This window comes from Zingiber officinale, chromosome 6A (assembly GCF_018446385.1).
Source record: "Zingiber officinale cultivar Zhangliang chromosome 6A, Zo_v1.1, whole genome shotgun sequence".
Lineage (NCBI taxonomy): Eukaryota > Viridiplantae > Streptophyta > Magnoliopsida > Zingiberales > Zingiberaceae > Zingiber > Zingiber officinale.
In genome coordinates, this window is record NC_055997.1 from 117162076 (window position 1) to 117306254 (window position 144179).

General features: G+C 37.7%; 6 protein-coding genes and 3 pseudogenes across 13 annotated transcripts; 2 read left to right on the plus strand and 7 right to left on the minus strand.

Annotated features, from left to right (window-relative positions):
- Positions 1–19188: 19188 nt before the first annotated feature.
- LOC121997656 (dual specificity protein phosphatase PHS1-like) lies at positions 19189–26807 on the minus strand. 5 transcript variants are annotated; one of them, XM_042552186.1, is made up of 11 exons: positions 26384–26807; positions 25964–26244; positions 23410–23629; positions 22236–22406; positions 21999–22159; positions 21740–21926; positions 20870–21655; positions 20515–20661; positions 20216–20443; positions 19923–20080; positions 19189–19841 (listed from the first exon to the last, which is right to left on the minus strand). In XM_042552186.1, the coding sequence occupies exons 1-11, from the start codon at positions 26438–26440 to the stop codon at positions 19487–19489; spliced, it is 2751 nt and encodes a 916-aa protein (XP_042408120.1). In that variant the 5' UTR covers positions 26441–26807; the 3' UTR covers positions 19189–19486. The 5 variants fall into 5 exon arrangements, with proteins under 5 accessions (XP_042408120.1, XP_042408118.1, XP_042408119.1 ...); XM_042552184.1 differs by having other exon boundaries at positions 20870–21673; XM_042552185.1 differs by having other exon boundaries at positions 20870–21926; positions 25964–26133; positions 26206–26244; positions 26384–26805.
- A 16287-nt stretch (positions 26808–43094) lies between these two features.
- Positions 43095–62352, plus strand: LOC121997658 (phospholipase D zeta 1-like). The gene is made up of 20 exons (XM_042552188.1): positions 43095–43389; positions 44834–44935; positions 46083–46204; positions 47744–47885; positions 49642–49812; positions 51042–51215; positions 51542–51784; positions 51879–51995; positions 53070–53209; positions 53287–53436; positions 53533–53689; positions 53798–54313; positions 55510–55620; positions 56731–56877; positions 56953–57150; positions 57742–57843; positions 57982–58113; positions 60681–60746; positions 61591–61652; positions 61734–62352. The coding sequence occupies exons 1-20, from the start codon at positions 43186–43188 to the stop codon at positions 61981–61983; spliced, it is 3306 nt and encodes a 1101-aa protein (XP_042408122.1). The 5' UTR covers positions 43095–43185; the 3' UTR covers positions 61984–62352.
- Positions 62353–63787: 1435 nt separating this feature from the next.
- LOC121994341 (chaperone protein DnaJ-like) lies at positions 63788–64964 on the minus strand. Its single transcript, XM_042548410.1, has 5 exons — positions 64698–64964; positions 64536–64626; positions 64378–64448; positions 64240–64296; positions 63788–64127 (listed from the first exon to the last, which is right to left on the minus strand). The coding sequence occupies exons 1-5, from the start codon at positions 64815–64817 to the stop codon at positions 63966–63968; spliced, it is 501 nt and encodes a 166-aa protein (XP_042404344.1). The 5' UTR covers positions 64818–64964; the 3' UTR covers positions 63788–63965.
- Positions 64965–66452: 1488 nt separating this feature from the next.
- Positions 66453–66614, minus strand: LOC121999044 (annotated as a pseudogene).
- Positions 66615–67789: 1175 nt separating this feature from the next.
- LOC121999039 lies at positions 67790–67970 on the minus strand (annotated as a pseudogene).
- Positions 67971–91039: 23069 nt separating this feature from the next.
- LOC121999043 lies at positions 91040–91184 on the minus strand (annotated as a pseudogene).
- Positions 91185–93485: 2301 nt separating this feature from the next.
- LOC121997659 (two-component response regulator ARR2-like) lies at positions 93486–99532 on the plus strand. 4 transcript variants are annotated; one of them, XM_042552189.1, is made up of 7 exons: positions 93486–93795; positions 93888–94040; positions 94571–94972; positions 95245–95321; positions 96862–98135; positions 98336–98389; positions 99085–99532. In XM_042552189.1, exons 1-5 carry the CDS (start codon positions 93669–93671, stop codon positions 97882–97884), a joined length of 1782 nt encoding a protein of 593 aa, XP_042408123.1. In that variant the 5' UTR covers positions 93486–93668; the 3' UTR covers positions 97885–98135; positions 98336–98389; positions 99085–99532. The 4 variants fall into 4 exon arrangements, with proteins under 4 accessions (XP_042408123.1, XP_042408124.1, XP_042408125.1 ...); XM_042552190.1 differs by having other exon boundaries at positions 99088–99532; XM_042552191.1 differs by having other exon boundaries at positions 99131–99532.
- A 1164-nt stretch (positions 99533–100696) lies between these two features.
- Positions 100697–101475, minus strand: LOC121995208. Its single transcript, XM_042549010.1, has 2 exons — positions 101393–101475; positions 100697–101315 (listed from the first exon to the last, which is right to left on the minus strand). Exons 1-2 carry the CDS (start codon positions 101473–101475, stop codon positions 100697–100699), a joined length of 702 nt encoding a protein of 233 aa, XP_042404944.1.
- A 652-nt stretch (positions 101476–102127) lies between these two features.
- LOC121997660 (acetate--CoA ligase CCL3-like) lies at positions 102128–106589 on the minus strand. Its single transcript, XM_042552193.1, has 3 exons — positions 106302–106589; positions 103291–103881; positions 102128–103155 (listed from the first exon to the last, which is right to left on the minus strand). The coding sequence occupies exons 1-3, from the start codon at positions 106512–106514 to the stop codon at positions 102259–102261; spliced, it is 1701 nt and encodes a 566-aa protein (XP_042408127.1). The 5' UTR covers positions 106515–106589; the 3' UTR covers positions 102128–102258.
- Between the last annotated feature and the right edge of the window lie 37590 nt (positions 106590–144179).

Below are 144179 nucleotides of genomic sequence, written 5' to 3' on the forward strand. Positions count from 1 at the left end.
TCTCCTCCCCTCCCCTCCCCTCCCACCTCTCTTTGTTATTTTGATTTTAGCTTATCATTCATACAGATACAACTACGCAAGTACAACTAGATCAAAAACCCCTCCTTTGGTACATACTTACTGGAGATTTTGGAGCAACTCTGACAAGTGAGGGCAACTTTTGTTGTGTGTTTGCTCTTCACGATAGGTATGCTCCTCCAATTCTGTAACATAGAAAACAAATGGTTTCCGACAATAGCATTTCCAAACTTCGTTTGTTGAGATTATGTAAAGTAAAATATAAACTTCATTCACTCAATTTGTATTTGAATGAAATTGAATTTGTAAATGATTCTAATCATGCTCAAAGATATGAAGGGTAATGTAATTCCATTATTTTCTTTTCCAAGCAGAGTGACAAAAAGCTAGTGAAGACCTCAAGCTAAGCTTCCATACATTATAGAGTATTTTTATTCTCCGTGAAATAGATTTGTTGATATCACACTCGCTCTCCCCTTATTTAATGACTCAACGTAGTAAAACTTGCTTGGATCACACTCCAAATTATGGTAAGATATACACAAATGAAGTACTTAATGTTTTGCTAATTTACTATGTCATAATTTTCATTAATTCATTGAGTTATTAATTATTAATTGTGCATATTTTTCTAGGACTTTGTGGTGAACCAGACTTCCTTACAATTAAGTTTTATTATAATAGGGAGATGAAATCTAGTCTTCATGACAAAAAATATATAGGTGGACAATTCGATTATTTTGACTATGTTGATAGGGATATTTTAGGGATGATTGAATTGTGGGGCTATGCGGAGGATATAGGGTATAAAGACAAGCAATCTATCAAATTTTGGCATAAATTTGGAGAAACATTGAAAGATGGAAAATATTTGAAAACTGACACAGATGTTTTGGATATTATCCCCCATATTCCTAGTAATTATGAGGTTGAAATATACATTGAGCAGAATGATGGTCAGACGAGGTTGGGGGGCATACTGATTAGGATGGAGAAAGATGTCAGGGAATCTGAGATAGATAATATCAACAAAGTTGTTGATGAATTTGAAGAAAGTGATTATGATTTTGATGAAAATGATAGGTTGTTTGAAACTTTTGTGCATTATGATGCAGGAGTCAGTAAAGAGAAAGACTTGACTGATGATGGACACATTTCTGATGAGTTGCTTCCTATGATGCAACAACATGAAGGGGATGTTGATTGTGTGAATGATGATGGTTTTGGAAATCCATTAACTTCTGATGATGAGGATGTAATATGAGATTTCCCTATTTATGATAAAAATACTGATTCCGAAAACCCACAATTGAAGCTTGGGCTGATTTTTAATTCGAAGAAAGAAGCAAAATTTGCAATTGAAAGTTTATTGCATCAGAAAAGGAATGTCAGTTATGTTAGTAAAGAATGATGGCAAGAGACTTAGAGCAAAATGTAGAAACAATGATTGTGGATGGTTAATTCATGTTTCGATGATGACCAACGACACGTGTTGGCAAGTTAAAACTTTCTAAGAGAAACACAACAATTGCGTTTGGACGATTGAAAATAAATGCATTACCTCAAGTTGGTTAGGGAAAACATTTGTCAAAAAATTCATGACAAATCCCAAGTTAGGAAGCCTTGAGTTCAAGAATGAGATTCGTCAATCAATGAATGCAGAGATTTCTAGGAAAGTGGCTTACCTAGCGAAGAGAAAGACATTGAGTTTGGTTGAGGGAACTGTTGAGGAGCAGTTTGGTAAAATTAGAAATTATTGTGCTGAGTTGAAACGGACTGATAGAGATGGCACCGTCATTTTGAAGTTAACTGAGGATGAAGTTAGACCGAGGTTTTAAAGAATGTATGTTTGCTTTTCTGCATGTAAGTTAGGATTCCAGGATATATGTAGGCCTGTAATTGGTGTTGATGGTTGTTTTCTGAAATCAAAAACAGGTGGATAGTTATTGTCAGCTGTTGGATTAGATCCAAATAATAATATATTTCCAATATGTTATGCCTTAGTTGAGGGAGAAACAAAAGATACTTGGATGTGGTTTTTGCGGTTGTTAGCTGTTGACATAAACTTAGGAAATGACTGTGCATGGACATTTATGTCAGACAAACAGAAAGGATTGATTCCTGCTTTGGACAGTTTGTTTCCGAATGCTGAGCACAGATTTTGTGTACGACATATGCATAACAACATGAAAAATGATGGATATAAAAGTGTAGCCATTAAAAATGCTTTGTGGGATGCTGCAAAGGCGACAACAGTTCAAGAATTTCATAAGAGGATGCAAGAGTTGAAGGAGATTGATTGTAATGCATATGAGTGGTTAGCAAAAAAGCATGAGAATCATTGGAGTAAGGCATTTTTCAGCACTATCCCCAAATGTGATATATTGTTAAATAATATGTGTGAGTGCTTCAATAGTTTGATTTCGTATGCAAGAGAGAAATCAATAATTGAAATGTTTGAAGCAATCAGAAATTTGTTGATGCGGCGATTTCAGTTAAATCGTGAGAAGGCTGAAAAATGGAATACAAGAAACTGTCCAAGGATAAGAGCTATCTTAGCTAAAATTTCTTTGGAGGCTGCCAAACTTATTCCTATGAAATCAGATAATATGCACTTCCAAATTAAGGCTACAAGCAGTCAAGAGCAGCACATGGTGGACCTTTCTACAAATTCTTACAGTTGTAGACAATGGGATTTGACAGGTATTCCATGCAAGCATGCATTATGTGCACTTTGGTGTAAACATGAAGACGCCGAGGCTTTTGTTAGTCACTACTACAAGACTGAAGCTTACAAGAAATGTTATTCAAGATCAATAATGTCGATTAATGGGCCTGATTTGTGGCCAGATTGTGTGTTTCCACCTCCACTTCCTCCATCTTATAATAAGAACAAAGCTGGAAGACCGGCCAAATTGAGAAGAAGAGAACCTGACGAACCTCCAGCAAAATGTCATACCAAATTTAAAGCTCCACATAGACAAAACAAATGCAAGAGATGTGGCCATTTAGGTCATAATCAAAGGACTTGTACAGATGATAGAAACACACAACAAGAGGCAACTTCACAGCAAAGTAGTGTCCAACCAACAAACATCAATTCGGTACTCAATACAAGGGAGAAAGTACAAGTTAGTTAAAAACAATCTATGAAAATAGTTTCTTAAAGTTTTGTTAACAATTGTAATTTTGATACAGGTGAAGAGACCAAATAGAATTGAGATACAGATTGGAGGGAGCTCGAACACCTTAACAAATGTGAATGTAAGTTTACTTAATTTCATTTTATGCTTTTGCTTCCATGTATTAAACTATTAAACATATTGTTGACAGATGATAGACAGAAACACACAACAAGATGCAACTTCACAGCAAAGTAGTGTCCAACCAACAAACATCAATTCGGTACTCAATACAAGGGAGAAAGTACAAGTTAGTTAAAAACATTCTATGAAAATAGTTCCTTAAAGTTTTGTTAACAATTGTAATTTTGATACAGGTGAAGAGACCAAATAAGATTGAGATACAGATTGGAGGGAGCTCGAACACCTTATCAAATGTGAATGTAAGTTTACTTAATTTCATTTTATGCTTTTACTTCCATGTATTAAACTATTAAACATATTGTTGAAATGAATTTAGGTGGATCAATCTACCATCATTCAAACACCAGTGTTTGTCAAAGGTGGTAGAAATTACACCACAATCTCCAAACTTCGATCGATATCAAGCGATTCAAGAAGACAAGTTCAATCAATGTTGTTAGGACCAAAAGTAGCTAGAGGGGGGGGTGAATAGCTCGTCGCGTTCGCTCGGTGCTCGGCGTTGCTTGTTTCTTCAAGAATATGCAGCGGAAAATACAGAAACAAATACAACAACGCTAACACGGTTGGTTTACTTGGTATCCACCTCACAAGAGGTGACTAATCCAAGGATCCACACCAACACACGCACCCTCCACTATGAAAACACTCCTTTTCGGTAACTACCGAGGGCGGAGAAGCCCTACAAGACTCTCAATACAAGTAGAAGAAAGGGTAGTAAAGAATAAGCAAAAGCTTACAAGAGATGCAGTAAAAACCCTAGCTTCTTCTTCTTCTCGTTGCAACTCGCCTCTTGACTTGGATGAACCTCCAAGAACCTTCAAGAACTGGCGGTGAGGAGCTTAGAGAGTGCTAGGGAGGAGCTGTGATGAATCTGGAATGAATCGGTGAAGTTCTTGCCGCAGCCATCGAACGCCTGTAGCTATAAACGATGTCAACGGTCGGATCCCGATCGATTCGAATGTTCCCAATCGATCGGGGAGGCTTTGGATCGATCCACGGATCGATCCAGAGCGCCTTTGTGCTCTGGAAATGCGCCTGGATCGATCCACGGATCGATCCAGCGCTTATCGCGCGAAGCAGCCGCGTCCCAATCGATCCACTGATCGATCCAGAAGCTCTCTGTTCGCTGGGACAGGTCTGGATCGATCCACTGATCGATCCAGAGCCTGGATCGATCCACTGATCGATCCAGCACTTGGTTTTTGTCCAAAACCAAGTCCTAAACCTCCCAAACCAACATCCGGTCAACCTTGACCTGTTGGTATGTCATGCCTAGCATCTAGTCACTCCCTTGACCTGCTAGGACTCCCTTACCAAGTGTCCGGTCAATCCCTTTGACCCACTTGGACTTTTCTCCCATGCCAAGTATCCAGTCAATCCTTTGACCTACTTGGACTTCCCAGCACCAGATGTCCGATCATCCTTGATCCATCTGGATTTTCCCTTGCCTGGCTTCACTCACCAGGACTTTCACCTAGCTTCACTCACTAGGGTTTTCATCTGCCTAGCTTCACTCACTAGGACTTTCACCTGGCTTCACTCACCAGGGTTTTCCATCTGCCTAGCTTCACTCACTAGGACTTTCACCTGGCTTCACTCACCAGGATTTCCATCTGCCTAGCTTCACTCACTAGGACTTTCACCTGGCTTCACTCACCAGGATTTCCATCTGCCTAGCTTCACTCACTAGGACTTCCTTCTGCCTGGCTTCACTCACCAGGACTTTTCTTCTGCCTGGCTTCACTCACCAGGACTTTCATTTTGCCTAACATCCCAGTTAGGACTTCCCAGTCAAGTATCCAGTCAACCTTGACCTACTTGACTCTTCTTCAATCAATATCTTATTGTCAAACATCTAAACTCAAACCAAGACTCAGCTTGGTTACCCAGGTCAACCTTGACCTGAGGGATATTGCACCAACAATCTCCCCCTTTTTGATGTTTGACAATACCACAATAACACTTACAATCTCATATGTAAGTTAGGCTAATCCCATAGCCTCCTTCTTCATGCCACTAGGTAATGAAAGCATAAATTAAGCTCTTCATTCTCCCCCTAAGAGGGCAAACTCCCTCTAGGTAATGAAAGCCTAACTTACTCCCTTTCATGAGTCCTTTCATTCTCCCCCTATGACCTTCCCATAGGTAATGAAGGACTAAGCTTAACCATACATTCTCCCCCTATTGGCACACATCAACCCATCGTTGGACACGCATCAACCTATGCTCCAATTCTGGGCACACTTCAACAAATCCATTTGTTGAAGACTCTCCCCCTGAAGAGTTGCTCATCGTTGTTCACAACATCACTCGTTGTGATCAACACGATAATGAAGGTCTCATACCCTTCATTTATCCTTAACTTCTCCCTCAATGTAGACAACTACCCAACCTTGAGCATTATCTACCACTTGAGTGTCCACTTGAAATAATGAGGATATCCACTCCCCATTTTTCCCCATTTCAAGTTTAAATGCTCAACCTTGAGCAAGTCCACAATAGAAGGTTAACCACCTTCCAAGGTTCATGAAAAATAATTTTCATGTCTTTAAAGAGTCCCTCCCCCTAAAGACATGGTGGTAACTTCTGTCATTGCACCAACAATGACTTGGAATCCCTAAAATATTAGGAAATCCAAATTTAAAAGTTTTGAGGTTCAAATATTCAAAATTTGAAACAACCTCAACCTAAACTTCTACTTAGTCGTCGTTAACCAATCCATCCTTGTTTTCAACATGAAAACACCCTTTGTATGTATACAAATGTATTTAAGGGGTTTGGAATGGTTACTTAGACTCAAAGAGGTTCAAAGATGCTGAGATCAGGCCTTCCTAGCCAAAATCAGCAACTTGGATCGATTGGAGTTGGGTTCCAATCGATTGAACCTTTCTGAATCGATCCACGGATCGATTCAGACTCCCTGGATCGATCGGCTGATCGATCCAGCGAGCTTCTGCTCGCGGGAATTGCCGTTTGAATCGATCCATGGATCGATTCATGGAACTCCAATCGATCCATGGATCGATCGGAGCTCTGATAGTTGCTGAAATTCCATTTCAGTCAACTTCAGAAACCCCTAGAAAATTCTACAAAAATCCAAAAATTATGAAATTTCGTGTAGACATTATTTAGGGCATACTTAATCATGGAAAAATAGCTTTCTATGAAAATACATCATATTTTCAAAGATTGACACAAACTTGAAAACTTGCAAAAATTTTAGTGTTTTTCTTCAAGTTTGTGTCTAACTATTCAATGGTGATTACTATCAAAAGATAGCATTCACCAAGGTTTTCCAAAAACATTTTAAAAACATTTTCAAAACCAATATCCCATCATGTTCCTTGGGCATAATGCACATGACTTGTACATTAGCTTTCCCAATGATGGGAAAACACATAACTATGTGTTTTGATGGACTTAAAACTCAAAAGAATGTACTAAATCAACATCTTGAGTTTTGTTCATCATCCTAACATCTCACTTGTATCTAATGTGCACTGAAACACATACAAGTCATCTTATAGGTCTTTGTGAGATGTAAGATTTTGGTTTTGCCCTATTCTAGGGATCATGCATATCTATCTAGGCATTTTGAGAGGTAGACATCCACAAAGAATGTTACTTGTTGATTTACTTGTTAAACAAATGTCACTTGTTTATTCCACTTGTTGTAAACAAATGCCACTTGTTTAACTAATGCCATATGTCCTTAATTTTTAAGGAAATAAACATAATGCATGATAATGTTATGGCATACATCAAAATAAAATAGCTTTCAAAAGAAAGATTTCTATAACTACATGATGTATGTATGGCATGACATGGTATTTTTGTATTTTTCATGATAAGTCATGAATGCAAAATACAAATAAGATAAAATATGATGTCATGGCATATTATGAGCAAACAATCATGGCATGGTTTAGCATAAATAAAATATACCTAGATTACCTATCTAAGTATCATTAATCTTAGCTAATCCTAAAACTTAAACCCTAGATTGCCCAAAGTGCTTCAAGAGAGTGCCAAAACCTAAGTTTGCATTTCTTATTCCCTTGATTAATTTATGCCAATTAAAATAAACATGTCCTCAAATGTTGGCATATTCCATTTTTCCTCAAGAGTAGCACTTTTAAATTTAAGGCCCGGATTGCCTTAAATTGCCTAAGAACATACCATAAACCCAACTTGATAGTTCTTATTAATTTTCCAATATGTGCCATTTAAGATTAAAATCAATTCTTCCACCATTAGGCACATTTTACTCTTTCAAGGAGTAATCAATAATTCCATTTCATTTTCAAAGGTTAACAAAAACCTTGAAAATGCTCCTTGAGTGTCAATTTCCTCAAAGTTGGGTTAACTACCCTTCTAATCGGAGTTGACACTCTCTAACCCATCTATGGGGTAGAGAAGATGCTCCTAGGAACCCAACACCTATTGGTGCTCCTTGGATGCTCTAGGTATTCACTAGGGATAACTTCCCTAGATACCTTCCTAGTGACCTTGTTGGGCCTCTTAGAAGCTTTGGTCACATTTTCTAGGTCAACTCTAGGGATAACCTCCCTTGTGACCTTGTTTGTGACTTTCTTAGACTTCTTAGAAGTCTTAGTCACATTTATTGCAAAAATACTCTTAGGGATGACTTCCCTAGTATTTTTGGCTTGACCACTAGACCTAGGGTTTGTTCCATAACTATATGGAACTCTATGGTAAGAGGGCACATCCTTCTTAGCCTTTGGTTTGTATCCCAAACCTCTATGGCCATTGGATGGCGTTTGTACCCCTAAACCTAGGTTATGCTCATTTTGCCCTAATAGGATATTTTCCATCCTTTTTAGGGTCTTTTCAATTTTATCAAGTCTTGACCTCAAGACTTGATTTTCCATCACTAAGTCCTTAGTTTTTGGTTTTCCATTAAGTTCATGAGCATTTTTGTTTCTAGGCTTGTATCTTACATCCTTAGAGTTATCGCCTAGGTTTTTACCTACATTCCTAGCCTTTGGGATAGTAGTTTTGGCATGTAGGGCCACATGCTTTTCCTTAAAGCCCTCATGCTTCCTATTCTTATGGTAAATCACATTAAGATGATAAAAATTTGACCTAGCATGTTTTTTACCATTTTGCAAGGGAATAGGCTCAATGAATGTTACCTTCTTCTTTACCTTGGAGGCTCCCCCTTGACTAGTGCCTCCTTGAGCCTTGACCATCTTCTTCCCCTTGGGGCATTGACTTCGGTAATGCCCTTTTTGTTGACACAAGAAGCACACAATGTGCTCCTTGCTCTTCTTTGTCCCGGGGGTGGTCTCCTTGAGCTTCTCCTTACCCTTTTGTGCCATTTGGCCTTTCTTCTTGGCCAAGTTGGGACACTTGCTCTTATAGTGCCCATGTTCCCTACACTCAAAACATATTATATGATTTTTATTATTAATTGAAATATTTATACCTTTGCTTGTAGGGGTGGCATCTTTTTCTTTGGATCCGGAGGTAGAAGCTTCCTCTTGATCGGACCTTGATTCTCCTCCATTTGATTTTTCTTGACTTGTGGAGGTAGAAGCTTCTTCCTCCTCTTCTTCTCTTGACCCGGATGTAGAAGCTTCTCCTTCTTCTTGATCCGGTGTCACCAAGGATTGCTCCCCCTCAATCCTAGAGGTGGAGGCTTCATCATCTTGAATATGAAACAAGGAGTATGCTCCCTCCTTGTTCCCTTCGTTGCATTCCCTTGAGGATGAAGCATCTTCTTGGATTTCTTCTTCAAGGTTGAGTATCTCTCAACCTCGGAGTCCTCCTCTTGGTCTTGCTCCAAAGAGTCACCCTCTCTGGATTCTTCATTATCTTGTACAGTGGAGGGGATCTCTTCATGAAGCTTAGCCAATTTGCTCCAAAGTTCCTTTGCATCTTCAAATTCTCCAATTTTGCAAAGAATGGTGCTTGGCAATAAATTGACCAAAAGCTTGGTCACTTTGTCATTTGCCTCGCACCTTTGGACTTGTTCCGGGCTCCATTTGCTTTTCTTTAGAACTTTGCCCTTTGAATTTTTTGGAGCCTTGAAGCCTTCCATTAGAGCAAACCATTGCTCTATCTCCATCATAAGAAAATTTTCGATTCTTGATTTCCAAGAATCGAAACTCGTAGACGTGTATGGTGGAGCCACCCTTGTGTCAAATCCAAGCCCATCTTGGAATTGCATCTTGAAGTTGAGCTTGATAAAGTCTTGAGCTTGAAGAATTTGCTTCAACTTCTTCACCCTCTAGCTTTTCTTGATATGTTTGCCCCTTCCGGCGATGATTCCGGTGAAGAGCAACCTTGCTCTGATACCACTTGTTAGGACCAAAAGTAGCTAGAGGGGGGGGGGGTGAATAGCTCGTCGCGTTCGCTCGGTGCTCAGCGTTGCTTGTTTCTTCAAGAATATGCAGCGGAAAATACAGAAACAAATACAACAACGCTAACACGGTTGGTTTACTTGGTATCCACCTCACAAGAGGTGACTAATCCAAGGATCCACACCAACACACGCACCCTCCACTATGAAAACACTCCTTTTCGGTAACTACCGAGGGCGGAGAAGCCCTACAAGACTCTCAATACAAGTAGAAGAAAGGGTAGTAAAGAATAAGCAAAAGCTTACAAGAGATGCAGTAAAAACCCTAGCTTCTTCTTCTTCTCGTTGCAACTCGCCTCTTGACTTGGATGAACCTCCAAGAACCTTCAAGAACTGGCGGTGAGGAGCTTAGAGAGTGCTGGGGAGGAGCTGTGATGAATTTGGAATGAATCGGTGAAGTTCTTGCCGCAGCCATCGAACGCCTGCAGCTATAAACGATGTCAACGGTCGGATCCCGATCGATTCGAATGTTCCCAATCGATCGGGGAGGCTTTGGATCGATCCACGGATCGATCCAGAGCGCCTCTGTGATCTGGATCGATCCACGGATCGATCCGCCGCGTCCCAATCGATCCACTGATCGATTGGGACCTCTGGATCGATCCACGGATCGATCCAGAAGCTCTCTGTTCGCTGGGACAGGTCTGGATCGATCCACTGATCGATCCAGAGCCTGGATCGATCCACTGATCGATCCAGCACTTGGTTTTGTCCAAAACCAAGTCCTAAACCTCCCAAACCAACATCCGGTCAACCTTGACCTGTTGGTATGTCATGCCTAGCATCTAGTCACTCCCTTGACCTGCTAGGACTCCCTTACCAAGTGTCCGGTCAATCCCTTTGACCCACTTGGACTTTTCTCCCATGCCAAGTATCCAGTCAATCCTTTGACCTACTTGGACTTCCCAGCACCAGATGTCCGATCATCCTTGATCCATCTGGATTTTCCCTTGCCTGGCTTCACTCACCAGGACTTTCACCTAGCTTCACTCACTAGGGTTTTCATCTGCCTAGCTTCACTCACTAGGACTTTCACCTGGCTTCACTCACCAGGGTTTTCCATCTGCCTAGCTTCACTCACTAGGACTTTCACCTGGCTTCACTCACCAGGATTTCCATCTGCCTAGCTTCACTCACTAGGACTTTCACCTGGCTTCACTCACCAGGATTTCCATCTGCCTAGCTTCACTCACTAGGACTTCCTTCTGCCTGGCTTCACTCACCAGGACTTTTCTTCTGCCTGGCTTCACTCACCAGGACTTTCATTTTGCCTAACATCCCAGTTAGGACTTCCCAGTCAAGTATCCAGTCAACCTTGACCTACTTGACTCTTCTTCAATCAATATCTTATTGTCAAACATCTAAACTCAAACCAAGACTCAGCTTGGTTACCCAGGTCAACCTTGACCTGAGGGATATTGCACCAACAATCTCCCCCTTTTTGATGTTTGACAATACCACAATAACACTTACAATCTCATATGTAAGTTAGGCTAATCCCATAGCCTCCTTCTTCATGCCACTAGGTAATGAAAGCATAAATTAAGCTCTTCATTCTCCCCTAAGAGGGCAAACTCCCTCTAGGTAATGAAAGCCTAACTTACTCCCTTTCATGAGTCCTTTCATTCTCCCCCTATGACCTTCCCATAGGTAATGAAGGACTAAGCTTAACCATACATTCTCCCCCTATTGGCACACATCAACCCATCGTTGGACACACATCAACCTATGCTCCAATTCTGGGCACACTTCAACAAATCCATTTGTTGAAGACTCTCCCCCTGAAGAGTTGCTCATCGTTGTTCACAACATCACTCGTTGTGATCAACACGATAATGAAGGTCTCATACCCTTCATTTATCCTTAACTTCTCCCTCAATGTAGACAACTACCCAACCTTGAGCATTATCTACCACTTGAGTGTCCACTTGAAATAATGAGGATATCCACTCCCCATTTTTCCCCATTTCAAGTTTAAATGCTCAACCTTGAGCAAGTCCACAATAGAAGGTTAACCACCTTCCAAGGTTCATGAAAAATAATTTTCATGTCTTTAAAGAGTCCCTCCCCCTAAAGACATGGTGGTAACTTCTGTCATTGCACCAACAATGACTTGGAATCCCTAAAATATTAGGAAATCCAAATTTAAAAGTTTTGAGGTTCAAATATTCAAAATTTGAAACAACCTCAACCTAAACTTCTACTTAGTCGTCGTTAACCAATCCATCCTTGTTTTCAACATGAAAACACCCTTTGTATGTATACAAATGTATTTAAGGGGTTTGGAATGGTTACTTAGACTCAAAGAGGTTCAAAGATGCTGAGATCAGGCCTTCCCAGCCAAAATCAGCAACTTGGATCGATTGGAGTTGGGTTCCAATCGATTGAACCTTTCTGAATCGATCCACGGATCGATTCAGACTCCCTGGATCGATCGGCTGATCGATCCAGCGAGCTTCTGCTCGCGGGAATTGCCGTTTGAATCTATCCATGGATCGATTCATGGAACTCCAATCGATCCATGGATCGATCGGAGCTCTGATAGTTGCTGAAATTCCATTTCAGTCAACTTCAGAAACCCCTAGAAAATTCTACAAAAATCCAAAAATTATGAAATTTCGTGTAGACATTATTTAGGGCATACTTAATCATGGAAAAATAGCTTTCTATGAAAATACATCATATTTTCAAAGATTGACACAAACTTGAAAACTTGCAAAAATTTTAGTGTTTTTCTTCAAGTTTGTGTCTAACTATTCAATGGTGATTACTATCAAAAGATAGCATTCACCAAGGTTTTCCAAAAACATTTTAAAAACATTTTCAAAACCAATATCCCATCATGTTCCTTGGGCATAATGCACATGACTTGTACATTAGCTTTCCCAATGATGGGAAAACACATAACTATGTGTTTTGATGGACTTAAAACTCAAAAGAATGTACTAAATCAACATCTTGAGTTTTGTTCATCATCCTAACATCTCACTTGTATCTAATGTGCACTGAAACACATACAAGTCATCTTATAGGTCTTTGTGAGATGTAAGATTTTGGTTTTGCCCTATTCTAGGGATCATGCATATCTATCTAGGCATTTTGAGAGGTAGACATCCACAAAGAATGTTACTTGTTGATTTACTTGTTAAACAAATGTCACTTGTTTATTCCACTTGTTGTAAACAAATGCCACTTGTTTAACTAATGCCATATGTCCTTAATTTTTAAGGAAATAAACATAATGCATGATAATGTTATGGCATACATCAAAATAAAATAGCTTTCAAAAGAAAGATTTCTATAACTACATGATGTATGTATGGCATGACATGGTATTTTTGTATTTTTCATGATAAGTCATGAATGCAAAATACAAATAAGATAAAATATGATGTCATGGCATATTATGAGCAAACAATCATGGCATGGTTTAGCATAAATAAAATATACCTAGATTACCTATCTAAGTATCATTAATCTTAGCTAATCCTAAAACTTAAACCCTAGATTGCCCAAAGTGCTTCAAGAGAGTGCCAAAACCTAAGTTTGCATTTCTTATTCCCTTGATTAATTTATGCCAATTAAAATAAACATGTCCTCAAATGTTGGCATATTCCATTTTTCCTCAAGAGTAGCACTTTTAAATTTAAGGCCCGGATTGCCTTAAATTGCCTAAGAACATACCAAAAACCCAACTTGATAGTTCTTATTAATTTTCCAATATGTGCCATTTAAGATTAAAATCAATTCTTCCACCATTAGGCACATTTTACTTTTTCAAGGAGTAATCAATAATTCCATTTCATTTTCAAAGGTTAACAAAAACCTTGAAAATGCTCCTTGAGTGTCAATTTCCTCAAAGTTGGGTTAACTACCCTTCTAATCGGAGTTGACACTCTCTAACCCATCTATGGGGTAGAGAAGATGCTCCTAGGAACCCAACACCTATTGGTGCTCCTTGGATGCTCTAGGTATTCACTAGGGATAACTTCCCTAGATACCTTCCTAGTGACCTTGTTGGGCCTCTTAGAAGCTTTGGTCACATTTTCTAGGTCAACTCTAGGGATAACCTCCCTTGTGACCTTGTTTGTGACTTTCTTAGACTTCTTAGAAGTCTTAGTCACATTTATTGCAAAAATACTCTTAGGGATGACTTCCCTAGTATTTTTGGCTTGACCACTAGACCTAGGGTTTGTTCCATAACTATATGGAACTCTATGGTAAGAGGGCACATCCTTCTTAGCCTTTGGTTTGTATCCCAAACCTCTATGGCCATTGGATGGCGTTTGTACCCCTAAACCTAGGTTATGCTCATTTTGCCCTAATAGGATATTTTCCATCCTTTTTAGGGTCTTTTCAATTTTATCAAGTCTTGACCTCAAGACTTGATTTTCCATCACTAAGTCCTTAGTTTTTGGTTTTCCATTAAGTTCATGAGCATTTTTGTTTCTAGGCTTGTATCTTACATCCTTAGAGTTATCGCCTAGGTTTTTACCTACATTCCTAGCCTTTGGGATAGTAGTTTTGGCATGTAGGGCCACATGCTTTTCCTTAAAGCCCTCATGCTTCCTATTCTTATGGTAAATCACATTAAGATGATAAAAATTTGACCTAGCATGTTTTTTACCATTTTGCAAGGGAATAGGCTCAATGAATGTTACCTTCTTCTTTACCTTGGAGGCTCCCCCTTGACTAGTGCCTCCTTGAGCCTTGACCATCTTCTTCCCCTTGGGGCATTGACTTCGGTAATGCCCTTTTTGTTGACACAAGAAGCACACAATGTGCTCCTTGCTCTTCTTTGTCCCGGGGGTGGTCTCCTTGAGCTTCTCCTTACCCTTTTGTGCCATTTGGCCTTTCTTCTTGGCCAAGTTGGGACACTTGCTCTTATAGTGCCCATGTTCCCTACACTCAAAACATATTATATGATTTTTATTATTAATTGAAATATTTATACCTTTGCTTGCAGGGGTGGCATCTTTTTCTTTGGATCCGGAGGTAGAAGCTTCCTCTTGATCGGACCTTGATTCTCCTCCATTTGATTTTTCTTGACTTGTGGAGGTAGAAGCTTCTTCCTCCTCTTCTTCTCTTGACCCAGATGTAGAAGCTTCTTCTTCTTCTTGATCCGGTGTCACCAAGGATTGCTCCCCCTCAATCCTAGAGGTGGAGGCTTCATCATCTTGAATATGAAACAAGGAGTATGCTCCCTCCTTGTTCCCTTCGTTGCATTCCCTTGAGGATGAAGCTTCTTGGATTTCCTCTTCTTCGAAGGTTGAGTATCTCTCAACCTCGGAGTCCTCCTCTTGGTCTTGCTCCAAAGAGTCACCCTCTCTGGATTCTTCATTATCTTGTACAGTGGAGGGGATCTCTTCATGAAGCTTAGCCAATTTGCTCCAAAGTTCCTTTGCATCTTCAAATTCTCCAATTTTGCAAAGAATGGTGCTTGGCAATAAATTGACCAAAAGCTTGGTCACTTTGTCATTTGCCTCGCACCTTTGGACTTGTTCCGGGCTCCATTTGCTTTTCTTTAGAACTTTGCCCTTTGAATTTTTTGGAGCCTTGAAGCCTTCCATTAGAGCAAACCATTGCTCTATCTCCATCATAAGAAAATTTTCGATTCTTGATTTCCAAGAATCGAAACTCGTAGACGTGTATGGTGGAGCCACCCTTGTGTCAAATCCAAGCCCATCTTGGAATTGCATCTTGAAGTTGAGCTTGATAAAGTCTTGAGCTTGAAGAATTTGCTTCAACTTCTTCACCCTCTAGCTTTTCTTGATATGTTTGCCCCTTCCGGCGATGATTCCGGTGAAGAGCAACCTTGCTCTGATACCACTTGTTAGGACCAAAAGTAGCTAGAGGGGGGGGGGGGTGAATAGCTCGTCGCGTTCGCTCGGTGCTCAGCGTTGCTTGTTTCTTCAAGAATATGCAGCGGAAAATACAGAAACAAATACAACAACGCTAACACGGTTGGTTTACTTGGTATCCACCTCACAAGAGGTGACTAATCCAAGGATCCACACCAACACACGCACCCTCCACTATGAAAACACTCCTTTTCGGTAACTACCGAGGGCGGAGAAGCCCTACAAGACTCTCAATACAAGTAGAAGAAAGGGTAGTAAAGAATAAGCAAAAGCTTACAAGAGATGCAGTAAAAACCCTAGCTTCTTCTTCTTCTCGTTGCAACTCGCCTCTTGACTTGGATGAACCTCCAAGAACCTTCAAGAACTGGCGGTGAGGAGCTTAGAGAGTGCTGGGGAGGAGCTGTGATGAATTTGGAATGAATCGGTGAAGTTCTTGCCGCAGCCATCGAACGCCTGCAGCTATAAACGATGTCAACGGTCGGATCCCGATCGATTCGAATGTTCCCAATCGATCGGGGAGGCTTTGGATCGATCCACGGATCGATCCAGAGCGCCTCTGTGCTCTGGAAACGCGCCTGGATCGATCCACGGATCGATCCAGCGCTTATCGCGCGAAGCAGCCGCGTCCCAATCGATCCACTGATCGATTGGGACCTCTGGATCGATCCACGGATCGATCCAGAGCCTGGATCGATCCACTGATCGATCCAGAGCCTGGATCGATCCACTGATCGATCCAGCACTTGGTTTTTGTCCAAAACCAAGTCCTAAACCTCCCAAACCAACATCCGGTCAACCTTGACCTGTTGGTATGTCATGCCTAGCATCTAGTCACTCCCTTGACCTGCTAGGACTCCCTTACCAAGTGTCCGGTCAATCCCTTTGACCCACTTGGACTTTTCTCCCATGCCAAGTATCCAGTCAATCCTTTGACCTACTTGGACTTCCCAGCACCAGATGTCCGATCATCCTTGATCCATCTGGATTTTCCCTTGCCTGGCTTCACTCACCAGGACTTTCACCTAGCTTCACTCACTAGGGTTTTCATCTGCCTAGCTTCACTCACTAGGACTTTCACCTGGCTTCACTCACCAGGGTTTTCCATCTGCCTAGCTTCACTCACTAGGACTTTCACCTGGCTTCACTCACCAGGATTTCCATCTGCCTAGCTTCACTCACTAGGACTTCCTTCTGCCTGGCTTCACTCACCAGGACTTTTCTTCTGCCTGGCTTCACTCACCAGGACTTTCATTTTGCCTAACATCCCAGTTAGGACTTCCCAGTCAAGTATCCAGTCAACCTTGACCTACTTGACTCTTCTTCAATCAATATCTTATTGTCAAACATCTAAACCCAAACCAAGACTCAGCTTGGTTACCCAGGTCAACCTTGACCTGAGGGATATTGCACCAACAAATGTCCCAACCAGTATCAAAGCCTAGGTCTGGCCCAAATATTTCGAAGAAGAGAATAACTTCATCACAATCTTCTGTCATCAAGAAATGATCAATGCTTGTTGTATGAATTTTGGATTTTTACTTTTGGTACTGGTGTTTGTTGTGTATTGGTACTGGTGGATGTTGTGTATTGGTACTGGTGGATATTTTTGGTGCTTATGGTTGTTATGTTCTGGTTAGGCACGATATTTTAGTGTTGGAGTTTATGTTTTGGAACGATGGATATATATTAGCTTTCTTCCAACCTCATTTGTATAAAGGTAAATAGTTTCTTTTAACACACTTGCTCATTATTAGTTTTCTTCCAACCTCATTCGTATAAAGGTAAATAGTTTCTTTTAACACATGTAGACTGCTCCTTGATTCAAGCAATGCTAGCACATTAGTTTTATACAAACTCATTTTATTTAAATTCATCAAGAAGCATAATCTCACTTTGCACATGCTATCGCAAAGAGAACCTATCGCATAGTTTTCTGGTTCATTTGTTTAAAATAAAAAAAAAATCCATTTCTATGGTAATTAACAGTTTAAAAAACACCATATCACTTGCTTATTTCCTCATATAACAGGGACCATTAAATATGAAAACCATAACTAATAAATCATTCAGTTTGATAATGAGTGATACAACACAAAGGGTTAATATCTGAGAACAACATTAACTAATAACTAATAACACAATTGAGTAGTAACAATAACAAGTTCCATCGTCATCACAAGTGCAAGGATTCAAATATTGTATCAATCTTTTCATATATCTTCGCAACTCTTGCTGCATGATCGTGATTCTCACATTTTAACTCCAGTTGAGCATCTCGTAGCTTAGCAATTTTTTCAGATTTGTTAGGTGTTGTATTTGAACTTGAACTGGAATTTGAAGTTGAAGTCACAGAATTGTTGTCACTGAAAGCAAATGAAGCAGCTGCGGGTTTTTTCGACTGTGTCTTTAAAAATGCACCATAAGGTTTCTCTGCCTCTTCTCTACTCCAATATGATTTGTGTAAAGCACCACTAAATTTATTCACTTCATTATGTGTTTCTGCCCAACTATCATAAATACCAGGATTACGTCCAACAAATACAACATATGTTTTGCCCTACATCAGAAATAGATTTAAAAGCACATTATTTCCAATGAGAAAAAGTATAAATTGCGTTAAAAGATTAAAATTTTCAAAAGGCTCACCATTTTAACACGAGTCACCTTAACAAGTTCAACTATGTCTGCATAATATAGTCAATATTCCATAATTAAAACTTTTAAATGTAAATACAAAAGCTACAGCAAATTAATTAACCAAAATTAGTTGACAGTGCTTAGTGAGGGAGTTTTTGCACTTCGAAAACAAAATAACATAACAAACTAGCATATTTTTTCTTTTGCAAAGTAGGGCACAGAAATTGAATCGGTGTAGCCTCATGGAAGATTGGAAAGAGTAAATCTTTTTGAGAAACGGAGAGAAAGTGAAACTCAGTGAGATTAAATTCTACCAAGTGCCTATAGCAATCAATCATCGACGAAACTCGGTGACAGATGAATGCTAAGCTTCACAAAACTCTGTGACAAATGAATGAAAAGCTAGACTGTAAAATAACAGAATGAAAATGGTGGAAGGAGAGGGGAGACCTGTTGAAGGATGAAATGGAATCAGAGAGGAGAAAGAATGGCAACAGCAGCAAGAATCTGCTACGTCTCCCGAAATCGCTGAACAAGGCGATCGCTGAAATATTCTGCCTCTAGGTCATCTCTAGAATGGGGAAAGAACACAACAATAAAAGCAAGACGATTCGGTCACTTCCACTGATTAAACAAGTCGCCCCATCTACTTTAACAGAGATTTGGACGGAAGGATTGATTTGAGAAAACGTTCGAAAATTAAAGGGCTAAATTTGATCAATTGAAAAATAAGGGACTAAATCAACACACATCAAATAATAAGGGACTAAATTAAGAATTAACCCATAAAACTTCACATATTCACAATGTAAATTAATTTAAAATATGATTCATCCACTCAATTTCTACATATAACACTGTGAGTGTGATTATTGTGCGTTCAATTAATTCAAAAAACACTTCGTAATGATCAGAAAAACATTCGTTTAAAAGGATGCACAAAACTCACATCAATCCAGGATTTTTTAGAAAACCAAATAATATTATATTTAATATACACAATTTTATCTTGCATTATAAGAAGTTTTCACAACTCAAATTCATGACCACTAGATTATACAATAATAACTTTACTGGGATTACAGAGCAAAAAAAAAATCTGCTTAATTAATCAAATCATTTGATGGAACAAACACTTCTAAACATCTTCCAAAATCATGTTAAATATCACCATTTATCATCATCAAAACTTCTCCAGTCACTGGGATGATTTGAAAGAACAAAGAATGGATGTGAGCATGACCAAGCTCTAGATCATGCTAAAGTCTATCTGTGAACTGCTTCCTGTTCGGGCTAATGTTGTTCCCGCGGCTAATCTTGAGTGCCTCAACGGCCTTCTGTATCTCAATCATCACTGCACTATCAACGCTCCCTGTGGAGATGCTTCGGTGGATCTTCTGGAGGTGAAGCTTGAGTGAGCTTGTGCTCAACCCAGCATTCTTTCCACAGATGGGGCACACCTTCATCACCGGCCTCTTGTGCTGCCAATTCATAGATATTTTGCCGTGTATCCTTCTATCGAGATCTAGCAGGATTTTTGCAAATCCATCATTCGGTTGGGCTCGTTTATGAACCCTCTTCAGTTTGCTCCAAGCTTCTGAAAGAGTGTAACCCCTGAAAGGGGATAACTGTAGGGTAATTCTATGACTGGAATTGACAAAGAAGCAAATACAAGTCTAGAATATAGTTTCTCACTTTCTTAGCATCAAGTAACTGAGCACGACGGTTGCACTGCGACTTTTTCCTTCAAAACAGTGAACTAAAACTTTTCCTCCATATCGTTCAACATAATCAATGTAATCCGAAGCTTCCTCAAAGATATTACTGATATCTGTGTCCTCTTCATCACTTATCTACAAAAAAAAAACAAGTTTTCTCGAAGAATGACCACATAAAAGTTGCATGTTTAAAACAGTTTAGACAGTCTATTGGGATCTTCATAGTGTTGAGAGTTCCATCAGTATGTAAATTATTAAATAAAGGCTTACGGAGAAGTTCTTGTACTGAAAAAGGTCGGGATATTGAGAATCTGATTGCCCAATCTCATTCGAACACAAACAGAGAATATGAGTAATGCCCAAGTGCTGAAGGGTGTATTTGGACCTTGCAGCAAGAGCACCACCAACAAACAGGTTACTAGTAACAAGCGACGGCCTCTCAGTACTTGCTGCATCAGATATCAGAGCTATCCTTTCAAGTATATGTTCAAGTCGTACCTGAAAAAGGGCGTACCAACTAAGAAAGTTCTTAAATTAAATAGAATTAAAGTACACGTTCAGTAGTTCACCTTCAGCTCATATGCATCAACAACAATGTTATTATCGTTGCCTTCGAAGAATCCGGTATTAAAATTCTTTTCCTGGCAAAACTTAACCACATCGGTGCGAAGCAGTCCATTCCACTGGTCTATCTCTTTGTTGAGCTCAGCATCTACCTAAAATAAGAATATGTCAGTACCCAATGAACGTTGTAGTTGTCAGAGAATGAGAAACAGTTTTATTTGAAGTTGTTTAAAGTTGGGAGAATTCTTGAATTATAGCTTAACCAATAACATGCTGCGCGGGAAACACATTTCATCTCAATACTGCTTTATTCAGACAAGCATATCAATGAATAGAAATATCTTCCAAAAAATTCCAAACCTTTCCCAATTTGTGAAAGTCGCGAAGCTTCATTGTCAACCGAAGGCCACGAGACTCCTCACTTCCTTTGAAGTTTCTTCCATTCCAGTCCCTTGAGATTGGAGAAGCAGATTCAGGACTTCCTCGTGATCCAGGGGGCGAAGATTTTGGAGTTGATTTTTGCATCAAAGGGTCGTTTAATTCCACATCATTTACAATCTGATGCTTGATTGCAGGCGAGGGCGTACCTAAAGCAAATCCACTCAAGTGAGATGGGGAGTCTAATGTCCCTGTCTCATCTCTTTCAGATTCTCCAGAGCTTTTACTAATTATCGAGAGGTAAACGCGCAATAGGCCATCCAATTTCTGGTAGAGAGTAAGGAGGAATACATGGATGCTCTGAAGATCCCTGAGAGCCGCACGAAATCCTCCTCGGAACTCATGAACAGCTGCTTCTGTGTCTCTATCATCAAGGGAAGAGCATGAGTCATTTTGTGAACCTCCCTCGTCTGGTCCAGGATGTCCCAATCTACCTCCCGATAGCTCATATAACAGGCTCGACGAGTACTCAAAACTGTTAAGTAACAATTCGACAAGCTTTGGGTATCGTTCCTGATCTTTAGCTCGTTTGCCTGCAGGAGGTCGTCGAGGGACACCAGAATCAATGGCCACAACATGGAACTCACTCTTCCTGTCATCGTTTACAATTTCCTTCTTCAATGATCTTTCCCCAACCTCATTAACTTCATCCAAGCTCTGACACGGAGGCTCAGATATTCCACTAGTTGAGTTTGATCTTCTCTCTCTCTGTAGAAACCTTGTTACCTGTGGGGCATAACTACTAGCACAAAAAACATCTTCGTAAAATGCATCAATGCTTTCAGATGTCACCTTATCTGCAATTAACAGATTTGCATAGTTGCCGCGCCACCCCAGCTGACGAGAGGGGAGTCGATCCTCATTTCTAAGTACGAGGTCTAACATCAAAACTCTGCCTAGTGCTCCTGCTGCTTTTAGAGCGGCTTCCCGCATTTGAAATACATTTGAGCTCTCAAGAAGTGGTGATCCATGCACATAACTACATTATTTACAAAAAAGGATTACGTCCTATAACAGCAATAAGTTACTAAAGATGCAGAAGCTGTCATACTTCATTAGGAAGAGGCATCGACTTAATTCGAGAGCTTCCAACAATTCTGAACAAGTTAGCTCACCAACTTCATCTCCAGCTGCAACTGCTGCATCACGTGCATTTTCTGTAGCGACCTTAATCTGATGCCACTCGGGACTGGAATTATGTATTACTCTTGCCTAATTTATTGCAAAAGGCAAAATTTTATCAGTTAAAAATCAGAAAAGCTTGGGCATAGACAAAAAGATGCACTACCTGAGGCGTACCGACACCAATCCATTTTGCAAATTCATAACCTAAGCGCTCTGACTGTGTGGCCAGCCTTGAGGATGCAATCTTTATTACCGCCGCTGCTTCATTTAAGGATGAATCGGCAGTTCTGTTGAATAAGGCAAAGAAAACAACACCTCCTGAATTGACAGTCACCTGTACACGATACTATTTGAGTAACAATAATATATATCTTAAACACAGAATTCTTGTAACCCTGATCAAGCACGATGACATAAAAGGCATAATTGCAGAACAAGAAGAGAAACCAAAAATGGAGATAGGAAGTAAGTGAATGTGCGTGTGGAAATTCATGATAAGATAGGTTGTGTAGAAATTCATGGTAAGATTTTTTAATGACATTAATTTGTAGCAATATCGCCTTCGGAGCTTTTCTATATTAATGTGTCATAATATATCACATATATATCTCTAAAAATACACCAATTTGAGTATTTTAGATCTTCGAAGTCTAGTTTAGCAAACATAAAATTGCAAATATAAAATCTTGTAGAGAATTAGATGATAGTTGACAACAATGCCTTTTAACTTCCAAATATTATACAAGCCAAACATGAATTTGACCACCATCATAAAATCATATTTATCACAACAATTTAGGATCAACTACAATTATTACACCTCCATTGAACTTTATGCAACGCAAAATTATCATTTTATTATCACACTAACTTTTTTTTATCTCCATCTCCATCTACCTCGTAACTATTTTAAACTCTCTTGCCAATAAAATGTATTGGTTACCTTTTATATCATATATCAAAACCAATTTCCTCTCATTTTGTTATTTTGTTGGAGTTACACCTAATTATTTTTTGGATATTAGAATTTTTATAATTTTGTCCTTTCAATATTACAAATCCATCTTAGCATTCTAACATCTACTGCCTAGTATTATAATATTCATATTTTTTTTCTAAATATCATCTTTGATTTATTCCATTTATATATTTGTTTATTTTGGAAGGAGGTGTACTTGACTTTTAGACAATTTTTTTTTAACAAAATAAAGATCATAGTGGAAAGAGAAAAAGAAAATAAAAGATGGAATCAAATAATCAGTAAAATTACAGAAAAGGAATTTTATGTGTATAATTTAAACCAAACATCAATGATTATGAGAATTGGGTAATCAAACCTCCATAGCTTTGTTCATTTCATCCTCAGAATGTTCACTACTACTGGTATGTTCTGTATGATGCAGAGATGAAAGAGCATCCCAAGAGAAGTCATTGGATTCAATGTCCAAATTTGAAGCATTTCCTAGCCTTTCCCACAAACTCATTTCTGGTGATTGGACACATGTTTCTGCATTAACTAAGTTGTGACTCAATTCTCGCATGTGTGGTGTCTTGGTACTGTCAAGAAAAGGAAATGTAGTTCAATATGTATGATAAGCCAAAGTTCAAGAAAGACTATCTGTTTTAAACCACCAGTTTTGATTAAATGTGTGGATTGTTGGGCTCAAACTAAACAAGGCCAGAAAGACTATTTGTAGTACATCAATAGTCGATAATTGGTCAACAATGTGTCTCAGAGAAAAATATTTTCGAACCAAACGACCCCCTGATGTTTCATAGATTTTAGAGAGCACTATTCTGAAAGGCAGTATAGAATTCCTTGAGACAGGCAGGAGAACCTAAAATTTGACTTAATCAAATCGACGAGAAGTATATTGCTGACTATTGTGATCTTCTAACACCAATTTGTATGTTCATGATCAGTAATTCCATTTAATACACAATGGTGAGGAGGGATAGGTAAATTCTCCTCCCTTAGGAGACAAGAGGGGCAGTATTTGAACAAGTGAACCATGTCCTCTGTCACTAACTAAAACACAGTTTTGGTTCTAAAAATTGCCGGTCAGCTAAGAAAGCTTAGTGGCGAGGTAACTAGGGATTCAAAGCCATAAGAACATGTTGATCTTTAGCAGCAGATGAGCATTCCATAAGTTTGATGGCCAAGGATGGAGAAACCAAGGGATATTTGGCATCCTGTAAAGTGAGGAAAGGAGAAGGAAACTCATTTGGAGGTCCATCACCGAGTAACATAGTTGGGATGTCGAAGTGTAGGTCACATGAAAACTCTCCATGAATCATTGGAGAACAAAGAGCAATCAAGGTGGAACTTCCAAGACAATGTTCGAAGGCATGTCTCCTAGCATTCCTGTAAGAACAATGTTTGGCTTGGAAGCAAGGATGGGCAAATTTAGGGAGTGGTTTTTGAGCTACGGTAAGGAAACTATGGTTCACAGTAAAATAAAATATTATGACCGTCGCCGATTTGTAATTTGTTTATAGCCTAATGCAATCAAAGGTGTAAAATGTCTGTTGAAACAGAAGACAAAACCTTTGGAGGTGAATGATCATTCAACTATCTTAGCAAAAGAAAATAACTTAAACTTACCACAACTGAACTTAATTGCATCTTGACTTTTATGGAGATAATATTTAAAAAAAAAAAGGAAAGGAGAGATAAAGGGAAGAAGAAGATTGAATAGATTGCAAAAGGTCAAGGTGAATGAGAAGATATACTGCAAGAAAAATTGATACAACTTGAACGGTTTATATCCATGTAAATAGACTACCTCTACTCTTCACACTTTGGATCCAGCTACAAGGAATAACTTAATCAGATGGAATGGCCTTCGATAAGATAACTGGAAATTTTCATTATGTGGAAGAAATTGCCTATGCAATTGAGTAGATTGCCTTGGCCATAAAATTGGCATCCTTCTATAGGTTAGATCATTGCAAGTGAAAATGCTAGTTAGTCTCGACAAAGTTCCCATCCCATTTTAGATGAACAAAGTTGTTCACATTGTTAATCCAACTTGGGTTTTGGTCCATTAAAAATGAATTAAATAAATCATCATAACTAGCAAAGGAAGCTTGCTCTATCCTAGTGGAAGAAAGATGTAAGCAAGTTGGTTCGTGGCCAATAAAAACCTGTCTCGCCGTGACTAAATGCTAATCGAGATATCATGCAAAACTTACTACGGATATAAGTAGGATGAACGAGTAGTTAATCCATAGACACTCATATCCTAAACAGACAGTAGCTGCAAGGCGATACCTAGTATGGCCGATAATGATATAGAAAGACCCATTTAAAACCATAATTAGCCCAAACAAGAATGAATGGCAATCGTTGATTTGTTAATAGGAAAAATGGATTCAATATAGTTTCATAGTTCGTAGAAAGTAACCTTGGTAGAAAAAAAGACAAAGACAAGCAGATCTAGAACTCTTATGGTTCTTTATTGTTGCTCTTAAACACGTGACCAAATATCTAATAGCAACACCATTCCTTTATCTATTGTCACGGTGATTAAATAGGAAACCAATGAATTTTTTCTCTCTAAAAATCAATTAGACAATCAGCATATTTGCTGTTACAAAACATTTAAGAGGTGAGCATCAGAAACCTTGTTCCAAACAAATCTAGTGTGATCAGATGAAAGAAACAACTGCCCCAAACCCATGAGTTTGAGGTTTCTCAGGGTTTCAAGGGAAAGAAAAAAAAAAGCTGAAGGGCAATGAAGAATGATTTGTTTCATGATATTTCAGTAACTCTACATTGTGCAATGGAAATATATATATATATATATAATACTCAAAGTGGACATCAAGCTGCAATTTGAACAGGATAATCAATCTATTCTACATGGTTAAGTAGCAGAGAAACAGTACCTCTGGTCATGGTCGAACGAGAATCTCCCACCGGGCGTTGCTTCAAACTTTGAATGCCGGTGGGGAAAACCAGATGGCCGGAACTTACCGCTGCGATTACGCACCAGAGCCACCCATCTCTCGAACGCCTGTGCAGATCCAGTTAAATCTCCCCAAAGCAAAGAAATCACCTTCACACAAGAAGCAAACAAATAAAAAACGCAACCAGAGGAATCCACTTCACGGAAGCCAAACATGCTTACTCGAGAAGAGAGCGAGTATTCTTTCTCCCCGTCGCTTTCCTGCACCCGTCCACAACAAAAAAAAAAGGAAAATATGAGATTTTTGACCAAAGCGAACCCAACCCATCTCGCTTCAAGATTTCTAGGTATAGATCAATAAAGAACTGTGGGAAGGAATAATTAGGAAGAAGGAGAATACCTTTGGGGTTATGATGGGAGGGCAAGGGTTTTCCTCCTTTCGCTCCTCTTCTGCCATGAGAAGCGAGAGCGCCCTTCGATCGCGGGGGGAGATTTAACTGCTAATTTTTATTTTCTGGAATACCTTTTTGAATTCGTAGAGTATGTACTGGATTTCAACAGTACAGGGGCCAATGAGGGCAACGGCGAAGGGGGCAAAAACACCTTTTTTTCTGCTCCGCGAAAAGCGGCCAGCTTTCCTTCTCAATGCCGGAAATGATGGCAGTGGAGCTTTACAGCAATCGACGCGAAGAAAAACTAATAAAGGTTTGAGATCGATCTCAATCTCTCACCCTCAAGAACAGAGAGAGCAATCATTGTGGCTCATGCTTCAGAAGGCCGCTGCGAAGACCACAGTCGATAACTATGACTAAAGACTGAAGAAGTGTGTTTCCGATAACATAAATCTTCGCGATTTTTTTAAATAATTTTTTTTAGATATTTAATGTTATAATATTGTTTTAAAAAAATTATAATCAACAGAAAATTATATATATATATATAATATACGATTTTTTATATTTTGATTAGTTTTTTGAATATCATCTAACAATTACGCACCAAAACAAACACATGACAATTAAAAAAATAAAACAACCTTTAATTATATTAGAAATTCATCCTATATAATGATAAAATATTTTGAATAACAAATAAGAAGATAGTTAGAATATATTTAAACTAGATCTAGTATTTCAATCAGAGCTTTAATTTTATTCACACTAGATCTAGTAGATCCTAAGTTAGATTAGTCACTTATATATATATATATATATATATAGAATATTCTTCATTTATTTCTGCACTCTAGTTATTATTCCCTAATAAGCACGTGCTTAATCTTTTGTCGTTGTCGTTAAACTTGATTAATAAATGCACATATTAAATTGCGACACATATTAAGTCACGCACTCAATAATAATACTTTATTATATATTTCATTAAACGTAAGCGATAGCTGAGGCTTGTAATAAAGTATTTATTTATTTTCTTTTTTAAAAAGGTACAAGTTACAAATTTATCATCCTCAAATTTATTAATGGGGTATTTATTTTTTTAAAGTTTTATGATTGATCCCGTCGATAGTCAAGGTGATGGAAGTTAGGGACATAGCACTCTGATTGGCTCCGCGTGATCCTACAACCATAATTGTGGCAATGCCAAGTCAGGGAAAGGATCCCGGCATTGACCCTCCGACACTCAAGTCAGTTATCGACGATGTATGGAAGCAAAGCAAAGTAACGAACAGTAGTAGCAACAGTAGATTATCGCATACCCTTTATATAGGGCTCTTATAGCGTGCATGCACGCTTCCCAAGATATGCATGTTTCTCAAAGCTTTCCTTTAAAAGAAGTATCAGTAAAGTATCTCTAATACAATACCTTAACAAACCGCGCATATCTCTGAAGTGATAGTGGAAGCTTCTGACGTACGATCTTCTGTCTAAACCAACCGCTGACCATGCCGCCTGTCAGCGGCGCATGCTCCCAAAAAGATAATATCCATATAGCAATGTCTTTTATTGAGTCGAGCGGGATAGTCGCTCGGCTCGGGTTCTCACTTTCTGCTTGGATGAGTGTACTATCTGGCCGAGCGGGGAAGTCGTTTGGCGTGCCCCTTGCAGATACCTAATCTTTCTTAGCGTCGGAAGCTCGAAACTCCGCCGAGCTATTATGATGTTGGATCATGTCTTCGTTATCCCAATCGGGCGAGCAGACTGCCCGAGCGATCAGTGATATAGGGGCGTTTGACCACCTTGACGCTAAACTCCACCGTGGCACTGACCTTCCGAGGGGTGGGCTCCTCCTTATCATCACATCACATATGTCTCCCCCTCAAGTCTAGTCGAAGGAGGCTATAAGTCCGACTGACTGGACAAAAAATTGCCTCTGGAGATTGGTCGCCCGATCGGCCTCAGTATTGGTTAGGCTCCGATTGGCCTTCCGGAGAATGTCGATCAGCCTTGGGGCTGATCCCTGAAGCCATCCGAGGCTAGGAGTGTGTGTATTTGACTTTTTTCCTTCGGTGTCCTTGAGTAAGTACGGTCAACATTGACGTCACCCGCATGTCTCGGAATTTATGCAAATCCCCTTCATTAAAGTCGAGCTTGCTCCCAAGCCTGTTAATGGCGCTCATTAAATGCTGACCCGTGGGGATGTGCCACGTGTCACCATTGTTGTCGCCGCGCGCTCGAAGCGACAGGCGATGATGTGACGCCTGACTATTTAAATTCTATGGCTAGATATGTGCCTTGATTTTCGCACCCTAGATCGGATGGTCCCAATCAGCCAAGCTCGAAGTTTATAAGCTTTGCAACGCCGCCTCCCTTTCTACGATTAGGTCTTCCTCGAGAGTTGTCGTTGACTTGTGTTTGTGCGATCCTCCGATGACCTCCAGCGCTCCTTCTCTGACGACTTCCTTCTCCTTCCCGTAAGCTTTCCTCCCTATCTTGCTCATCCTCGATTCCCGACCATTTTCTTCGTTCCTGGTGACCCTCCCGTGGTCTTTTTGTACTTTTCAATCGCATTTCTTCCGTTGTTTCCGCTTTCTTTTGCAATGACCAGCCCTTCTCAGTCGTCGGACCCCCCTCTTGGACTCTGTTACACTACCATGGAGACTAGGTTCGATGTGGACGACACTGAGAGCCTCAAGAACATTTTTGAGATTTCCCCCGATCATGAAATCATTTTAGCTTTCTCATCCGATCGGCCAAATGAACCGCTGACCGACACCATTTGTCTGTTCAGGGATCAATTTGTGGTCGGTCTCCACTTCCCTATCCATCCCTTCATTATTGAAGTCTGTAATTATTTCCGTATTCCCCTTCCGCAACTTGTGTCGAATTCCTTTTGCCTTCAGTGCGGCGTCATTGTGTTGTTTTCGGCTGCACGACATCCCTCTGACTCCTCGAGCTTTCCACTACTTATATTATCCCAAACAGTCTGAACTGGGGACCTTTCTATTTCAGTCTCGGATTGGGTTGATGTTTTTTGACAAAATGTCGACTTCCAATAAACATTGAAAGGAATACTTCTTTTTTATGCGTCTTCTCAAGCGGTCAAGCTTCCGGACCCGCTGGCAAGTCGGCTTACCACCTCAACCTGATCTGAAGAAATATAAGAGCCGCTTAGACTACCTTCATGTCGCATCTATGCTAGTCGGCCAGAAGTATGACATCCACAAGTTGCTGCTTGAGGGTGTGATGTACATCTTTGGCCTGAGTCCGATCCACATTGGGCTCTCGATCAACTTAGGTAAGAGGTTCCATGTACTTTTTTCCTTTGATTCTAATTGTTTTTTCTACTTCTTTTGCAGCCAAAGTCATGCTGCGTGCTTGGATGTCCGGTCTTGCGAAGCTTCAGAACATCGAGATCGAGGCGGTTGCTACTGCAAAATTGGCGAGCCGCGGCCTACAACCGGTCGGCTCTCAAGATGAGAGTGCAGCGACTCCCACCTTGGTGAGTGAAGGGGCAGTTAGCCGAGCACCCAGTGTTGAGATTACTGGCGGCTCGAAGCAACCATCCGAGCGAGTGCCTGTCATTCGAGCGGAGAGTTCAGGCTCTTATGGTGAGCCACTATTAAGGCGCAAGAGGCACCGAGAAGAATCTTCGCGCTTTGCTGCTTTGGCGATGGGATCCGCCGAAAGGGTCGAGGTTGGCGCCTCGAATCCCTCCGTAGTTCCTGAGACCATGCCTGAGATATCCTCCGACCGGACTCCTTCGGTGGTCGAGCTGCCGCAGGAGCCTATTGCCACAGAGCCCTAGCCTCCATGCCGCCATCCTCGCAGCCATCGAGGGTTCTGGGATCGGCCATCCTCCCGACATCTGCATCCCGGTCGGCCGCTCTCGAAGTCTCGGCCCACTCGCCCCCGGGCGGCCGACGATCAATCACAACGATTCTCCATCTGCCAATTGAGGAGTACAGCGAGCCGAGTGCCCAGTCGCGCACTCCTAAGCATCAAGTCATCATCCGGGGCCCGCTCGCCCATGTCTGGGAAGAAACCTGAGCCTAAGCGGCGGTGATGCCCTCGGGCGCGCTCGCCAATAGTCATACCCAAATGACCACTGGAATAAGCTCTCATTGTAATTATCTTTTCTTCGATCGATTCTAATCCTTTTACCTGCTTGTAGTATTGGGTGGAGAGTGTGGTCATGTGCTACAGACTGACTTATCTGGAGGATGAGTTCAGGAAGCTCACCGTCTCAAGCAGCTAACTCGCCGCCGATCCGAAGGAGATGGCCAAGCTAAAGGCCGACCTAGAGAAGGTGGCCAAGCTCCTTGAGGCCAAACGGACTAAAACCTCTGGCTAGGAGGAGATGCTGGGCCGACTCAAGAAGCAGGTCAGCACCTTTGATAAAAAGATCGAGTCGACCACCGCTAGGAAGAATCGGGCCATCGAGCACCTGGAGCTGAAGAACAAAGTGGCTCGAGACCTCGCCAGCAAGCTCAAGGAGGCTGAAGATTTTATGGTGACCGAGAGAGCGAACCAGTCGACACAGGAAACTAAGCTCCAAGGCCAGCTCTCCGATAATAACGCAACACTGAAGCTGGCCCAGGATGAGCTAGGGAAGGTGAAGGTTGAGCTAGAGGGCTCCCGAGCAGCGTTGAAAATTTATCAGGACGCCGAGCCAAATCAATTTGCGACGATGAAACAAGACTACATCCGCTCGAACACGTTCAATGATAAAGTCATCGCTCGTTATCTTCGGCTCTGCAACCTCGCGATAGACTAGACGATCAACCAGCTCAAGGCAGGTGGCCACCTTCCCGCGACCTTGAAGGACAGTGTTATCAGTCGGGATAAGATGACCGAGTTACTATCCAACGACGCTCTGGATTACCTTGAGTGAGGTTGAGCGCTGAAATCTTTTTGAAGTCTTAATGTAAGCTCGCCCGTTCGGCGAACCTCTTATCTTTATCTTACAATTGTAATCTTGAAAATTTTGATTTTAATATATGTGTGCCCGTTCAATGAAGCATTTCCTTTCACAATGTTTCTTGTCTTTGACTGTAAATGCCCTTGATCTCGTATTTGTGACTAGCCGCTTGACCGTAAGAGCAAGCTTGGATTTAAGGTCATCACTCGACCGTTAGTGAGAACACGCATTTAACGTTATCGCTCGACGATTTGGTGAAGACTCGGGTTTAAGGTTGTCGCTCGACCGCTATTGGAGACGCGCGTTTAACGTCGTCGCTCGACGATTTGGTGAAGACTCGAGTTTCAGGTCACCGTTCGACCGTTGATGGAGACGAGAGTTTAAGGTCGCTGCTTGACCGTTAATGGAGACGAGAGCTTAAGGTCGCCGCTCGACCGTTGATGGAGACGCACATTTAACGTCGTCGCTCGATGATTTGGTGAAGGCTCGCGTTTAACGTCGCCTCTCGACAATTTGATGAAGACTCGCGTTTAACGTCGTCGCTCGACGATTTGATGAAGACTCGCGTTTAATGTTGCCGCTCGATAATTTGATGTGTCATTCGGCATATAGCTTAGAAATCTTTTATTTTGACCCTGCATTCAGAGAGGACGTACAAAGATGTATAAATATACTTCTATACTTGCGCACCTCTCATCCGACTTGATAGGGTTGGAGATGGTTTGATCTCCATGGTCGTTCGAGCCGCCTTCCCGTCTCATCCTCCAGATAATAAGCACCCGAGCGAAGCTTTTCAACAACCTTGAAAGGCCCTGCCCAGGGAGCTTCGAGCTTGGTGACGTCCCCAACTAGCTTGAATTTCTTCCAAACGAGATCACCGACCTGGAAGGACCTCGGGTTCACCCTCCGGTTGTAGGTTTACTTCATCCGTTGCCGATATACCATCAGCCGAACGTCTGCTTTGGCGCACGCTTCATCCACCAAGTCCAGCTCCAAAAGCCTCCGCTCAGCGTTGCCTTCATCATAATGCTGCACCTGATCGGACTCTAATCCGACTTCAACAGGGACGACCGCTTCGCCGCCATACACCAGGTGGAATGGGGTTAGACTGATTCCTTCCTTCGGCCTCGTGCGAAGGGCCTACAACACGCTCGGGAGCTCATCGACCCAACTGCCTCCCATATGGTCAAGCCGAGCGCGCAAGACTTAGAGGATTTCCCGATTGGTGACTTCTGCTTGCCTGTTGCTCTACAGATAGGGCACAGAAGTGAAGGCCTGCTGGATACCATATCCTTCGCACCACTCCCTCAGCCTCTGACCGGCAAATTGTCTTCCATTATCTGAGACGAGCCGACGAGGGATGCCGAACCGACAGATGATATTCTGTCATACGAACTTCATGACCATCTACTCGGTTATCTTGGCTAGGGACTCGACTTCGACCCATTTAGAGAAGTAGTCCACCGCGACGAGCAGGAACTTCAACTGACCGGTTGTCATAGGGAAAGGTCCCATGATATTTATGTCCCATTGGTCGAACGGGCACACTACCGTGGACGCTTTCATTTCCTTAGTCGGTCGGTGAGACATGTTGTGGTATTTCTGACAAGATAAGTAGGTGGCCATCGTCCGAGCGACGCCCACTTGGAGGGTCGGCCAGAAGTATTTTCCGGGCCAACGCGCGGCCGCCCAGGTGACCCCCGCAAGCGCCTTGGTTTACCTCCTTCAGGATGTAATCGATGTCTTCTGGTCCGACATATTTGAGTAGGGGTCGGGCGAAGGCCTTCTTATAGAGTTGGTCGCCGATCAGGGTGAACCGATCGGCTCTCTTCTTTATCAGGCGAGCATCCTTCGGATCAATAAGCATACTTCCCGAAGGCAAGAATTTTATTAAGCCTGTCCTCTAGTCGTTTAGAAAGGTGATTCCCTCCATACGGTCAATGTGGGGCACCATCGACACTTGCTCGATCGTCTGACCTATGACGATCGGCGACAGCGAACTAGCTAACTTGGCCAATTCATCTACAACCTGATTTTTCGCTCGGGGGATCTTCTGTATGACAACCTCTTGAAAGTTGGACTTCAATTTTTCAAAGGCCTCTATGTAGAGCTTGAGTCGGACGTTGCTTATCTCGAACGCTCCGGACAGTTGCTAAGTGGTCAACTGAGAATCCGAGTGGATCAAGACTTTGACTGCTCCGACGTACTGAGTGGCCTACAAGCTGGCTATTAACGCCTCGTACTCGGCTTTGTTGTTGGTGGCCCTATAGTCTAGCGGAACGGTCAACTGCATCCGATCTTCTTGAGAGGAGATGAGTAGTATGTCGATGTTGCTTCCCTATTGAGTGGACCAACCATCTATATATATCCTCCACACGGCTTTTGGCTTCGGGTTCTGTACCTCGGTGATGAAATCCACCAAGGACTGTGCTTTAATAGCGATTCGGGGTTGATATTGGATGTCAAATACATTGAGCTCCATTGTCCAATTGATCAGTCGTCCGGGCGCCTCGGGATTGAGAAGTACTTTCCCCAAAGGGCTGTTGGTCATCACGATTATAGAGTGAGCGAGGAAGTATAGGCGAAGCCTCCGAGTGGCGAGCACTAAAACATAAGCCAACTTCTCAAGACCAGTGTAGCGAGACTCAACATCTTTTAATATGTAGCTTAAAAAATACACTGTTGTTCCTCGCCGCTCTGCCTAACTAATGCCGAACAGACCGCATGCTCTGTAGACGACAAGTAGATCCGGAGCGGCTTGCCAACACATGGCTTGGCTAGGACAGGCAGGGAGTTGAGGTATTCTTTGAGCTCTTCGAATGCCTTGTTGCACTTCTCATCCCATTGAAATTTTATCGCCCGACGTAATATTTTGAAGAATGGCAAGCTCCGATCGGATGACTTGGAGATTAATCTGGATAGCGCTATGATCCGACCGATCAATCGCTGAGCTTCCTTCAGGTCGCGGGGCGAGGGCATATCTTGCAATGCTTTTACTTTGGCTGGGTTCACCTCGATGCCCCGCTCGGTTACGATGTAGCCGATGAAGCACCTAGTCTTTGTGCCGAATAGACACTTACTTGGATTCAACTTTATCCTATAAGTCCTGAGTATCTGGCAGGTCTCCTCAATATCTGCACATAGGTCAACCGCTCAGAGAGATTTTATCAGAATATCATCTACTTATACCTCCATGTTATGACTAATCTGTCGTCGAAACACTTTATTCATCAATTTTTGATAAGTGACTCTGGCATTCTTGAGTCCGAACGACATGACATTGTAGCAGTATGTACCATAGATCCTAATGAAGCTGACCTCTTCTTGATTTTTGTGGATGAGCGGCACCTGATGATAACCCTAGTAGGCATCGAGCATGCAGATCATCTCGCATCCCACAGTGGAGTCCACCATCTGGTCGATCCGAGATAACGGGTAGAATTCCTTCAGGTATGCCTTGTTTAAGTCACAGAAGTTGATGCAGACTCGTCACTTGTTGCTTAATTTAGATACGAGGACAACGTTGGCGAGCCGGCTTGGAAATTGAACTTCCCTCACGTGTTCGGCTTGTAACAGCTTTTAGACCTCCGGCCGAATGATCAGATTCTTCTCGGCACTGAAATCCCCTTTGCGTTGCTTTACCGGACGAGCATCCGGTCGGACATATACCTCATGTTGGGCTACGTTTGGAGAGATACTGGGCAGCTCATGTGTTGACCATGCAAACACATCATGGTTTTGTTAGAGACAGGCGATCAACTCCGCCTTCTGCTCGGCTCCCAGATTCGCAACTATGAAAGTAGTTGTTTCCGCTCGGCGAGGATGGATTTGAACTTCCTCTTTCTCTTCATAGACTAGGGCAGGAGATTTTTTAGTAACAATATTTACCTCTAGCCGTGGAGTCTTCTAGGCGGACCTAGCTTCGGTTTTGACCATCTTGACGTAGCAGTGTCGAGCGGCTAGTTAATCGCCCTTGACCTCCCCTACCCGGTCGTCTACCGGGAACTTGATCTTTTGGCAGTAGGTAGAGACTACTGTTCGGAACTCATTGAAGGTCGGTCGACCCAGGATGACGTTGTAGGCTGAGGGGGTGTCTACCATGATGAAGTTCGTAGTTCTAGTCCTCCTGATCGGCTTCTCTCCGAGCGATATGACCAACTTGGTCTAGCCGATTGGAAAAACCTCGTTGCCGGTGAACCCATATAGTGGGTAGCAACTCGCCCTGGTCGATCTGCAGCTGGTCAAACGTCTTCTTGAAAATTATGTTCACCGAGTTTCCTATGTCAACAAAGATACGGTGAATAGTATAATTAGCAATCATTGCTCGGATGATTAAGGCGTCATCGTGAGGGATCTCGAATCCCTCCAAGTCCTGGGGTCCGAAGCTGATCTTGGGCATGTTCGCCCTCTCCTGGCTGTATCCTACTGCATGGATCTCCAGTCGTCGTGCGTACGACTTCCCGGCTCGATTGGACTCGCTTCTAGTCGGGATCGCCGACGATGATGTTTATTTCTCCCCGGACGGCATTGCTTCGATTCTCTTCCTCCCGAGCGGAGGGCCTGCTTCGGTCGTCCATGCCCCGGGCGGGCTCAGCGTGCTCCCTTCGTTGGTGTTGTCACTCGAGCAATCTTCCCGCATCTTGCTGCTCAACGGATTGATGTCTATGTCGCCGGTCGGGAGAGGGGGATCAACGGCGATAGCTTCGCTGAGCCGGTCGACTGACGATAGGCGTCGATTCTCGACAGGCGTGTGTATTGTGCAACGCGGACTGGTGGAAAGAGCAAAACATAGGTGTTCAAACCTTGTCCTTTGATGCTTTCGGCCAACTGGAAGCGACATGCTGCACGACATGCGTCCTTGTCTCATGTGGCCGCCCTCCTTCAGCTCTTAGCTCCCTGGGCGGCTGGTGGTTGCTCATCAGTCGACGTTCAGTCGGTGCCGAGGGCTCGACTAGTGTGTCCTTCCTTTTGGCCGTTTGGGATTCTTCCACGTTGATGTACTCATTAGCCTTTTTGAGCTTGTGATCATAATCCCTAGGCGACTTCCTTATGAGCGATTGGAAGAAGTCTCTCTCGACGAGCCCTTGAGTGAATGCATTCATCGTGGTCTTGGATGAGATCGAAGGGATATCCATGACCACCTGATTGAATCGCTGAATATAGACTCGTAGAACTTCTCTCGGTCCTTTCTTTAAGGAAAATAGACCGATGCTTGTCTTTTGGTAGTGTCTGTTGCTCGTAAAATGGTGTAAGAAGGTCATTCGGAAGTCTTTGAAACTTCGTATTGATCCGTCTATTAGCCTTCTAAACTAGCGTTGCGCCGAGCCGGAAAGTGTGGTGAGGAAGACTCGATATTTCACTCCATCCGTATACTGGTGGAGTGTGGCTTCATTATCGAACCTATCCAGATGATCATCTGGATCAGTCGACCCGTTGTAGGACCCAATCGCCAGCGAGGTGTAATGCTTAGGGAGAGAATCTCACAATATGTTTTCGGAGAACTGGTGGTTGATCCGCTCAGGAGATGTGTTGCCCCGAGGCGCCTTGCCCTTCCGTGCGTCCCGAATGAGCGCTTCGTTCGAAGAAGATCTCCGCTCTTGGTTAGCTTGGGTTATCTCCGAGGGTGTTTGGAACAGTGCCCGATGAAAAGGTATGGGCGTGGGTAGCTCCTCTCCATGCGTGTCGGTTAGCACTTTGTGCTGCCCCCAAATAGAGAGGTGCTCTGGGTGGTCCTCCTGTGTTGCTTGGCCTCTTACTACGGACGTTGCTTGCTGTGCTTGCCGATCGGCTAACGCCTTCTATTATTGTTGCTCGGCTATTTTCTGCGCTTGGGCTTGCACGAGCAGGTCGAGCTCTTCTTGGGTGAGCGTCACTGTGTGAAGTCGTCTAGTGTCTTTCATCCTCTCGGCTCGGATGCAGGTTGCGTTCCCACAAACGACGTTATATATGATCCTGTCTGATAGTCGAGGTGACGGAAGCTGGGGATGTGACGCTCCTGTTGATCGTGTGTTGACTCCGCGTGACCCTACAACCACAACTGCGTCAGTGCCGAGCCAGGGAAAGAGTCCCCGGTATTGCCCCTCCGATGCTCAAGTCAGTCACCACAAATATGTGGAAGCAAAGCAAAGTAACGAACAGTAACAACAACAGTAGATTATCGCATACCTCCGTTGAAGCTTGACCCCCTTTATATAAAGCTCCAGTAGCGCGCGTGCACACTTCCCAAGGTGTGCACGCTTTTCGAAGCTTCTCCTGAAAAGATATATCAATAAAGTGTCTCTGACACAATACCTTAACGAGCCACCCATATCTCTGAAGTGATAGTGGAAGATTCTACCGTACGATCTTCTGTCTGAATCAACTGCCGACCATGCCGCCTGTCAGCAGTGTAGGCTCTCAAAAAGATAATATCCAACTAGCAGTGTCTTTTACTAGGCTGAGCGGAATAGTCGCTCTGCCGAGCGGGGAAGCCGCTTGGCGTGCCCTTGCAGATACCTAGTTTTTTTTTGCGTCGGAAGCTTAGAACTTTGCGGAGCTATTATGATGTCGGATCAGGTCTTCATTATCTCAATCGGGCGAGTGGACTGCCCGAGCGGCCAGTGATATAGGGACATTTGACCACCTTGACTCTGAACTCCATCGTGATACTGACTTTCCGAGGGATGGACCCCTTCTTATTATCACATCAATCACCTTTTCAGTTAATCAATTGATTTTAAGATGATCAATTTAATATTATAAAAAAATTTTATTAACTATCTAAGTAAATTAAAAAGTCTATTAAAAAAATAATTAAAAAGAATCAGTATAATTGGACCATATTTCTACTATGGCAAGCCTTACATGAATACCAACTTGATTACATTTTGGGGTAAATTTATTTATATATTATTTTTTTATGAATCCAATAATGGAAGGTTTAGGTTGAGCTAGTCACTTTTAGTGTTTTAGTTCATCACAATGATCGATTTTCAATTGGCCATTCACTATTCTATTAAAATCCAAATATCAAATCAAACTAAATTACAAATTTAATTTTGTCTTTTAACGAAAATCAAGCCAACCATTTATTTATTTTTCCTAATGGAATCTAATCATTTTCTTTTAACTAAAATAGATCAATTATTTTCCTAATGGAGTCTACTCATTTCATAATTCAGTCGCACGTTGATTTTTTTAAATAGTCGACTCACTCATTTTACTTTTTAAATTATTAAATGACACATCAATGTTCTAAAATATTTCTCGCCCCTCCATTATTTACCTTTCTTTTATTTTTTATTTGATGGTCAGTCGCTCGAATAGATGCCTTAAATGTCACAAAATTACTATCAAATGATTGAGTTGGTCATTAAATTACAGTCGCCTAATCATAATTTTAAGGTCACATAGTCGAGCAACCGTTTGATTGTAATTTTGCTCCGATTAATACCGGCGGTGATCATCTAATCTTATGAAAATTTCTTACAAACGATTAGGATAAAACGTAAAGCACAAATAGATCTTGATGGACTGCCCAACATCACAATTAATTCAAACTCCTTATGTATAGTATGTAAGATGTGAGATTCAAATCTTCGTTATATAAGAAATTCATCCCATCGCTTACCTTTGCATCGTAATCCTGGGAATGTAATTGCGTGAGCATCATAGTTGATTGTTTAAGTGGTGGGTCGGATGGTTAGATGAGAGAGTACATTTTGAGAAATATGTAATTTAGTTATTTGAAAAATAAAGTAAATGATTTAAGTATTGTATATGGTGTTTAACCTATTGTATTAATTTGGGATGACTGATTTAATCTCATAAAAATTTTCCATCTGTTAGGGCAGAACCAACATGGATCCAGTGTGGGTAGCTGGGCTTGAAAAAAAAATTATTATTACACAATCCTAATTAAATTTCATCTCTGCTCCTCGTCCTCTGGCCTTCACACTTGGTGACAAGTTACGCGTCTACTTCCTCTGCCCTCTACAGCAAGCAAGGAATTCAATCAAAAGTAATCATAATTCCCTAGACTTGTTTTTGCTTGTTTCGCAAAAAAGAAATGATGATGTTGACCTCTTTATGCTTTTAAAATTTGTTTTGGAGTTAGATTTAATGATTAAATCTCAATTGTAGATTTCTAATTTATGGTCTCTGTGAACTGAAGTCGGCCACTACCATGTCAGACATCGACGACACCGTGACTTATGAAGCGAAGATAGCTGTAATTTAGCTATAATGAACTAATATTCTAGTTCCGTCTCTATTTTTTGACTATCAGAATAAATTTAAAAGTATTTATAACAGATGACCTAGTAAGAATCATGGATACTTAGGAGATAACTGAATCCCTTTGTCGTTAGGGGGCTAGGATGTTGATTTAGTGTAGGCAACTAGGGTGCGAATGAATCAAATATATTCATGAGTTTTTGGAGTCAATTCGAAAAATATTCGATTCAAATTATTGAATTTGAATCGAACTTGATGTTTGATAGTTTTTTGAAGTACAATTCGAACGTATGATATTTTATACGATTATCACGGACTTTTTACAAGTCAAATTCGAATCAAACTCTAGTTTTTAAATATAATTTTAATTAAAATATACTTAAATTAAGATCGAAAAATTTGAACTAAACTCAAATTTAAGTCAGTATCGAATTATAGTTTGATTATGCTTGAATCAAGATTCGAACAAATAGAATTGAACTCAAATTTTATTTTGAACCTAGCTGAGCCAACATTATTTATATTTTTGAATTTTAAATAGAATATATATATATATATATATATATATATATATATCTTAAATTAAACATACTCATCTAGGAGACTTCTTGGAAATTCATTGAATACTCATTTTTCCTTTAATGAGTTCATTTAATGATTATCTATTTTCTATAATGAGATCATTTAATTTAATGATAATATTTACTTTTTATTTTTCTTACATTGTATATTATCATTTTTTCTAACTGGGTTAAGATAATTCTACCCCTTTTATCGTTGGACAATAGTCCGGACTTTAAGATTTTACTTAATAAAAAAATAATAGTCATCCTTAATTATCTTTTGATGATCAATGCGATCTTATAAAATTTTCTTATTGACTATTAAAATAAATTAACTGTCAATTCAGAAATCAAACATCTTTTAATTATATCTCAATTTAAAGATTTTTTTTTTATAAATATATTATAGATAAAAATTAAATTGTGAATATTTACATGACAAATTAAATATCTCATCACGACATCATAATACTGAGGACAGGATTTTACCTATAGTATAAATTTAGATCCATGGCTGACCCGGTGGATTCACTTTGTCTAATTGAATCGGAATTGTTCCCTCAGTTGATCCGGTTCTCTCGGAAAATTCGACGAAAAATAAAGTCGATGAATTCAATCTTAGCTTTTATAATTTAATTTCCCAAAATAATTAAACATTTTAAAAGGAAAATAATAATAATAATAAAAAAATGGGGGGTTGCATTCGTAATCAACTTAAACAACTTTTTATTCCGTAAACATCTGCATGACGAGGTTTTGGATTTTTCTTCCACGGATGAATTTTCTACTTGACGTGTGGGTTACACAGAACGACAAATAATTAAAAGATTGCCACGTAGACGGCAACGGCATCAGACTCCCACCCCCGCACTTCTCCTCCGCATAATTTTGTGGATATTCTCCACCGTCCACATCCTCCCCATCCAGATCCAACGGGAAACTCTTATTTTTTCAGTCAATGGCAAATTTTCCATTTACGTCCCTCATATTTTCTCTATGGTCTAAACTCTCGTGTTACCATTTAATTTTACTCTATATTGTTAATAAATAGGATTTATGAATTAAATATTACTGTAATAATCACGGGTCAATTAAATATTACTGTGTTGGAGGCTATAGACATGAAGGAATTCTAGGAACAAATATCATCTTTTATTGTAATAAATAAATTACATATGTATGAACAAGTTTAATATTAGACTTGTAAGAGTAAATATATTAGATGACAAAGCTCTTATCACATTTTAAATAAATAAATAAGCTCTCAGATAAAAATAAATAAGTTTATAAGTTCACCAATCAACCAAATAAATTTAAAAATATATTTAAAAAAAAAATTAAAAATTAAGAGATCGATAAAATTTAAATGAACCAAACTACTTAATTGAAGCTCGTTAAGAATAAATTAAGTCAAACTTAAATAATAATTTCAATACTGTAATACTCTATAAAAAAAAGTTCAGATTATCTTGGTTCAATTATTTTATAGAAAAAACTTCAATAACATAAAACTTAATTGGACTACTCATTTACAAGTTAAGAATAAATTTGCTTACGTCCCTAATAATAAATTTAGCTTTAAAATAAATTTAATTTATTTTTTATGTAGTTTATGTATTAATCAATTAATCCTATAAATAACTGACTCAATCCTAATTTTTTTTTTTTACCAGTGATCAGATCATCTTGCATTATGATTTGTGTCCGTGAAATTAACTTTGCTAACTTCTATTGTACTTTTATGGTCTATCAAACTATATCTATATAACGCCCTCTTTGGATTCATCCTGTAAGATCTTTGATCACATTCCCTTTGTTCCCAGGGCGTAGTACAGATGGGGAGTACATGGTTCTGTGGCTGAAAGGTCCAGGGATCGATCCTCGGGGTGTCACTGTCTGGGGTTAACGTCTCCGTCATGCACTTTCCACCTGTGTACCTGTATTTATCTCCCTCCATATCCATAGGACCGGCTCTAGGGGGCCGCTGATGTGACGGTTCCACAATTTTTTTTTTTTTTTTATCACATTCCCTTTGTTGCCAATCTTGTATTTAATAATTAGTATAATTTGTTACTTACTAATTTAGGTCTATCATTTGTTATCATTGTTGTTCGGAGAATTTTGTAATTTTGAATGTTAAGATGGCGGATCAATTTGTTTTTAAAGCTCAATAAGGGGTATAAAACACGATTCAACAGTCTAACTTTCTACTCATTTTCATGTGGTAACCATCATTATCAATTCATACCTTTTCACCTAAAAATTTTGTTAAAAGGGAATGATTGAAAGGCGATAAAAGTTTTTATCGAATTTATAAAGTTTTTTATCAAATTTATAATTACAAATAAGAAACTTTAAGACACTAAGCTCATTAACCAATTAAATAAATTAAAATATAAAATTTTTAAACAATTAAATAAGCTCAATGTAACCTTTAAATAAATGGAGTTCAAATAGTCTAATAAAAAAAATTAAATCAAATTTAATAATAATTTTCAACGACTTAATTGATTTCTCAATTAATTTATCAAACAAAATTACATTTACCTTATATAAGGCTTGCAAAAGATGAATATAAAAATATCATGATGATGACAACATTTCATATATTAACTACTAAATTCATTCGAGAGGATCAATATTTACCTTATATAATGACCCTTTATGTGGGAAGGTAAGGTACTTATCAAGGCAGTTCACAATGTCTAGGAATGCCCCATCACCCCAGGATCATTGGAGGGATAAAGCTGAACTTATTTATTACGGTTCTCTAAGAAAAAAAACCTGATAATATCACATTTTGGGAGCATGTTGACAAATTCAAAATTATACAAGAAAAAATACCTAATCTATCATGGCCAAAATGGATATTTTCATCTCCCCAATTGACCATTTTGTTCATCTACTAATTGCCCCCGCCAACTAACAAACTAAGGTCAACATGGTCAGTTCAGAATCCAGAATATACCCAACGAACGATCTCAGGCTTTATTTTGATACCTCCGGAGATTTATTAAACTCATATCGTTATCACCAATCATCGTCTTTAAAATGCGCCGCGAGCGAATCGGGAGGCGCACAAAGGAATCGGCGAGGATCGATCTCCTCCATGGCCGCCTCCGATGTTTTCGCCGCGCCGGCGACGGAGGGGTATTGCTACATAAGGCTTCCGTCGGAGCCGGAAATCGCGGAGCTGCCGCCGAGAATATTTGACGAGTTACCCACCGCCGCGATTGTCTCCGTCTCCCGACCGGACGCCGGAGATTTCACGCCCTTGCTACTTTCCTACACCATCGAGTTCCAGTACAAGCAGGTGCCAGCACCGGGGATCTCTTGCCTTCTATTTTAGATTTCTCGTTATGGCGAGTTAACGCCGGTTTTTAATTTGCTGATATTTGCCAGATGTTCATACATAAAAACAGAAAAACTAGTCGCAGCTGAAGGATGTTTTTAATCATAGCATCTTTTTCCCCCCTTTTAATGCGAATGGGGTTCGTCTGCTGGTAGTAAATAGGGTACAAATGCTATGATGGAGAAATGTTAATGCATTTTTGAATTTTCTCTTGGTAACAAGTGCATAAAGGAATTGGAACCATATTATTGATGTGTTTGCTTTATAGTTGGTATGTGAATCTGTTCATTTACTTGAGACTATGGTTGACCATCCTTTTTTTCCTTTGTACATTGTTTCGGTGTGATGAGAATGATTTGACCAATTTGGTTCATCGTGAGCAGCTAATGAAGTAAGGCATTAATTTTGGTGTTCTTACTTTGAGTGATATTGCTATTTTTGCCTTTGGATATCCCTTCTATTTTGTTTTCACACAACTTCTTTGGTTAGCTTATGAATAATTGTTTTTTTTAAAAAAAAAAAATTTTGCTGACAAACTTTACTAGTGTTGATGTTCAAAGTGAGCTAATATCCAGCCCTTGAGTTAGGACGAAAACAAATGAGTATTGATTTGGGGTAAGAAGCAAAAATGAAAAAGGAAAAATGTGCACTCAAAATACAATCAGAGAATTGTGCAGTTTAGGTAAAATGATGGGTGATAAACAAATGCTTGTAATTTATATACCAATCTGAGAGTATTTGGCTCAAGAACATTTCTAAGATGTAGATGTTAGCAAACCATGTACTAAGTTAATGGATCTGATTATGCCTTCCATATAACACTTTCAATTTATTGTCATAGATTGCTTATGAAATATTGCTTCAAAATAAGTGAAATCTATATGGAACTGAAAGGAAACTTTATGTTCATAGTGATGGATGATGTTTCGAACATGTGATACTGTGTACTGATAGCAAACTTAAGTCTGTAAATTATTGGTTTGTTTTATTGACCGTATCCCTTCAAATTATTTAGGTTGCATGAGTTAGTTATTCTCAAGAGGTAAGTTGTTTCTTAATTTCATTCATTACTCGTCTTCTTGAATCTTGATCAAAAAGAGGTTGTCTGATAGGCCATCTGTTTGCACTATTCCATGCATCTTTTTGATATTCAGTATGTATTTTTCTAATATTTTAATTATGCAACAACATTTTATGAATTTGGGTTGTAATGCAAAGGCTTTTAAAATGTTCTTGAGAATCAAATCACTTTTTGTGTTTTGCATTTTTTTAATCTACATTAGCTTTCTTTCTGTTTTATGGAAAATTTTTGTTCATATTTTTTTCCTAGTAAAAACATTTTCTTGAGCTTAGTTCATCCCATCCATACTGTCATCTAATGCATAAATGCTATTTCATTCATCAGTTCAAATGGAACTTGGTAAAGAAAGCCTCACAAGTTTTGTATCTACATGTTTCTTTGAAAAAGCGTGCATTTTTAGAGGAACTTCATGATAAACATGAACAGGTGCGTAACTCCTACATAATCCCAATATCTTTTATTTATAGTAAGATTTTTCTCGCTAAAAATCAGTTTGCCCTTTGAAAATAGTGATAAACATATAATATTCACAACATGAATTTCTTCTTACAAATTTTCCCATGATTCTGCATTTACATTTTGTTTTACTATACATGTTTGTTGAAAATATGAGTCAGTTGTGATTGCCATCTGCCATTCTGCCCTTTAAGCTCATTGTCATCAAACTGTCATAACTATTTGAGGTCAACTGCATGAAATTTATGCTCTGCACAAGGCTATATCATTTAGTAATGCTAGTATCTTTAAATTACTTTTACCATCTCCTAAATCACTTTTGATTAGGTTAAGTAGAGTTTTCTTTAGTCTCCCTCTATCCTTTACCTTCCAACTCTAAATCTCTTATTGAATTAACATGTTTTTAACAATATGATTTATTGATCTTTGAACATGTCTATCCCATCTTAATCCACTTTTCTTTTATTTTATCATCTGTTGAATCTAATTTCTCCTATTATTATAATTTATTATTATCTTTTGACCCAATGGGACCCTGCAATGGTATGAGCTTCATGTACCCTTTTATCTTTTGACAACCTCACACATCCATCTTAATATTGTCATCTCTGCTACATTATCAATGTAAATGTTCTTTTTCTAATTGCCCGATACTCTCATAGCTTAAGTATGACCTACCACACCACAAATATTTTCTTTTAACTCATGAGCACACAATTATCACAGAAGACTTTGGGCTCATAAATTTCAACCACTCACTCTTACCTCAAGTTTAATTTTCTTGTACGTATCAATTAGCATTATATCTTCTTGAAATAACATTCATTAATGAGCTATATCTTGTACATGATTGATAAGTTGATTTAGTCCTAATTTGAAGAGATAGACTTAGAGATGACTCATGATGTAAACAATGTTTATGAGAAAATTATTTATTACATTCTTAGTAGTACATTCCCCTTGAGCTATTAGAAGGAAAATTTCATGTGACTATGACGGACTATATGTTTTGAGTTAGTGTTAAATAGTTAATAAAACACATTGTTGGGTTTTGTCCTCTTTTGTGTGACTAATAGTCAAATTTAATATTCATTTCTCTTTATGTCATCTACTGAAGGTTAAAGAATGGCTTCAAAATCTTGGTCTAGGGGAGCAAGTGCCTTCAGTTCAAGATGATGATGAAGCTGATGATATATCTGTTCTGTATCCGAATGGGGAGAATACTGCAGCTAAAAGCAGGTAATTTTAAGTTCATAATTCCATAACGTAGAAATAAAAAAGACAACAAAAATTTGACATGGTCAAATAAATTGCACTTTCATAACTTAGGGAGATGTGCATCGCTCGAACTTGAATATGAGTATTTGTCATGAATATGGATCTATGTATTTGCTATGTGATTTTCTAAAGATTTTACACAAGATTAATGGGGGTATTAGTGTCTGACTAAGAGTGTTGGTGTCACTGTTAGGTCTCCCACACTAGTAAGGGCGTAGATGAAGAGTAGACTATTGTTTCTTTGAAAATATTTACAACCACAGCATATGACAAGTTATACCTATGCTTCATGCTAGATAATGGCTTCTACAGGATGACATCATCTAATTGTTGAACAACATTTATGATGCAAGGTGAGATATAGTGACTAAGGAAATTTATGAACTCATAATAGATTACACAAAAAGTGTATATTCTTTTAAATTGATTCATGATAAAAATACTTTTGTACTAGAGATAATGCAAGTTTTTTTCTTTTCCTAAATTCAAAGCTTTCACAAGAACTGTCACGATGACTGTCCAAGTCCTAAAAAATGGAAGGCAATGGTGCATCAAAAATATAAAAAAACATAGCTTCTCAAGATGAATTTATTAAACAAGTGATTGATCAATGCCATAAATTTGTTGAGCTTTCAAGCTTCAGAAACTAGTGGAATGAACTTCTGTATTTCTCAAAAGTCCAGACAAGTTAACAGGTCACAGTATCTCATCTATACGATAAAGACAAGCTTAGTTTGCATCATGCTGTTTAAAGTGTATTTAGCTTAGTGTTAAGGACTATTCTCTTGGTCTTTCCTTCCTTCAAAGAGAAGTAATTTGACAGCTGTAAGGCATTGCCATATCAGAGAAAGATTGTAAGTTTCTGGATGTTCAAACTATCCTATAGGTATTTGAATTGGTTTTCTTTGCAATGAAGTGTAGTGGGGTCAATGGATCCAAACCCAGATGGTTATTTTAGATATGTTTTTTCCAGATAATCTGACTTACCTTTAAGAATGACATCGTCTAGATTTTCAGAAATCTTTCTAAATGAACTCAACAAATTCCATCTCCTGCTTTTGCTGAGTCACTGACTATTGTCTTATGCTGCTTGCTGCATCAAGTGCACCAAGATATTGACTAATAGGTAAAAGAATAATATTGAGGCTCAAAATCTACAATCAGATTCTTTTTTATTAAACAAGGATTTTTGACTTTTTTTTTTATATTATGAGCTTTCTCTTCATTGAAATGTACATAAAGGTAGACTGAAAATGATGTTTTTTCTTTTGAGGAAATTATCAAACAAATAATAGTATATTTGGAATTGAAGTTCATTTTATTTTAACCTTGCGCTTGGATCTATGCACCTCAGTGATGCAAAACGTCTGATCTTTGTCCTTGTACTTACAAAATTGCTTAGGTTTCAGTTAATTAACTTGTATTGATCTTCACTAAGAATTTATAGTCAAGATGGTCTCTTTTCGGTTTTTACACTTAAGATTTTCACTCTTTACTCAGAGATATACCTTCTAGTGCTGCATTACCGATCATCTGTCCAACACTTAGAGGGCAGCACTCCATTTCTGACAGGGCTAAAGTGGCTATGCAGGGGTATCTTGATCACTTCTTTGGCAACCTGGACATTGCAAATTCTAAAGAAGTATGAATCTATCGCATAACATACCTTGGTTAATATTGAATTGTACTTTGATTTTGAACTGTTGCTTGTCAAAGCCATATTCAACATGCATTTTTTTATTTCATTAGTATTTTGATAGCTTTCTTTTGTCGTTTTTGGTTGTATATTAAACTGCGATAACATTTTTTTTTCTTCATGTTCTTTAAGGATGCACTTACTTGGAGGAAAATTGGAGAAATTAAAGTGAAAAAAAGAAGAATAATTAGATGGAAAATATTTTTTCTTATGTTTATTTGGAAGAAAGAGGAAATGAAAAATGAAGAGACTTATGATCTTTTCTTTTCTTTAAAACAATCCATGCGAAAGTGGACAAGAAGTTGGGAGGAAGTGTTCTTGCTTTCCTCTTTGTCAAATAATATTAAAATTATTTTATTTCATCTCACTTTTAGTTCACAATAAATAATGAAAAGTAACAATAATTCTCTCTACACTTATCTTTCCAAGTGAAGTGGGAAAAAATTTGAGGATGATACCATTGGCAGTCCCTTCTACATATATATTGTTCATCAATATAATATTACTTATAGGCCCCTGTAATATATGCTATTTATAAATCAATCTGTAACACTTCTCTCAAGCTGGTGCAAAGATATTATGAAAACCTAGCTTGGTACAAATATAGTAGATCCTAAGACCTCTTAAAGACTTGGTTAGAAGTCCGTTAATTGATCATCAGAACTCACAAATGCTGTCACAATTAGATTGCACCTTTCTTGACAAAATAACAATTAATGGCGCCTATGTGTTTTGTTCTCTCATGGAACTCAACTAAAAGCTATGTGCGTGGTGGTCTGATTGCCACATTACAACTTTATTGGTTCTTTTGGAGCATATCCCAACTTGGATAATATCTACTCAACTCATATAAGGTCATTGTAGCTATGGCTATAGCCTCTGCCCTTGATCTGGCTACGACAATTTGCGTCTTGGCTTTTCAAAACATCAGCTTAGCTCCCAAAGGATGCAAGAGTCTGATATAGATCTCTTGAAAGTTGGGGAACCTGCTTAGTTATCAGTACACCCTACAATCTGAAGGTGACCTCAATCATGATAGCTGAAACCTTGTCCTAGAGGATTCTTCAAATATTGTAGGATCCTCAAGGTGACCTCTAAATGATCATGACATTGAGGTCTAAGGAATTGGCTGATGCACTTACTACGAATGATATATTTTTCTGGAGGAATTGGGCCTTTAAACCAGTTGATAGTTCAGTTTGCTAACATATCTATATTTTTCTGGATCAAATAATGATAGGGGTGGACACGATCTAGTGTTTCAGTTTTATATAGGCAAACTGAAACCAAATTGAATTCTTTTTAGTTTGAAAAAAAATCAAACCAAGACCTTTGAGTTGAAACCAAACCAAAATTTTGGTTTGGTTCAATCTGAATCAAAATTTTAATTAAAAGGGAAATCACAAACTAATTTCTCAGGAAAATTTTCCATCCTTTCACTCATCTTACCTCCTTTTTCATTTCTTCCTTCCAAGTTTTGACTCAAGAATCAAGACAGCGTGATCCTTCCTAAAGATTTATATTCCAACTTTAAGATACATCACACCACTTGTTGAAAAAACATGCAAAATCTAAAATATTTTACTGTGTTTCTGAGAGTAAAATCCATTTCATCAATATATAGAATTTCTTCTCTTGACTAACTAGCTTCACCAAAAGCTGACCTCACTTAGTTGGAAAAAAATCACCTAATTATGTGCAGGTTTGTAAGTTTTTGGAGGTCTCAAGGCTGTCATTTTTGCAAGAATATGGACCTAAACTCAAAGAAGGTTATGCCACAGTAAAACATTTGGCAAAAGCTCAAAAGGGTGATGATGTTAAAGGTTGTTGTCCATGCCATTGGTTTAGTTGCTGTAGTAGAAGCAAGCAACAGGTATTCTTCAATTTTTTCCTGTCCAATGCGTAGGCAATCACATACTACAAAGTTTCAGAAAGTAATTCCTTTCAGTGTTACACATTGATTTTGAATATAATTTATGTTGCATGATTCCTGTTGAGAATAAATCTCTAAATTGTTTCCTTCATAGCTTAAGCATTTAGAACTCTTGATTGCATTGTCAAAAATTTTATATGAACAAGTGCTCCGACCCTTCCCTGGGACTGTATTGGCGAGAGCTTCGTGCACCGGACTTCGTGCACCGGACTGTCCTTTTACTAGGATATACTTGAGGGGGTTATCTTGTATAATTTTTACATTGATGAATAGTGTCCTAGGGTAGGGACTATCTAGAACAATGTTGTTCATACCATAGGTATTTAAAATGCTATAGTGAATGGGATGATTACTTGTCCGGATAAAAGTATCTGTTTTAGGGCAATCAAGTTGCTATATATTTGGCAAAGGATCACATATTTCATGAGACCAAACAAATTGATATGTGATATCACTTTGTGCGTGATTTGATATCACAATTCACAAGGTAATACTTCCACAAAGAAGGTTACCAAAGATAACATGTGGATATGTTAGAAAAGGTTCTTCCAAGCACTAACTTTTTTGTGTCAACTGACTTTTTTGAAGTCTATGTTGGCCCTGTATGGATTGCACGGAGTTACTTATATAGCAAAGATACATGAGGATATGAACTGCTTTGTTGTGAACCTTGAGAATGTTTGTCTTGTCCTCAGGTTGGGTGCAGTGGTCACCATAATTGCACTAGTGTAACCAAGGCATTCACACTAGTTTGCTAAGTTGCTGTTGCTTGGAGAGTCAAACAAATTATATCAACATCAAGTTGAGTCTCTAAAATAGTGGAGACTGAACAAGTAGTAGTAAAATAACAAATTCTGAATAGAAGCAGAGTCAGCAAAGCGGGTTGGCTAACTCTGTCCAAGGTTTTGCATCTGTTCTTCTTTAACGGTTTAACCATTGCTGCTTGCTGTCCCTATGCCTTATTACAACATCATCCATCCCTTTTCTTGTGTATCTTCCATAGTTTTTACATTGTTGATCTGCTAACGTGATAAAGTTATCAACTAGTATTAGTTAGTTTCATATTGGTTGAGAGTTGAGACTAGAGCAAACCATCTTGTGCCCTCCAAAGAGCTGCGTTTTTCTTTTCTGCATCTACATTATGTATATTAATTGGGCATCTTTTACAGGTTTGGGCTGTGTTAAAACCAGGGTTCTTGGCTTTACTGGAAAACCCATTTGATACAAAGATTTTAGATATAATCGTTTTCGATGTATTACCACATGCAAATGGAGAAAAGGGAAGCCAAATTCTTCTAGCGAGAGAAACAAAGGAACGTAATCCTTTGCATTCTGGGTTTCAGGTAAAATCTCCTTTAAAATGGTAAGAGGTTTTCTTCCATGATAAAATGTCTATAACAATAATTCTTTTTTTCTTGGCCCTAGATGAAAAGAAAATTCTCTGTTATTATCATTGAAACAACATACTTGTATTATGTTGTTGCTAGGTGGCCTAGCACTTAATGGGTATAGCCTTTTAATAAGAATTACCAAATTAGCACAGGCCATTAGAGTCATTTTATTTTAGTGTATTTTCTACTCTGAGATTTCATTCATTTATCTCGGTCATTATCTACTTTTTGAGAATGATATTGGCAATTTTTGTGTTGTTCATGTGATCGTACTGAAGGTATTCTGTGGGAGTCGTACAATAAAGTTACAAATGAGCGATAATGCAAAGGTTAAAGAGTGGGTTGCAGCAATAAATGATGCTGGATTGCAGCCTGCTGAAGGGTGGTGTAATCCTCATCGTTTTGGCTCTTTTGCACCACCAAGAGGCTTACTTGAAGATGATAGCTATGTTCAATGGTTCGTTGATGGCCAAGCTGCATTTGAAGCAATTGCTTCTTCAATTGAACAAGCAAAATCACAGGTCTCTTTGATTTTAGAGATAGTCTTTACTCTTTAACAATAAATTCTAATTTTGATTTGAAGTATAAGATTATTCACTAAGGAGTCTGACACAGATATTCATAACCGACTGGTGGCTTTGTCCAGAGTTGTATCTACGACGCCCTTTTAGTGTTCATGACAGTTCCCGGCTTGATATTCTGCTAGAGGCCAAAGCTAAGCTGGGTGTTCAGGTACCATGTACTGTTAGTTTTTATTCTCTACATTTTATTTCAAAAAATTCGACAAAGTCACCTATAGTTGTTTTTACTTGTGCATTTGGGATGTTAAATCATTGCTTCATAATAGTCTTGATTTTTATACTTTGGAGTTTTAAGGTGGTAGCTTCATTGTTAGGAAAAAGTTTATTCTTTCATTAGTATGATTTATTCAGAGTTAGAAACTAAAATATATTTAATATTTTAAAAATCCTATGTAATTATTATTGTTGTTGCTAATGTAACTGTTGCTATTCTTTTTATAGTTATAGTTTTTTAAAAAGATCTTGTAAAAGCCTTATTATTATTTAGTATACTTAGATGTTTGAAATGATGACAGATAATTAATAAACTAAAACTGGACAAGTTTATGTTACAAATATAAACGGTAACAGAATAGAAGTGATCGTCATTCAATTTACGTGTTACATGAGCTACACCAAGATGTTGAGATATTCCAATTCTTATTCAAGTTTTTTGTTCTTTTTCTTATTTCTTTTCTCTTAGTTAGCCTTTAACAATGTCATCTGTTGCTGTGTATGAGCAATTATTAAGTTCATCAAGTGAATTACAGAAAATTGAGTGTATAATTAATGGCATGAACATAATTAACATAATTGCTCCATGATTACATTTTGAGTTACACTGCATCCATATTACAACAGCTTGTATGAGAACATGGCATGGGTGTGGATCAAGTGCATGACTTGTGGATGAGTATCTGGTCATCTGGTGTAATGCTTCTTATGTGCTTTTAAAATCTTACTGGTTACTACTAATAACCAGCATTATGTATGCACTAAAGGATTGACATGTTAGTCTAGACAATTTGGTCCAATCTACTATGAATTTTGATGGATCACATTGTATTAACAAAGATTCCTTGGGTTATTCCATGGGTCCCTGACTAAAGTTGGGTAGTAAATCTTAATCTATTATCTGATATGAAATCTTAGGTTCAATCTTGAGACATGAGTCTCACTTTAGTTTGTGGAGCACGAACATCTTTTGTCTCTAATTCATTCCAAAAGTTTAGCATTTTTTTTCCAGATTTATATTCTTCTCTATAAGGAAGTGCCTCTTGCTTTGAAGATTAATAGTGTATATAGTAAAAGAAGATTACTAGGTATCCATGAAAATGTAAAGGTTCTACGCTATCCAGATCACCTGTCAACTGGCATTTATTACTGGTAGGCCTTTTTTTGTTATTTTATCTTCTTGATTTTAGGTAGTTTGTTATTAATGTACAAAACTTATACTATACTAGGTCCCACCATGAGAAAATTGTTACAGTTGACAATGAAATAAGCTTTATTGGAGGACTTGATTTGTGCTTTGGGCGCTATGACAACTTTGAGCACAAAATTGGGGACGTGCCTCCTTTTGTTTGGCCTGGAAAGGACTATTATAATCCTAGGTAATTTTCCCCAATAAATGACAGTACCAGAGGATGAATCTAACTAGTTGTGGTGATTCTATTTTTGTGAATTTATCTCATTCAATACTTTTGTAGAGAATCTGAACCAAACTCTTGGGAAGATACTATGAAAGATGAACTAGACCGCGAAAGATATCCTCGAATGCCATGGCATGATGTCCAATGTGCTTTATGGGGACCGCCTTGTCATGATGTTGCAAGGCACTTTGTCCAACGATGGAATTATGCCAAGGTTATATTCCTTTCGAGACTAGAAATATTCCGGTAGAAAAAATATTCTATTTTACCAGAATCAGATCTCTTATGAGTCTTTAGGTTCTTATTTATTTTTGTCTTGTAGAGAAATAAAGCTCTGAATGAACAAACAATCCCACTCTTGATGCCTCAGCAGCACATGGTTATTCCACATTACATGGGAAGTAGAGAACCAAACCCTTACAATGAGAAACAGAATGTCTTCTCACAAGATATTACAAAGCAGTTTCCATTTTCTCCATGTCAAGATATTCCACTTATTTCATCCCTTGAACCTGATGTGCTTTCAAAGAATGAGGGTGATGCTAAGGTTAATGGATTGATCAGGATTGGTTTATCTGAACAGCCAACCAGATCCAGCCAATGCCAGAACAACTCTTTTCAGAATGCAGACGTTGGACAATCAGTTAAAGATGTACAGAAGAAAGAATTTGTTGATGATCTTAGTTATCCCAAATCTCGGAAAGAACAAAATTTTAATTTAATAAACCAACCACCCATTCAAAATATGGAGTGGTGGGAGACACAGGAGCGAGGTAGACAACTAGAATCTACAGATGAATCAAGACAAGTTGGTCCAAGGACTTCATGTCGGTGTCAAGTATGTAAAAAATCACTTGGAGAAAATTGGAACATTATTATCTATTCATGTTTGCTCTGCTGCCTCTGATTTTTTTTGATCTAAAGTAGTTTCATAGTATTGTTTTAGTGTGCTCACGAGAAACCTCATCATGTCATATACAGTTTGGAGCACGACTCAAAATCTCATTTTGTGTTGTAGTTTTTGTCCCCATCTGAAACTAGATGCTATAAAATCTATTTTATAGTTTTCACTACTTTATTATTCTACTCGATTTGCTTGTTAAGTGGGCTTTAGAAATTGCAAAATAGATCTATAACAAGCTTCATGAATGAGGATAACATTGTTGTGGTTGTTAGGTTCATTGCTACTATTCACTCCCCAATTGAAGAGATGTTAAGAGAAACAACAAATTGAAACCTCTATAACTCTATTACTATTGTTCACAATACTTAAATTTTTATGTCAAAATTATGTAAACCTGGGAAGACAGATTTGCAACATGTTTTTTTTTTCTTTTTAAAATTATTTTTTATCTTTATTTTAAGGTATGTGACATTATGCTTTTTGTCCATCACTTGATTGTAACAAATCTTATTTTTCTGATAATACTCTAGATAAGTTACATTAACCTAGGATTCACCTTAACTAATTGAAACCATGTGAGCTAATAGAACTTGGTTTGTTTTCTACCATAATAAGATATGATATCTTTAAGAAACTACCTAGCTTTGTTGGACATCTAAGAATAAGGTAGGTAACAACAATTATTCTCATAGTGAATGATGGAAATTTGATATTTGTAGAATCCACGTTTAATAGATTCAGATCGATTTTTGACATGCAATTGAACACGTACACTTGCAAGATGAATGCAGAGAATTTATTGATTTATGTTTATTTTACCACCAATAGTAATGTGTGCATTTCATCTTCTTAGCATAGCAATAAGCTCTTGGCATTGTATCATTTTCTTGCCCATAATTGCCGGTTAATTTAGCCTAGTGTTAATGCCAATATATTCTGCAGCACATCTCACTTGTATGTACATTGTGTGAGCCATATGTAGTGAATTTAGGCGGTCTACTTGCCCACAGGAGACAAGTGATATGTATCTCATGGTTTTAAGAAGTTATATTCCCTTGGCTGTAGTTGTTTTATTTAGTTGAATCAGTATATGGGCATATTCTGAGGTTGATCATGGCCTGTTAGCACAGATTATCAGAAGTGTTGGTCCATGGTCGGCTGGTACGAGCCAAACAGAAGAAAGCATTCACAAAGCTTATGTTTCTCTTATCGAAAAAGCAGAACACTTCATATACATTGAGGTATGGAGGTTCTTTTTCCTATGAATGACGTTTCTGTTTTCTTGTTATTGATATTATCTTGTTAATATGTTTTAGTTCTCTACTAATGGATTCTCTAAGACATGCCTAAAACTTCAAAATTTGTGTTCATGCCTTCTAGCTATAATTGTTTTTGGATGTATAGTAGTGAACCATCTATGTGTTATCCTATACTGAGTACACAAGTTTCTGTGTTGCCATGGTTCATGAAACGAGCATCTAAGCTTCATTTCCGGGCTTTTGTAGAAATTGATGTTGAGTAACAGGATTTTGCCATTTTTAGATTACTTCTAAACCTTTGTTGGGATTGTGGCCTTTTTTCTTGTAGCTAGTGTTCTGTTTCTTCCTTTGCTCTTTTTTGCAAGTGCCCTATTTGGCCACTCTGCCTATGACCCTATGATTGATATATCTTCTTGGACTTTAGTTTGCCCCAATTTTGTTCAATATATCTATTCTTGTTCTTGAATTCTTTTGGTGAGAATAAGATCATGAGCTTCACTCAACTTCAATTGGGTAAATCTAGAAGGATTACTTACTAGTATCTATCTGACATGGATTCTACATGGATGATAATAGGATTGATTCCCATAATGGAAAGCAATCCCCATCAACTACAACTAACTTGTGAGTTGCTTAAATTCATTGATCTCATATGTAATAGAGGCACCTCTGACAATTGTTAGTTCAAATATATGTAGTTTCACATAACTGATTTATCCTACATATTTGGTAGAGCCCTTTTCAGATCTGAGATGCTCTTCTAATTCCAGTTGTGGAATGGAAATATTGAAAGTTTACTTTTTGTCACATTCATAGTTCTTTTTAAACTATGATTCTACTTATGGTCTTGAATTTCATGAAATATTTGTATGTTTATTTATTTGGTAGGAATATTGAAAAATTCTTTTCACGAAATAATGATATTTGGATTGAATTTTACAACAGTATATTCATATATCCTTATTTCTCTCACTTCTAAAACCGAGTTGGTAATAGCATTAGTTATTTGCTTATTTTGTATATAATTAAATTCATGATCAAAAGATAACGTGGGACTAATAATTTCTAACAACGTTTTCTTGCTTTTTCCAGAATCAATTTTTCATATCTGGACATGAAGGAAACTATATAATAAGAAACCGTGTACTTGATGCATTGTATAAGCGAATCATCAAAGCAGAAAAAGATAATAAATGCTTCAGGGTTATTATAGTTTTGCCCTTGTTACCTGGATTTCAGGTACTACTGTAGAACACACCTTTGTTTTTAATTTTTTTAAATGTATTTTCTTTATGTTAACATCTTTAACTGCAGGGAGGCATAGATGATGCTGGTGCTGCATCCGTACGGGCAATCATGCACTGGCAATATCAAACCATTTGTAGAGGTTCTCATTCAATAATTCAAAAACTTTATGATAGAATGGGTCCTAGAGCCCATGATTTTATTTCATTCTATGGACTTCGAACATATGGCAAGCTTTCAGACGGCGGTCCTCTGGTTACAAATCAGGTGTATACATTTGATGTTTTTGTAACCTTCATATTTTTTTCATTCATTGTTGTCAAAATTAGCTTGTGAATCAGATTGATAGGATCGGTGGGAATGGTCATGAAAAATTCAAAATAAAAAATATGAAAGAAAATGAAATAGATTTGTTGATATAAATATATAACATTCAAACAATCGATATAAATATAACAGTGTCAATGTTAGTTTTAAATTTTTAATATTATTTAGTAATAATGGGATATTATTTAATTTTAAAAATGATTCAAATGAGTAAATATAACAATATTAAATTATTTATGTTGAGAATATTAGAATATTCAGGTTTGATTAAATAATATTTTTTCTTGGGACTAATCCCAATAATGATAGGCCCATTGGTATTGGGATGGCCACGATTACAGTGGCACCATTAGGCCTCTATTATCTGTTGCCATGATCATGATCATGCAATGGATTCCACCAGAAATATTGTCAGGGCATTCTGTTTGTATGATTTATTGCCACCTTTTTTTCTTTCATTTTGAGATTCATGACCACAATTTGTTTCTTATCTTGACATGAGAGGCCTTCTTCACTCTTTTATTCTACCAGGTTTATGTTCACAGCAAGCTAATGATAGTTGATGATCGGGAGGTGTTGATCGGTTCCGCTAATATTAATGATAGAAGCTTGTTAGGATCAAGAGATTCTGAGGTACAATCAATTATCACACTTTTTAGTTATTCTAAGAATCATCTGAAGTGAGCAAGAAGTTCACAATAAAGATATGTTGTTAAAAAAGTTAATATGTGGACATCTACCATTTTACCATAAATGGCTTGTTTATCTCAGATTGGTATACTTATAGAAGACAAAGAATTTGTTGATTCACTCATGAATGGCAAGTCATGGAAAGCAGGAAAATTTTCCCTTACTCTTCGCCTCTCACTGTGGCTGGAACATCTAGGACTTCATTCTGGAGAGGTTTGTAGTTAAGTTGCTATTTTCTCATAGGAGTCTTATCTGATTTGTGATGTCAGGTTCTTTGAAAATTTCAATTTGGTTGATTATGAAAATGTTCCTATTGTCACCTATGACTACAATCAATCACTGGTTTTTCATTTTTAATTTCCTCATTGTATTGATTCGACAGTACCTGCAACATTTTTCTTGCACATACTTCCCTTTTTACACTGGTTTACCGTCTGCCCACTACCTGTTTGTGCTTATTGTTGAGTTTTATCGCATGGTTAATAGAGGGTGTAAAGCAAGCAATACATTCACTCTGCCTCAACAAGTCTTCTTAACCTGACCACCTGAGGATTCACTGTGAATTACCCTTCTGCTTTCAGATTTCCTATGTCAGGATTTCCTCATTCTCTTGATGAACTTTATATCAATGTCAAAATTTTAATGTAGGTAGCGATTACAATCTCTAGCTAGAACAATATGGTGGCATCTCAGTTTAGCCTCAATGGTGACAATTTGGTCAATATGTTAAGATGTAGGCTAATTAAGAGGTTTTACATGCATGGATCGGCTATTATTGAGCTTAGGTATTTCAGGGAGTGGTTGGGTGCAACAAAGTTAATTTCTTGTCTATGTGGGTCATAATAATTTATATCAAAGGTAACCTAATTCTATGTATGGTTACTTATGTACTAGTGGTGCTGCCATTGAATCTTATGTATCATTGATGATTGAGCTATGAGTTACACTTTTGGTCCTGATGAAGATGTGGAATCTTAAGTAGGGGAGTCTTTTGTATTCCAGTTTTGTCTTAATTGGAAGTTGCTGGCTAGTCGAGAGAGTTTAGGCCTGTAGTTTGATTCAATAAAATTGATGGGGGTTAGTTCTTTCTCCTATACAAGTCATGACAAATACAACATTTCAACTATTTGTAACAAAGTTTCAAACAGGTGATGACCATTGTGTACAAAGTTGCATAAATTGTAATTGCAAACACTGGTTGATAATCTATCTATGAATTTTTTGTATTGGTCGTCATATTGTAAAATCAGTGCCCTCCAATCTAAGATGATCCGACTCAAATTGGGTCATGCCCAACCTAACATGGCTCTAGATAGGGGTGAGCAAAAGTTCGGTTAAATCGAACAAATCGACCTAATTGACCGAATTTAAAAATTCAATTTGGTTAATTTCAGCCAAAAAAAAAGGTCATATTGGTTAATTCGATTCAGTTCTAGTTTTAAAATTCCTTATTTGGTTAAACCGAAGAAACTAAAATAAAAAAATTAATTGGTAAATTTCTAAGTTAGTGAACCCATAAATCCCTAACTAATCGATAAACCTCTCATAAATTCGGTTAATTCGATCGAAAACCGAATTAACCGATATTTTATTAGTTTGATCGGTTCGGTTAGTTCCAAAAAATTTAGTTTATTCGGTTTCGATTAATTCAATTTGGTTCACTTGTAATCGAATACTTAGTCCTGTTAGGATCAAAAGGGATTTAGATATCTCCACAATGACATAATATTATCCATTTAGAGCCTAAACCCTTATGGCTTTATTTTTGGACTCTACCCAAAGGGCCTCATACCAATGCAGATATCTTTCCCTTATAAACCTATGATCTTTCCTATGTGTTTTCAATGTGGGACTTTGTTTGTAACCTTGCAGCCCAACAATCCCCCCTCGAACGAAGGACCACAGACAACTTGACTTCCGATCCTCGACCCACGAAGTCTTCCTGTCCCTCGATCCACCCGGCCTACTAGGACTTCCTCGCCTAGCCGTAACCAGGACTTCCTACCTAGTGCTTGACTCTCTTGATCTGGACACGGAAGCCCCCACTCCTTTCGTTTGAGGTCAATATTTCACTCACATAGTTTGATTGGACCATGACTCTTGTGCACAGTCGGTGGTTAGTCCTTCTGGTAGTCCAGACTCTGATACCGATTGTTAGGACCAAAAGGATTTTAGATATATCCACAATGACATGATATTGCCCACTTTAGGTCTAAACTCTCATGGTTTTATTTTTGGGCTCTACCCAAAATGCCTCGTACCAATGGAGATATTTTTCTTTTATAAACCCATGATCTTTCCTATATGTTTTCAACGTGGAACTTTGTTTGCAACTTTACAACCCAACAAGTCCTAGCTCTAGATAATAGGCCATGTTGAGCATGACTTGAGTTGGTGTTGGTCTATCTTAGACTTGTGCATGGTCATGCTTGGAATAGGCTTGAGTTATAAAAAAAACATAAAATGTATTATATTTTATTTTTGGTTAGGGATAACATGATTTAAAACAAATATGATTTTTGTAAATAAAATATGGACAAAGAATACATGAATTAATGGCATCAGCCTTAAACTATGACATCATGTGGGATGGGCCAGTATTACGTTGCAGAAACAACAACAAAAAAAGTTGATATAAAATCTAGATGATTACATTACTATGTGCTCCGTTGATTCTCATACTTCTTTTACAATGTTGCTTTGACTCATCAAGTTTGTAAAGGGACATAAGATAGAAAAATTTCCATTGTATCTGATAATCTTCATTATAATCGTTGCAGATTGGTAAGATTAGAGATCCAGTCAGCGACACAACATACAATGACATCTGGATGGCCACAGCTAAGGTGCAGAAATTCAAAAATATCATGTGCTTTCTTGGAAGCAATGCCTTGACTCTATTTTTTTCATTATAATTCTTCTTATGTAACAAGTCTCATCGTGTATATCAATTATCAGAATTGAAAGGAGATGGGGAATTAAAATATAAATAGATGTGGTAAACCTAGATCAATAAATCACGAACATGTCCTAAAATTCAGAATATGACTTCCATCATATATAGAGTGACAAGCAAACACAGAACAAACTATTCAACGTGATACTCTACTAAGTTCAGTTTGTCGTCTGAATTGTCATAATACTCTCAGTAGTATCCTGTTGGAATAGATCAATCTAAAGGGGAGTTTTTGTTTCTGGAACGTTTAAAGGATTTCTACAAATGTTTTGAGAATATCATATTGTTGTATTTTGATAAAGTTAAGTTTTTGCATACTAGGCTATTACATAGTAGAATCACATTCTAACAAAAAAAAGATAGTGGTTTCACCAAATAGTGGTAATTTTATGCATCCCTTGAGTGGGATACCGTAAATGCTTCAAGACAAATTATTCTCTCGTCCTTATTATGCTTATATGTAATCTGTCGTAGGAATCTGCCATCTCACAAATCCTTATTTATAATTCTCTAAACCCTGTGATTATATGAGATTTAGTTAAATGCGAAATGCTTTAAACATGTTAGAGAAATTTTAAGTTATTTCCAGTAATCTATGATCATACCTAGTAAAACAATAAAAGAAATTCACCGCACAGCTCTTATTTTCTTGTATAAGAATTTTTTAGTTGAACAAGCCTCATGTTTCCTCATGCTTCCTTATGTTCCTTTGATGATTTCATTCATCTTGGCAGACAAACACCACAATCTACCAGGAAGTGTTTTCTTGTGTTCCTAACGATCATATTGACTCCAGGTCTCAACTGTTTTCTTTGTTTGTTTCCTTTTTACCTTCAAATGTTTATTACCAGTCTAACTAATTGCTACCTTTGCCCAGATCGGCATTCCGACAAAGCGCTAACTATTTTAAAGAGAAATTTGGGTACATAACCATTGATCTAGGCGTTGCTTCATCCAAGCTGGAGCCAAGTGAGGATGCAGAGCCGAAAGACACCAACCCAACAAAGCAGTTACAGTCCGTGAGAGGCCACCTCGTATCATTTCCTTTGAATTTCATGTGCAATGAGGACTTGAGACCTGCCTTTAGTCAAAGTGAGTTCTACGTGTGGCCTTTAGTTTTTCTTTAGCATATCTTCATCTTTGTGCCTATAAGTTCTCTCCCAAAGTATGGTATAACTGGGATACAAGAAATTCAAATTCCTAGCCAAGAATCCTATTCAGGCTCAACCATTTATATGCAAACTCCAGGTTCTCAGCCATTCTTTCCTGGGAATTCAGTTCTTTCCTACAGTTAGTTCATGAATAGGGTCAGCCATTCTTTGTGATAGCAAATTTGTTTTTGCTAGTTCAGTTGATTAGGATCTCAGTTGTGATAACAAATTTCTTAGTCATGTAGAATTGATTAAAGTGTAAAAAAAAAATCTGAAAGGCTCAGCCACGTAGAACAATTGTAAAATGTAATTTGATTGTATCTACCATGGATGCTTCTCATTTAAATTATTCATTAATGATTTGTATAATCTTTTGTATGTGTGTGCCAATCACATCCGAGTTCTCCCAAATTCGAGGAGTTTGGTTTTTTTTGCATGGATGCTTCCTGTTGAATAATTTGATCTAGATTCTCACAAGATTTCACTTTGATTTGATCCTTCTAGTTCTATAGGAAAGACATTTTTGGTGCTTATCATCTCATTTCCTAAACTCAACTTTCAATCCTATTCTTTAACTTCACAGTTTTTTATTCTTTGAAACTTTTTCAGTGTCAAATTGTAAAATCTAAAGTCTTTTCTCAAAGGCAATCTATTCCATCTAAACAAGTCATGTTAATTTCTTTGTTCTATTCTGTCATATTTCAATTATAATCCTTTATACTGTGCATAAATTATGCACGGTCATAAAATATTATTTTTCTTAGTGATTTAGATATTGCTTATTCAGTCGACCCCACCTAGTGGGAAAAGGCTTGGTGGTTGTTGTTGTATTTAGATATTGCTTATTGAGATTTTGATAGGGATTAAACTATGAGTAGCTTAGGTATTTTAAAATGTAATTATAGAGTAAAATCATCAAAATAGACGTGTTTTGAAGGTCGGCCTTTATAAGTGTGTAACCGGTTCGTTTTCTTTAATGGAAATTTATTAAAAATAGGTATTGTCATGACTTGAATCTTGGATTTTTGAGGGAGAGCTTCCATCCTACCCAACTAGATTATAACATTTTTATTATATTATTATTCTTAATAGTTGAAAGGCCAATAAGAGAGAGAAAATAATTGCTTAAAAATTTATAATAATTTATTTATACTAACTAGTAGGATTTAAAATTTAGAAAAAAGAGAAAGTAATTCTGATCTTTAGACTGGTTCTTACTATTCAAGATACTCTTAAACATTATAAGGGATATGCAGACTGCAGAGTAAGTGTCCTTCATAAATGTTTTTATAAATTTATAATTTTTAAACATTTTTTAAATATTAATGATCTTAAATTGTAACAAACCATAAATCAGTAATTCCAAACCGTGATGATCATCTTTCGACAGTTCCGAACCGTGATGGATCTAGAAAAATATTTTTTTTTCCATGTACAAGTCAAATAAAGACAGCAAAACCACCAAACTAGATTCACGTGCTTCTTAGACTTTAGACTTCATTGGTGCCCTCACCTCAACCACCATTATCTAGGTGTTTTTGGAACAAACAGCTTGATGGGCTACCACCATCAAGCTACTACATATGCTCCTAAGCTTCACGCTATGCTCACGCATCATCAACCTAACTTATTTCTTCAAAACATCACATGTAAAATGCCGTGCATTATAGCAATTTTATAGTTTTTCACATATTTTTTCAAACTTTTGAATGCCTAAATACCTAATCGCTTCGAACCCATTATTGCTTATGAAACGGCATATTGACAAGCCAACACCCAATGGAAAAAAAAACTTCGAAATCATCACATCGAAAACAAACCAAAAAAAAAAAAAACAGAAAAAAAAATAACAATTAGATTAATTGGAACGCTATCGTCCTTTTAAGTGTTTTTCACCTCCAGATTTTTTTAAATCAAACGGGCATTCAATGGTCAGATTCAGATTCCAACTTCCCAGGTCACCTTATCATCGGGCCGCCACCGCGGCTCCTCCTCGTCGAATCCGACGGCCCCCGTCGGCCGCTGGTGTTCGCCCCTCCGTCGCTGGTCCCCGGATCGCTGACGGTGTCGCCCACGATCTCCGCCAGCATCCGCTGCAGGTCCTCCAAACTATCCGGCTTCTGTAATTTATTTCAACCTTTTTAGTATTTTTCCCACTCATAGCAAACGCAAAAGGAAAAAAAAAAACAAAAGGCAATCGGGGAAATCAGATAGCGGATGAGACGGAACTACCTCGGATTTAACACCCTCCATCATCGCAAGCATTTCTTGCATGAAATCGGCGAATCCCTGTGCGTCCCACGAAAAACCGAGTAAAAAAAAAAAATCACATTTTAGGAACGAAATTATGTATTCTGATTAGGGCAAAACCTGATCGTCGCCGTCAAGGGGGTCGTAGAGCCCGGCGTCGTACATGGCTCGCTTGCTCTTGTCAGAGAGCACTGCGCGAACACCACCGCATTGTCGGTGACGTCAGCCAAACCAGAAGCCAATAACAAGACAAAGAGAATAATACAGCAACCACTCACCGGAGTAGGCTTCCTGTATCCGTTGGAATCTCCGCTTAGCCTGACTGGCTGCGAATGCAGGCTCCTTCGCCCACCGGTCCGGGTGCCACCGCTGCCCAATCCCGCCTCAAAATCACGGATCGGACCAAGTTTACGAATAAAAACGAAGGCAACGAGGCTTACCAGAGCAAGGCGGCGGTAGGCTGCGCGGACGTCGGAGGGGGAGGCATTGCGGCGGATCCCGAGTAGGGAGTAGTAGCAGGAGACGGCAGCGGTGTCCGAACTGGCCGGGAAAGCGTCCATGGCCGGAGAGTGATCGAGATCGATGGATCGATCGGCGTTAGCTATAGCATGAGATCGGAGCAACGGCGACCGATTTGGGGAGAGAGAGAGAGAGAGAGAGAGAGAGAGAGAGAAATATCTTTTCGTTGTTCGATTTTTTTAATGAGAACTGGATTTTGAAGAGAGCCGGTGAAGCTTCGAGAGAAATGAGGCCGCGAGATATTTTCTAGGCGAGTAACGTAAAAGCCCCTCTATTTAAAACTATTAACGATTCTACCACCACTATTCATGTAACACATGAATTTAGAATATTCTAAAAATTTTACTTTTCTATTTTAACTCATTTCTATTTTTTTATTTTAATCTTATTTAACGGAGATAACATGCTAATAATTATATATACTAGTGTCTGTGGGGCAAAAAGACGAATATGTTCGTCCCAGCGCTTTCGTCAATTCGTCTCAAGATCAACACGAAAAAGATAAATCATGAGTGGCTACTAGCCTTTGAAATAGTGGCTAGTACATAAAGGAAATATTTATCTCGACTTTGCTGAGATTCGAACCTCAGACCTCATTGTGATAATACCTCATGCACTAGCCACTAGACTTATCCGAGGAGACTATATATACTAGCATCATGCACACACGTTACGTGAGCTAAATACCTTATACCAAATGGGATAATACAGAAAGAGATTTGAGGGAAGAAGAATTGTCCTATCAAAAATAATTTTAATTTTTTAATACTACTTTTACTTTTTTTTTTTAAGTAGAGGCAAAACTCTAACATTTTTATAATTTTATACACTTGAGTACTTATAAAAAATTAAGGTGGAGCAACTGCCTCACTAAAATTATGTAGCTCCGTCTCTAGTTGTATGTATAATATAATACATTAACGCATACAAGTAACATATTCTCCTTCATAATAAATTAATTTAATACTTTATATTAAATATGAAACTGGTAAAACAAATATTATATCTAATCTTAGCCAAAAGGCTGTCCATAAATTTTGTAAGGAAATGATAGGGTGACACTCGAGAATCCCAACAATAAGGTACTGTAACAGACTCTTCCTTATAAAAAATTAATTTAATATCACACTTAATCTTAACTAAAAAGTTAAGAAAAATATACTTTCTAACATCGTCTGCCCAAGGTATTTATAGAAGCTTCTCTGCTTATAGTGTTACAAATTCTAAGATATAAGACTAAAAAGAACTTTAGATTTCTAATTGATTAATGAAAAAAAATTCAATAATACGCTGCAGCAGAGTTTCGAACTTTAGATTCCTGATTAACTAATGAGAAATTTTTTTAATAATACGTTGCAGTTGAGTTTTGAACTCTAGATAACTGATTGATGTGTTTATAGAAATTACTAATAAACCTTAGAATTATTTTTGGTGTGAATAGAAAAAAGGACATTAATGTAATTCTATTTTAAGCTTCACCAAAGTTTTAGTAAAGGGGATTGATTCTTAATTTATATTAGTGATCGTACACCCGTATTACGTGAGCTAGGCCCCTTATACCAGGGGAAGGAGAATTGACCTATGAAAAATGGTTTTAATTTTTGAAAAAAGTATTATATACCTTTAGGGGTACTTATAAAAAATTGAGATGGGATAACTATCCCATGAAAGTTATACGTGGTTCTGCTCCTGGTTGCGTATGTAATATAATACCTGAACACGTAAGGGTAATGAACTATCCTTAATAAAAAAATTAATTTAATTCTTTATATCAGATATTAAACTAACAAGAACAAATACTATATTTAATCTTAGCCAAAAGATCGCTCATAAATTGGGTAATGGTGTGTCAGACTCATACAATAGTGCAATGCTAGGGTAATGCTCAAGAATCCCAATAACAAGCTACTATACAAACTCCACATTATAAAAATTTAATTTAATTTAATATCATACTTGATCACTTGATCTTAGCTAAAAAAATATATATTTTCTAACATCGCCGACCTAAGGTATTTATAGAAATTTCTCTGCTCGCAGTGTTATCAATTCTAAGATGCGAGACTAAATAAAACTCTAGATTTCTAATTGATCAATGAGAAAAATTCTCAATAATACGTCGTAGTTGAGTCTCAAATTCTATATCACTGATCATTCCCTGCAGAATAGTCCGTAATAAATTTTTCGAGGCGCCTAGAATTAATCCAGGCACCTTGAATCGATTTTTTATTTTTGTTTAATTGTTGGCCGAGGCACTTGGATTAAATCCTAACGCCTTAATTCTTTTTATTTATTTATTTCTAAATTTTTAAAAATAAAAAATTTCTCTAAAACTTACTTATAAATGATACCCCATGAGCATCTAAAATTATTTTTCTTGAACACTATAATCCAAAAGGGAAGCCTGAACCCTAGAGAAAAATCTTATTAGCTTAAACCAATTATAACTCAACCCATAAATTATAAAATCTTAAACCCTAAATACATATAATATAATCGTGAGCATCTAAAATTTTTAATCTGGAACACTATAACCCAAAAGAGAAGCCTGAATCCTAGAAGGAAAATCTTATTGACTCAAACCCGTTATAACCTAACTCCTAAATCCTAAAATTTTGAACTCTAAATACATATAATATATCCCAAAATAAAATTAAAAAAAAATACTAAGGGAGTCCAGGCGCCTAAACTATTTACCCACGGGTGTTTGGATAAATTCTAGGCGCCCCGAGTCTAGTACAGAAAAGTCCGCATGCTAAGATCCACAAGATATATATATACTTGATAGGCTTCACACTCGGTGCATGATCCCGTTCGTGATTCACTTAGACTTTTGAGAGTTTGGATTACTTTCAAACGCCTTGCATACTTGTCGGGCACGAGAGTCGAACATGAAATCGAGCAGTATAACAAATTCTTTTATATATAATAGTTATCGTGCATACGCATTGCATGTGTAATATAATATATAAATACACTTATATTAATGTGTAGGTCCATAAATTAGACTTGGTAAGGGTACGTTAGACATATACAGTAATGCAATGCAAGAGTGACGCTCATAAACCTCAACATTAAGCTACTGTAATGGACTCTCCCTCATAAAAATTTAATTTAATTTTTTATATAAGATATTAAACTAATAAAAACAGAAACTATACTTAATCTTAGCCAGGGACGTAGCTAGAATCTAAATTTACCTGGGATTGATCATCGAGATATAATAAATTAATTGATTCAAAAAGATAAACAAAAATTGATTATTAATTTTTTGAAATTATAGAATAATAGTATCTAATATTCAATATAATCAAAATTAAAGCATACAGCAAAAAATGCTATTGAAATTGTGCTCTTCAAATTTTTTTTAGAATCAAACTCATTAATTATTATATCATTATCAATTTTTTTAACTAACTACCGTTCAACAAACTCATTAAATAAAACTAATCAAATTAATTAATAAATCTGTTAATAAATTTAATCAATTTATTAAAATAAAAAAATATTAGTTGACTCATACAGATAATATCAAAAGAAAATATACCTACGACAATGGTCATACCGATATCGTGTACTATTCGAGAGAAAGGATGTCACGCTTGTATTCGTCGAGTTACTGCCGAACACTTGTATAGGACATGAATATAAAATAGCATGTGAATGATAATGTAAAGATCTTCAAGAAATTGAGAGATTACGTCGCCGAGAAAGGAGCTCGATCGCTCGAAGGAAATCCATTCTAAAAATAAACATATCTACTCGAACCTAGTGACGGAAAAAGAGGATCAAAATTAAAATCTTTCGCACCTACGACTTTACGGATAAGAGGAAAAACAAGGAGGTGGGGGGATGGCGACACTTGTGGCTCTACGGATAAGAGGAAAAATAAGAGGTAACATACGTGGAGTTTATAAAATTTTAATTTAATTAAAATTCCTAATAAATTGACTTGTGTTTTGAAAATTTAATTAAACAAAATAAAAAATTTTGATTTAATGGAAAGTGCATGTGGGAAAACAGGAAATAATTAAGGAAAAAAAAGTATAGGGATGATTTTTTTTTTTGTTTTATTTTTCTAAAGTTGGTAGGGTTGGAGCCCACCCTAGCCCCAATGTGGCTCCACCCATGATCTTAGCCAAAAGGCCAAGAAACGTATGCTTTATAACGTCGCTAACCTAAGATATTTATAGAAGCTTCTTCGCTCATGATATTACGAATCATAATATGTAAAACTAAAGACAACCATGACAGTGCATATTTTTTATATAAAACCAACCAGAGAATATTACTAATAAATCTTAAAATTATTTTTAGTATAAAAAAGTAAAAAAAAAACATTAACGTAATTTAATTTTGGGCTTCACTAAAATTATTTATTGAAGAATCTAGATTCTTAATTAAATAGTAAAATATATATGTAAATTCGATACCCTTCTCACCTCTCGTACGTAGGTGATCTACTAGGTGCCCATGTTGCAACATTGACTCCTGACTGCCATGTGGGCGTGCCCTCTCAAGTGAGCACATGTGGGTGTGTAGCATATCAACACCCTATATATGTATATAAGGTTTTGTTATCCTGCACCCATTTATAGGCAACTATCCTGCACCCATTTATAGGCAACCCTGAACAACTAGTGTTATTTATTTTTTTTATAATTTAGGATTTAAGGTACAATTTTTGTTGGAAGCCCGTGATAGTTTTGATGTGATTAACCAAGTTAAAGTTAGGTCATGTGTATTTGATCCTTGGTTAATCACAAGAAGTCGAGCGGAAGACATAACTAGCGAGAAGGATGGTACAAGAAGGGAGCTAACGAGCTCGGTGAATCTGAGGGATAAGGTGCTACGGAAAAGTACACCAGTGGACAAGAAGAACATACACGGCGTTTGAGGGACGAGAAGCCGGGGAGGAAGCCTGCTCGAGGAGAAGGCCGAAAATTGAATTCGGGTGAACCCTATTCAGGATGGACTAAATCACCTAGGTGATTGGAACAGCGAAAAAGCTAAAAGGGAGCTGTGGAGCAACTGGAGGCACCCTCAATAGGGATTAAAGGTGCCTCCACACCTTTTAGAGGGAAGACGCCTTCAACAGGGTTGAAGGCCTGTTGAAGGCGCCTTCAACCCACCATGGAACGTTGCCGAGGATAATGTGTTGGGGTTGCAAGGTTGCAAATATAGTCCCACATTGAAAATACATGTAAAAGATCATATGTTTATAAGAGAAAATATATCTCCATTGGCATGAGGTCTTTTGGGGAGAGCCCAAGAGCAAAACCATGAGGGCTTAGGCCCAAAGTGGATAATAGCATACAATTGTGGAGATATCTAAATTCTTTTCGATTCTACAATTGGGATTGTGCAGAAGAGCTATGATCTGATTGAGCCATGCGGGTATTGTTAAGACCTTTGTGCCAGCTAGAGGGGGGGTGAATAGCGGTTCGTCGTGCTTGCGTTGGTTTGCTTCTTCTTGATGATGTGCAGCGAAAAATACAAGAACCAAAAACAAACAACGTTAACTCTAGGGATTTACTTGGTATCCACCTCAAGTAGAGGTGACTAGTCCAAGGATCCACACACTCACATACCCTCCACTATGAAACCACTCCTTTGCGGTAACTACCGAAGGCGAAGAAGCCTTACAAGCTCACAATACAACAAGAATAAAAAGAGAAGCAAATACAAGGGAAATCTTACAAGATTTGTACAATAAACCCTAACTCTAGTTTCTTCTTCTTGTTGCAACTTGCCTCTTGACTTGGACGTGCCTCCAAGAACCTTTAAGACTGGCAGAGAGAGCTGTGGAGAAGTCGCTGTGAAAGTCGCAAAAGAATCGCAGGAAAGAACACAAAGTTCTACGGAGAAAACGCTCTGCCCAGGCTTTAAACAGTGCTCCCAATCAATCCAATTTATCTCCAATCGATTGCGACGTCAACACCGCTTCATCGTAGCCGTCCATCGCTCATTTCTTGTACAACGGTCGAATCCCAATCGATCGACCGATTGATTGGAAACATCTGAATTGATCGGTGGATCGATTCAGAAGCGTTCCGTGTTCTCACGATTGCGCGAGAACTCCCTTGCCCAATTGATCGACCAATCGATTGGGCAGCTCCCAATCGATCGCTCGATCGATTGGGAAAGCTTATGTGCTCGTGATTTCACATCCCAATCGATGGACCGATCAATTGGGCCTTCCCACAATCGCAGCACACACCAATCGATCAACTGATCGATTAGACCCTGGTTCAATCGATCTCCCGATCGATTGACCAGCCTGGATTTGACTCAAACTCAAGTCCAAAGCCTCCAACCCAACTCCCAGTCAACCGTGACCTGTTGGGTCTCCATGCCTAAAATTTGGCCACACCCAACCAACCTCAAATTATCCTTCTAGCCTCCTCCATCAGCCTTGTGTCCCTTGGATATCTCCCATCCTTCACACCTTGCTTTCAGGAGCTTCCTTCGGCCTCATCCTAGTTGCCGGATTATATCACCACACTCGATTAACCTCAAACTAGCCTTCTAGCCTCTTTCATCAGCCTTGTGTCCCTCAGATATCTCTCCACCCTTCATGCCTTGCCTTCAAGAGCTTCCTTCGGCCTCATCCTAGTTATCGAGTTCTCTTTGCTAAGTCACACTAGAACTTACCTTGTCAAGACCACATGCTTAGATTTACAACCTGTGCCAAGATCACATTTGGACTTTCCAATTGCATGGCTCTTTACCAGGACTTTCTCACTTGCCAAGATCACACTTGGACTTTCCACCCTTTGCCAAGATCACACTTGGACTTTCCAATTGCCTGGCTTCTCACCAGGACTTTCTCCTTTGCCAAGATCACACTTGGACTTTCTAATTTGCCTAACCTCCAGTTAGGACTTCCACCACTGCCTAAACTCTAGTTAGGACTTCCACCACTGCCTAAACTCCAGTTAGGACTTCCATACGCCTAACCTCCAGTTAGGACTGTTGGAGCAATCCCAATGGTCCGTGCGACCATGTGTTTTGGTGTTTGGGCAAAGGGTTTAAGTTAGGTTCACCCTTGTATTTGATATGTGTATTTGAGTTGTGCAGGTATGCAGGATACACATGTGACTCAGGTTGATGGCTTCGGGTCTGGTGAAGGATGGAGCATCTGAGGGACCATGGACAAGGCAGCGAGGACAAGGGCCGAGGGAAGCGACTTCGAGGCATACGCGAAGGATGACATTGGGGACGAGCCGCGGGCTTGAATGCATCCGAGGGACGAGAGCCAAAGGAAGTAGGCTTGAAGGTAAAAGGTCAAAGCTGCAGAGGAAGCATCAAGTGAGTCATAAGGGTGAGGGTACGAGATTGTACTCGGAGTAAAATCCTAGTTTTAGGGTTTTATCAGATCTTGTAGCGCCATCGCAGCAGATCAGAAGGCCATGTACCGATCGCATGTTTTAGCGATCGCGCGACGGGCGCTTGATCGCACCGATCGCGCTGATCGGCAATGAATGTCTCTGTTCGTATGGAATCGAGCCGTTGGGATGTAACGGTCGAATTTCAGCGGTCGACTGCATGTTTTAGCAGTCGACTGGTAGGCGGGGTTTTCCAACCCGTGGCCTATAAAACCAAAGCTTGGGAGCTTGGTTTGAGTTGACGAAATAGAGGTGGTTAATCTCTATTAGTAGTCTACCAGTGCCCTAGCGTCAAAGGAGCTCTTGTGAGGGTTGTGGTGAGGTTTCTCCACCCACAAGGAGGTTTGAGCTAGCCGGAAGTTTTCCGGGGAGTAATCCACCGAAGGATCGGGATCGTCCATCTTACGGACAGCCGTGGAGTAGGAGCCCTAATCTCCGAACCACGTTAAACAACGTGTTAGCTTGGTTTGCATTTCTTATTCTTGTCTTAAGCTTTCTTTGTATTCATATTTGTAGTTAGTATTAGATTTCCGCTGCATATACTAACAATAGTGTAGAAGGCGAGTATTTGGGGGTGCCGTCTATCCAACCCCCCTTCAAGCCGGCCGTCCGATCTCCTACAAGTGGTATCAGAGCGAAGGTCGCTCTCCGTCGGACTAACCGCCGAGGAAGCAAAGATGACCGGCTTGATAGATCCGCCAAAGTTCGAAGGAGGAAGCTTATGGGATATCACCTTTTGGATGGTGAAGATGAAGAACTTCTTCGAGACGGATTGGGACACAATGATGGTGGTGGAAGAGCCATTTGAAGTCCCTAAAGACAAGAAAGGGAAGAAGCTCCGAACACGACATTGGACGGAGGAGCAAACCTCACGATCGGAGGCAAACTCAAAGGTAATAGCAATTTTAATTGATTTATTGCCTCCTAATGTGATAAGTGGTGTAGGTAAATATGAGAACGCCCATGAATTGTGGAGTAAAGTGAAGAAATTTCCATGGGAGGAATTTTTGCCTACACAAGAAGAAGAAGAAAAATCCGAAGAAAGTGATGAAGTGGTCCAAGAGGAGAAGAAGGACCAATCGGATGTGGAGCCCAAGGAGTTGGGTTTAGTAGCTCAAGAAGAGGAGGTGGAGCAAACGGAAGTTGAGTCACGCTCAATATCCGAGGAGGAGAAGGAAGATGAGGTATCATCTACATTCTCAAGAATTGAAGAAGATTCCAAGACAAGTGAAGAAGATGAAGTCTTGGAAGTAAACATAGCAAGCACCTCCATCGAAGTGAAGTCAAAGAACAACATAATTTACTTCGGATGTAATGAGAAGGGACACTACAAGAGTAGGTGTCCAATGAGTAAGAAGAAGGTATCTCCTAAACTCAATTCAATTCCTTTAGAATCTAATTTGAGTTGTAGGAAGAAGAAGGAGAAGAAGCACATTAGATGCTTCACGTGTGGAGAACTTGGACACTACCACACAAGATGCTCAAGGAAGGGAGAGTTCAAGAAGTTGGAGCATCTAAAGAAGTGGGAGAAGAAGAAGAGGAGCTCAAGTCAAGGGGGAGCTTCAAGAGTAAGGGAGGTATACCCTAATTTGAAATGCAATTCAAATTTTCATGTTCCCATGCATGCTAGGAGAAATGATTGTGATTATCATTGTATGCCCATGCAAAATTTTGGATTTAAATATCATGATAGGAATAGGGTTAATGTAGATCAAAACCCTAGGAAATCTATGCATGAAAAATCTAGAAACAATAGACCTAGGGAGACCCAAGGCATTAATCCCAAGAAGGGGAGACACATGCCTAGGAAGGGTAGGTCTAGGAATGTCCAATTTGGACAAATTAACTCTAGGGTTAGAAACCTAGAGAAGGAGAATCAAACTTTAAGGGGAAAGCTTGATAAGTTGGAACAATTCCTTAAGAGATTCAATGTTGGATCTAAGGAATTAAGGATGACGTTGGGTAGCCAAAGACCCAACAATGATAGATCGGGCTTGGGATACCGATCTAGTCCCTCCAAGGCCAATGAGAGTTCATATGCTAGGGTGGCAAATGATCATGGCAAGGGAGAGGTCTCCAAGGCTAAGGGAAAGTCTTATGCTAGGGTTGCATATGACTATAGCAAGGAGAAGTCAATTAATGGCAAGGGAAAGTCATTTAATGGTAAGAAGAAATTAACCAAGGATAAGGTGTCCAAGGTTAAGAAAGTTACGTTTGTAGGCCAAGTGTCACCGGGGGTGGACCGATGTGGCCTAACCATTGTGGATGAGTCACCTAGGGAGGTGGCTAAGGCTAAGAGCTCTAGGGGGAGCTCTAAGAGACAATTTGGGACCCATGGCCAATGGATCTCAAGGGGGTTTTACTTGGGAGTCTAGACAAGCCATGGAATGTGCCAAGTGGTTTGGAGACGGACTTGAGTCTCAAACCTAGGGTTTTGGCACAATTAGTTTATGTTTCATGCAAGAAATATGACAATTGGGGTCATATAGCATGAAAATTGGTTTTGGATGTATAAATGCCATATAAACCAATGCTAGGGATGCATTGTGGGTTAATATGGACAAATACATCAAGAGGAAGCCAAAACAAGGACTTTAGGTCAATGTTCAATTGAACTTTTTAGCTAGTTTTGAGTTTTGTGTCAATCTTGGGATTGGTGATAGATACATTTTTGAATGTATTTTTCCCAAGTAGACATGGCTAAAACAGACCTCTCCACAAAATTTGGGGATTTTTGGAGGTCTGTGGAATTATTGGTGCATTTCTGAAATTGGGTCAGAAATGCTGAAAAAGGCTGAAAAACTGTGCCAGTCGACTGCTAGTTTTAGCAGTCGACTACACCAGTCGACTGCTAAAAGTTGCAGTCGACTGGCTGGAAACAGAAGCATTCTGTTCGCTCAACCAGTAGCGACCAGTCGACTGACACTTCTTGCAGTCGACTGATACCAGTCTGAAATTGTTTTCAGCACTGGATTTTGACCAAGTCAACTCATACAAGTGTATGAAATCCATGGGGGATAAACACACGAGTTTAGGGTCAATTGGAATGACAAGTTTTCAACAATTGGGATATTGTTGGAGGACCTTTTGGATGTTAGGCAAAGGGGGAGAAGTAAGGTTTAGTTGAGAAAACCTGAAAGTGCCTTTGCGTAGGGGGAGGCTTGGGATAGGTTCTTAAAAAGCCCGTTGTAAAAATCCTAGCTCATGGGGAGCATAGGTGTAGGGAGAGCCTTGGGATAGGTTCAAATGCATGATGTATTGTTACGGCAGTTGCCAAGTGTGTAACCTTGGCAACGTAAGTCCATTCGGCGTTGTAAGTCCAAGTGTGTAGCCTTGGCATCGTAAGACCATTCGGCGTTGTAAGTCCAAGTGTGTAGCCTTGGCATCGTAAGACCATTCGGCAGAGTAAGTCCAAGTGTGTAGCCTTGGCATCGTAAGTCCATTCGGCGTTGTAAGTCCAAGTGTGTAGCCTTGGCATCGTAAGACCATTGTATGTATTAGCATGTTTATTTGCTATTTGTTTTCCCTAACTTAAACGTATTGCCAAACACCAAAAAGGGGGAGATTGTTGGAGCAATCCCAATGGTCCGTGCGACCATGTGTTTTGGTGTTTGGGCAAAGGGTTTAAGTTAGGTTCACCCTTGTATTTGATATGTGTATTTGAGTTGTGCAGGTATGCAGGATACACATGTGACTCAGGTTGATGGCTTCGGGTCTGGTGAAGGATGGAGCATCTGAGGGACCATGGACAAGGCAGCGAGGACAAGGGCCGAGGGAAGCGACTTCGAGGCATACGCGAAGGATGGCATTGGGGACGAGCCGCGGGCTTGAATGCATCCGAGGGACGAGAGCCAAAGGAAGTAGGCTTGAAGGTAAAAGGTCAAAGCTGCAGAGGAAGCATCAAGTGAGTCATAAGGGTGAGGGTACGAGTGCACGAGAGATTGTACTCGAGTAAAATCCTAGTTTTAGGGTTTCACCAGTAAGCGCTACTATAGCGATCTTAGAGCGATCAGTGATCATTGCATGTTTCAAGTCGATCGGTGCGCCGATCGGCCAATGTAATGTCTCTGTCAGTATGGAATCGAGCCGCTGGGATGTAACGGTCGAATTTCCACCGGTCGAATATTTGAGCAGTCGACTGGTAGGCGGGGTTTTCCAACCCGTGGCCTATAAAACCAAAGCTTGGGAGCTTGATTTGAGTTGACGAAATAGAGGTGGTTAATCTCTATTAGTAGTCTACCAGTGCCCTAGCGTCAAAGGAGCTCTTGTGAGGGTTGTGGTGAGGTTTCTCCACCCACAAGGAGGTTTGAGCTAGCCGGAAGTTTTCCGGGGAGTAATCCACCGAAGGATCAGGATCGTCCACCTTACAGACAGCCGTGGAGTAGGAGCCCTAATCTCCGAACCACGTTAAACAACGTGTTAGCTTGGTTTGCATTTCTTATTCTTGTCTTAAGCTTTCTTTGTATTCATATTTATAGTTAGTATTAGATTTCCGCTGCGTATACTAACAATAGTGTAGAAGGCGAGTATTTGGGGGTGCCGTCTATCCAACCCCCCTTCAAGCCGGCCGTCCGATCTCCTACAAGGACTTCCATACGTCTGACCTCCAGTTAGGACTTTACATACGCCTAACCTCCAGTTAGGACTTTACATACGCCTAACCTGCAGTTAAGACTTCCATATGCCTAACCTCTAGTTAGGACTTTCCCAGTCAAGTCTCCTGTCAACCTTGACCTACTTGACTTGTATTCTCATCAACCTGGTCAACCCTTTGACCCTCTCCACAACCGGATGATTGCCCTAACAATCTCCATATATTGTCAAACATCAAAACTCAAACCCCGACTCAAGCTTGACTCAACTCAAGTTTAGTCAAACTGGTCAAACTTGACTAAGGGAAATTGTCCCAACAGGTATAATATTGCCCTCGAATAAAGAAAGCGGAGCTCCTATGTTCGGATCAAGAGGACCAGACACCAGGCAGGAAGTCCTAGTTGCGGCTAGGCAAGGAAGTCCTAGTAGGTCGAGTGGATCGAGAGGCAAGAAGACTTGGTGGGTCGAGGATCGGACGCGGGAAGCATGTGGTCATTTGTTTGAGGGGGGATTATTGGGGTTGCAAGGTTGTAAACATAGTCCCACATTGAAAACACATGGAAAAATTCATGAGTTTGTAAGAGAAAAGATATCTCTATTGGCATGAGGCCTTTTGGGGAGAGCCCAAGAGTAAAACCATGAGGGCTTAGGCCTAAAGTGGACAATATCATACCATTGTGGAGATATCTAAATTCTTTTCGATCCTACATAATGTTTTATCCTCTGTAGATAAAATTCCATCTCTTGAAGGCGCCTTGAACCTCTATTGGAGACGTCTTCAAGTTGCGGATAAGATTCTACAGAGGCTATAAAAAGACCCCTAGACATAGGAAATATGCATCAACTCCAGTATTCATTCCCTAGCAACTGTCTGAGCAATTAACGAATGTAAGAGCCTTCTCTGCCTTCATTCAGGAGATCTTTTAGAGCTTTTTCATTGTCTTTGGATTAACAACCACCTAGGTTGCAACCAAGTAAATCCCGTGCCTTGTCTTTTTAGTTGTTAATTTAATTTACTATTATTGTTGCTTAGTTGAAAGAATGGAAAGGGTGTTGTTTTTTGTTGATAGGCAATTCATCCTCTCTTGTCGTCCACCAGCAGCCCAACAATTGGTATCAAAGCCAAGTTGCCTCAGAAGGACTAATCACCGAATGAAGGACTGAAACGATGGCTGGACCGACGATCTTCCCACTAAAGTTTGAGGGAGAATTTACGTTTTGGAAGAAACGCATGGAGGTATTTTTCAAAACTGATTTTGAAATACTGTTAATCATTAAATATAGTTTTGTAACTCCTAAAAACTCCCAAGGAAATGAAAAAGGAGAACACCAATGGACCAAAAAGGAGCAAGCAGACTTCGTAACGAACGGAAGAGCCAAGTTCCACCTACTCAGCGTACTTCCACCCAGGAAGTAAATCGGATCGGAGATTATGAATCAGCAAAGGAACTTTGGGAGAAGTTCTTGGAGCTGCACGAAGGAACTTTCGAAGCAAAGCTTGCGAGACGGGACTTACTTCAAAACCAGCTGACAAACCTCTGGATGAAGAAAGTGAAACAGTTGCACATCTGCACTCGAGGATCAGAGAACTCATCACCGGACTCATAAAATCTCGGAGAAAAGGTAACGAAACGAGATTCATTAAGGTATACTTTGAATGCATTTCCTAGGACACCCGAGTGGACAACTTTAGTCAATTCATTTTACATATTTAAAGACCTTGAAATTAGTTCATTAGAAAGTCTTTTTTCCACTTTTGAACTTCACGAATCAAGATGTGCAGACTTGCGTAACAAAGGAGAAAAGACAACCCACAACATAGCACTAAAAGCCAACCAAAAGGGTGAATCAGATTCAGACTCTAAAACATCCATCGATGCAAATGAAGCAACACTATTGGTAAGGAAATTTAATAAATTTATTTAATCTAATAAATTTAATTCACAGACGAAAAGGGATTATCGGAATAAAAGGAAGGGCTGATGCTACAACTGCAATGAAAAAGGGCACATCAAGGATGACTGCCCCAAACTAAAGAAGAAGCACAACAAAAAAACTGTAATTTAGGGACAAATTTAGGGACGAATTTTCCCAAAATTTTCGTCGCAAAATTTTTTGCGACAAATTTTGTGATGAAAATATATTCGTCGCAAATTAGTCGTTGCCACATTTTGCAACGAAAATAAAATATTCGTCCCAAATTTTGCAACGAACTATAATTTTCGTCACAAATTTTGTTGCAAATCTACACTGCATAGTGTCTTCAAATTTGGGACGAAATTAGATTTTCGTCCCAAATTAGGGACAAATTCTGGTTTGTTCCAAATTTGGGACGAATTTCAGTTCGTCCCAAAATTCGAGTTCCCAGTTCATTCAATTTCGGGACGAAATTATTCGTCCGAAATTCGGGACGAACAGATATTCGTCCCGAATTCGGGACGAAAAATATTCGACCCGAATTCGGGACGAAAAATATTCGTCCCGAATTCGGGACGAACCATATTTCGTCCCGAATTATCCCTAAAATTTGGTAAATCAAAATAAATCAGATTTTGGAACGAACCCAAATTTCGTCCCAAATTAGGGACGAACTTTAGATTCGTCCCAAATTAGGGACAAAATCGGGTTCATCCCAAATTTGGAACGAACTCAAATTCGTCCCAAAATTTGTCCCAAAATACAATAACCAGCAACCAAACATTTTTCATTTCTTCATCCTATTTTACATATCAAATACATTCAAATATTTATACACATCCAAACAAACATTCAAACAACTTCACATCCAAACATTCAAATATTTATACCAAACTTCAACACACATCATATTTATACACATCCAAACTACATACAAATATATCAACTCATAATATTTACACATCCAAACTACACATCCAAACTAACATTCAAATATATCAATTCAACAAACATCATATTTACACATGAAAACAAGAACTAGTTTGGTTCAACAACTCATAATCCAAATAACAAATACATCTAAGCATAAAATAAAATACTAATCGTCATACTCCGGGAGCTTCATGCACCTTCTTCCATGCTTCGTTCTCCTTTTCCTACATCAAATGACAAATGAATAACTAACATTTATAACAATATATATATAGATCTAAAACATACATCAATGATATCATATTGAAATAAGACATCTAAAACTTATGCAACTAACAAGTTAAATATTGTCTTGTTTTAAAAAAAAACTAAGAAAATTAACGATTCTATAATAAAGAAAATTAACTACAACATAAATGAAAATTAGAAATACAATTGGTAGTTGTATTACCAATTAGAAATACAATTGGTAATACAATTTCGACCTGTACCTACATGTGTATATCTAATGCTTCATCCTATCATATGTGCTCACATCTACATATATATACTTTCACATATTTTAGTTTCTAACTGGGTTTGGATACCAAGCTAGTTGATCACTTTAATCCAACTTATGGTATGTTTCACTGATCTAGTTTATGTTTAATCCATGCAAACATAAACATTTACAATTAATGCTTAGGACATAAACAAGTCATACTTTGTTCATGCTAGAATCTGTTGGTGCAACCTTAGGTCAAGGTTGACCTGGTTGACCCGACTCGAGTTGACGTGACTCGAGTTGTATTTTGATGTTTGACTTGGGAAGATTGTCGATGCAACCTTAGGTCAAGGTTGACCTAGCTGTGTTGCATGTTGATGTTTGACACTCGTGAGAGAGTTCTATTCTTGATGTGGGACAGGAGATTATGGGTGCAACCTGGTCAAGGTTGACTGGTTGACCGCTGATTCGGGAAAAGTCCAAGTATGGAGACTTGGCACGGAAAAGTCCAAGCAGGGAGCTTGGCACGCGAAAAGTCCAAGTATGGAGACTTGGAAAAGTCCAAGTATGGAGACTTGGCTGGGAAAGTCCAAACAGGAGTTTCGCACGGGAAAAGTCATGGTGAGTAAAGCCAGGGGAAATCCCGGTGAGTGAATCCAGGAAAATCCTAGTGAGTGAAGCTAGGTGAAGGTGAAAGTCCCGCAAGTGAAGCGGACATTGGAAATCCCGTGAGTGAAGCCAGCAATGGAAATCTGGTGAGTGAATCCGTGGAAATCCTAGTGAGTGAAGCTAGGTGAAGGTGAAAGTCCCGGTAAGTGAAGAAAGTCCTGGTGAATGAAGTGAGGCGGTGAAAATCCTAGTGAGTGAAGCTAGGTGAATGAGAAAGTCCTAACTGGATGTTAGGCGTGAAATCCTGGTGAGTGAAGCCGGTGGAAAGTCCCGTGAGTGAAGCGGGCAAGGGAAAATCCAGATGGATCAAGGGTGATCGGACATCCGTGTTGAGAAGTCCAAGTGAGTAAAGCTTGGCATATGGAGTCGGAGAGGGCTCGGTGGCTCGTTCTCCGAACTAGGTTAGAGAGGGCACTCTAAACCGAGGAGTTGGATCGGTCCGGTGATCGATCCAGGATATCTTCCCTCGATCGGTCCGGTGACCGATCGGGCGTGCTGAATCAGGCACTAATCCGATCGGTCCCGAGACCGATCAGAGGCAACGCACCTGCGAGGAAACCGTGGATCGGTCTGGCGACCGATCCATTTATTCGATGGCCGATCGAGCATAGATCGATGGCGGAGAAGCCCGATCGGTCTATGGACCGATCAGAGGTTCTGATCGGTCCACGCACCGATCGGGGCTTGATCGCGACACCGATCGGTCCTGGGACCGATCGGTGACAAACAAGCCTCGTGCGCTTAGGGCGATCGGTCCCGATCGGGTTCTAGCTGCGCGACGCAACGGCTAGTTTCTTCGCCGTCTTCTTCGCAGGTATAAAGGGGTCGAGGGCGACAGCTCTTCTTCCTTCTTCCTCTTGCTAAGTGCTGCGGTGCTTGAGCTTTGTTGAGCTCTTCTTCGCAAGCTTCGCGTGAGCTTCTCGACTAGGATATCCTGCTGTTGTAGGTGTTCTGAGGAGCTGCTGCTTCAACGAAATCCAGTCGGCGAGGAGGCAAGAAAACCTGTGTTTTTACATTCATTGTTCTTGTCTTCTTGTATTTCTTGTTGTATTCCTTTCTTGCTGTTGCAAGAATATTGTGGCGAGGTTTCTCCACCCACAAGGAGTATATTGTATTAGCCGGTTTTCCGGGGACTCATCCACCGACGGATTGATAGGCTTCGTCCACCTTACGGACACGCCGAGGAGTAGGAGTTTCATCTCCGAACCTCGTTACATCCTTGTGTTAAGGTTTGGTATTCTTCCTTTCGTTTCTATTTGTATTTTCCGCTGCGCTAACAAATTGTAGGAAGAAACGAGCGATTTGGGGCGGCTATTCACACCCCCCCTCTCTAGCCGAGTACGAAGGATCCTAACAGAATCTTCCTGGAGCTAAGGAGTTATTTCTTATCTATTAACTAAGGCAATCTAGATTCACTATATGCCTAATAAAAGCTAGTACATTTTTCACAACATAGCTCAAATGAAAGAAGGGGAATGATCATTATGAGGAGTTTATTGATTATTTTCCATTTTGAAGATGTTTATTATACAAACTTGCACTTCATTTATTTTGGATCTCCCTCCCTCACGTACATCTCTTTTACTATCAACTCAAAGAGTAAAGCATTGTTTACATGGAAAATAGGAAATTCTAATGAGTAATGGATTCTAATTAATATAATCAATAAAATTAAACTAAAGTTATTATAAATTTGTATAATAAATGTTAATCCTACTGATAATTAGTAAGTAGCTATATAGTGTTTGAATTTATCACATAAATGGTAGAGTTGAGTTTTGATTTTTGATTATAATTTTAAAAAAAATTAAAAATAGATTGGAGTCTCTCAATGAAAACACAAGACCGCATAAGAAAAACAAGGAAATCTTTACTTTTATCTTTGCTTGTCTCATTCTTTAAATATCCTTGTGATTCCTAATGGCTACAAGGAAATCTTGATCATTCTCTTAAAGATAATAGAGGGGTAAACAAATTAACCAAAGTGGGAAATAAGTTTACTTACATTATGACATTACCTTTCCTTTCATCTCTTCAAGGCAAGCTTCAACTTTGCACAAAACCCAATAAATATTAGAAGATCACTTCAACATAAACAGTGGAGTTTCATAGCTAGAAGAAGTAAGAAAATAAAATAAGATTAACCAAATAAATCTAGAGATATGGTCTTAATACATGGTTATCATAATAGATCAAAGACTTAGATAGCAAAAAAATCCTTATGTAATCAAAAATACATGTATCAAATGTTTATAACATAATAAAATTATTGACACGTATATAACTAAATTGCATAGATTAGTAATAGACAGATCAAAAATATAAAACATGGCATAAAATGCAAAGTAGCAAGGTAAAGTAAAAATTTAAAAGAAACTATAACAATAAGTGTAAAAAAAAATCTAATATAAAACTTACAATAATTTAACTAAGATTCACCACCATCGCCATCATCATGATCACCATCGTCACCGTCACCGGGAGGATTTTCACTTGGAGCAGAAATTAACTTGAAATGTCGTAAAATCAATTCTTGATTTTGGCCCGGATCCGGCGGCTTGTGGCTGCCGTGCATGGGTAGCCTCGACAAGGAGGAACCCTAGCTGGCGATCGTAGTCAGCCGCACGACAAGGCAAGGCCGCAGCTGTCGAGCGAGGGGAAAGAAGTGAGAATACACGCCAGAGATGAGGACCCGAAGCTTACCTGTTGGAGAGCGTGGAATCGTGGCCGGAGAGCAACGTCCACTCTCGCCGCGTGTGAAAAGAAGGAACAAGAGTCTGCTGGCGTGAAAGAGGGAAGAAAAAGTTAGCTCCCGTGACAAGAAGGAAGAGGAATAATCGGGGCTGTAATTAGGGCAAATTTGGGGACGAATTTTATTTCGTCCCCTGGTTCGTCCCTATTCTAGGACGAACTCCAAAGTTTGTCCCAGATCTGGGACGAATTTTGGAGTTCGTCCCAGATCTCTAATTTTATTAAATTACAAAAGTAAACAATAAAAATACGGATGCATGACCTAGACATCTCAGAATGACACGAAACCAGTTCTTATGCGTTCGTATCGATCTCCTGATCGCACTGATGGCCCCAAACATTTTTTCCACTCTATATTTTGGGGTTGATAATTTTTTTTTTCAAAAATTTAAATAATCATTTTCAAAAATTAAAAAACCTGAAAATATTAGCTAAAAAAATAATATCGTGTCATCATTATGATCATAAGATCGATACGAGCACATAGAAATTTGTTCCGCACCAATCAGAGTTCTATAGGTCAAGTTTTTATTTTTTGAAAGATTTTTTTCCTAATTTTCTAATATTTACAGTTTGGGACGAACTCCACAGTTCGTATCAGATCTGGGACGAACTTTGGAGTTCGTCCCAGATCTCTATTTTCTTAAAAATTAAAAATAAATTCTTTCGAAAATAAAAAACTAACCTAGAGAGCTCGGAATGACATGGAACAAATTTCCATGTGCTCGTATTGATCTCATGAACGCATTAGTGGCCTCAAACATTTTTTCAAAATCTTAACAAAAATAGATCAGAAATTTTCTAATATCAAAATGACTTTACCTTATTCAAAACAACTCTTATTTTTACCAAGTCATAGGTTCTATCAAATTGATATTTTCAATTTAATCATCACTAACTATATTGGGTTTTCGAGTTCACTAATGTGGTCATGATACGAGCGCATAGAAATTTGTTCCGCGCCATTCGGAGCTCTATAGGTCAAGTTTTTATTTTTTAAAAGATTTTTTTTACAATTTTCATATATTCACAGTTTGGGACGAACTCCAAAGTTCGTCCCAGATCTGGGACGAATTTTGGAGTTCGTCCCAGATCTCTAATTTTCTTAAATTACAAAAGTAAACAATAAAAATACGGATGCATGACCTAGACACCTCAGAATGACACGAAACCAGTTCCTATGCGTTCGTATCGATCTCCTGATCGCAATGATGGCCCCAAACATTTTTTCCACTCTATATTTTGGGGTTGATAAATTTTTTTATCAAAAATTTAAATAATCATTTTCAAAAATTAAAAACCCCGAAAATATTAGCTAAAAAAATAATATCGTGTCATCATTATGATCATAAGATCGATACGAGCGCATAGAAATTTGTTCCGCGCCAATCCGAGTTCTATAGGTCAAGTTTTTATTTTTTGAAAGATTTTTTTCCTAATTTTCTAATATTTACAGTTTGGGACGAACTCCACAGTTCGTCCTAGATCTGGGACGAACTTTGGAGTTCGTCCCAGATCTCTATTTTCTTAAAAATTAAAAATAAATTCTTTCGAAAATAAAAAACTAACCTAGAGAGCTCAGAATGACATGGAACAAATTTCCATGTGCTCGTATTGATCTCATGAACGCATTAGTGGCCTCAAACATTTTTTCAAAATCTTAACAAAAATAGATCAGAAATTTTCTAATATCAAAATGATTTTACCTTATTCAAAACAACTCTTATTTTTACCATGTCATAGGTTCTATCAAATTGATATTTTCAATTTAATCATCACTAACTATATTGGGTTTTCGAGTTCACTAATGTGGTCATGAGATCGATACGAGCGCATAGAAATTTGTTCCGCGCCATTCGGAGCTCTATAGGTCAAGTTTTTATTTTTTAAAAGATTTTTTTTACAATTTTCATATATTCACAGTTTGGGACGAACTCCAAAGTTCGTCCCAGATCTGGGACGAATTTTGGAGTTCATCCCAGATCTCTAATTTTCTTAAATTACAAAAGTAAACAATAAAAATACGGATGCATGACCTAGACACCTCAGAATGACACGAAACCAGTTCCTATGCGTTCGTATCGATCTCCTGATCGCAATGATGGCCCCAAACATTTTTTCCACTCTATATTTTGGGGTTGATAAATTTTTATCAAAATTTAAATAATCATTTTCAAAATTAAAAACCCGAAAATATTAGCTAAAAAAATAATATCGTGTCATCATTATGATCATAAGATCGATACGAAGCATAGAAATTTGTTCCGCGCCAATCCGAGTTCTATAGGTCAAGTTTTTATTTTTTGAAAGATTTTTTTCCTAATTTTCTAATATTTACAGTTTGGGACGAACTCCACAGTTCGTCCTAGATCTGGGACGAACTTTGGAGTTCGTCCCAGATCTCTATTTTCTTAAAAATTAAAAATAAATTCTTTCGAAAATAAAAAACTAACCTAGAGAGCTCAGAATGACATGGAACAAATTTCCATGTGCTCGTATTGATCTCATGAACGCATTAGTGGCCTCAAACATTTTTTCAAAATCTTAACAAAAATAGATCAGAAATTTTCTAATATCAAAATGACTTTACCTTATTCAAAACAACTCTTATTTTTACCATGTCATAGGTTCTATCAAATTGATATTTTCAATTTAATCATCACTAACTATATTAGGTTTTCGAGTTCACTAATGTGGTCATGAGATCGATACGAGCGCATAGAAATTTGTTCCGCGCCATTCGGAGCTCTATAGGTCAAGTTTTTATTTTTTAAAAGATTTTTTTTACAATTTTCATATATTCACAGTTTGGGACGAACTCCAAAGTTCGTCCCAGATCTGGGACGAATTTTGGAGTTCGTCCCAGATCTCTAATTTTCTTAAATTACAAAAGTAAACAATAAAAATACGGATGCATGACCTAGACACCTCAGAATGACACGAAACCAGTTCCTATGCGTTCGTATCGATCTCCTGATCGCAATGATGGCCCCAAACATTTTTTCCACTCTATATTTTGGGGTTGATAAATTTTTTTATCAAAAATTTAAATAATCATTTTCAAAAATTAAAAAACCAAAAATATTAGCTAAAAAAATAATATCGTGTCATCATTATGATCATAAGATCGATACGAGCGCATAGAAATTTGTTCCGTGCCAATCCGAGTTCTATAGGTCAAGTCTTTATTTTTTAAAAGATTTTTTTTTGAATTTTCATATATTCACAGTTTGGGACGAACTCCACAATTCGTCCCAGATCTGGGACGAATTCTGGAGTTCGTCCCAGATCTCTAATTTTTTTAAATTACAAAATTAAACAATAAAAATACGGATGCATGACCTAGACACCTCAGAATGACACGAAACCAGTTCCTTTGCGTTCGTATCGATCTCCTGATCGTAATGATGGCCCAAAACATTTTTTCCACTCTATATTTTGGGGTTGATAAATTTTTTTATCAAAAATTTAAATAATCATTTTCAAAAATTAAAAAACCCGAAAATATTACCTAAAAAAATAATATCGTGTCATCATTATGATCATAAGATCGATACGAGCGCATAGAAATTTGTTCCGCGCCAATCCGAGTTCTATAGGTCAAGTTTTTATTTTTTAAAAGATTTTTTTTAAATTTTCATATATTCACAGTTTGGGACGAACTCCAAAGTTCGTCCCAGATCTGGGACGAATTTTGGAGTTCGTCCCAGATCTCTATTTTTCTTAAATTACAAAATTAAACAATAAAAATACGGATGCATGACCTAGACACCTCAGAATGACACGAAACCAGTTCCTATGCGTTCGTATCGATCTCTTGATCGCAATGATGGCCCCAAACATTTTTTCCACTATATATGTTGGGGTTGATAAATTTTTTTATCAAAAATTTAAATAATTATTTTCAAAAATTAAAAAACCCGAAAATATTAGCTAAAAAAATAATATTGTGTCATCATTATGATCATAAGATCGATACGAATGCATAGAAATTTGTTTCGCGCCAATCCAAGTTCTATAGGTCAAGTTTTTATTTTTTGAAAGATTTTTTTCCTAATTTTCTAATATTTACAGTTTGGGACGAACTCCACAGTTCGTCCCAGATCTGGGACGAACTTTGGAGTTCGTCCCAGATCTATAATTTTATTAAATTATAAAAGTAAATAATAAGAATACGGATGCATGACCTAGACACCTCAGAATGACACGAAACCAATTCCTATGCGTTCGTATCGATCTCCTGATCGCATTGATGACCCCGGACATTTTTTCCACTATATCTTTTGGGGTTGATAAATTTTTTTATAAAAAATTAAAATAATCATTTTCGGAAATTAAAAAACTTGAAAATATTTGCTAAAAAAATAATTTCGTGCGATCATTATTATCATAAGATCGATACGAATGCATAGAAATTTATTCCGCGTTATTCGGAGCTCTATAGGTCTAGTTTTTATTTTTTGAAAGATTTTTTTTCTAATTTTTTAATATTTACAGTTTGGGACGAACTCCAGAGTTTGTCCCAGATCTGGGACGAATTTTGGAGTTCGTCCCAGATCTCTAATTTTCTTAAATTATAAAATTAAACAATAAAAATACGGATGCATGACCTAGACAACTCAGAATGACACGAAATTAGTTCCTATGCGTTCGTATCGATCACCTGATTGCAATGATGACCCTAAACATTTTTTCCACTCTATATTTTGGGGTTTAAAAATTTTTTATCAACAATTAAAATAATCATTTTCAAATTTTAAAAAACCCAAAAATATTAGTTAAAAAAATAATTTCGTGTCATCATTATGATCATAAGATCGATACGAATGCATAGAAATTTGTTCCGAGAAAAGAAAGCTTCTTGCGAATCATTCGCTACTTGTCTTAAAAACAGTAAATTAGGGACGAATTTGAAATTTCGTCCCTAAATTGCGTCAAATTTGGCGACAAATATTTATTCGTTGGCAATTAGCAACAAATCCAGAGATTTGTCGCAAAATTGCATAAATTTTCCAACGAAATTTAGATTTTGACGCTGATTGGCAACGAATTCTGCAACGAAAATATATTTGTTGTTAATATCCGACGAATTTATTTCGTTGCTATTTTAGTTGCTAATTAGCGACAAATTTGTTTTTCGTTGCAAATGCTGTTGCAAATTTGCAACGAATATTATTCGTTGCAAATTTTCGTCCCTAAATTATAGTTTTTTTGTAGTGAAGGAGAATGACAAGGGCAACAGAATAAAGCACAAGAATTTGAAGACCATATGGGATGAATCGTCGTCCTCCGAATGTGAGATCAAAGCTTACGCCGGACTAGCTCTACTGGCTAACCACCAAGAAAAAGATGGAAGTAGCTCAGAAATGAGCATCAATGAAGGGAGAGGATTATCAGAGGAAAACTCCGATGAAGGGGGAGGATTAGTTCACGAAGTAAGTGACGTACGTGCTCTTTTACCCGAACAATCTTTCAAATTTATCAAAATGCTTTCTAAAAATTTATGCAAATTAAAAAAAATGGAAATACCGTTTGAAAAGACAATTAGCCAAGGCATGACCATTATAATTATTTGATAGTTTAAAGTCAGAAAATGAAAAATTAAAAATAGAATTATTCAAACAAAATTCTGCATGCACAAATACCTATAATCATTCAAATGTTAAACCTATCAGTAGGCTAAAATGATATTTACGATTTAACAAGGGTCAACTTAGAAAAATCTCTAGAAGTTACATACTCCCCAAATTTTTAATTAACCCATTAGGAAGGAATCTATATTGGATTTTTAAATCGGATTTGGATTGAATTTTCTTTTGAGCTTTCAGAGAGAAAATTAAATGTTTAATTTCTTTAAGAGACTTTGTCTAGAAAGTGGTTGTCGCTCCAATAACCAAGAAGATCTAGTGTCTTGCTACAGTCTCAAAGCCAATTAATGAAATGAATGTTTAATAAACTAACTGTTAAGCATTTAAATTAACTAATGTTTTCAATGTTTATAAAAATTATATCAGAAATTATTTAGAAATTTTTTATTATTTCATCACTTATATTTTTTAACAGTTAGAAATTTTTGAGCTTACACCTTAATATTTTTCTGAACTTTTTTTTCCTTAGACTTTTTAATGAACCCCATTTTTTAATGTGATCAAAAGGGGGAGAAGGAAGAACAAGTCTAGGGGGAGGGTACTTGCAAAGTTTTTGCTTAGAAAATTTTTTACTTATAAATTGTTACTTGCAAATTTTTGCTTAGAAAATTTTTTCTTACTTGCAAATTTTTTCTTTGCAAAATTTTTTACTCGCAAATTTTTACTTAAAAATTTTTTTACTTGCAAATTTTTTTTACAAAAATTAAAACTATTTTTTTGTGGTTTACCCTAACTTAACTTGGATTTGGTCACATCATAAAGGGGGAGATTGTTAGAACCCCCGTGGTAGTTTTGATATGATCAACCAAGTTAAAGTTAAGTCCTGTGTATTTGATCCTTGTGTCTAAGTGTGCAGGAGCTTAGGAACACAAGAAGTTGAGCAGAAGACGCAACTAGTGAGAAGGATGGCACGGGAAGGGAGCCAACGGGCTCGATGCATCTGCGGGATGAGGTGGTGCGGAAGAGTACATTGGTGGATGAGAAGAGCGTACATAACATTTGAGGGACGAGAAGCCGGGGAGGAAGCCTGCTCGAGGAGAAGACCAAAAATTAGATTCGGGTGAGCCCTATTCCGGATGGACTAAATCAATTAGGCGATCGGAGCAGCAGAAAAGCTAAAAGGGAGCTGTGGAGAAACTGGAGGCGCCCTTAATAGGGATTAAAGGCGCCTCCATGCCTTTCAGTGGGAAGGCGCCTTCAATAGGGTTGAAGGCGCCTTCAACCCACCATGGAAGACACCTTCAGCCTTGATTGAAGGGGCCTTAGACCTGGCGGAGGTGAACATTGCTGAGGATAATGTTTTATCCTCGGCAGATAAAATTTCATTCCTTGAAGGCGCCTTGAACCTCTATTGAAGGCGCCTTCAAGCTACTGATAAGATTCTACAGGAGCTATAAAAAGACTCCTATACTTAGGAAATATGCATCAACTCCAATATTCATTCCCTAGCAGCTGTCTCAGTAATTAATGAGTGTAAGAGGCTTCTCCGCCTTCACCGAAGGAGATCTTTTAAAGCTTTTTCATTGTCCTTGGATTAACAACCACCTAGGTTGTAACCAAGTAAATCCTGTGCCTTGTTTTTTTGGTTGTTAATTTAATTTACTATTTTGTTGCCTTTAATTAGAGTTGAACGAATGGGAAGGATGTTGTTTATTGTTGATAGGCAATTCACCCTCTCTCTCTCTCTCTCACCGTCCACCAACTGCCCAACCGTTTTAGGCTAAAGGAAGTGAATAATTACAAAAATTAATGTGTTTAAAAGCGAGTTATCCATAAATGGATATACAAGGTAATAAAACCCTATATATATATACCCTGGTCACCCATCTGTGAGCATATGTTACACGTTGCATGTATAATATAATATATAAATATGTATAAATTAGTACCCTAAGCTCATGCAGTAGTGCAATGCAAGGGCGACACTCGAGAACCCTAACAACAAACTACTGTAATGAACTCTTGCTCATAAAAAAATTAATTTAATATCACACTTGATCTTAGCTAAAAAATAAAGAAAGCTATGCTTTCTAACATCGTTGACCCAAGATATTTATAAACTCTTCATTACTCATGGTGTTGTTAATACTAATATGTGGGATTATAGAGAACCATGATAATGCATATTTTTATATAAAATTACCAGAGAAAATTATTAATAAGCCTTAAACTTATTTTAAATGTGAAAGAAAAAAGGATATTAACGTAATTTTATTTTGGATTTCACCAAAATTAGTTATTAAAGGGTCAAGATGCTTTATATAATAGTAATATATATATATATATATATATATATAGAGAGAGAGAGAGAGAGAGAGAGAGAGAGAGAACCGTGCTTTGTTGTGGACGAAATATCGTGTGCTTGTATGTGTCACAGTGATGAAGGTGCTTGGATTCGATCTAGATGCTTGGATTCATTTTTTTATTATTTTTTAAATCAACCAGGTGCTTAGATTCAATTCAAGTGTCTGGATTCATTTTTTTATTTTTTAAATCAACATTTTCTTAAAAAATGGATACTATACCTTGTGAGCATCAAATTTTTTTATCTTGAATACTATAACCCAAGAGAGAAAATTGAACCCTAAAGGAAAAATTTTATTATCTTAAATTCATTATAACACAACCTCTAAATTCTAAATTCTTAAACCCTAAATACATATAATATACTCTATGAGCATATAAAATTTTTAATTTTAAACACTATAATTCAAAAGGAAACATGAACTCTAGAGGAAAAAATCTTATTGGCTCAAATTCATTATAACCTAATTTTTAAATCCTAAATACATATAAATATCCAAAATAAAAAAAAATACTGAATAAATCTAGATGCCTGGATTCATTTCAAGTTCTTGGACTAGTGTCGCGCACGGGCACGCGGTGAAAGGTCCGCAGCAGAGCACAACAGTGTGTGTATATATATATATATACAAAATCAAATGGTCGTCCATCATTTGTGTTTTCTTTATATGGGCACCACATGGGCCGACATTAGGAGGGTTGTTAATATAGCGGATCTATATTTTTTTATATGGGTGCCTAATTTCTGATTAAAGTCAAATTGGTGCCCCATTTAAAGCGACCCATCCAAAATACTCTTATATACTAAGAACTAGCTTTTACAATTGTAAAAGTTAACATCTAGTTTCTACAATGTGTAGAAGCTAGGTGTAAAACCTAGCAACTAATTTTTACAATATATTATCTAATCATTCACTATGTAGAAGTTAGTTATTAGTTTCTATAATAATGAATTTATATCACTTTGATTTTACTCCCTTGACACTTATTATATTTTAAATGAATATTATCTGATCATGTTCAATTTTGTAGAAGTTAATATGTAGCTTTTACTATATGTAAAAGTTCGTTACTAGCTTTTACAAAGATGACTTCATACACTCATTATAATTTAAATGAATATAATTTAATTATGATCTAACGAGTAGAAACTAGTATGTATATTCAATAATAGTGTTGAATTTATTTTGAGGATAAAATCACAAGAGATTCGCTCATTTAACTTTTTTTAGAAAAAAAAGGAACTAATATAATGTTTCTATTAATTTTAGTAGCCATTTTAATTTGTACCATGTATATATGGCTTAAGACAAAGGTTGAAATTTAAAAACTAAACATTACTAACCTAAAAGATATTGTATTGACTATTTTCCTATAATAATAATAATAATAATAATAATAATAATAATAATAATAATAATAATAATAATGTACGAATAAATATTATTTCATAGTTTAATAAAAAATAAACAAATTAATAAATAAAAGTTTATTATCGATTTATTAAAAAAACATTGTACATAAAAAATTCCTTTTTAAAAATGTTTCCTAAAAAATTCAATATTTAAATATTTGCATACTATATACTTAAATAGAAATGTTCCGTGACTTATTAATAATAATAATAATAATAATAATAATAATAATAATAATAATGAACGAATAAATATTATTTCATAGTTTAATAAAAAATCAATAAAATTAATAAATAAAAGTTTATTATCAATTTATTAAAAAAAATCATTGCACATAAAAAATTCCTTTTTAAAAATGTTTCCTAAAATATTTAATATTTAATATTTGCATACTATTTACTTAAATAGGAATGTTCCGTGACTTCATAATTATTGATTCTATATATATATAAAATTTTCCCAAATCAAAACAATTACTAAATAAAATCCTAATTCATAAATAGTAATAAAAGATGTGTGAAATCACAAATTTTGGTCAAAATTTTTAATTTTCTCATGGTAAAAAATAGTATTTATATAGCAACGAAAGGATGTGAAAGATACGATTTTGACGAGCCTCTTAAAGAAACCGAGCTGGTCCTGCTGTTCTTATCCCCATCGCAAACTAACGATTGTAGATCCAAGAAGAAGAGGATGATTTGAGGAAGAGATCGAGGGTCGAATCCGTCTTCTTCTAGATCTTGTTTGGATTCCCAACTCTTTCTTGGATCGAGGTATATTCGGTTATCTAATGCTGGATTCCGAGGGTGCTGCTTCGGCGCCGGAGTTCCCAGTCGGCCTCCGGGTGCTCCTCGTCGACGATGACCCCACCTGCCTTAAGATCCTCGACCGGATGCTCCGCAAATGCCTCTACCACGGTACGTTCTTCCGACCCCAGATGGAAAGATTGCTTTCTTTTTTTAGGTTTGGGGGTGAGGCTGATTCGTTAGAGTATTGGTGTTGCTGGTAGTGACGACTTGCTCCCAGGCGATGGCGGCGCTTAATATTTTACGAGCGAAGAAGGAGTGCTTCGATTTGGTGCTGTCCGATGTTTACATGCCCGATATGGACGGGTTCAAGTTGTTGGAGCATATCGGGTTGGAGATGGATCTCCCTGTCATCAGTAACCGATTTCCTCTCTCTTGTTTCTTCTTTATGTTCGATTTCAGTTCGAAAATACGTTTTTCGCTTGTCATGTTCCGGCAACAAATAGTTCCTATCTCTTCTCTCTTGGTTCGTTTTTATGTTCGATTTCAGCTCAAAAATCTTTTTTTTTTCTTTGTCATGTTCAGTCAGCAATTAATTCCAATCTTTTTGTCTCTAAGATGGATTTCGGCTGGAAGAGTTTTAGTTAAGATAACTCTGATTTGTAACCAATTAATTCTCTCTTGATTCATCTTTATGTTCAATTTCAGTTCAAAATACCTTTTTTCCCCTGTCATGTTCGCGTTTAGTTCGCCTCTTTTAATTTATCATCAATTACTGGTTCCTTTAAGTCATCTTTGAGTTCAATGTAATTCAAAAAAAGATTTTTTCTCCGTCGAGTTCAGAAAAAATTTAGTTCCCCTTTTTTTTTGATTAGTTTGATTTTGATTCCAATAGTACTAATATGATTCTATTTGATTGAGTTTGATTGTATCTGTTAACCTGTAGTGATGTCTGCGGATGACCATAAAGATGTTGTCATGAAGGGTGTCACACATGGTGCCTGTGATTATATCATAAAGCCTGTTCGGATGGAGTCACTGAAGAATATATGGCAGCATGTGGTGAGGAAGAAGAAAAATGAATCGAAGGAGTTGGATAACTCTGGGAGTCTTGACGATAATGATAGGCAGAGAGGGGTTGTGGATGAAGGAGACAATGCTTCCTCTGTGTGTGCAGGGAATTGGAAGAGTGTGAAGAGGAAAAAAGTGGAAGGGAAGGATGATGACGACGACGACGAGGCAGTGGAAGAGCATGAAGACCCTTCACATGCAAAGAAATCTAGGGTTGTATGGTCTGTTGATCTCCACCAAAAATTTGTGAATGCTGTCCATCATCTGGGCGTTGACAGTAAGTTCTTTCTTGTGTTGCTTTAGTTGGTCTATGCTTCATCTCCCTAATTCCTTTCTTAATTTGAAATTCTTGGTTTCTGGATTATGAAATCTGTATGGAAAATGGTACAAGATCGATATTAGAGTTTGTTAGACAGTATAATTAGAGTTTTGGAGCTTGTTTGTGTTGTTTTTTAGTTGATATGTTGATTGAATCACTGTTATTTGTCATTTGAGAATGCTTCCAGTCATTGGATCGATACTTAGTGTATATGCTTTCTCTATGTTTAGAGGCTGTTCCTAAGAAAATTCTCGAGTTGATGAGTGTAGCTGGACTTACCAGGGAAAATGTTGCAAGTCACTTGCAGGTATGCTTACTTTTGAGGTTTAGTCAGTTGCTTTTAAACTCTTATTGTTTTCCCTGAATGATCAACTCATCTGTAGTCATTTCTGAATCCCCTGACTAGACTGAAGAAGCTAATGAATCAGTGCAATCTATTGCTTTGTGATTATTAACTTGTATTATATAGTTTTATTCTTGATTCTTTTGTAATGCTAGAATACTCTCTGCTAAGTAATGCTTAGAGAACAGCTGCGTGATTAGTACTTTGTTAAATTGGCACTAAGCTTAAAAGCTATAATAAAATCTCAGATTCAGTTGTCAAACAGATAGTTGAAAATTGAGAGTAAGACATAATAGAATAAAGAAAATCAAAACAAGGTGCAAGTTTAGTACTAACTGGGATGTTGAGCCAATATTTTTTGATAAAAACACAAAATTTATTCCTTTTTTGTCAAAATTGTTCTACTCTTCATTCTCATTCCTCTTTTCTTCTGCCCTCCTCTTTCTTCATACGCGATCCTATTTCTTGTTACCATTGGAAGCAATGTTGCCTAAATTAGTGGTGGCACTGCACAACCAATGCCACCAACATCTAGGGTGACTAAACACTCTTCATCAACTCATAAATCTCTATCAATGACTAAGCCAGTGTCATTTTGCTTCCCAGTGTCATTTTGCTTCCACTTAAGAGACAACATCTTCTTCGTGAATGCACAAAGTCTCACTTAGTCTAAAATCACCAATAACTGAGGGCATATCAAGTCCATTGTTGGCGGAGATGTTACATGAATATAGTCCCTTCAGAATCAACTTTATAGGATTTGATTCAACATGAATATGGTTCTAAAAAATTGATATTAGAGCCAATCCACCTTTTGGGAGTGAGAGTGTCTTTCTTCACCCTCTTTAAGACCTTCCTTAGGAGACAACCGTAGCTTCTTGTATCCAATAAAGTTAAAATTTGTCAGATAATCTTGATTTTGCCTATATGATTCTTATATTACTTAAATCAAATTCTTTGTTGCCACCACTTGCATGAGTGGGGCATGCTTCTGCCTTACCTTTAGTAATTGACTATTCTTTAAATGAAGCCTTTGGCAGAATCAACAGTGCCATTTTTCCATTTCCAACTCAACCTTGGACAATTCTTTTGTTGTTCGTCTTTGTTAATCCTAAAATGCAAATCCATGTTACTATCTCCTGTCAACTTCAGCAAGATTTCGCTTACCACCTAAAAGTCATAGTGTTCTCTATTAATGACATTGAATGCTTCAGAGTTCTTGCTTCCATATCCTACAAAAATAGGTTCACAAATTATAATGAATGAGAGAAGTCACAAGACATTTAAGAGTAGATGCTGTAGTTATAGTTGTGTACTGACTTTTTAAATTTTGAATTCAGGTTTTCTATGCTAAAATCAGTTTTCCATGCTGAAATAATTGTTGATTTGGTTCTACTACTGCACTTTCTAGTTTTCACCTTATTTGGTTCTTTATTTTTTTTTATCATTTTTTCTCTATGCTGCTTCTCTAAGCACTGATTATTGCTATTTGGTATATGAATAGAAATATCGCCTATATTTGAGAAGAGTAAGTATGCCACAGTATCAGGGAAGACTAGATTCATTTGCAAGTTGCCAGGATTCATCTTATGGTCCAGTGGGTTTGATCGACAGTTTTAATGTTCACGGTCTTGCTGTTTCTACTCAGATTCCCCTACAAAACCGAACATCAATACACCCAGGACCGAGAAGTAACACAAATGTTGGCATCGGTGCGTCGACTGTTGGTCAATTAGGTCTCATTGCTTCTGGTGCACCACCAAACATGGTTTTCCCATCTGTTCAGCAAATGAATAAACAGATGAGCAACACTCGTGGATCCTCTAGCAACATTCAATCAAGCCAATTAGGGCAGACACCCTCAGTAGTTCAACCATATGGGAGCATGAGTTTACAGTTTGGGGAAGAAATGCCGAATTTTCTTACATCTTCACAAACATCAAACTTCTCGCTGCCCGGAGGCACTATGAGTGAACAAATGAACAAGTCATTAACAATGCAGCAGACTCACAATTTGCCACAATTTTCTTTCTCTCAGCCAAGGAGCAATATCAGTATCCTACATTCAAGTGGGCAATTATTGAATAATAATGCAAGTAATAGTTCTAGGTTTTCATCAGCTTTAATGCAGCAAACATCTTCGAATGAGAGCTCAAATCATATTTTAGGAAGGCTGGGCATTACTACAAATATTACATCCTCGCCTGCCAACTACATGAAGTCCTCGTTTAGTTCCTTTCCTCAGGACCTCTATGTCGATGCACAGAGCAGCTTCATGAATGAACTATCTGGAAATTCCTATCCTTCTGCAAGTTGCATTGGAGTTTCACCACAGACGACAAGTTTCCAGTTGCTCGGTAGCAATCATGACTTGAAAGGAAAAATCAAAATGTTCCAGGTTTCAATTCCATCAATGAACATCAAAACAGAAGCCATGAGTGGAAGTTGCAAAGTGTTAATATTCCATACCAAACAGATCATATTGCTGACTTTGAACAAAGCAATATACTGTCTCAGTCGTCGTTAATGAGTCATCACAATACAGTTGCTACTGTGTCTAATAGAGATAACAATAGCAGTGTCACAGTTAAAGAAGAAATAATATCACTGTCAAATGATATTGATGTTGAGAAAACAACCAGTTTTGCTCAGCACAAAAATGCAAATATAGATGATGACTCCATCAGATTACATTATGGAGTTGGTCCAGACATGAGTTATCAAGATGTGTTGCTCGATGACATACAAAATGAGCTCATGACTGTTGTCGGAAACCAGGTTAGTTTCATGTACCGCCCACTTGGCGCTTCTATTTCTATTGATTTAGAACATCAACAATCATATTCTTGAATTCATATTTAGCAAAAAGTTTGAAGAAATTTCTATGGAACCATGCAAGTGCCCATTTAAATTAGAAGATTTTGGAATATTTTCTGTTTTAAGATCTCCTTGCATTTATCAGAACTCTTTTCATGCAGGATCCATGCTGATTACGAGTTAACGAGATGCATGTCCTCTTTTCATAGGACAATGTAAGTGTGAATCTTTCGTGACCCATTCTGAATTTAAACTATTCTTAAATCTGTGAGTAGAAAAAATAATAAACTTTTACAAGTATTTTGCTTCATAAAAGTTTTGGTTCATTGTGTAATATAATTAGTTAACTTTTAAAGAATCTTGTTAAAAGATTTAGTTTTCTTACAAAGAGTACTCAATTTAAAGCGCAATATAAACTGCTAGGAACATCAAGTCATTATAGTACTGCAAGTAAAGGCTTTTAAGTTATCCAATCTCGAAAAATATTAGCGTTGGTTGTATTTAGTCAACATTTTTATCATCATCATCAAGCCATAATTGTCTCAACTATTTGGATCAACGCCATAAATCTTATCTTTCAATTGTTATTTGTGCAAGACCTTGTCATTAGTCAATATTCAAATCATTGAATCATTTCTTATTATATTGTCTCTTCTTTGTTTTCATCTCTCTATGCTTTATGCCTTCTACCTAATTAGATTTAACTCTAATAATTATAGAGTCTATTAATCGCCGTTGGCTTATTCATACCAACTGAAATTGAAACTATTACTAAAAAAGGACTGCCAAAACTGAACTTGAAACTTCATTATATGCTGGAGCAAGTGTTTTACTCAATTCTCATCTATAAAATATCCTGTAAATGTATTGAATTCTCGCGGCTCACTGCAATTGTTGGTTTGGTTTGCAGCAGCAGGAAAGAACAGGAAATACTGATTCTATGTTTGACTATTCAGTGTAGTTAGAGTTCCAACATCACCCAACAGATCAGAAAATTCTTGAAGTTGATTCAGATTATCACACAAAACAAATAAATAGTGATGGAAAAGAAAGCGTCTGAGGACCTTCTCTTCTGCAAATCTATCCACAAAGTGGTCTCATCAGCAAATTATTTGTACAGATGAACTTAATCTGCCAAGTTTTGATTTTTGTTTTTATTTTTATTTTTAGTTCAATCTAACGAGACATGTTCATTAAATGGTGCATTAGTTTGTTCTTTTATGAGCTTGCCTTTATATATCTCCTAAATCACTTTAGCTTTGGAAGGTGTTATTTTATTTTGTTTTATTTTTAGCTCCAATAGTTGTGTATGGGTTCTATTTCATGAGTGAGAATATAGTTGTGCTAGTGTTTCTCTACATTTTGTTTTTGACATCTAGTTGTTTCCAATTTTGCAATGAGAATTTTTACGATTTAAGATGTTATGTTAATATGAAAGCTGACGGGAAGCTTTAGATCAACAGTAAAATTGTTACAGTAAAATTGTTACTCTGTGATTAGGTGGTGATGGTCACGGGTTTGCGGAAACATCCTATCCGGTAGGATATTATTGTATACCATAAACTCTTCTTGGGATCTATTGTCATAATGACCATAAATGTGTATATTATTACAAATAATTGTTTGTTCTAATCATTAATGAATTAGATTCATACAACTTTCAATTAAAAGTTGGGGATTTAAATCCATATAACGGCATCAACCTTGATAAGAAAGTCTTGAAATCATAATCTATACATTATTAATTTAATTTACCGAAAATTTATTACTAACCTCACAAATACTTTTATAATTTTTTTTTTCCAAAAAAAAAATATTTGACATCAGCTTCCTTCAAATAACCAAATATGTACGCTACCTTACAATATTAAACTATATAAAGCATTATAAAGTTAATTATTCTTATATTTTTAACAATAAAGCTAGTTTATGGTTTAAGATTAATTTAAATAAATCAAATTATACCATCCATTATATATTTAGGTATTTTTTAAAACTATAATCTATATATTGAATCCACGAATAATATAATTAAGTTGACACGTTAGAGAATTAAAGTTTAGGAGGTGGTATAAATATAAATCGACCTAAAATTATGGTATGCACATGCAACATGTGATCTTGTGTTGGTTACCAGCTCACTGGGCCTCTAAACTCTCTCTTTTGTATTTTGGTTGATTTTGACCCTCCGTTAATATAATAAATTAATAATCTTAACTATTCTCATTAATTATTTTTGGATGAGTTTTTCATCAGTTAATAGAATAAATCTTTCCTCAGCTAGAAGAATAAATAGGGAAGCGTGGTCCACTCAGAAATTTATTTTTTCTTATTGCACTTTTTATTTTTGGAGTAAAAATCCTATAAATATATTATATCTAGAGATCGAATCGTGAGGGGAGAAGGCGACGGCAGAGGCGGAGCTGCATGCATTTGTTGCAAGCTTCAGATCGAACACGAGGGACAAATTTGATGAGAAAAGGATTTTTTTTTTTAAAAAAAAGGACAAACAAAGAGAGGAGTTATCGCCGGACGGCGGCGGCGACGAGGGACTTGTAAATCTCGACGATGACCTTCTCGTCGTCGTACTCCTTGAGCTGCGGGGGCCGCGCCATCAAGCGGGGGGCGGTGGAGATTGGAGCGGCGCGGGCGAAGCCCAGCATCATCCGCACGTAGGCGTCGCGGACGCGCGCGATCAGCCGCCTGGGCGAGGCGGCGCCGGCGCGGAGGAAGGACATGCGCGGCGCCGCCTTCATTATTCTCCACGACCAGCTGCTTCCGGAGCCGCGTCGCGCGGCGGGGCCGCCTCGGCCGAGATCCGCCGCAGGGAGACTGCGCCGGCGGCGACCGGCGGCGCAGGCTCTCTGCTTCCAGTAGCCTTGGAGGCCGCCTTTGTAGGAGGACGAAGAAGAGTCCATCTCTCTCTCGTTGGCTTGATCTCCTATTCTTGTTGATCCGGTGGAGCATTTAAAGAGTCGGGAATCGGGCGGTGGTTGGGAGGCGGAGGAAGAGCTTTTCCCATTGAATGGGGCGGTGGTTTGTCGGGTCACGGCGTTCGATCGAGTCTCGAAGTTCTTTTTGCTCGCCAACGAGTTTATCGGCGGACCGGCCTGAGCAGGCGGATTAAACCGGTTCGGTCGACTAAAAAATCGAATTGGGAGGCATTAATGGGAACCAGAGGAGGATGTCTGGCTGGGCCGGATTTTGGACTATCAGACCGGCAGGAGACGATGGATTCAACCGATTGAATCGGAAATGGTTGAACACGAAGGCATGTGGGGAAGGAGGGTTCACAGTCCATGTGTAGTCGAACCGGACTTTGAACCGAATCTATTTGAAAATCTGGACTTTGAACCGAATGTATTTGAAAATCTGATATCCGAGATTGAGATTGGAATGGCAGAGGATATTGAGAAATCTTACAGACCTGGGTATGAGGACTTTTAAATTTGAATATTTTTATTTTAAATAAATAAAAATAATTATAAGAAAGTTGATATATTATATAATAAAAAATAAATATCTAAATTTAAATAAAATAATTCCTTTACTCAAAATTTTACATTTTAGATAGAGAATTTAAGTAGATCCTCTTAATTTTTATCTTTAATTTTTTAAAAAAATATTTTAAGAATTTGATCAATAGGGATAAAAATTTGAAAGAATAAATCTAATTTAAATCAGACTCATTAACATTCCTAAAGAAAATAATGAATTATACTTCCCAAGACAATGATAGATTAGACCCTAAATCAAACACAGCAGCGCACTCTAAAAATTTGAACTCAATAATTGGATTTAGAAAAACGGATTACACGATGAACAATTCATTTTCTATTGAATCTTCATCTAAACAAAGAAATTTCTCACAAAATATTATATGAAGAATTCATTTACATCAAAACTAGAACTTTAAGATAAATTTTATTACGGAACAGAGCTCCAAATCAGCATCGCATAATTTATTTCCGATTTTATTAGGGACCACAAGAAGATATAAGGTTACAGACCACTAACAAAAACAGCAAGAGTCGAAGATCATGATGGAATGAATATGGAAAACGGCAGCAAACAATCTGAAAATTTACAGCCTACTTTTCTTCACTGGTCCCATGGCCTTGGCCTTTTCCCGCAGTTCGTTCTTCTTAATCTTCCCAGTCGCCGTCTTCGGCAACGGCCCGAAGACGACGGATTTGGGGACCCAGTAGGCCGGCATTTTTGCACGGCAGAACTTGATGATGCTCTCTGCCAGTGCCTGCTCGTTCGAAGAGTCGACGCCGTCCTTCAGGGTTACAAATGCACATGGTGACTCCCCCCACTGCTCGTCCGGTCGGGCCACCACCGAGACCTCAAGTATCGCAGGATGCATGTACATAAGGCTCTCCACCTCCAAGCTACTGATGTTCTCGCCCCCTGAGATGATAATATCCTTCGCGCGATCTTTGACTTCTATGTATCCGTCTGGATGCTTCACGCCTATGTCACCGGAATGGTACCAACCACCAGCGAAGGTCTCGGCGTTGGCCTTTGGGTTCTTTAGGTAACCCTTCATGACAAGGTTCCCTCGCATGACAATTTCGCCGAGAGTGGCACCATCTGCAGGGACCGGCTCCATGGTTTTCAAGTTAACGACGTCAAGGCCTTCTAGGCCAACATAGCGGACGCCTTGGCGGGAATGGAGGCGTGTCCGTTCATCAAGCGGAAGCTGATCCCATTCAGGCTTCCATGCACAAAGAACCGACGGACCGAATGTCTCTGACAAGCCATACGTGTGGGTGACTCGGAAACCAAGTTTGGTCATATCTGCGAGGAGCGATGGCGGCGGAGCAGCACCGGCAGTGTTGACATTCACAACTCGCGGGAGAGGCAAAATAGTGTCGCTTGGAGGGGCATTGACGATCGAATTTAAGACGACAGGAGCAGCACAAAAGTAGGAGACGCCTTGATGGGCTATCGCGGAGTAAACAGCCTTGGGTGTCACCTAAAACAATCAAACAGTAGGCAGAAACAAATGAAGGAAAGTGCAGAGTGTAACTAAACTAATCACATAGAATTAGATGAAGCATGAAATTCATGATCATGAAATGCAGAGTGAATAAGAAGATTGCAAATGCACCTGGCGTAGGCATATACTCGTCCCACAAAGTGCGGCCAGGGTCCAAGCATAACACCACCCGTTGCAGTGAAACATCGGCAAAGTCCATAAGTAGATGGCTCCTTCGGTCATATTCCATATCAAAGCGCAACTGAGAGCCATTAGATAAGCTCCCCGGTGATGCAGCACCACTCCCTTAGGGCTGGAAGTGGTGCCAGAAGTGTAACCCAGGGCGATGCTGTGCCACTCGTCCTTCGGAGGCTTCCAGGCAAAATCAGGGTCCCCGGACCCTAGGAATTTCTCGTACTCGATCGCACCTTTTCCAATAGCATATTTGAGAGAGCTAGGATCGCATGTTTCATCGCCGACCACAATAAGAATAGGAGGCTTGAATGCTGCTTTCTTTTCATCAGCGATGATCTTAAGAGCTTCCTCGGCTAGTGTGAAGAACTCCTGGTCGACTATGACAACAGATGCAGAAGAATGACCCAGCAAAAATGCAATAGTGGCAGCATTTAGCCGAATGTTAATGGTGTTCAATACTGCCCCGGCCATTGGAATGCCGAAATGAGCTTCGTAAATTGCTGGGATGTTGGGTGCAATTACAGCTACCTGAGAAGGATATGAGAACAAGTAATGATTAGACCACAAAAACTATTATTTAACATTTGAGTTCAATCTTCTGTGCTGCTTAAGATGTCATGGTAGACATCAGCTTATTATCAAGCTCCCTATAAAAAACTTTATATACCATAATCTATCCATAAAACTAATAAAACTTTTTTTCCTTTCAATAAAACATATGCAAGATTTTTTTTTTAAATCTTTCTAAGAGAAATTATAGCAGTACAAATCAACCAAATAAAGGTGAAACCCTCAAGAATATAATAATTTTAAGAATGAAAATTTTCTAAAATACTAAGTTGTAACTCTCTACAAGTTAGATGTAATGTAATTCCTTGGATTTCACATTCTAAGAGGCTAAGGGTCAAGCAAATGAAGATTGTTGGATGAAGAAGAAAATTCAACAGCTATTCATTAGATGATCGAATACTCCAAAGTTACATTGTCATGTTAATTGACTAGAAACGGGGCTATATTCATACTAAGATTTCTTCCAAACAAGATACGATATAATCTAACATCCCTACACAGTCAAACTAAGTCAAGATTGAATGATGAACCAATAGCAGTATAATCAGTGATAAGTAAGCCCGACTACATCATATATGAAACCTTATTTGTGATAATTAAATTTCATAGTACATAATCATTTGATTTCATTCCCTCATTCAAGATTCCAAATAAACATGATTTATCCCTTCTCTCCTCCTCCTTTTCCCCCTTGATCCCTCCTTCCATACAAACATAATTTAAAGCTCAATGAGATAATCTAGAAAAGAAAGTATATCTCAATTGTCTAGCTTCAAGTTGCTCTGCATCTAGATGCAGAGAGAGTCATAGATACAAAGTGCAAGAACCCACATATTTCATGCAAATAGATAAAAAAGACAAACTATGACCGCATCTTACAAGAGATAAGCCTACCTGTCACTTAACTAGAAATCACATTTTTGGACTAATTCAAGCCGTAATTTTGATAAACATAGTATAATATATATACATACATACATACATATATCAGATATACAATATACTTTTTTAATCATGTAAGATCAAGCTTGTTATGGAATTACATGTAAATATGCAAGTGCTCAGCCTAGAACAGAATATTCCTTGTAAAAGGTTTATGAGGATAAGGAAAGAGCCCCCTTAAGCACTAGCTCTCTCCACATGCATCATTCATGGTGCATACCCTTCTCTCTTTGCGTGTGTCAGCCTACAGGGATCTCAAGAGGGATTAGTCCTCAAGTGACTTTTAAGGCTCTATTTTTGTCAAAATGCCCCCAACTTTTTCACTTTACTATTAAAATGCCATTTTAAAACTGAAATACATATTTTTCCTTCTAAATTATCACATAAATCACTCACTTATTAGTTGAGTGATGCATTTTGATATTAATGAAATCTTATGTGCCATTCTTAAACAGTTGTCCAACTTTGGGAGCATTTTGAAAATTATCCTGAAGGACTCCTTTACCAAAAAAACAACCAAATAAGGCCCTCTATTATGAAAATTGAAATATACCCTTATCCTTGTAGGACAAACAGAGCAATTCCAAAATTAATTTCAAATTATAAATTAAAATGTTGAATTTTAAATGTATGACCTATTGAATAACAAAAATTAAATTCAACTAGATACAAGAATTCCATAGGTCATAAATATTTTGGGCCCTAGAAGTTTCTAAAAATAGAAATTACGTGCATCCAAGTTCATCCTTCAAATATAAATTACATCCTTGAATGTCAAGATAGCCATACCTAACCTCGAAGGATCCTCTAGAAGATAATATACAGGGCACAGCAAATAGAGAACTTTAAAGACTTCAAAAACTGAACCATATAAAAATAAGTAGAATGGACAGTTAATCAAGATAAAACATATGAATTATTCACTATCCAAAAAGAAAACGTAAGTCTCTGGATTCAAAGCTTAATATCAGGGCGCGTTCAATCTGCAATAGTCAGCTGAGTAATTAAAGGAGATGAAGGCAGCAAAGATCCCAAATTGCAAGGAATCAATAGGGAAAGGTCGTAAAGGGTGAAATAAAATTAAATCAGAAATCAACACAAACGCGAATCTTGATGTGCTCTAAGCACAATCGCCACCGGTAATCAGCAGACCAAAAGGAAAAGTAATCCTCAGAGAATGGAAATACGAATCGTCCATTAGCCAACACGAAGAAATGGAAGATCGAAAGTAGCAAGATCCAGAGTTAAATCTTGGGGTTTTTTAAAAAAAAAAAAAACCAGTAAAGGGTGTTATGACAGAGAAATCGCAAATTTAAAAGAATAAATAAGGGTATACTGTGAAGAATGAAGAGATTAAACAATAAATCCATGCTTATCGCGAATCTAAAGGCGAGCGGACGAGAAATCGAAGAGAGTTATAGGAGGAAGTGAGTCACCGTCTTGCCGTGGCCGATCGAGCGAGAGTGCAGGGCGGAGGCGAAGCGGCGGCACCGCCGGTAGGTCTCTGCCCAGGTGAAGCGGCGGGAGCCGTGGACGACGGAGAGGCGGTTCGGGTGGACGAGGGCGGCGCGGTCAAGGAACCAGAGCGGCGTGAGAGCCGTGTGGTTGGCCTCGTTCCTGGGAAGGTCGTCGATGTCCGCCTCCGCCATTTCCCCTGCTCTCTCTCTCTCTCCTCTCTCTCTCTCTCTCTCTCGGAGTGGCGAAAAAATGGGAACCGGCGTAGTGGAAGTCGGCGCTCAGTCGTCATTTATAGACGAACCAGGGACACTAGGGATGGACACGTGCCGGTAAGGTCTCCGGTCGATGGAAGTTCTCATGCACTAATATTAAAGCCATTACTTTTGCTGGCCAGACCCTAATTATCAGAAATTATTTAAAGCATCCCAAACTATTTTTTTTTTACCAAAAACGCTCTCTAAATAAAACTATTCCTATCTTCTTACTTCTCTTTCGCTTGTTTTTTTTTTCCTACTGTCACTTCGTCCCATCCGTTTCGTCCCATCTCCAATCGTGTGATCAGTTAGGAGGTTTAATGCCGCTTTCGAATTCTCATAGCTCTAAAATTGCCTATCAAATTTCCTCTCAACGACAATAGTGTGATTTTAAGATACAAATATAAAAAGAGAGGGATGATTGCAATTACTATGGAGTACAAGAATTGGAGCGATAGGAGACGAAGCAATTTGTCCATTCAGTGAGGTAAGGACTTATTTGAGAAAAATATAACTTTGAGCCCTTTTAAAAAATTAATTGTAATTAGATCTCGCACTGCATTATTGTTCCCGATTGCGATTGTATTGTGCTGTCAAACAAAAAAAACCAAACAGGAAACACTTTTTATCAGCCAATAGATTACGCTCAGTGTTATATTATTTAGCTATGGGTCCCACGTTTGACCAATTAAGCTAGGTGATTCATCACGATAGGCTTGATTCATTACAAATTTATCAAGTCGTAATAATCTGATATATCATACAAATATTTTATATATATAGAAAATATGAATATTAATTTATTAAAATAAAAAATAACGATAAAATATGTTAGCAAATAACGATCACGTGACATTACGATTTTATCCCTTTTTATAAGGGAAAAACTTGGTAGACGTGTAATTATAAAATATATTTGCTCTTGATTTTTAGATTCATTAAAATTATAATTAACTTTAAATTAATGGCCCACGATATTTATATTATGAAAGGCATTCTCTCTCGATCTCTATCATTTAGCCAAGTCAACTTATAGATCGTTTCCTATTTTTTATTTGGACCAATCGATGTGATCTTATCACAATCACAACTATTGGAAAGTTTGTAAATACTCTAAAATTTTAATAGATTCTACGAAATGCACCTTGTCGTATTTTCCCTATATGAATAATCTAAACTTTCAATGGTAATTTCAAAGGATGAGATAAGTATTTTAATGAACATTTTAATACTGAAAAATGTTTGAGGAGCGATTTAAATGTTTATAAATTTGAAGGGTGTTATTGAAAAATCCTCTATAACTATATGCCAAAAAAATAGATCTAATCTCCGGGGTATGGAACATGGATCAATGTTTATTTTAAGAACAATTGCGAACCTCGTGCTTTGACTAGATTGATATATGATTAGCATTTAATAAATAAAAATTAATTATAAAAAAATTAATAATATTTTTATTAGTATATAAAAATTTAAATTCAAAAGTTCATGCATGACCGGAAGCACACCGAACTTTAATAAAATATATCTTAAATAATTTAACTAGTAATCAGTATCCAAATTTGATTCTTTTTATTATTTTTTATAATAAATTTGGAAGTTCAAATTAATGAATCCTTGTCACATCTCAAATTTTCCATTCCATTAAAAAAATATATATTGCTGTGCAAATTAGTAAATTACTATCCAAATTTGGAAAAAAATTGTATTTGAGTTTTGTTAATTAATTATTAATTATTTCCTTGGAAATAATTAGACGGGAATAATTAAATTAACTGCGTTCATGTTACAGCTCAATCTGTTACTCGTCATTAATTATCCATTAAAAAATTGAAAATAAAAAAAAAAATACAAATTAAATACAGCTAAAAATTCTAGTTCCTCTCGTCGCCATTGTCTCTTGATAGGGGACCCACATTAATTCAGGAGCGGGAATTTTTATTTCTTGTAATCAAATTTTATTTTATTTTATTTTCACCTGACATTTTCTCAACGGTGTTAAACATAAAATAAATCCTTAACCCTTCTAATAATGCCATTAAGCAAATTAAGATTTCTAGTATGATTTTTTTTTTGAATTCCATTAGACTAAATAATTAGACTTTGATCTCACTTGTTACCGATTTATTTAAATAATTAAAAATATCTTTTTATTATTTTGATAATTCTAGCACATGCTCCATAATTATTTCTATCAAATAATTAAATAATTTCCCTAACACACACCCTAATGTGTTCAATTAATAAGGCATGACAAATATACACAACGTTGGGCGTTGAGAGGTCAATTCTCGCACTTTGGAAAGTTTACCATGCTCTAAAACATAATGTGTTGATTGTCGGAAGATGGGTCAAATCTATTTATTAGATTTGCTTAGTAGATAGAATATGATTTTTTGCTTAGTAGATAGAATATGCATGATTTTGAATAATCTACTCCATATTATGTGTATAAAAAAATTATCAAGAAAAGTTTTGTTTTTGGAACGATAAAAAATAATTACATCAAAGTTTTATTCTTTTATTATACTTTGGACTCAAACATTAATATATATTAATAGCTAATACCTTATTAATTGATTATTAAAAAAATAATAATTCCGATTAATTTCACTAGCTATCTCTAGGATGATCAATTTATTATCATGGAAATTTTTTACCAGTTATTAGGATAAATCGAGAAGTGCACATGACGGTCAACCTAGAAATACAGTATTTTTTAATTACGTCCTCATTTAAAGGAAAAATTTCTACAAATATATTATAGTCAGAGTTTGAATCGTGAATATCGCGATGATAATCTAGATGTCCAACCGTGACACAATGCCCGAGGATAAATAATATATTAATTAATAAGTGCGACGTGTACTAATTTAGTCCGTGTCTATATTTTATACAACAAAATTTTAACGCTAAAAATATAGGGGATGAATTGTTTGGAAACGTTAACGATAATTTTAAATTTCTAAATTATATTTTCTTTAAAACTAAAAATCTAGGTACTTTTAAATAAATTTTAATTAAATTAAACATATAAAGGACAAAATCTAAGTAATTATATATTTTAATATAAAATATTTTTTAAAAAAAATGGTTACCATGAAAATATTAAAAGTTATGGTTTTGTTTATAATAACTTCTTTATTAGACTTAGATATTTTTAGTTGGATAAACAGACATCACAAAATTTAAATTGTCAATTTAGATGTGTTCGAGTTAAGAAAGAAAAAAATTGAAGATTTAAAATAGAAATAGATCTTCCAGTCAAAATTATTTATCAAATAATTAAATTTAAATGATATATATAATATTTTACTGAGGCGTAATCCACAGTCCATATTGAATTAAAGTCGCTAATTAATGGTCAATTTTAATTAAAATAGGTTACTAATTAATTAATAATCGGATAACGATTGAAATTTATTTGGTTGTTAATTAATAATCATTTATTTGGTTGTTAATTAATGATCAATTTTAAAGTCGGGCACTAATTCAAAAAGTAATTTTCAATCTGTCTGATCAATTCTAAATTAATTATTAATTTAAGATAACATCACTAATATGACGATCAAAATTAATCATTTAAATTAAATTATGATAAAAAAAATTATAATTGATCGTTAATTTAACGATTATAATTATTAAGTAGTCATTAAGATCTAAATAAACTTATTTTAATGGTGAATTCTAAAATTCATTATTAATTTAAGATAGTAGATATCGGTCACACGATCAAAATTAATCCATCGTTAAATTATGATAAAAAAAATTATAATTGATCATTAATTTAATGGTCATAATTATTAAATGGTCATTAACCATGTAAATAAATTTCGTATTTATTATATTTTTCATTAAATTAATTTAGATTGTTATATAATGGCCGCAAACAATTTTATTCCATAGCTATTTAATTTACAGTTTTATTGTAGCGAAAGAAGTAAAAAATTATAATATTTTAGTTATTTAAATTAAGTTTTTAATCTCTTTAAAATAATATAATTTAAAAAAAGAATGGTATAATTTTACTCAACTTAATATTTAAGTTTAATCAAAATTATTATATTTTAGATATTAGATTGAGATTCAGGTGGGATCCTTTGATCGTCCTGGTATGTTCTTAGTCTAAGGGTAGTAATAGGTGAATTTAATAGCCTCCACTTGTTTAGCAGGTGGAGGTCTATTAAATTTCACCTATCACTATATTAGATCAAGACCCTGGTCCGCTAAATGAGGATCAAAGGATCCCTGCTCATATTAAATTATGCATTGAAATCAATTTGGAATGCAAACTAATAAATTTGTGAGAAATGATAGATTGCTCACATATTGTAATTTCAATATCAAGAGTTAAAAACTCAGTTGTGATATATTATTAAGAATTTTTCTCATTAATTAATGAGATATCTAGAGTTTGAGATTAACTGCGACATATTATTAAGAATTTTTTTTCTTAATCAATCAGGGATCTAGAGTTCGAGACTTAGTTACGACGTATTATTGAGATTTTTTTTCATTAATAATCAATTAGGAATTTAGAGTTTTTTTAGTCCCACATCTAAAGATTAATAACACAATTCTATAAATTTCTTGGACCGACGACGTTAGAAAAAATATTTTTCTCATTAAGTTAATTTTTTATAAGGGTGAATCCGTTAAAGTGACGCACCCTTACCCAATTCATTGGTAGTCTTTTGGTTAATATTATATATATCATGTACGTCGCATAGTACGTGACTGTGCGCGCAGGATATCAACTACGTTATAATGCTCAGTTAAAAGAAAAATTAGACGTTTACATGTATAGTAATGCGTCTATAGGGTATAGTAATATATTTGGGATTTATATCTGAGAAAATATTGATTTTTAAAAATAAAAAAACACGTTGATATCCTGCGTGAGCATAGTCATGTACTGTGCAACGCACATGGTATCAATTTCGTTTCGTGTGTGTGTGTCTGTGTGTATGTGTGTCTGTGTTAGTAGTGGCGGATCCAAACAAAAATTTAGAGAGATGCTAAAAAAAAGACTAAAAATATATTTATTGATATCAAATAAATATATCAAAAGATAAAAGTGCTGAATTAATAATGGTGATGATACATATATATAAAAAAATATACATACCAATAAGGTAATTATTTTTTGATACTTAAACTTTAGGTTTAAACATACAAACAAGCGGAGACAACTGTATCCTACAAGTGTTCATCTGTTGAAAATATTGTAAAATTTATTCATTTTCAATTGTGGCAAAAATATTCTTCTCGATGTATATTACTAAACTGTCATTCATCCACTCATCCCCCATCCTATTATACAAATCAGTCTTGATAATTTTCATCGCAGTAAAAACCCTTTCAACAGAAGCAGTTGCAACTGGTAAAACTAATGCTAACTCAATCAAATGATATACCAATGAAAAAATGTATTCTTGCCCGTTTCAACAATAATCTTTTTAGCAAGATTTCTCAAATCTTCAATCATAGAAAATTCACCTCGTACATTTTGAATGTAAGTCTCAAGTTAGTCCTCAAGTATTACACGATCAGTCAATGAAAAATCCTACGAAAAAAAATCGGCAATGCAAAGTAGCTTACCAATATCAAATTGAGAAAAAGAGTCCTTTGGATCTAAGCAAGCAATGCAAGTAATTACCTCCATACTTGATTCTAAAAACCAATTATTCATCTCTTGAACCATCATATGAAGAACCTAATATTGTAACAATAAAAAATGAATAAAAAACATTATTAGAAAATTAAATTTTAATAAAATATTTAGAAAATAATATCCTACAAAAAAAAAATTTCAACATGATAGTGATGAAAATTAGTAATCATTTGTCCATTACATCTTTATTGACAACATCCAAAAAATTCTCTCATCCTTCCTCTCTCAATTTTTGCAATCGAACTTTCATCGTCTTGATCAAACTAATAGCCAATATAATGTTTTGATTCTTTTATTGTAAGGTAAGTGACAATTCATTTGTGATTCTCAATAAAGGCTTCATCAAATGCATCATAATTACAAATTCATAACTTTCCATCTTATCAATCAAACTGGCGGTGATACCACTATTATCATTATTAGTACCATCATCATACACATTTTTAAGCACTTATAAAACAGAAGTCCATGTAGACATCAAACGGACAATATTCATGTAATGTGAACCCCAACGAGTGTCCCTTGGTCATTTTAAACTTATTTCCTGATTTTTTTTCCTTTACCACTAACAATATCTCCTTTATCCAAACATACTAAAAGTCTATCATGTTCAAGTTGTTTAAACTTATCTTTTCTTTTGCATGAAACACTAGTAATATTCACAATCATAGTAATATATTAGAAGAAATCACTCACAATTCGATTGCTTTTAGCAACTGCAACAACTAGTTGAAGTTGGTGAGCAAAACAATGGGCACACCTTGCAGATGATTTTTTTCTTCAATATGAGAGCCTTCGATCCATTATACTCACCTCGCATATTTGAAGTCTCGTTGTATCTTTGACCTCTCAATCTTGATAATGACAACTTATATTTTACAAACAATTCATCAATAGCCTTTTTCAAAGAAATAGAGAACTGTCAGACACATGTATAATAGCAATAAATCTTTCAATAACACATCAATGTTTGTTCACGTATCTTAAAACATCTCCCATTTGCTCTTTGACTGAAATCTCTTGACACTCATCAACCATAAGAGAATATATATTGTCTTTTATATTATTAAGAATGACATTTGTGACTTCGCAGCATAAGCCCGTTTTAAATCCTTTTGAACTGTTGGAGACTTCATTTGATTGTTTCCAAGGGCATTTTCATTCATAGTCTTGGCAACCTCGTCATTTTTTGGATATACCACTCAATCAATTCAAGAAAGTTACCTTTATTTGAGGAACTCAATGACTCATCATGTCCATGGAAAGACAAACCTTGTTTTAAAAGAAAGCGTGTAACATCCAAAGTTGTCGTTAATCAAGTGCAATATGCAACCTCTATTCCACGCCCATGTGCTTGTAGCAAATGTGACATACTTTGTTGTTGATTTTGAAAAGCCTCAAGTTGTGTTCTTGCATCATTATGAGCACTAGCTACACCACCAACATGCATATTAAATACTTCTATTGCTTTTCCCCAATTATTCATCCCTGAATTAGTAAATGTCTCATCTCTAACTCGATATCCTCTATGAGATTTTTGAAAGAGAGCACCAAAAACAAAAAAGCTACATCTTTTGATATGTTGTACTCTAATCATGAAATTTTTTTAAATCAAGCAACTTGAAAACTTCTATGCTCTTTACCAAATTATCTTTGGGGATAACTATGACCAAATAATTGACAAGGTCCTCTAATCAAATATTCTCTTCGAATCTGATCTCTAATAGAAACATCAAATTCATTAATTGGTTTGTGTAACCCTGGGTCGCTAATAGCATCATCCAGGTTGAATTCAACGTGAGAATATTTTTTCTTACTATTTTCTCCATATAACTCTTAGAAGACTCAACACTTCGTTTTAAAAATTTCTCCATAACCTATGTCAATTGATCAAAATTATTGATTTATGCAATCAACATAATAATTGTAGTACTGCGAAGTATAAATCATGAAATTAGGAATCAGATGAAATAAGGAACAAGATTCACCTAAACTTGAAGGGATTTTGCTTGTTGTGGAGGATTGACAGCGAAGCACAGTGTTAGTCGGCGGCGAAGCACAGTGTTGGTCGGCGGCGAAGCATAGTGTTATTCGACGGCGTCGACGAAACAGGTGAACAATAGTGGCGTGAGGAGTCGATAAAGTGAAGAGGCGACAAAGATGAGGGTAACAGTTTGAGGAGATTAGAGAGGTAGAAACATAAAATCTCGAAGCATAAAATCTCTTAGCACGATTAGTGTTTTTGCATGTTTGAAGAGGAAACGGTTAGCTTGGAAAAAGTTTCAGTCGTTGGAAAAGGATCGGGCAATGAGAAAAGGAAAGGTTTTGTTTAATGACAATTTTGAGAAAAAGTCCAATAAATTTAAAAAATTATAATTATGCCCTTTATTTTTTTTTTAATCACACTTATACCTACATTTTTTTTCAAGAAGTAAGCACCCCCTTGCCTCCGTAGGTGCATGTTAGGGCGGTTAGAAAGGGTGAATAACCCTGAAAATAAGTTAGTGAAATTTTCTTGCTTTTGAATTGGGCAAGGACACTAGATTAGTTAGGCATAAACAATTAACATTTAAAAGAATAACAACGTAAAAACGATAAGAAAGAAGGTTAAGATTTGCTTAGTTACAATATAGTTAGTTATTAATTCAAGACAATTGAAGACACAAAAAGATTTCGTTCATTGAAGGCGAAGAAGTCTCTTACATACTTTAATAGCTCTAGAAAAGACTAGGAATTGAAAACCAGAGTTGTTGAATAATTCCTAACTTCATAGGACTTAAAGATGCCTCCAAAACCATCTAGAGTGCCTCCAACATGGCTAAAGTTCCAGGGTATCCAAACCGTCAGCTAATAACTCTGGCTGATTGGAGGCACCTCCAATGTCATTGGAGGAGCCTCTAGCCTCTGCTTATGGCGTCTTCGTGCTTGCTCGAGGCACCTTTATTTAAGGCACCTTAGACACCTTGGAGGCGTCTTCGCGTCTTTGCTGGACATCTCCAACTCTGGCACCCTAGGTGCCCTCAATCACAAGTGAGATGCCTTGGGTCTTCGAGAAAAAGGTAGATCTGCTACTTTAGCGGTCCTATAGTGTCAGCCCCACGAATATAGAGGGAGGTAAATGCAGGTACACACAGGCCATAGACACCCAAACTCACAAGCATCGAGTCTTCAAAATCAATCTTCAAGTTGATTTTCTTCGATCCCGCTCGCTTTGGTAATGCTCCGCTCGTCCGTAGTTGAGCTCACTCGAACTTAACTCTGATCTTCTCCTCGAGTAGGCTTTCTATTCGGCTTCTTGTCCCTCGAACATCACCACACGTTCTTTTCGTCCACCGATGTACTTTTCTATAGTACTTTATCTATCGAATATACCAAGTCCTATATCATCTTTTTTACTAGATATGTTTTTCGCTCGACTTTTTTGCTTCAACAGATAAGATGAGATGGGATGAGATGAGTATTGAACATTTTAATACTAAAATATGTTTGAGGCACGATTTAAATGTTTATAAATTTTAAGTGTGTTTTTGAAAAAATCCTCTGTAACTAAATGCCAAAATTAGCGATCTATATAATCACCGGGGCGTGGAACACGAATCAATCTTTATTTTAAGAACAATTGCGAACCTCGTGCTGGGAGTAGATTTATATATGATTAACATTTAATAAATAAAAAATTTATTAGGGAAACAAATTTAATAATATTTTTCTTACTATATACAAATTTAAATTCAAAATTTCATGGATGACCGGAAGAACACCGAACTTCACGTTGAATAAAATATATCTTAAATAATTAAATTAATAATTAGTATCCAAATTTGATTTTTAATTATTTTTTATAATAAATTCGGAAGTTCAAATTAATGACTCCTTGTCACATCTCAATTTGAAAAAAAAATATGTATTTGAGTTTGGTTAATTAATTATTAATTAGTTCCTTGAAAATAATTAGACGGGAATAATTAAATTAACTGCGTTCATGTTCCAGCTCACAGATCTGAATCGCCATTAATTATCCATTAAAAAAATTGAAAATAAAAAATTATAAATACTGCTAAATTCTACCTTGAAAGATTCCTCTCATCGCCATTATTGGCGTTGGAATGGGATCATATAAGTGCAATTGTTTTTGTTAGTTAGTAATGGTCCCTTTAATTTAGGACTTAAATAAAAAAGAAAATCCTAAAAAGAATCCTAAGAAGAGAATTGAATCTAAATATAGCAATTATCTACTAGTTTTCTTTGAGAGAATCGACTTGGGCCCTATGCTATGTCATATCTTTGAGTAGTTAAGAGTTTTCAAATATTGAATTAATTTGAAGTTCATTCGTGACACTAGTTTTGGGCTTATCAAATTTTGGCGCCGTTGTCGAGGATAAGCGTGCAACTGTCACTTGCGCAGGATCAAATTAATTTATTTATACTCAACCTAACTCCTCAACCTACACTAAGATAGTATAGTAGAGAATCAGATCGTCTCTTACGTGGAACCAGTGATAGGACGTTTGCTCTCAGACGAAATCGAATAATAGGAGTTTTGTTTTAGAATTTCTACACCCAATGCAAATAAAGAAATCTTAACTAACCAGCAAATATGAACTCACAACGCAGTGTCACTCTACGCTGCAAGGATCCTTTCTACAGAAGAAACATGCATAAAGAAAGCAACAGTTAAACAAATGCAATTGATTAAACAAACTTAACAACAATTAAACAAAACCTAATTATACATAAAAGATAAACATATAGCACATTGTCACCCTCTGATACAAGATCAACAATCATACATAAATCAAGCTAACATGCATTAATGAACCAAACAAAGTGCATACTATCAATCTAAGAAGAACTGAAGGACATAACAATCTAATTAAGCAAGAAAGTAAACTAAATTAACCTCAAACAATTAACATGAAGGTAAACTAACAACTAAGCAATTCAAACATGAATCAAAACAGAAACTACAATATCCAAAATGCATAAGAAGAAATATAAAGCAAATCAAACATGGAAGCAAACTAAGTTAACCAACCAAATCCACTCCTCCACAATCATACACCAATTCAACTACTTCTACGGTTCCCGAAATGGTTCTAAGTTGGATCGATGCCTAAGTTCCCTAATTGGAAATGCGTCCTCACCAAGTCACTCCCCTCTAGTGACTTATCTTAACTTACCAGTCAGACATCCGGTCAACCCGTCGACCTGTCTGGACTTCGTGTCTATTATCCGGTCAGCCCGTCGACCTAGCTGGACTTCATGCAAGCTATCCAGTCGGCTCGTTGACCTAGATGGACTTCGTGCCAGCTATCCGGTCGGCTCGTTGACCTAGCTGGGCTTCATGCTAGATATCCGGTCAGCCCGTTGACTTATCAGGACTTCTCCTGTATACTCAGTCAAAGTGTTAGATCATAACAAAACTAACTTAACCTACTTTGTCATTCATCAAAACCTGAGTTAGATCGTTAGTGCTAACCTCACCAACAATCTTCCCCTTTTGATGCAATGACAACCTGAGCCGGTCCTGATTGTTTAAAGGCCCTGGGCAAAACTATTAATTATGCCCCAATTTTATCTTTCCACCAAAACTTAAACAAATTATTCAGCAGAGTGGTTAAGAATTAAAATCTTTCTAAATACTAGTCCCTATAAAGTAGTACTCAGGAGTTTAGAATAGTCAAGCACAAGAAAAAGACATCTGAATGGTAAAATTATTTGCTTTTGATAGATTCCACAAGGAGGTCTAAGTTCAGTTTAGATATCCTACAAAAATCATAAGAATTTGCAAGTCGTGGAAACACATTTGGGTGAAACTGTGATAAAACTTTGCAATTTATTAAGGAAAATAGAGATGTGTAGGGGCATGTCAGAAAGAAGTTACTGTTTGATATATAGCAGCAATATTTCCATTAGAGATGATGGGAGATAATTTAAGGAAGCATACCATAACTAGAGAAAGGAAAAATAAACTTACCTGTGGTGATGCACCAAAAGGAATATGTTGACCTCCAGTGAACCATAATTCCTCTCCAAGCTACAGACAAGGAATAAAAAAGGAAGCTCATTTATGGGGAATTTACAAAAATGGATCAATATTTAGAATTTCTATATCTTTTCAATCCACATATTCAACGAAGAAATGAATGCCACTGATGGTGGTGGAATGTTTTAGAATCACACAAATAAAGCCAAAACAAGAAACTTAAGTAATAACATATTAGTGATATTCTGGAAGCATCATTTAGAAGCAATATCAAATAGGAGAGGGTCCAACTAATACCGCAAAACCTTAGCGTGCACTTCTTCCATGTATAGACTGTCAGTAAGCAATGGAGGGACTATAGCTTGATCTACAAGTGATCCTACACTAACCTTACTATCTGAAGAATCATCATATATGCAAACCTGGCATGTTACTGGAGTTGTTCCATCAGGAAATTCAAGAGGCAACTTAGTTGAGACTGAAACAATAAAAAAGAACTGAGGGAATCAATACAAAGTACTAACTGGAGTAACCTGACAAACATAAAAAAAATAATTAATCAATTAATACCTTTTACATTCTAGTAGCAATATGCATATTGGCTAGGGATAGGAAAAGCAAAGGACAATCCCTAACAACAAATCAATTCATGTAAGCAAACACTTCAAACAAAAGCATAAAAAATGGAATTAAGGACATTAGACATACTGGGTAAAATAAGGTGTATGTCCCTCTATCTTTGTCATAAGTTCTAGGAAATGTAGGTCCAAAAAGTGTATATACTGCTACAAAAGTAGCAAGTGTAGAAGGATCATTAAGACAAACAGAGGCAACTCATTTAAAGTGTCTTCGTGATGCACTTTTAAAGGCAAAATAATCAATAATATCATCATATTCAATATTTTCCAAAATATTTTTTTCAATGCATAAAATTGCTAATCCATTTAGCCTATCTTGAGTCATTGTGGTCTGTAAATAAGATTTTATTAATTTTAATTTTGAAAAACTTCTTTCGGCAGATGCTATTGTCACGGGTATTGTCAATAATATCCTATAAGCAATAATCACATTTGGAAACATATCCATTGTTTTTAAAAACTCTAATATTTGAATGGAAGACCATTTTTTATTTGTTTCATAAGATTCACTTGGTAACATTACTTGCAAAACTTGTAATTCTGAAAACATATATTTTGCATCAATATCAAAAGTGTCACCATTTTTTAAAGTATTTTCAAGATTCACACAAGAACTCATCAATTCATCATCATCCATTGAAACTAATTTTGCAACATCATACAATAACCCCAAATATAGATTCAAAATATTACAATTGTTCAAACATACTTTTCAATTGCTCAAGAGTAATATCGACTACTATGATAAAATAATCTATTCAAAAAGACTCTTCCGGTGATTGATTTTCCCTTTCAGTATTAGCAATCTCATCAAAATGTCTCTTTCTACTAATTTTACATTTTGTAGGAAATACATGCTCAATTTTCATATTAAATGCTATTTTTTTTTTTTGCATCAACCATAGCTAAAGCAAAACTATTTTCTCTATATTTTTCAAAAAAAGAAACAAAACCAGCCAATTATTTTACAACAACATCAAGACGCATATCCTTTGACTGTAATTTTTTTACTAAGTTCCAGATGCTAACGTTTCAACATCTCTACTTAATTTGCTATCTTCACGTATTTCTACTAATTTGAACAAAGCTTCTCTAATTTGGGAAGCTTGAGATTGTATTGCTTTAACTGTTTCAATATGACTTTCCCATCTTGTAGTTAACAATGATTTTAAAGTTAATTCATCAATATATTCAAGCAAAATATTCCATCTTTTTGTTGAATTAGAGAACACGGTGTACATACATTGATATGCTTCAAAAAATGATTTTGCTTTAGCACAATAATTTGCCATTTCACAAACAACTAAGTTAAGAGAATGAGAACCACATGGCATGTAAAATGCTCTAGGATTGATGTCAAGCAATCTTCTTTGCACACCTTGATTTTTGCCTTTCATATAAGATCCATTATCATATCCTTGTCCTCTCACATTATCAATATCAAGTTCTAAAGATTATAAAACAAATTTCAATTCATTGAAAAGATCTAAACCAGTTATATCTTCTACATTTATAAATTCTAAGAAATACTCTTCTATTTTAATTGGAGTCTCTAAAACATCTACACATCTTAATATGAGAGTCATTTGTTTTTTGTGACTTGCATCCAGTGTATAATCAAGAATTACTGAAAAATATTTTACCTCTTTTACTTTTTAAATTATTGCATTCCTGACTTTGGAGGCTAGAATAGATATTAACTCATTTTGAATTTTATGACTAAGATAATGATAATGAATCTTTTTATCTTGAATGAGTCAAAAATATTCTTGCATTATTGGATCAAAATCTACAATCATTTCAAGTAGACCCAAAAAATTACTATTACCATCTTCATAAATTTTGTCATGTGTACCACGAAATGCCAAATTATGTATAGCAAGACATTTGACAACAACAACTATTCTTAGCATAATGTGTTTACAATGTTTTGTGTCCTTTTTAATATATTCTTGTATTTCCTTATCAATTATCAATGTTTTCTTTAATTTCATTTGTAGTTCAACAAAAGCTCTTAGATTAGTAAGATGTTCAACACTATTTTCATGTTGTTTAAGTTTGTCACATAAATGTTTCTAGTTATTAACTCCTTCTCTTGCTAAATTAGTTTTGGTGTGTATTACTTTAAACAACTTATAACAAATACAAAATACTCTGTCTAATTCCTTCGAGTACAGTAACTATTTTCGATCACGAGTCTCACCATTTGGTAACATTTGAACATAATAAGTATAAGAAAATTGTCGAGATTCTTTATCTAAAGGAAACTTGAGAATATCTTCTCTTTTAGGACCTATTTCCACAAGTAAATCTCTCATTTTTGTATCAAGAGTATCCCAAACTCTTGGATCAAATATGTTCAAATCATATTTAGGTGTCAACCATTGATATTGTTTGTATGCTCATCATCACAAAACTTATCAATATCTTTAGTTTTGTTAATTTTAATTTCATCCAAATTATTAAAATCTATATTATCTTTGTCACGCCCCTAAATGAGTCCCTACCGAAAAATTTCGACAGCATTTCCCCTGTACCGATGACAATCTGAGACATACATACATACAAAATACATCAGCCACATACGGCTGGAATATATTTACACAACCACGCAGTTATATAATCAGCCACTCGGCTAGAACAGAAATAAACACCATACGCAGTTATATAAATATATTAATCAGCCCACACGGCTGTACTAAAAACCAACACAGCAGAAATCACAAATAACGATCACAAAACACAAAGCAACTAGCTGCGAGCCGGCTCGGCTTGACACAATAATATCAAACCAAATACAAGATACACAAACACAAGAACAAGAAATAAAACCAAAACACAACTAACGTTTGGTATACCAAAACCATAATATCGTCCTTGAATATGACGTGGGACTGGCGGACAGGATCTCCAGGCGACTCTATAAATCCTTTACCTGCTACCTGATGAAATTACAAATATACAGGGTGGTGAGTATAAAGACTCAGCGGGTAATAAACAGATAGTGCATGAGTATAGTAAAGAACTAGAGATACAAAGGTATACAGTCTCGTATGGAAATAACAGACACTACAGTGATATCATAATAAGTGTCCATACCTGAAACCATATCTTAGGTTAGTAATGGTAGGTAGGTGTAGCAAAGTCCTGCTACAGTACTGCTCATAACTACGTGGTATCATGTGAGGTATATACATGTCAATAGTAAGTAAGCCAGTGTCTAAACACATACCATAGTATATATCTCAATTTATGTAAGCATATCAGCATAAGTAAACAACAGCAGCATAAGCTAATAACAACATCATAGATAAGCAACCAGCGGATATAATAATAACAGCGTATGCACGGATGGTCACCCCGCCCACCTCTCTGTACCACGACCCCTGTATGGTCGAGAGGTCGGATCGATGACAACTGTACCACCTAAAGGCCGCCACTACTCTCGAGTGACCGGATGGACAGGTGCATAGTACTTGAATAGCTACGTCTGCGACGGGGGTCCCTGTTGCCCGCGACTCCAACAATCACTATCTATGAGTGTGCGAGTGGGGGGCACGACAGGACAAGTGGCACGCTCCAGCTACCACTACCCATGAGTGGCCCAGCATGCGGCCCAGGCCAACGACTGTCTCAACCACAAGGGAGCCAGTATCGCTGGTAATGCATGCAATGACATGATGCGAATAATGCAACAGTCATTATATATATATATAACAGAAATCAGGTATGGTACATAAAGCTAGCATGCACAATAAGAAACATGAATAGATAGCAGTCAAAGCAAGTAAACATGGTATCTGGTCTCTATCTATCCAGTATCTAATATCTAATATCTGGTGTCCGGTATCTGTTAAATATCATGGATAGCAATGAGAGACTGTATAGATACAGAAATGAGTAGCTCAAAGATTGAGTGGAAGTATCAAACGCAGGAAGAATAAGAGTGGAGTCAAGATAAACACAGTATCTATCTGAATATAAAACTCATGCACTAGGGTCAAAATACTAAAGAGATAAAGTAAGAAATACCCGCCTTTATACGTAGACCGTGTCCAGTATTCCCATGTCGAGATGCTTGTCCCGAAATCCAAGTCCTGTGATCACAATACGCATAACGTAACTAATCAAATAGGAACTAGTTAGTTGAATCCATCATGAACCAAATAACCACCTTAACATCAGTCTGATCAAGAATCTATAAACTCTTATCATTCCATAACCCAATCTGTAGCTCAATTCAAATAAACTAATCCATGACTAAATCACTCATCCTCTAGACTAATCAATTTCAAGCCTAAATACTCATATAAATTAACTAAGTCCATAATCCAATAGATTAAACTACACATATATCAATGCTAACCACTCACCGGAACTGATGGCTCCTCCAATGACTTATAGCTGGTATAACTCTCTGCCAGCGAAGATGAAATCATTGTCCCTCCTAATCAAACATACGAAAAATAATCCAAATCAATTGCTAACTAACCTCTATTCAACATATCATATCTGAATATCTAATACAGATCATCCAAACTTAGATCAAGTAATTTGTTACCTATGGCTCCCTCTTCTTCTCTAAGGTTGTTCAATAATCCAACAACTACTCACTGAAGATGGTGGTCGTTGACAACATTGACGACACGAACAGCAACAACAAGAGGAATTAAGTGTTTCATCGAACATATGATCTGCATCATCACACGACCAAATCAGCAATACGTCGATACAAGAGTAGTGATGATAGATACATCTGAATCACAGCCATGGCAAAGAAATACGACTACTACCTTCACTGGACTGGTGATTGTAGCGACGCGGAGTTAACTAAAGCTAGGGCATAACCCAACAGAGCTTACAGTAATGGAGTCGGCAGAGACGCGCGAGGGAGAGGTCTGGCACTAGACCGGGACGCGGGGATCACTTCATAAGTGGCTCGAGTCGGCAGAGGAGAATGAGGTAGAGTGGAAATCGGAACACAAGATCGGCAGCGACATCAACGTGTGGTGGAGTTGTGAGGGCTCAGCACCAAGGGGTACAGAGAGCACCGCTCGGCCGTCGACGATGGTGGATCGGAGGGAAAGGGGCAACAATAGCCGATTGAATCTAGGCATCCAGCGACAACCTGCCACACCGGACACTAGTGTCTCACCGTTGGAGCTCACAACGGTCAGCGTCGGCCGTGGTAGTTGGCGGTGAACGAGGTCGGCTACGTGCTAGGGCACAACGTCGGGTGGCGCTGGTGGTCGACGACGAAGAGCTGATGGGAGAGGGAGGGCTCAGCCGGTGTGGGGTAAGAGAGGTCGACGATCAGCCGATGCCATTGCGTGCTTCGGATGGTGGCGCGGTATGGCTTGGTCGAGCGACGACGCGAGAGTGTGGGGAGGAAGTGTTGGATCGAGAAGCGCTAGAGGGGGGGTGAATAGCGCTCATGGCTATTTCCGTTTTATCGATTATCGGAATCGTAAATTAAGAGCAAACGTAGCGGAAATGAAATAAATGCAAAGAAGGAACACAACGATTTACTTTGTTCGGAGCCTAGATCGACTCCTACTCGAAGACCCGCGATCCTTGATCGCTTTCGGTAGGAAACAACTATAAGCACAATTATTACAAACTAAGTATTACAATAAGTGCAATAAATAAATCTATACCAACGACGGAAAATGAAATCTCGAAGCTCTGGGTCGTCGGGCACGAGTAGCAGCACTTCGAAGCGTCTTTTGGAGCAGCACGTGAATGAGAGAAGGCTTAGAATTGTTGATTGGAGGTGCTGCTCGAAACCTGCTTTTAAAGCATGCTGGAGGCGCCTCCAAGCTCGTCCGAGGCGCCTCCAGTTCGCCCGAGTCGCATGCGTGGATCAGTGACGAACTGATCGAAACTATCTGCTAGAGGGCGCCTTCATGGGTCTTCAAGGCGCCTTCCAAGGCGCCTCCATAACCCACCGAGGCGCCTTCAGCCCTGTTTCACGGTCAGCTCAGCTTTTGCACCCGAGGCGCCTCCAAGCTCCATGGAGGCGCCTCGGACACTGTTCATCCGAGGGAAGACTTCATTTTTTTATACCTGCAAGACATGTTAGTCCCAAACAATATCCTGCAACACAAAGTTAGCACATAAATCAATAAAGTAATAAAATATTATCGATAGTCATCAGACTATTTAGGTCTGACTTCGGATTTCCGACCGAAAATCCTAGGTCGACCCGATGCCTACTGTTCCCTCTGCGGGGAGCGCGTCCTAATCTACTCCACTCAGGAGATTTACCTGCTGCCAGTCCGGTCCTCCAGACCGACAGGACTTTCCGCCTAGGGTTACCACCCCCTAGGGTTTTTCTCCACCTAGGGTTACCACCTCCTAGGACCTAAGGTTGCGCCCCTTAGGGTTTTCCTCCACCTAGGGTTACCGCCCCCTAGGACCTAAGGTTGCCGCCCCTTAGAGTTTTCCTCCACCTAGGGTTACCGCCCCCTAGGACCTAAGGTTGCCGCCCCCTAGGACCTAAGGTTGCCGCCCCTTAGGATTTTCCTTCATCTAGGGTTACCACCCCCTAGGACCTAAGGTTACCGCCCCTTAGGATTTTCCACCTGCCTAACCGCAGTTAGGACTTTCCTGCACACTTGTTTAAGCTCATTAGATAACAAAACAACTTAACTTGAACCCTTTGACATAATCAAAACACTGGTTCAATCGTCGAATGCTTCCCGCACCAACAGGAAGAACGAGGAGTCAGGTATGAGAAAGAGGAGAGGGATCAGGAATGAAGGAGAAGGGCGAGGTTAGGGCACAGTAATAATAATAGGTTTTATATACTTAGGTTTGCTTAATCAAATCCTAAGTACACTCTGTTGGTTGGTCCTAGGAAGATCGTACCAGTTCCACTGTACAAAAATTTTATACAAGGATCGAACCTTTCCTAAACAACGTATTGTGTTCTTTAGAAGTTAAATTAGGAATCGCAGACGGAACTTAACATCATTGATTCCAAATTTAACTTATCTGTTCTTGATGGTTTAGATTTGGATCGCAAGCGGAACATAATGTTAGGATCCTTCGTACGGAGGCTAGAGAGGGGGGGGGTGTGAATAGCCGACACCAAATCGTCGCGTTTCTATAAACTAGGTTAGCGCAGCGGAAAATAACACATAGAAACGAAGGAAAAGAAGACAAACCTCAAACAAACCGATGTAACGAGGTTCGGAGATTAGGACTCCTACTCCTCGGCGTGTCCGTAAGGTGGACGAGTCCAGTCAATCCGTCGGTGGATGAGTCCCCGGAAAACCGGCTAAAAATAACTCCTTATGGGTGGAGAAACCTCGCCACAATACTTGTAACAACAAGAAGTACAAGAAAGCAAAAGACAATACAAGTGTAAATACAATCTTGCCTTTCGTCGACTGGAAGAAGCAACAGCTCCAAGCGCCTACAACAGCAGATGGTCCAGCCGGAAGCTCACGCAAAGCTTTGGAGGAGCTCAATCAAAGCTCAAGCACAGCAGCACTTAGGGACAGGAAGAAGGAAAAAGAAGAAGTAGCACCAAAGCCTTGATCTCCTTTTATAACCTGCGACCCTGCACAGCGAGGACAGAAGCCAGCGGAGAAGACGGAGCGATCCGTTGTGACCCAACGGTCGAATGTGGACCGATCAGGCTCCACCCTGATCGGTCCAGGACCCTTCTGATCGGTCTGGGGACCGATCAGGCCCTGGGCTGGTCGAAGTTGCCCACCTTTCTGTTCGTTTCCTGATCGGTCTGTGGACCGATCAGGCCACAGCTGGATCGATCCACAGACCGATCCCACCTCTCTGTGAGAGAGGTGGCTGCGTCTCTGATCGGTCGTGGCTGATCGGTCCCCAGACCGATCAGGCTTCATGCTGATCGGTCCCCAGACCGATCAGTAAGCTCACAGAACTGATGCGCTTTGCTTTCTGTTTGTTATCTGATCGGTCACCAGACCGATCAGATATACAAACGTATCACTGGATCGGTCTGCAGATCGATCCAGAGCTTGGTTTTTGCCCAAACCAAGTCCCAAGTCTCCCAAACCAACATCCGGTCAACCTTGACCTGTTGGTACATCATGCTTAGCATCCGGTCACTCCCTTGACCTGCTAAGACTCTCCACCAAGTGTCCGGTCAATCCCTTTGACCCACTTGGACTTTTCTCTTCGTGTCAAGTATCCGGTCACTCCCTTGACCTGCTTGACCTTCTTAACACCAGATGTCCGATCACCCTTGATCCATCTGGATTTTCCCTTGCCCGGCTTCACTCACCAGGACTTTCACCTAGCTTCACTCACTAGGGTTTTCACCTGGCTTCACTCACCAGGATTTCCAATCTGCCTGGCTTCACTCACCAGGACTTTCAAACTGTCTGGCTTCACTCACCAGGACTTTCCCGAATGCCTGGCTTCACTCACCAGGACTTCCACTTTCACCTAGCTTCACTCACTAGGATTTTCACCTGGCTTCACTCACCAGGATTTCCCGACTGCCTGGCTTCACTCACCAGGACTTTTCCCCGTGCCAAACTCCCTGTTTGGACTTTCCCCGTGCCAAGTCTCCATACTTGGACTTTCCGCGTGCCAAGCTACCTGCTTGGACTTTTCCCCGTGCCAAGTCTCCATACTTGGACTTTTCGCGTGCCAAGCTCCCTGCTTGGACTTTTCCCGAATCAGGTCAACCAGGTCAACCTTGACCTAAGGTTGCACCTACAATCTCCCAAACACCTATTCTTGTCAAACATCAAGAATACAACTCTCTTCTCGTCAAACATCGTCAAACATCAAAACACAACTCGAGTCAGGTCAACTCGAGTCAGGTCAACCAGGTCAACCTTGACCTAAGGTTGCACCAACAATCTCCCCCTTTTTGATGTTTGACAAAATCCAAAATCAAGTTAGGTTAACCCGATAACCTAACTTAGGTTTTCCAATGTTCTTCCTTGAACATTCTTCCAAAACCTACACTCTCCCCCTTGGGACATCTCTCCCCCTTTTTGACACACATCAAAAAGAGGGAATCAAGGTCAAAAGTTTCTTCCTAATGAAAGTCCCATACCTTTCATTGAAACCCTTAATTTCCCCCTTGATACTAAACTCAATAGTCAATTTAGTGATAATCCCATATCACTCAAGTCTTTAGAAGTAAAAACTCCCCCTAAAAGTCAACTCCCCCTTGACTTAATAGGTAAAACTCCCCCTAAAGGTCAACTCCCCCTTGACCATTGCACCAACAATGTCTTGGAGAGTTTCAAACATTTAGAAACCCGAAACTCAACTCCCACAGCTGAAATTTCAGACCACAGTCAAAATTCAGCAAATTCAGCACGCCTGATAGGTCACCGGACCGATCAGAACCCCTCTGGATCGGTCCCCAGATCGATCCAGCCTTCCCTGGATCGGTCCCGTGACCGATCCAGCCTTGGACAGACTCGAGTTCTGATTTCCTTCTCCCGAAATTCAGAAACTCACAACAAATTCCAGAAAATTCCAAAAATCGTAAAATTTTGAGGATACATTCCTCATACCATATACTATCATGGAAAAATAATTTTAGATGAAAATAACTTCCATTTTCAAATCTTGATACAAAATTCAAAAACTTTGAAATAGTTCAAGTTTACCTCAACTTTGTATCAATTTGCTCAATGATGAATGCTATCACTAGAAAAGCTTCATCAAGGTTTTTCAAATCAATTTTAAAATGATTTTAAACCCTTTAATTTAGGACCATAATCTTTGGGCTATATGTACATGACTTGTACATAAGCTTTCCCTATGATCCCCAATCTTGAATTAGATTCATCTAGGTACAAGAGCTATGCACCTTGATCCTAACTCATCATCCTAATATCTCACACACATCTAAAGTGTATCAAACACATCTAAGTCAATTTTGATGTGGGATATGAGTTTAGGTTATCTTAGGCTAAGTTCTCATGCATTTTCTAAACACCAATTTGATCTCAATATCAAATTGTGTTTTTATCCTTAAATCAATCTCATTGATTATCAATGCAAGAGATGATGACATGGCATAAAATGATGTCATAAATAGAAGCATGTTCCAATTTCATGATGTCATGACATAAAGTATAAAACTTAAAATAAGCATGACATATAATTAGCCTAAGCATTATCATGACATTTCAAAAGATAAACTTAAATATGATGTCATGACATGTGAGGGCAAACAATCATGGCAAGATTTAGCATGAATAAGACATACCTAGATTACCTATCTAAGTATCCTTAGCCTTAGCTAATACTTAAGCTTTAACCCTTGATTGCCCTAATATGCCAAAATCCTAATTTTGACACTTCTTGAACTCTAGATTCATTCATGCCACTTAAAGATCAAATTTATCCTCAAATCTTGGCATGTTTCATTTTTCCTCAAGAGTTCTCTAGATTTTCCCAAATTGTGCCAATTGAAATTAACATCATCATTTTCCATGATGGCACATTTTACTCTTCCAAGGAGTAAATATTCCATTTCATTTTCAAAGGTTCCCAAAAACCTTGAAAATGCTCCTTGAGCGTCAATTTCCTCAAAGTTGGGTTGACTACCCTTCTAATCGGAGTTGACACTCTCTAACCCATCTATGGGGTAGAGAAGATGCTCCTAGGAACCCAATACCTATTTGAGCTCATTGGGTTCACTAAATATTCACTAGGGATAACTTCCCTAGCAATCCTCCTAATGACCCTCTTAGGCTTTAAAGCCTTGATCATTTGGGACTCATCAAGATCAACTCTAGGGGTGACTCCCCTTGTGACCTTGGTGATGGTCTTCCTAGCCCTAGATTTTGTTCCATAATCGAATGGAACATTATGATAAGTGGGCTTGACCACTTGGGACTTAGGTTTGTGACCCAAACCTTTCTTGTCCTTGGACATTGGTTTTTGACCCTTAAACCCTAGAGATGACTTCTCCAAGTTTTTAAGAGCCTCTTCCAAAGTATCAAGTCTTGACCTCAAGACTTGATTCTCCTTCTCTAATACCTCAAGTTTTAATTTGTCATTGTTCTTTGAGGCATTCCTAGGCATGTGTCTAGTTGATTTGGGATTCCTACCTAGGTTTTCCTTAGCCTTAGATGAGTTAATTCTAGGGTTGGCTTTCCTAGTGTTATCCTTATCTAGACTCACATGTTTGGCACCTAAGCACATATATTGATTCCTAAGATTATCATGCTTATCATTCTTGACAATTGCAATAAAACTACTAGCATGAGTCTTATTATTATTGCAAGAATGTGCCTTAAATGTTACCTTAGGGTTTGCCTTAGCTCCCCCTATCGACGTGCTCGGTCTCTTGTCCTTGTGAGATTTGCTCCCCCTCGGACATTGACTCCGATAATGTCCCCTTCGCTTGCATTGAAAGCACACCACGTGCTCTTTGCCTTTGCATATCGGGACTCCGGCTTTCTTGACCTTTGGCGCCAGTGGAGTCTTCCTAATCCTCCTTGGACACTTACTCTTGTCATGTCCATACTCCCTACACTCAAAGCACATTATATGCAATTTATTTGAACTTAAATTGCTTGAGTTACCTAGGGTTGAGGATGGATGAACGCTTTCTCCTTCATCCCTTCCGGAGGTAGAAACTTCTTCTTCTTGCTCCGAACTTGAAGAAGAAATCTTCTCCTCTTCTTCTTTAGATGTTGAGTGGCCCTCAACTTCTAATTCCTCTCCTCCATGATGTGAGCTACTTGGCTCACTTGACTCCTCTTCATGGCTTGAAGTGGAGTTCCCCTCATGGAACTTTGCCAAGTTGTTCCACAACTCCTTGGCATTGTTGTATCCTCCTATCTTACACAAGATATCACTAGATAATGAAAATTCAAGGATTTTCGTTACCTCGTCGTTGATTGTGGATTGGTGGATTTGTTCTTTCGTCCACTTCTTTTTCTTGAGAAGTTCTTCCTTTCTATCCACCGGAGGAATAAAACCTACTTGTACACAATTCCAATTTGCTAGGTTAGTCATAAGAAAATATTTCATTCTTACCTTCCAATACGCGAAGTCGCAGCACTCGTAGAAGGGTGGAATCGTGATGTCTTCTCCGAGTCGATCCATTCTCTAGCTTGTGCTCCCTCGGGTGTTAATCTGACGAAGAGCAACCTTGCTCTGATACCACTTGTTAGGATCCTTCGTACGGAGGCTAGAGAGGGGGGGTGTGAATAGCCGACACCAAATCGTCGCGTTTCTACAAACTAGGTTAGCGCAGCGGAAAATAACACGTAGAAACGAAGGAAAAGAAGACAAACCTCAAACAAACCGATGTAACGAGGTTCGGAGATTAGGGCTCCTACTCCTCGGCGTGTCCGTAAGGTGGACGAGTCCAGTTAATCCGTCGGTGGATGAGTCACTGGAAAACCGGCTAAAAATAACTCCTTATGGGTGGAGAAACCTCGCCACAATACTTGTAACAACAAGAAGTACAAGAAAGCAGAAGATAATACAAGTGTAAATACAATCTTGCCTTCTCGTCGACTGGAAGAAGCAACAGCTCCAAGCGCCTACAACAGCAGATGGTCCAGCCGGAAGCTCACGCAAAGCTTTGGAGGAGCTCAATCAAAGCTCAAGCACAGCAGCACTTAGGGACAGGAAGAAGGAAAAAGAAGAAGTAGCACCAAAGCCTTGATCTCCTTTTATAACCTGCGACCCTGCACAGCGAGGACAGAAGCCAGCGGAGAAGACGGAGCGATCCGTTGTGACCCAACGGTCGAATGTGGACCGATCAGGCTCCACCCTGATCGGTCCAGGACCCTTCTGATCGGTCTGGGGACCGATCAGGCCCTGGGCTGATCGGTCCCTAGACCGATCAGAATGCTTCACAGAAAGTTGCCCACCTTTCTGTTCGTTTCCTGATCAGTCTGTGGACCGATCAGGCCACATCTGGATCGGTCCACAGACCGATCCCACCTCTCCACGAGAGAGGTGGCTGCGTCTCTGATCAGTCGTGGAGACCGATCAGGCTTCATGCTGATCGGTCCCCAGACCGATCAGTAAGCTCACAGAACCGATGCGCTTTGCCTTCTGTTTGTTATCTGATCGGTCACCAGACCGATCAGATACACAAACGTATCACTGGATCGGTCTGCAGACCGATCTAGAGCTTGGTTTTTGCCCAAACCAAGTCCCAAGTCTCCCAAACCAACATCCGGTCAACCTTGACCTGTTGGTACATCATGCTTAGCATCCGGTCACTCCCTTGACCTGCTAAGACTCTCCACCAAGTGTCCGGTCAATCCCTTTGACCCACTTGGACTTTTCTCTTCGTGTCAAGTATCCGGTCACTCCCTTGACCTGCTTGACCTTCTTAACACCAAATGTCCGATCACCCTTGATCCATCTGGATTTTCCCATGCCCGGCTTCACTCACCAGGACTTTCACCTAGCTTCACTCACTAGGGTTTTCACCTGGCTTCACTCACCAGGATTTTCAATCTGCCTGGCTTCACTCACCAGGACTTTCAAATTGCCTGGCTTCACTCACCAGGACTTTCTCGAATGCCTGGCTTCACTCACCAGGACTTCCACTTTCACCTAGCTTCACTCACTAGGATTTTCACCTGGCTTTACTCACCAGGACTTCTCCGACTGCCTGGCTTCACTCACCAGGACTTCTCCGACTGCCTGGCTTCACTCACCAGGACTTTTCCCCGTGCCAAGTCTCCATACTTGGACTTTTCGCGTGCCAAGCTCCCTGCTTGGACTTTTCCCGAATCAGGTCAACCAGGTCAACCTTGACCTAAGGTTGCACCTACAATCTCCCAAACACCTATTCTTGTCAAACATCAAGAATACAACTCTCTTCTCGTCAAACATCGTCAAACATCAAAACACAACTCAAGTCAGGTCAACTCGAGTCAGGTCAACCAGGTCAACTTTGACCTAAGGTTGCACCAACACATAACACTATTGATCCAAATCCACCTATGTTATAAATTTCATTAAATATTAGTTTCCAAAATTGGCTTCCAGGACTGCATGGCGAGACACATGACCTTCTTGGATATGGGAGCAACCACCACCGCCTAGACAAAGTCTTTTAAGGAAAACTAATATTTAATTTCCTTAAATAACTCTAGGTTTAACCAAAAAGAACAATCGAATCACAAATTCGAAAAACAAAGAAAACACAAACTTGAAAAATAAATTCGAAAAACTAGATCTAATGCCTCTTGTATTTGGAATTCTTACAAAGAAAAATAACTAGCATGATGCGGAAAATAATTGCTAATTATACCTTCTCTTTGTATGCTAATGACCTCGAGATCTTCTGCCGTATTCCTCACCTCGCCTTGGACGTCGTGTGGGCGACGATCCTCCAAGATGAACACCACCCAAAAGCTTTCTTCCTCTTCCTCTAAAATCCGGCCACCACCACCACCAAGGAAAAGAGAGCAAAGGGAAAATAAGAGGGGAGAGGGAGGGCCGACCACCAAGAGGGACTCCACCAAGAGAATAAGAATTGATGTCTCATGAGGCCTTCTCACCCCTTCTTTTATATTACTTGTCCAAGGCAAATAAGAAAAGACTTTTTACAAAAGTTAAAATCTTCCTCTTGTTTTTCCTTTTCCCTTTTATTTTTCCTTTTCTTTCTTCTTGATTGAATCAATCACCAAACATTAATTGGATGATGATTTTTTTTTATTTTGTTTTGGTCAGCCCCTTGCTTGGGCACCAAGCAAGGTGGTCGACCACCTCATCAAGGAAATAAATAAAAATTTTACAAGCTCTCTTTTAATTTCCTAAAGCGGAGGTTAAAAAAGGAAAGTTTTAAAAATTAAAACCTTATTTTAAAATTTAAAACTTCTCTTCTAAAATTTTCTTTTTTAACATGGTTAGAAAAATTAAAAATTTAAATTTTAAAACTTCTCTTCCTTTTTTTTCTTAAAACCATGAGCATGGTTAAAAAAGGAAAGTTTTAAAACTTTTAAACTTTTCTTTTAAACCATGTGGCCTAATTCAAATAAGGAAAGTTTTATAAATTAAAAATTTCTCTTTTACAACTTGTAGATTTCTACAAAGAGAAGATTTTAAAAATTCAAAACACCCCTCCTTGTTTGAATTATTATGGTCGGCCCCTACATGCTTGGGCACCAAGCAAAGGGCCGACCCTTTAAGAGACGATGGTGGTCGACCATTGCTTGGTCACCAAACAATGGACCACCCCCTTCTTGGACACCAAGATGGACCTTTCTTTGGATGGACTTGAGGCTTTAATGAGGCTACGACAGGGACCTAGAGGAGAAATTGGTTTTGATCTTCCGATGAGCTTGAGTATCCCGTGTTCGCCGCGAACACACACTCAAGTTCATCGATAATAACTCATTCCACTAGAGAGTTATTATCGCACTATCGCACCAATCCCAAATTACATTATGGGCTCATTCTTATCATGAGTGTGTTAATCTCCCTGTGTTTAAGATTACAAATGTCCACTAATTAAGTAAGTTACTGACAACTCAATTAATATCTAGCTCCAAGAGTAATACCACTCAACTTCATTGTCATGTCGGACAAATTCCACCTGCAGGGTTTAACATGACAATCCTTATGAGCTCCTCTTGGGGACATTCTCAACCTAGATAACTAGGACACATATTCCTTCTATAATCAACAACACACTATAAGTAATATTATTTCCCAACTTATCGGGCATATTGATTTATCGAGCTAAACCTCACCCTTTGATAAGTCAAAGAAATAAATATTAAATATATGTGCTTGTTATTATATTAGGATTAAGAGCACACACTTCCATAATAACTAAGGTCTAGTTATTTTATTAAGTCAGTACAAAAAGAACTTACCTAAAATGGTTCTACTCAATACACTTTGAGTGTACCAGTGTAATTTATTAATCAAGATAAACTAATACTTAATTACACTACGACTATTCCGATGGTTTATTCCTTTCCATCTTAGTCGTGAGCAACTGTTTATAATTTATAAAGAACCGACAACATGATCTTCTGTGTGTGACACCACACACCATGTTGTCTACTATATAAATTAATTAAACAATTACATTTAACAAATAAATGTAGATATTGACCAATGTGATTCTTTTATTTTAAAAATAAATGTTTACAAAATCTAGACTTTTAGTATACACTCTAACACACTCCTCAATCAATTCCCACTTTTGGGTATTCCAAACAGGTCTTTTCCCAACCCTATAATTGTTCCTCTTAAAATATGTCAACCGGGCTCCGAAAAATTTCCAAAAAATTCTTAAAAATTCCTGAAAAATTCAATAAGATTATTTGTCAAATAACCTTACTATTTAATTATTATCTGGGTATCGTATTTTACAATCTTTGTTCTCATTTTCTACAAATTTCTCATTCTCATCACTTTCATTTCTCATGAATTCTTTATTTTCATCATTCTTGTTTTCAACAAAATCTTCATTAACATTTGATTCATTAGTTAAAATATCAATTAAGCTTTCTGTTATGTTATGTGATTCTTTACCAAAATATTTATTTAATGAACCTCTTAAACTTTGGGCTATCTCTTCTTCTTTTTTCTTTTTGTTTTTTTTTTATATTTAGAGAGTTGTTTTATGATAATAGATAATTATGAACAAAAAGCAATAAACAAAGAACAATAAAACTTTATATGGAGAATTTTCTTTTGATTCGAAATCCACTTATATAAGACCTTATACAGATATCCTGTAAATTTATTAAAAAAATATAATTCAATTGTTTAGGAGTTAAGACCTTATTCGTATAATTAAAACAATAGTAAAATAAGGTTTCAAAAAAAAGATAACACTAAAGTCAACTAAATTTCTATGGTTAGGTTGCTATATTATATTGTTTGCTATTGGATTTTAATCAATAATTATGAAAGAAGTATTCTAACCATTCAGTGAAATTAACTAGGCTATTTATTAAAATAATATCTATCATTTCAGAAATTATAAATAAAATAAGATTTTCAAGCAATACTAATTTCTTTATATTAAGCTTGAATAGCTGAGTACAATAAATTAGAGAGCTATTATGTGAAATTATGAAGCATGCATCTACCTTAATATTAAATTGTCTTTATGTTTTAATGCCTATAACAAGGATTATAACTCCTAATGATTGAGAGTATATACTCTCACCAAAAATCATCAATTTGTTCCTGATTATAACTCTTAATGAAACATTCCACCAAAATCATCTTGTAATTGAGAGTATTACTTGATTCATTTAATACATATTATTATTGAGAGTTATAAGACTTTGATTGCAACATATGATTCAATTTGTTCCTATCCCTAATGTTTAGAAGCTTGCTAGGAATAACTCCTTATTTGAGCCATTTGCCCTAATTATCAATCCCTAACCTCACCAAACTGGGTTGTCATTTGTTTGTTAATGAACCACACTCCTATAATAGACATCTTGTTTTGATGCAAAATTGTGCACTCTGTATTCACCAAATTAATATATTGTTTATTTTTTTATTAACATTCTATACCATTGTTCTACTGTTATATTTAATTGCTAAAATTGGCCCTATGAGAGCATAATTATATAAGCCCTATCTGTTAGAGTGTATATTAAAAGCCTAGCTTTTGTAAACATTTATTTTTGAAATAAATGAATCATATTAGTCAATATCTACATTTATTTGTTAAATATAATTTGTTCAATTAATTTATATTGTAGATAACATGGTTTGTGGTGTCACACACAGAAGATCATGTTATCGGTTCTTTATAAATTATAAACAGTTGCTCGCGACTAAGATGGAAAGGAACAAACCATTGGGATAGTCATAGTGTAATTAAGTATTAGTTTATCTTGACTAATAAATTACACTAGTACACTCTAAGTGTATTGAGTAGGACCATTTTAGGTAAGTTTTTTTTGTACTGACTTTATAAAAGAACTAGACCTTAGTTATTATGGAAGTGTGTGCTCTTAATCCTAATATAATAACAAGCACATATATTTAGTATTTATTTCTTTAACTTATCAGAGGGTGAGATTTAGCTTGATAAATCAATAGGCCCAATAAGTTGAAAAATGATACTACTTATAGTGTGTGTTGTTGATTATAGAAGGAATCTATGTCCTAGTTATCTAGGTTGAGAATGTTCCCAAGAGAATTTTATAAGGATTGACATGTTAAACCTTGCAGGTGGACTTAGTCCGACATGACGATGAAGTTGAGTGGTACTACTCTCGGAGATAGATATTAATTTAGTGAGGTGTCAGTAACTTACTTAATTAGTGGGCATTCGTAATCTTAAACACAGGGAGACTAACACACTCATGATAAGAAGGAGCCCATAATGTAATTTGGGATTGGTGCGGTAGTGCGATAATAACTCTCTAGTGGAATGAGTTATTATCGATGAACTTGAGTTGTGTGTTCGGGGCGAACACGGGATACTCATCTCATCGGAAGGCCAAAATCAATTTCTCCTCTAGGTCCTTGTCGTAGCCTCATTAAAGCCTCAAGTCCATCCAAAGAAAGGTCCATCTTAGTGTCCAAGAAGGGGGTCAGCCCAATGCTTGGTGACCAAGTAAGGGCCGGCCACATCCTCTTCCAATGGGGCCGACCCAATTGTTTGGTGAGCAAACTAGTAGGGGTCGGCCACATTAATCAAACGAGGAGGGTTGTTTTGAATTTTTTAAAATCTTCTCTTTGTAGAAAACTATATGTTTTAAAAGAGATATTTTAATTTTTAAAACTTTCCTTATTTGAATTAGGTCACATGTTTTAATAGAGAGTTTTAAAAGTTTTAAAACTTTCCTTTTTTAACCATCTTCATGGTTGAAGGAAAAAAGGAAGAGAAGTTTTAAAATTTAAATTTTCTATCACCATGTTAAAAAAAGGAATTTTATAAGAGAAGTTTTAAATTTTAAAACATGGTTTTAATTTTTAAAACTTTCCTTTTTGATTCCCACTTTAGGAAGAGTTTGTAAAATTTTATAATGGCTTATAAAATTTTATAAAAATTATTTTTCTTTCCTTAATAAGGTGGCCGACCGCCTTGCTTGGTGCCCAAGCAAGGGGCCGACCAATAGAATCAATCTCAACCATTGATTTGGCGATTGATTCAATCAAGAGGAAAGAAAAGGAAAATAAAAAAAGGGAAAAGGAAAAACTAGAGGAAGATTTAAAAGTTTTTCCTTATTTGCCTTGGGCAAGTAATATAAAAGAAGGGGGAGAGGAGGCCTCATAGAACACAACTCTTATTCTCTTGCTTGGAGATCTCTTGGTGGTCGGCCCTCTCTCTTCTCCCTTTCCCTTTGCTCTCTTCTCCTTGGTGGTGGTGGTGGCCGGATTTTAAAGGAAGAGGAAGGAAGCTTTTGAGTGGTGTTCATCTTGGAGGATCATCGCCCACACGACGTTCAAGGCGAGGCGAGGAATACGGCAGAAGATCTTGAGGTCATTAGCTTATAAAGAGAAGGTATAACTAGTAATTTTCTTCCACATCATACTAGTTATTTTCTTTGTAAGAATTCTAAATACAAGAGGCAATTAGATCTAGTTTTTCGAATTAGTTTTTCGAGTGTGTGTTTTCTTCTTTTTCGAATTTGTGATTCGATTGTTCTTTTTGGTTAACCTAGAGTTATTTAAGGAAATTAAATATTAGTTTTTCTTAAAAGGCTTTGTGTAGGCGGTGGTGGTTGCTCCCATATCCAAGAAGGTCATGTGCCTCGCCATGCAGTCCTGGAAGCAAATTTTAGAAATTAATATTTAATGGAATTAATAACATAGGTGGATTTGGATCAATAGTGTTAAGTTCCGCTTGAGATCCAAATTTAAACCATTAAGAATAGATAAGTTAAATTTGGAATCAATGATGTTAAGTTTCATCTGTGATTCCTAATTTAACTTCTAAAGAACACAATAGGTTATTTAAGGAAAGGTTCGATACTTGTACAAAAATTTTATACAGTGGAACCAATACGTTTTCCTAGGATTAACCAACAATTGGTATCAGAACTAGGGTTTGCCTCTGTGTGTTTAGAATTCAAATAGGTTATGTACATGTCATACATAATTTAGGCAGGATAATAGTAGGATGTGCTAACTCTTTGGTTGCATGCTCCAACTATTATGGCTTATAGATGTTGTGTGTGATTGAACCCCTGGACATGTCAAGGGCAATATTTTGTGTGTGCATGATTGTATGTAACTAATACAGCAGGAGCTGTATTAGCCCTAGGATTTTAGAATTTTATTTTCGATCTAGATTACATGTACATTCCCTCGTGGAATAAAGGAACGATATATGTAAAATTCTATTTTTGTCGTGGATCAGATTCATGCGAGACGTGGTACTTTTGGAGCACCAGAGGCGCAGCGGAATAAGAAGCAAGATGGATGCGACGACTCGACCCGATGGCGGTGGCTAAAGATGGCAGCAGCTAGGGTTAGAGCACATGGAGGACAGTAACAGAAAAAGACCATAATAGTTGGAAAATAATTTCCATATTTATTGCTTTTATTTACTGTGATGTGTGTGTATGCATGTGATGTATACTAGGATAGTTTAAAACTCTTCACTTTAAATAACTAAGTGGGAGAGAGATTTATTTTAATAAATTCCACGGTCTCCATTACTGGTTTATAAGTGATGCAAACAAACTTGCGCGTTGGCTCTGAGTGCCTTCCTCTATATCGGATGAGTTTGTTTGTGGATCACTATATCAAACTTTCATTTTGGATGACTATAGGAAATTAATTAAGAGCGTGTGATCTTCCCCATCGGAAGGGGCACAATCTTATTAATGGACTTAATGTCAAGTAATGGTATACACATATACACGTCTAATAGTATCCTCCCCATCGGAGTCACTGCTATTATTTGTGTGACCGAAGGAAACCAACTATTAATTTTATTTGTAAAAAATTTAGGTTGACAAGATAATAAAATTAATGGGTTACACCCTCCTTTTACAAATGTTGAATTTATATACGTCCACACTATCGTGGCATACAAAATTCACAATGTTTTGAGGTGTTGGTTAATTTAAAATAGTATTGTTTGAGGAATCAATATTATTCTAAATTTAGAGTCCTGACCAAAGTTATTTTTGTGATTCTTAGGATGACTTTCAATCCACTGGCCATTATACTGAAAGAGAACAAACTTACTGGACCCAACTATATGGATTGGAAAAGAAACCTGGACATTGTCCTTACTTCTGAGAGCTATAAGTTTGTACTGACTGAGGCTTGCCCTGATGCGTCTAATGGTGAATCTACCTAAGAGGAGATTGAGTATCATAAGAAATGGGTAAAAGTAGATGAGATGACACGGTGTTACATATTGGCTTCGATGTCAAATGTATTGCAACATCATCATCAAGATTTACCAACAGCTTATGATATTATGAACAATCTCAAGGATCTCTTTGATCACCAGGATCGGGCTGCTAGGCAAGAAGCAATGAGAAAGTTAATGACAGCCACCATGCAAGAGGGTACTCCCGTAAGGGATCATATCCTAAAGATGATGGCTTATCTGAACGAGATACAAATCCTTGGAGGAGAAATTGATGGGGAAACCCAGATCGATATGATTCTCCAAACGCTACCCAGAAGTTTTGAACATTTCCGCCTGAACTATAATATGAATAAAAGGATGTATTCATTGGCGGAACTGCTGACAGAACTTCAGGTAGCAGAAGGGCTGTTTCGTCACAATTCTCAGATTCACTATGCTGAAAATGGTTCTACTTCTAAACCGAAAGACAAGAAGAAGAAGAAATAGGTTTTTTTAGCAAAGAAGGTGAATAAACCTCAGAGTACAGGACAAAAAGCTGGAATGAAGAAGTCAAAAGGCAAGTGCTTCATCTGCAAGCAGACAGGGCATTGGAATGCGGACTGTCCTCGTAGGAATCAGAACAATAAAGGTATATCTCATGTTCTAGTTGTTGAAACATGTTTAGCGGTGTTATCTACCAGCACCTGGTGTGTAGATACGAGAGTCACTGATCATGTCTGCAATTCCTTGCAGGGGTTCTAGGAAACCCGACGACTATTTGAAGGAGAGATTACCGTCTACATGGGCAATGCTACTAAGGTGGCGGCTGTTGCAGTGGGAGACGTCTACTTATCTTTTGATAGGAATAGAAAATTGGTTTTAAGAAATTGTCTTTATGTACCCAGTTTTAGAAAGAATTTAATTTCAGTTTCTAAACTACATTTGGATGGATATTCTGTTTCTTTTAATAATAATGTGGTTATAAAGAGAAATAGGGTTATTATCTATTCTGGTGCATTGGTTGACAATTTATATACTTTAAATCCAATTCCTCCCACAAACAACAAATGGAAATTAATAACACATCTTCTAATTCCAATAAGAGAAAAGAACCTTCGGAGATGAACCAAGCGTATCTTTGGCATCTAAGGCTTGGTCATATTAACTTAAGTAGGATTCAAAGGCTTATAGCTGATGGACTCTTGGGTTTATTAGAGTTGGAAAATTTTTCAACTTGTGAATCTTGCTTGGAAGGTAAAATGACCAAAAGGCCTTTTAAGGCCAAGGGGTATAGAGCCAAAGAAGCGTTAGAATTGGTTCATTCTGATTTGTGTGGTCCTATGTCTATCCAGGATAGAGGTGGTTTTGAATATTTTGTCTCTTTTATAAACGATTATTCAAGATACAGATATATTTACCTGATGCGCCGCAAGTCTGAGTGCTTTGATAAGTTCAAAGAGTACAAGGCTAATGTGGAGAAACGTCTAGGTAAAAGTATCAAGACACTACAGTCTGATAGTGGTGGCGAATACCTCTTAGGAGAGATTAGAAATTACTTATCAGAGGTCGGGATTCAATCCCAATTGTCCGCACCTGGTACACCGCAACAGAATGGTGTGGCAGAACGAAGGAATAGGACTCTTATGGAGATGGTTAGATCGATGATGAGTTATTCAGAATTACCAAATTCGTTTTGGGGATACGCTCTGGAAACGACAGCGTACATTCTGAACTTAGTACCTTCTAAATCAGTATCTTCTACTCCCACAGAATTGTGGAATGGGCGAAAGCCCAGTCTAAGACATATTCAGATTTGGGGTACACATGTGCTGAAACCAGATGCTGATAAGTTAGAATCTCATACAGAAGTTCATGTGTTTGTGGGTTATCCCAGAGGAACGAAAGGTGGTTTATTTTATAGTCCTAAAGACCAGAAGGTCATTGTTAACACCAATGCCCAGTTTTTAGAAGAAAATAATATAATGGATCACAAGCCCAGTAGCAAAATTATTCTAGAAGAACTTAGAGAGGACACGTCTACTTCAGTACCAACAGTACAAGATGAAGTACCACAAGAGACTTCAACACGTATCACACATGATACACAACCACAGACGGTGCCTCGTCGTAGTGGGAGGGTTGTAAGGCAACCTGAGAGATTCATGTTTTTGGGAGAGTCTTCGGACTTAATCCCGGGTAAACATGAACCTAATCCCCGGACATATGATGAAGCACTCCAAGATATAGATGCAGTATCTTGGCAAAAGGCAATGAATTCTGAAATAGAGTTTATGTACTCTAATAAGGTCTGGGAGCTTGTAGAACCACTTGATGGTGTAAAAGCCGTTGGATGCAAGTGGATCTACAAAAGGAAAAGATAGACATATGGGAAGGTAGAAACCTTCAAAGCAAGGCTTGTTGCGAAAGGGTATACTCAGAAAGAGAGAATCGATTATGAGGAGACTTTTTCACCGGTAGCTATGCTTAAGTTTATCTGGATACTCTTATCCATTGCCGCTCATATGGATTATGAGATTTGGCAAATGGATGTCAAGACAGCTTTCCTTAACAGAAGTCTTGAAGAAAACATCCATATGAAGCAACCAGAAGGGTTCATTGAAAAGGGCAAAGAGCATATAGTGTGCAAGCTCAATCGGTCAATTTATGGACTGAAGCAAGCTTCAAGGTCTTGGAACATCCGGTTTAATGAAGTAATCTAGTCATATGGATTTATTCAATATCCGGATGAGTCTTGTGTATACAAGAAGTGTAATGGAAACTGTAGTGGTATTTCTTGTACTATACGTAGATGATATTTTGTTAATTGGCACAATGTCAAGGTATTATCGGATGTAAGGGATTGATTGTCCAAACAATTTGATATGAAGGACTTAGCAGAATGTGCACACATTCTTGGGATCAAAGTCATAAGGGATTGCAAGAAAAGAATGTTGTGTCTATCTCAAGCTTCATATATAGATACGATCCTTGCTCGTTTTAGCATGCAGAACTCCAAGAAAGGTTTCTTACCTTTTAGGCATGGAGTAGCTTTATCTAAAGAGATGTCTCCGAAGACATCAAAGGAGATAGAGAACATAAAGGCAATTCCTTATGCCTCGGCTGTAGGAAGCCTTATGTATGCAATGTTGTGTACGAGACCTGATATCTGTTTTGTCGTGGACATGGTTAGCAGATATCAGAGTAACCCTAGACAAGGACATTGGACTGCGGTAAAGCATATATTAAAGTACCTGAGAAGGACTAGAGACTATATGCTAGTTTACCAAGCAGATGATTTGCTCCCTGTGGGTTACACGGATTCGGACTTTCAATCAGATAGGGACAACAGTAAGTCTACATCAGGCTATATGTTTACTCTAGGAGGTGAAGCCATTGCATGGAGGAGTGTTAAGCAAAAATGCGTATCAGACTCAACCATGGAAGCTGAGTATGTGGCAGCCTCTGTGGCAGCCAAAGAAGCTGTATGGTTCAGGAACTTTCTAATGGACTTAGATGTGATTCTTGGTTTGCCCAAAATCATCACAATTTATTGTGATAATAGCGATGCAGTTGCAAACTCGAAGGAACCACGAGCCCATAAGGCAAGTAAACATATAGAGCGCAAGTACCACCTGATACGAGACATCGTAAAGCGAGGAGAAGTTGTCGTTGCCAAGATTGCATCAGCGGATAACTTGGCAGATCCTTTCACTAAGGCCCTTCCGGCGAAAGCTTTTGATCGGCATGTGGATGGGATGAGAATCAGATGTATGACAATAGATATGGCAGCTTAGTCTTTTATTATAAGTGGGAGATTGTTAGAGTGTATACTAAAAGCCTAGCTTTTGTAAACATTTATTTTTGAAATAAAGGAATCATATTGGTCAATATCTACATTTATTTGTTAAATGTAATTTGTTCAATTAATTTATATTGTAGATAACATGGTGTGTGGTGTCATATACAGAAGATCATGTTATCGGTTCTTTATAAATTATAAACAGTTGCTCGCGACTAATATGGAAAGAAACAAACCATTGGGATAGTCGTAGTGTAATTAAGT

Bases quoted from the DNA above. Each gene is read 5' to 3' on its own strand.
- LOC121997656 (XM_042552183.1), bottom strand. From the start codon at position 26,440: ATGGCAGAAGAGGAGCGAAAGGAGGAAAACCCTTGCCCTCCCATCATA. The intron at 26,245-26,383 runs GTATTCTCCTTC...GGACGGGTGCAG, and splicing joins CTCCCATCATAACCCCAAAG to GAAAGCGACGGGGAGAAAGA. The intron at 22,160-22,235 runs GTAGTGCATCTT...GCAATAAATTAG, and splicing joins TTGGTGTCGGTACGCCTCAG to GCAAGAGTAATACATAATTC.
- LOC121997658 (XM_042552188.1), top strand. From the start codon at position 43,186: ATGGCCGCCTCCGATGTTTTCGCCGCGCCGGCGACGGAGGGGTATTGC. The intron at 51,216-51,541 runs GTAAAATCTCCT...ATCGTACTGAAG, and splicing joins CTTTGCATTCTGGGTTTCAG to GTATTCTGTGGGAGTCGTAC. The intron at 55,621-56,730 runs GTATGGAGGTTC...TGCTTTTTCCAG, and splicing joins AACACTTCATATACATTGAG to AATCAATTTTTCATATCTGG.
- LOC121994341 (XM_042548410.1), bottom strand. From the start codon at position 64,817: ATGGACGCTTTCCCGGCCAGTTCGGACACCGCTGCCGTCTCCTGCTAC. The intron at 64,627-64,697 runs GTAAGCCTCGTT...GGGATTGGGCAG, and splicing joins CCTACCGCCGCCTTGCTCTG to CGGTGGCACCCGGACCGGTG. The intron at 64,128-64,239 runs GTAGTTCCGTCT...AATAAATTACAG, and splicing joins TGGAGGGTGTTAAATCCGAG to AAGCCGGATAGTTTGGAGGA.
- LOC121997659 (XM_042552189.1), top strand. From the start codon at position 93,669: ATGCTGGATTCCGAGGGTGCTGCTTCGGCGCCGGAGTTCCCAGTCGGC. The intron at 94,973-95,244 runs GTAAGTTCTTTC...CTCTATGTTTAG, and splicing joins CCATCATCTGGGCGTTGACA to AGGCTGTTCCTAAGAAAATT. The intron at 95,322-96,861 runs GTATGCTTACTT...GTATATGAATAG, and splicing joins ATGTTGCAAGTCACTTGCAG to AAATATCGCCTATATTTGAG.
- LOC121995208 (XM_042549010.1), bottom strand. From the start codon at position 101,475: ATGGACTGTGAACCCTCCTTCCCCACATGCCTTCGTGTTCAACCATTT. The intron at 101,316-101,392 runs GTCTGATAGTCC...TCGATTTTTTAG, and splicing joins GAATCCATCGTCTCCTGCCG to TCGACCGAACCGGTTTAATC.
- LOC121997660 (XM_042552193.1), bottom strand. From the start codon at position 106,514: ATGGCGGAGGCGGACATCGACGACCTTCCCAGGAACGAGGCCAACCAC. The intron at 103,882-106,301 runs GTGACTCACTTC...TATCCTTCTCAG, and splicing joins CGATCGGCCACGGCAAGACG to GTAGCTGTAATTGCACCCAA. The intron at 103,156-103,290 runs GTGCATTTGCAA...TGATTGTTTTAG, and splicing joins CGAGTATATGCCTACGCCAG to GTGACACCCAAGGCTGTTTA.